The 121,365-nt window shown below is 39.4% G+C and overlaps 8 protein-coding genes and 2 long non-coding RNA genes across 12 annotated transcripts; 7 read left to right on the top strand and 3 right to left on the bottom strand.

The window, feature by feature from the left end:
* The first annotated feature begins 5,124 nt into the window (after positions 1 to 5,124).
* On the top strand, positions 5,125 to 29,936 carry LOC110685662. Its single transcript, XM_021862194.1, has 4 exons — positions 5,125 to 5,214; positions 5,441 to 5,718; positions 28,243 to 28,473; positions 29,396 to 29,936. The coding sequence occupies exons 1-4, from the start codon at positions 5,125 to 5,127 to the stop codon at positions 29,934 to 29,936; spliced, it is 1,140 nt and encodes a 379-aa protein (XP_021717886.1).
* Positions 29,937 to 35,057: 5,121 nt separating this feature from the next.
* On the top strand, positions 35,058 to 37,064 carry LOC110685975 (nudix hydrolase 1-like). Its single transcript, XM_021862534.1, has 2 exons — positions 35,058 to 35,707; positions 36,560 to 37,064. Exons 1-2 carry the CDS (start codon positions 35,542 to 35,544, stop codon positions 36,853 to 36,855), a joined length of 462 nt encoding a protein of 153 aa, XP_021718226.1. The 5' UTR covers positions 35,058 to 35,541; the 3' UTR covers positions 36,856 to 37,064.
* Positions 37,065 to 41,051: 3,987 nt separating this feature from the next.
* On the bottom strand, positions 41,052 to 42,551 carry LOC110685661 (putative disease resistance protein RGA3). The gene has a single exon (XM_021862193.1). It carries the CDS (start codon positions 42,549 to 42,551, stop codon positions 41,052 to 41,054), a length of 1,500 nt encoding a protein of 499 aa, XP_021717885.1.
* Positions 42,552 to 52,589: 10,038 nt separating this feature from the next.
* Positions 52,590 to 54,538, bottom strand: LOC110685621. Its single transcript, XR_002504096.1, has 3 exons — positions 54,279 to 54,538; positions 53,744 to 53,805; positions 52,590 to 52,892 (listed from the first exon to the last, which is right to left on the bottom strand). It is a non-coding gene; the product is annotated as an uncharacterized LOC110685621 (long non-coding RNA).
* Positions 54,539 to 62,529: 7,991 nt separating this feature from the next.
* On the top strand, positions 62,530 to 68,580 carry LOC110685974. 2 transcript variants are annotated; one of them, XM_021862533.1, is made up of 9 exons: positions 62,530 to 62,702; positions 64,405 to 64,833; positions 65,377 to 65,449; positions 65,547 to 65,622; positions 65,737 to 65,817; positions 66,418 to 66,551; positions 66,814 to 67,063; positions 67,226 to 67,289; positions 67,784 to 68,580. In XM_021862533.1, exons 2-9 carry the CDS (start codon positions 64,452 to 64,454, stop codon positions 68,260 to 68,262), a joined length of 1,539 nt encoding a protein of 512 aa, XP_021718225.1. In that variant the 5' UTR covers positions 62,530 to 62,702; positions 64,405 to 64,451; the 3' UTR covers positions 68,263 to 68,580. The 2 variants fall into 2 exon arrangements, with proteins under 2 accessions (XP_021718225.1, XP_021718224.1); XM_021862532.1 differs by having other exon boundaries at positions 62,531 to 62,702; positions 64,400 to 64,833.
* A 2,673-nt stretch (positions 68,581 to 71,253) lies between these two features.
* On the top strand, positions 71,254 to 72,775 carry LOC110685973 (protein MIZU-KUSSEI 1-like). Its single transcript, XM_021862530.1, has one exon. The coding sequence runs from the start codon at positions 71,544 to 71,546 to the stop codon at positions 72,450 to 72,452; it is 909 nt and encodes a 302-aa protein (XP_021718222.1). The 5' UTR covers positions 71,254 to 71,543; the 3' UTR covers positions 72,453 to 72,775.
* An 11,539-nt stretch (positions 72,776 to 84,314) lies between these two features.
* Positions 84,315 to 90,327, bottom strand: LOC110685972. Of its 2 annotated transcripts, none has more exons than XR_002504129.1 (3): positions 88,261 to 90,327; positions 88,041 to 88,169; positions 84,315 to 85,081 (listed from the first exon to the last, which is right to left on the bottom strand). It is a non-coding gene; the product is annotated as an uncharacterized LOC110685972 (long non-coding RNA). The 2 variants fall into 2 exon arrangements; XR_002504130.1 differs by lacking the exon at positions 84,315 to 85,081 and having other exon boundaries at positions 87,220 to 88,169; positions 88,261 to 88,800; positions 89,849 to 90,326.
* Positions 90,328 to 105,628: 15,301 nt separating this feature from the next.
* LOC110685660 (uncharacterized mitochondrial protein AtMg00820-like) lies at positions 105,629 to 106,231 on the top strand. The gene is made up of 3 exons (XM_021862192.1): positions 105,629 to 105,865; positions 105,947 to 106,003; positions 106,139 to 106,231. The coding sequence occupies exons 1-3, from the start codon at positions 105,629 to 105,631 to the stop codon at positions 106,229 to 106,231; spliced, it is 387 nt and encodes a 128-aa protein (XP_021717884.1).
* A 49-nt stretch (positions 106,232 to 106,280) lies between these two features.
* On the top strand, positions 106,281 to 107,132 carry LOC110685659 (uncharacterized mitochondrial protein AtMg00810-like). The gene is made up of 2 exons (XM_021862191.1): positions 106,281 to 106,514; positions 106,596 to 107,132. Exons 1-2 carry the CDS (start codon positions 106,281 to 106,283, stop codon positions 107,130 to 107,132), a joined length of 771 nt encoding a protein of 256 aa, XP_021717883.1.
* A 13,478-nt stretch (positions 107,133 to 120,610) lies between these two features.
* LOC110686296 lies at positions 120,611 to 121,222 on the top strand. The gene has a single exon (XM_021862905.1). The coding sequence runs from the start codon at positions 120,611 to 120,613 to the stop codon at positions 121,220 to 121,222; it is 612 nt and encodes a 203-aa protein (XP_021718597.1).
* The last annotated feature ends 143 nt before the right edge of the window (positions 121,223 to 121,365 follow it).

The following is a 121,365-nucleotide window of genomic DNA, read 5'->3' as shown; positions in this document are numbered from 1 at the left end:
CTTCTCCTTCTCTCTTCTGCCTCTTTCTTCTACTTCTCTGATTCTCTCTTATCTCTCCTCTTCTCCTTCCTCTCTTCTCTCGTCCTCTTCTCCTTCCTCTCTTCTCTCGTCCTCTTCTCGTTCCTCTTCTCCTTCCTCTCTTCTCTCGTCCTCTTCTTCGTAAGCCCAAGCAAACGCGCAGCCCGCAACCCCCACTTGCAACACATCACGCATGAATAATCGACATTATTTGAACAAAATAAGGTTTTTCATGTCAAATTCGACCATGAAAACTCTAGATCAATTTGACCTTTAAAACCCAAATTCAAGCCAATTTCGGGGTTTTGATGGAATTCAAGGTAAGTTCTCTTTTCTCTTTATCTTATTTTGTTTATTGAGATTTTTTTTTTTGAATTTTATGGTGATGTGCCGTAGAATTGCGGTGGTGGTGGGTGGTTTGTGTTCAAGGTAAGGTTTAAGGTGGGATTGGGCTAGTTGTTTCGAATGGATCTGGTTTGGGTGGGGTGTTGGAGGTTTGGGATATGGGTCGTGGTGGGTGGGAATCTGGTTTAGGTTGGGGTTCTGGTGGGGGTGTTGGTGGGTTGGGATGGGGGTCGTGGTGGGTGGGAATCTGGTTTAGGTTGGGGTTCTAGTGGGGGTGTAAGTGGGTTGGGATGGGGGTCGTGGTGGGTGGGAATCTGGTTTAGGTGGGTTCTGGGCGTCAAATGGGGTCAGGGTTTAGGTTAGGGTTTGGGTGTTTTAGGTGGGTGGGTGGATCTGGGTATGGGTTTGGTGGGGTTTGGGTTAGGGTGTTTTAGGTGGGTGGATCTGGGTATGGGTTTGGTGGGGTTTTGGTTAGGTTAGGGTTCGGTCAGGGTTTGGGTTAGGTGAGACTGGTTTATGGTTCACTAGTGGGTGGCGCTGGGTGGTCTGGGCTGGTCTGGGCTTAATGTAACACCCCCAAATCTCCCTCTACGTAAATACTATATTTATACGTATAAGATACCGTAGAGATAGACTTGGGCATATTACCGCCACGTGAAAACGTAAGGCTTTTTAACTACTAATAATGACAGTAGAAAAATAACTGACTTTATTCATAATGTAGTAACTACATTATATAGTTTGAAAAAGAAATAATACTCCAAATAATACATGTTCGACTCATGAATGAACAAACTCGACTCATGAATGAACAAAATCCTATCTAAGTGATCCCAATCCCGACTCAAGTATGCGCACGATCAACTTCAATTCACACCTGAAATCAAGATTGCTTACCAACAGTGGTAAACAGGGCGAACCAAAACAAAAAGGAAAACGGGTTAGCAAAAACGCTAAGTACATATAAGTGCAAGGCATGTAAATGCTTTTATTAGACAAACATGCTTTCGAAATAATTATTCCAATTCAAACTTGCCAAAAGTCACTTTCCAAAATTAGACCTTCCAAATTTAAACCTTTCAAAATTGGTATCGTCCTTTAATAGAAACTTTCCCAACCAATAGAATTCCAATTTTAGACGAGTTTCCAAAATCAACTTTCCTCACCTAAGTGTGCACACCCCCCAAGCAAGTTAAACTGTACTCGAGGAAAGACTAGATCATACAAAGCTCATGGTCTTAATTAACCAGTCCCGGGTAGAGGGACAATAAATATTAAATACTCAGGCCCATAATGAGCTGCAAATTTTAAATAAATTCCTTTAATTCAATAACATGTAATCAAGTGGTTTATAAACAACTTTTGTTTCGGGGTTTTCTGAGGAGTCCTGCGGGAGAGTTACAGCACCAGGAATGCACGCCTGACTTCTGTACCTACACAACCACGAAACTCCGATTGGGTGGAGTTCCGCCTCCGAAGATCAAGTTAGTATGATTCCGGATGAGATTACGTGCGGGAAGTAAATGGGTATCTCTCTCGGATTCCGGGAGATTCCGCAATTAATATTGCTCGGGTTTGGTGTCGGTATTTATGAATGCCAATAAATGAGGATGATTCCTCTATTTATAGCAGATGAAGATCTACTCCTCCCTTGGGGGTACAATGCCACGTGGAACCCTCTGGTTGGATGCCCATGGTGCTATAGGGATGTGACACGTGTCAGGCCCTCATTGGGCCACGTGTCTAGGGTAGTTTTTACCCTAAACATTTTCCCCTCAGGCGCTGACGTGGCTGTGCCACGCGGCGCCTGTGACACGTGTCAACAGGCAGGAGGGCGACGGTTCGCCTCCTTCCCTCTATTTTTCAAATTTCAAACTAAGGAGGAAGAGAAGGCGACGGCTCGCCTTCTGAGATTTCCTATAAGTAGGGATCTCCTTCCCTTCATTCCTTACTTTGCCATTTTTGAGAGAGATTCCTTGAGAGAAAAAGAGAGAGCTCCTGATCCCGACTGCTTGCTTGTGCAAACAGCCTTCAACCTCAATACATTCGGATACCATGTGTTTCGTTGCCCATCTCACTAAGGTATCCTCCTGACTTAGTCAGTTTCTTTGTTTGGATGTTTGGTTATGCTGTAGTTGGCCTTTGCCGTCTGGAGCTTCTTTAGGCAACTTTTATGATAAATTGCGTCTATTTAGAATCTCAGCCGGTTTAAACCGTCTGAGGTATCTTCAAGCAATCTCATTGGTGAGTTGCATTCAATAGACCCTCAGCCGGTTTACACCGTCTGGGGCATCTTCAAGCAACCTCATTGGTGAGTTGCATTCAATAGACCCTCATCCGGTTTACACCGGCCGGGGTATCTTCAAGCAATCTCATTGGTGAGTTGCATTCAATAGATCCTCGGCCGGTTTACGTTGTCTGAGGTATCTTCGAGCAATCTCATTGGTGAGTTGCATTCAATAGATCCTCGGCCGGTTTATGCCGTCTGAGGTATCTTTAATAAAAATTTCTTTTGAACTGCTTCGCTGTTCCCTCAGTCGGTCCCACACCGTCTGGGATATGAGCAAGCAATTCCCTTCTGAACTACTTTGCTGGAACCCCCAACCGGCCTTATACCGTCTGGGGTATCTGTGAACAACCTCTTGATTTATTATTTTAACGGATACACAACCGGCCTTCTGCCGCCTATGTTGGTTTTGTTCAATTCTTTTCGCAAGTTGTCCGCTGATGGACCTCAGCCGGTTTATACCGTCTGGGGATCTTTGGGCAATAATCTTTAATAAAATCTCCAGACTACTTGCTCTGCATATCTACCACAACCGACTTTTCCCGCCTGTGGTATCTTTGGGCAACATTGGTGATTAACTTTTCTTCCTTTTGCCAATTTGCAGTCTGCTCAAAGTGATACCGTCTGGAGTATCGTTGGTCAACAATCTTTCGTCTCCTTTCTCCAAACTTTTCTTCAATTTCAAGGTAACGTCTCGGTTCCTTGCTCTTTGGAGTTTCTTTATTTTTAAATCTTCTGGCTGTATATATTTTAGAATAATGACCTCACCCATCATACACACGGCACACCACAATTTAGAGGCCAGCCGGTCTCCTAGTACGGCTGAGTTTAGGACTGGGGGTGCCGCCTCTGGGTACTGGGAGTCTCCTTGTTCATCTCCGAAACCGACCGTCTATGTCACTGTGCAGGACGCAATGGCTCGAACAAAAAAGACGACATTCGATCCAGAGTACAGAGGAGAAAACTCTGGGGAGTTGTCGCCTGACCCTAATCAGGAAAAGATGACAAGGGGGTCACCGGATGGCACCCCAAGCACTCCCAATGATGGGATTTTTGGTATGGATCAGGGAGGCGGTGAAGATACCGCCTCTCCCCCTAAGGTCGAGCTGGAAAACCCAACAGGGAAATGCAAGCGATGGCGAAACCGCCTCCTCATCCGGCTCAGAACAAAGCGGCAGTAGTAGTAGCCTCTTGACACCGGATGCTGATAGTGAGGCGGAGGAATGGCCTACTTGGAACAATAAAGGCGACCCCTTCCTCATTGTCATCTCAGCTAAGGATAGGGCGAGCATGGCTAGCAATTTAGCAGACTTTGTAAAGGTCCGTCCTCTTGGAGAGGATTGGAGAATAATTGTGCAGCCTGAGATGGGCACTATCGTTTGGGAGGACGAGCAGCCCAACGCAAATGGGTACTTCAGCTGCTATGAGGCGGCGTTTCTGGCTAGCCTCCGCTTCCCTCTTCACAATACAATCAAGGCCATTCTTCGAGGGTATGGCTTGGGTGTCTGGCAGTTAACCCCTAATTCTTGGGTTAACATCTTGGGATACATAGCCGCCTGCGAGATGCCGGAAATCAACCCCGGCTGGGAGGCCTTTGCTCACATGCATTATATGAGTAGAAGCCCAGGCGGTTGGAGATAATAAGCGTACCCAGAAATTGGGTGCCAAAGCATGAATTTCTTCGTGACGATGCGCTTTTGTCCGTCTGTAAGCTTAGCACTCAGTTTGATAAACGTAGGTCACACTAGAGATTGCCGTTATTTTGTGGTTTGTAATGATTCATTTTTTACCCTTCTTTTAACCGGATGGGTTCTTTTGTGCAATGCGTGGCCTAGCTATGTTGCCTGCTGACAAGACGCCTGCTAAGTCAGCCGCTGAAATCCGCAAGGCTAATGCGGAGAAAAAGCTTGCTGCCCAGGCGGCTAAAAATAAGGTATCTTGCTTTTCCTTTCTTTTTCCTTCGATTTTCGTTTAACTTCTTTGCCGCCTGACCTTTTTGTGCGTTGTTTTAGGATGGGAGCAAGGTGCCCCGCTCCGTCACAAAATTAATAAGGCCTCGGCTTGGAGTGGAGCCGCCAATCAAAAATAATGTGAGGAAGACTTGCTCCTTGACAGTACCCAGCCGTCTAACGGTTGGGGGTAAGTCTGTCAAGAACCTTGGCCTGGGGTTTGAACTAACAGCCAGGCAGCCGGATGTCCCCGAGATGGAGACTGCGCCGCCTAGGGCATCTGGCGCCTCTGTACCGGCTGAGGGCAGTCACGACCCTCTGCCAACATCCCAAGGTACTATTGACCCCTTCAACCCTTCTTTGCTTGGCAAGCCTATGCGGGTCAAGTCGCACTCCCAGCTCCGGCCAGAAGACTCTTCTAGCAGCCGGCAGTCCGTAGGAGGGAAGTATGTTGCCTTCTCACCATCTTTTTTTGGTGCAGATCACTCCTCTCGCTGACCGGATGTACAGCAGTACGCCCAGGCCATGCTGAAGGCCATACCCAGAGAGGAGAAGGAGGCGATCCCAGGGATCCACACCTTCAACGCTGACCAGGTTATGGCCGGACTGGCTGAGGTAAACGCTATTCCAATTTGTTTAAGTTATTATGCCGCCTGACCCCTTCTAACACCGCTTGGGCTTTTGCAGTCAATGCTGCGCGTGGAGGGGCTCAAGAAGGCCTACACCCGCAAATGCGAGGAGGTAAGACGTGCTAAACGGGATGCGTCTAAGGCACAATAACGTTGCCCAATATTCCATGATTATGCATGAATTAAAAACTAAAGGCATAATCATGTAACAGGCGGACTCCATCAAAACCCTTCAAAAATCTCTCAATGAAGCCCACACCAAGATTTTCAACCTCCAAGCGGCAAAAGAGAATGTTGAGGCGGATTTGAAGAAGGTGACTGACTCTTCCAAACTTCTGGACCTGGCCAAGAAGGAGAATACAACTCTCCTGGCTGACAACGTCCGTTTGAAGAAGGAGGAGGCCAAGGCCAGCGAGAACTTCAAATCTACGCTGGAGGCTGAACAGAGCCGACTCATTGAAGAGAATGAGCAAGACTGCGCCAACCGAATGTAATTGGCTTGGTCCCTGGTGCACCCGAATACGGAGTACGCCATCTGAGATCTTGCCTACAAATACGCAGATCTTGCCATTGATGCGCAGGAAACAAACCAGCCGGCTCCAGAGCCTTATGAGGAGAGGGTTAAAAAGCAGATCGACGCCATGCAGGCGGAGATCGACTCAGAGGGGGAGAGAACCAGGATGAAAATCAAGAGATAGTCCCCCCTGCTCCAGAAACCGCCTCTAAGGATCCGGCTGGGCCTCAACCTTAAGCTTTATGTCTTCTACTCTGTTTTTTTTTCTCCGGCCTGTGAGCCGTGTATTTCAATGTATCTTTCGCCGGACAAGGGGTCCGGTTGACACTTGAACAAATTTGATGTTATATATATATATATATATATATATATATATATATATATATATATATATATATATATATATATATATATATATATATATATATATATATATATATATATATGCCGACTGAGTCGGTTTTCTTCGCAATACTTGTTCAATGTCCTCCATTTTTGCAACTTATTGAATTTCTGCTATTTGGCATGTTGTTAATATTGCCGTATGTGTTGGCTATGTCTGCCCCTGGACGGGTGGTTGTCTAGTGTTAACACTAAGCAAGTAGCCGTTCATAATTATCCGGATCAATATAACAGGTTTTCCCGGATAGAATGAAATCGGGGTCTATGCGATCGTTTGTATGGGGAGTTGGGGCCGGCTGGGGTGCCTTTGGGCAAAGGCCGGCTGATGACAGAAGTCTGACTTACCGCTTGTATTGCCTTGGGGCGACGAGCAGTTGTGACTTGACATTTAATCTCCCCGGCTGGGTTACCTTGGGGTAATCAGCTAGTTAAGATCTTTCAATATTGCTTAGAAGTCGATTAGTTTTGAAGTCGACTAATGGGCGCGGTAGCCGGCTGGAGTGCTTTTTGGCAATAGCCGACTGCACAACAAGATTTAATTTTACCGTCTGTATTGCCTTGGGGTAATAACCGGCTCTATCTTGTTTGCAACAGGTCAATCGAATGGTCATAAACTTAACCTAGCCGGTTAAGGTCGTCCGACGTTTTGACGCTTAGAACAATGTACCACCCGGAAGGGAGATGTTCTCTTCGATAAATTCACCCGGAAGGGCGTTGCCGGATGCCTGCTCATGGGTAGAGCAGGCGGTTTAAATATGTTGGCTCTGTGCCTTTAAACGGCTAAGTTAGGTACTTAGCATTTCGTTTTTAGTTTGGGCAAACGGGTGCCCGGTTGTTTATTTGCACAAGTAAGTTTTAGAAAATGCTCAGATGTGTTTTTCACATTGGGACTTGGAAGATGCCCGGATGTGTTGTTCTCATTGGGACTTTGATACACAAAAGAATTTGGAATAAAGTATTTCTCTCATTCATTTACTCTATTTACAAAAAATGATTACATCTCCGTAGAAGTAGTACTTTTTCAAGTTAACTACGTTCCAGGTTCTGGGTAGCTTTCTACCGTCTGGGGTTTCTAGGCAGCAGGTTCCGCCTCTGACTTCGTCAAAAATCCAGTAGGGGCCTTCCCAATTGGGGGTTAGCTTTCCCTGCTCATTTGCCCTACCGGTTGCTTCCATTTTTTGTAACACAAAGTCCCCAACTTTGAGGGGCCGCTTGTGTACTCTTTTGTTGTAAGCCCTCGTCATTCTCAGGCGGTATATCTCATGACGCAAGGCGGCGTTGCCCCTGCGTTTTGGGAGTGAATCCAATGCTAGGCGCATGGCCTCCGAGTTAGCCTCTTCATCATAGAGCATAACTCGGAGTGTTAGCTCATAAAGTTCAATTGGCAAGACAGCTTCAGTGGCATACACTACAAGAAAAAGGCCAGATTCCGACGGACATCTTCCGACGGACACAAAATTCCGTCGGAAATCCTGTATATTCCGGCGGATTTTATTCCGTCAGAAAGTTTCGACGGATTTCCTACGGAATAAAAATCCCTCGGAATTTATGGGCTTTCCGACGGAATATTTCGTCGGAACATTTATATTCCGACAGATTTTATTTCCGTCGGATGTGTCTAACGGATTTTTCCGTCGATACATTGAATTTCCGATAGAATTAAAATCTGTCGGAAATTTCCGACGGAATATTCCGTCGGAATCTTATTTTAAAAAAAAAGAAAAAAAAAACTAAACCCTAAAAATTGGTTCCCCTCGCCCAACCCTATTCAATTCTCTTTCCTCTTCTCCTCTCTCTCCGCCTCTCTGCTTCTCTTTCTCTCTCCTCTCTTATTCTCTTTCACCTTTCTTCGTTCTTTCCCCTTCTCTTTTTCTCATTCTCCTTCTCTATCTTCTTATAGATCTCCTCCTTCTCTCCTCTTCTTTCCCCTTTTCTGACCACAACATAAGTAACCACCGCGCAACGACAACAACAACAACCACACCAGCAGCAACGACAACAACGACAACACGCAGCAACGACAACAACATCATTGTAGATCTAGTTTTTTTTTAAACAATTCTGATTATAATTTTTTTTTGATATAATTGTAATGTTATTTTTTATCAATTTCAGATTAATTGTATATTTTATATATTTTGTTCGATTTCAATTGTTTTTGTTTATTTTTTTTCGCATCTTTGAATTTATTTGCGTTTTTTTAGATTTTTCTTTTTTTGCGATTTCAGTGGTTGTTGGTGGTGGTTGTTTTGGACAGGTGAGGTGGGTGTGGGTGGGGGTTTTTCTAGTCAGGTTGGGGTAGTGTGGGTGGGGGTGGTCTGGGTGGGTATGGGTTTTTCTGGGCAGGTGGGTGTGGGGGTGGTCAGGGTGGGGTGTGGGTGGGGGTTTTTCTGGACAGGTGGGGTGGATGTAGGTGGTTGTGGGTGGGGGGTTTTGTGGCAGGGTGGGGGTGGGTGTGGGTGTAGGTTGTTGTGGGCGGGGGGGTTTTCTGGGTAAGGTGGGGTAGGTGTGGGTGGGGGTGGGTGGGGGTTGTTCTGGGCAGGGTGGGGTTGGTGTGGGTGGGGGGTGGGTATGGGTGGTGGGTATGGGTGGTGGTTGTTCTGGGCAGGGTGTGGTGGGTGTGGGTGGGTGTGGGGGGGGGGGGTTTTCTGGGCTGGTGGGTGGGGGTGGGGGTTTTTCTGGGCAGTTGGGTGTATGTGGGGGTGGTTAGGGTGGGTTTGGGTGGGGGTTATTTTAGACAGGGATGGGCTGTTTTTTTTTAAAAAAACTTTTCCGAGGGAATATTCCATCGGAAACCTCTCCAACTACAACGGAAATTTCCGTCTGAACGTTGCGTCAGATTTTCAATTAAAGTCAAAAAAGCGCCGACAGAAATAAATCCGTCGGAAACATGCCTTCCGACGGAAATTCCATCGGAAAAGGTCAAATTTTCGACAAGGGCCACTGCGACAGACTTATTCCGACGGAATTCCGTCGGAAGGCTTGTTTTCGACGGAATTTTCAATGATTCCGACGGATTTTTTCCGTCAGAATAAAGCTGTTTTCTTGTAGTGGTATGTCATGAGAAACGGGGTTTCACCGGTTGCCCCCTTTTCAGTTGTTTTGATGGCCCAAAGGACGTGAGATAACTCATCCGCCAAAAGACCACCGGCTCTTTCAATCTTCTTTTTTATGCCGTCTCAGATGAGTTTGTTGAAGGCTTCAACTTGACCGTTTGCTTGGGGCCGACCAACAGATGCAAAACAATGTGAGATCCCCCGATCTTCCAACCAATCCTTGAGGGCAGACGTTTTGAACTGAGGACCGTTGTCAAAGACCATAGACATAGGCACCCCAAACCGGGTGATGATGTTCCTCCAAATGAAGGAGATGACGTTCTTTGTCTTGATGCCTTTGACCACCTCGGCCTTAACCCACTTAGTGAAGTAATCTACAGCCACCAGAATGTATCTCCTGCCGTCTGTGGCAGGCGTATAAGGACCCAAGATGTCCATGCCCCATTTCGCAAAGGGAATCGGGCTGTAGATAGCCGTCAGATCTGTTGCCGGACGGTGTATGAGCCGGCCAAACTTCTGACACTTGTCACACTTCTTCACTAAATCCATGGCGTCTGCCTCAAGAGTAGGCCAAAAGTAGCCTTACCTCCTGGCTCTCTTTGCTAGAGTCATGCCGCCTATGTGTGAAGCACAAAAGCCCGCATGCAGATCCTCTAGCACCTCCTTTCCCCTCTTTGGGGTAACGCACTTCAGCAACGGCTGGAGGTAACCTTTTCTGAAGAGTTCCCCCTTGTACATTTCAAAGCTTAGAGCTCGCTTTTTAAGTGTTGCCGCTTCTGATGAGGCATCTGGCAAAGTGTCGTCTACCAGATAATCCCGGATGGGGTCCATCCAGGTAGAGATTCGGTCAAGGATTCCAATGGGATCATGCTCAATGCTTCTTTTTTCCATAACCTCCCAAGAGACTGACCTAGGCGTATCACAAGTGGCGGATGAGGCCAGTTTGGACAAAGCATCCGCCTGATTGTTCTCTGATCGGGGCACTTGACTCAGATAGAATTCGTCAAATGTCCCCGCCTCATCTTTGACCACCTGCAGGTATTTGATCATTGCCGGATGGGTGGCCTCATAGTTACCATTGAATTGGCTAACAATCAATTGATTGTCCGAGCAGGCGTCAACTTTTCTTGCCCCTGCCGCCTTACACATGCGTATACCGGCTAGCAGGGCCTCATACTCAGCTTCATTGTTTGAAGCTTGAAATTTGAACCGTAGTGCATATTCGTATGTATCCCCTTCCGGAGATTTGCAAATCACGCCAGCACCACAGCCGTTTACTGTAGAGCTTCCGTCTACGAATAACTTTCAAACCTGATCGGTGTTTTCCGGCTGAGCCGGCCTAGTCATTTCAACAATGAAGTCGGCAAACGCCTGACCTTTCACTGCCCGTCTAGATTCAAAAGCTATCTCCAGGCTTTGCATTTCAACATCCCACTTGATCATTCTGCCGGATGACTCTATGGTAGTCATTGGATGTTTGAGTGGTTGATCAGTGTAGACAGTCACCGGATGGGCCAAGAAGTATGGCTTCAGCCGCTTGACTGCCTTGTAGAGAGCCAACCCAAATTTTTCAATCATTCGGTACCGAAGCTCAACGTTTCTGAGTATATGGCTGATGAAATACACCGGGAGCTGCTTGTCGTCTCTTTCAGCAAGGAGAACAACACTGAGGGAGTGATCTGAGACGGCTAGGTACATGTAAAGAACCTCCTTGGGCAGTGGGCTCACTAGCCTTGGCAAAGAGTGCAAGTGTTCTTTTAACCTTTGAAATGCCGCCTTAGCCTCTTCTCCCCATTTAAATCTGGACCTCTTCCTGATTTCCTGGAAGAAGTAAAGGCACTTGTCGCCTGATCGGCTGAGGAATCTTCCTAATGCCGCCAAGCAACTGGTTAGCTTCTGGGCCTCCTTGATGGTTCAGGGTGATTGCATGTCAATCACCGCCTGTACCTTTTCCGGATTGGCCTCTATGCCTCTTTTATCAATCAGAAATCTGAGAAACTTCCCAGACTCAACACCAAAGACACACTTCTTGGGATTAAGCATGACCTTGTGCCGCCTGAGTGTGGTGAAGGTTTCTTGGAGGTCGGCTAGGTGATCCGTCTGGAGCTTGGATTTGACTATCATGTCATCAATATACGCCTCTACGTTCCTTCCGATTTGATTAGTGAAAACCGTGTTGATCATTTGTTGGAAGGTAGCAGGCGCATTCTTCAAACCAAACGGCATCACCGTGTAGCAGTACAACCCCTGATCAGTGACGAAGGTTGTCTTCTTCTGATCCTTCTTCCATAGGGGAATTTTATGGAAGCCTGAGTAGGCGTCCATGAAGCTCATCAGGGCATGACCGGTTGTAGAGTCAACCAGACTTTCAATCTTAGGAAGCGGGTAGCTATCCTTCGAACATGCCCTATTCAGATCTGTGTAATCTACACACATCTGTCAGGTACCATTCGGCTTTTTGACGAGGACAACATTTGCTACCCAATCCGGGTAGTAACACTGCCGAATGAACCCATCATCCAGGAGTTTTTTGACCTCGGCGGCAGCCGCCTAAGACCTCTCCTCGCCATGATCCTTCTTCTTTTGCCTAACCGGCTTTATGTTGGGATCCACGGCTAGCTTGTGGACGGCTAGATCCGGGCTGACGCCTGACATCTCCTCTACTTCAAAGGCAAAGAGGTATTTAAACTCTCTCAGAAGTTGGAGCAAGTCTGCCCCCAACTTTTCAAAAGCAACCGTCCCAACCTTGACTGTTCTGTCCGGACGGCTGTCGTCCAGGGCAACATCAATGCTCTCACCAGCCGGTTGGGGTCGGGAGTCATCCAGCCTTTCCCCAGCTAGTGATTGCTATTTCATTTTTCTGGCGGGGGCCGGTTGGTCCGCCTTTCTCTTTGTACCGCCTGCCTTAGGGGCAGGCCCGACTTCTTTGTCCACGAAGTCAGTAGGTTCCTCGCTAGGGCCGGCTGCATGGGAAGTTGGCTTGACGTCTGAGAGATAGCATTCTCTTGCCGCCTTTTGGTCCCCGTTTAGGGAGCCTACTGACCCATCATCCCTCTCGAATTTTATCAGCATGAGAGAAGGGATGATAACAGCTTTGGACTCGTTGAGGGCCGGACGGCCCAATATGAGGTTATAGGCAGTCAATTCCTCGACCACCAAAAACTTGACGACCATGTGTCGTCCTTCCCCTTTGCCTCCCAGCCGGATAGGAAGGTCAATCCTACCCACCGGATGCATTACCCCGCCTCCAAAGCCAACTAGAGGATGGGGAGCCTTGTGCATACTACTGGGCTTGTGCTTAAGCTTCGTCAAGCAGCGATAGCTTATCAGGTCAGACGAGCTCCCGGTATCAATTAAGATCCGACCAACTCGTTGATTGGCGACTTTACATTCGATGACGATAGGGTCATCATGGGGCCGCCTAACCGTACCCCTGTCCTTCTCAGATATGAAGACCTCAGGGAAGGTGTCTTTTGACGCCTGGCCTTCATCCTCTGAGCTGGACAACTTCCTGATGTTGTCCTTGGCACCCCGGATGGAGGGACCCCCGCTAGCAAAGCCGCCTGCAATGGTGTAAATTTGCTCCTCATCGGTATCAGAGCTTACGACCGGCTTCTTTGACGGTTGTCCACTGTTTTTGGGGTTACCCTTGGACTTTGTCAAGTAGGAATTTAGAGCCCCCTCATCAGCCAGACAGTCGAATAGCCGCCTGAGGCTGTAGCAACCATTGGTGTCATGACCGATGTCCTCATGGAATTGACAATACTTGCTCTTGTCCTGATTTTTGACAGAGCTTTTCAAAGGAGCCGGTCTCTCAATGGTCAACCGGTCTTTTATCTCCAAGAGGATGGAGGAGCAGTCCTTGTTGAACTCGTGCTTTGGGACGTACGGTTCCAACTTCTTTTGCTTTTTCTGGGACGACTGACCTGGGCGGTCAGCTGCGCATACTTCCTTTCTTTTCTTTTCTTCTTTTTTGGCCGACTGTTGGGGCCGGCTCTCTTTTTTGTTAGACCGCCTGGGCTCTGACGAGTGCATGATGGCACAGAGTTCCATCGCCTGTATGTAAGCTTTGGCCTCCATTAGTGCCTCTTGGAGGGTAGCAACCCTCTTGCGGACCAGGTCAAACTTGAATGTTGACCCATCCTTCAGACCCTTGAAGAATTCTGTGTACGTAACTTCGTCAGATAGTCCTTGTATCTGAATTCTCATCAGATTAAACCGCCTGACATAGGACCGAAGTCCCTCTTTGTCTCCCTGCTGGATAGCCCCTAGGTCGAGGCTAGTCTTCTTGGCAGGGATATTCATGGAGAAGTTTGACGCAAACATATATACAAGCGTCTTGAAATTATTGACGCACCCAGCCGGCAGATTGCCGAACCACCGTTGGGCTATGCCCTTCAGCGTTGCTGGGAAGCATCGACACCAAGCGGCATTATCCAACCCCTGTAGGTACATGAGGTTGGTGTATGCCATCAGGTGGTCTTCCGGGTTGGTGGTACCGTCCTAGGTACCTACCAACACATTCTTAACCTCGGCCAGATGTGCCGCCTCGGTTATTTCCCGGGAGAAAGCTGAAGGTTGTTCCCCTAGGTTTAGCAGCTGGAGCTGCCAGTCCATGGGCTGGACTATGTTTGCCGCCAGTCCTCCAAAGGGGGATAGCTGCATATAGGGTGATCCGGATCCATATGGTTGTTGGGGCACATATGGGGCCTGATGGATCACATGAGGAGCAGTACGTACGGACGTGCCGTGTGACTGGCTCCCTGGGTTGGTTTCCAAATGCTTCATCGAAGTATTGCGGAAACTGTCTGGGTAGGTCGACGTAGAAGCCGACTGAGACATGCTCTGACTTCTCTTCTCCTGGATTAACAACCGGGCGTCAGAGAAAGTCTTCTTTGACCCATCCAGCTGTATATGCCGGATGGCCTTTCGCTGCCCTGATTCAGGGAAGCAAATTTTTGAAAGGTCGATAAGGGGCCCATCCGCCCCCTTAGGCTTCGGGTGCGGAGTAGGCACCCGGTATTTAATTGGCTTCTTCATGGAAGCCTTCTTGGCCGATTGACCCTTGCTGGAGCCAGCTGACTTCTTGATAATGTCTTTAATTTCCCCTTTGAAACTAGTCATGAGATTCATGAGTTCGTCTCTAGTGACGGGGGCAGCCCCCTCCGCCTCCTAGGGTTGTCCAGGGTGCTTGCCGCCTAGGTTGTTGGGACAAGCTTTGTCTTGGCCCCGTTCCTTCTTTTCTTTGGAACGGGTGCGCCTAAAACGGACCCGTCTGGGGCCATGTAGGTTTCGACATTGTAGTCGTCACCGCTTCCACTTTCATGGTCCGTATGGACTTCAGGGTCAGCCGTGGGCCGGCTGCCCTCTACAGTTGGTACATTGTCAGATGTCATCTCAGTGGTACCCTCCCCACAGACGGCGCCAAATGTTTCGGGATTTTCTGAGGAGTCCTGCGGGAGAGTTACAGCACCGGGAACGCACGCCTGACTTCTGTACCTACAAAACCACGAAACTTTGGTTGGGTGGAGTTCCGCCTCCGAAGATCAAGTTAGTATGATTCCGGATGAGATTACGTGCGGGAAGTAAACGGGTATCTCTCTCGGATTCCGGGAGATTCCGCAATTAATATTGCTCGGGTTTGGTGTCGGTATTTATGTATGCCAATAAATGAGGATGATTCCTCTATTTATAGCAGATGAAGATCTGCTCCCCCATTAGGGGTACAATGCCACGTGGCACCCTCTGGTTGGATTCCCATGGTGCTATAGGTATGTGACACGTGTCAGGCCCTCATTGGGCCACGTGTCTAGGGTAATTTTTACCCTAAACAATTTTTATTAAATTAAACAACACTTTTAAAGATCAAACCATACTACTCTTATTTGTGCATGAATTACCAAACCATTAAACTTTGTTCTAATTCAAAACAATTATTAACTTTGTTTTATAATAATTCATAAAGTATTATTAACATTGTGCTTTGGTCAAAAGCACATGATATATGGTGTATGTTACGTACTATGCATGCAAGAATATTTTTTTTTTGGTTAACAATTACGAAGCTAGCATGCAAGAGTAGTAGCAGTGCCATGGAGACGAAGGAAAAGGCAAGAACTGTAGCAGCACCTTGCGGGCAGCAGCAACCCTTGAGGAAGGATGAGCAATAGGTGGCAATGGTGGGTAGCAAGGTCGATAAAGAAGACAACAGTGGTGGTTCGGCTTCGATTGTTGATTAGGGGATTTTTCCCCACCAATCACCATCTGACAAGTGGACCAATCAGGTTCCGCCATGTGTCCGTCACATGGGCCAATAGGAGCATGCCACGTGTCAAGCAATGATCCGTCCACTATGGACCAATTACGACACGACACGTGTCCTTCACATGACACCTGGGATAACCGGTCACCTAGGCCCAACTTCCGTGGGAAGCCCAATCAGCCCAAGGTTAACCTAAACCTAGATTGGCACGTTTCCCGAGGTTATAAATACCTCCCTTAATCCTCATTAAGGGAGATTACGCAGATTACACACATTAAACTCTCTCACCTAGAGAGACCCAATCACTTTAATTTCCGCATTAATTACTCCTTAATCAAGTACTAACTTGACCGTCGGAGGCGGATCTCCAATCATCCGGAGCATCCGTTTGTTTTGCATGTACAGGCGTCCGATTCCAGTCTCGGAATTGTAACTCTCCCGCAGGACATCAGAAAACCCCGAAACATCTTGGCGCCGTCTGTGGGGAGAGTACTTCTGAGATGGAATCCACGTTTGTACCGGCTCCTGAAGAGAGACGTCCCCTGGACGACCCTCTAGTTCAGTCGGACCACGATACTGAGAATGAATTTGAAGTTGAAGCTCACACAGCTTCAGACGGGACCCTAAGGGCCTGACGTACCCGTCATACCGAAAGGAGGGAACGGGAACATCTTCAAACTGGAAGCGAGCCAGCAGGCGCACCGCCTGTTCGGCAGCAGCCGACTGATGGGTCTGCTCCCATCACAAGGAACGAACTCATGACCTTCATGAGGGACTTCAAGGGAGAAATTCAAGAGTTGATCAACAAGAAGCCGCCTGCTTTGGACAAGGAGCAGTCGGCTAAGAAACCCTCCACTTCACGGAAAAGGAAGCCAGTTCAAGGGCGAGAGGCGACCCCTCATCCTAAATCTAGGAAGTGGGAGCCACCTGCCCTTGATTTCACAAAATACCGTTTTCCTACTCCAGGAAATAGGAAACCTGTTCGTCATATTCAGGCGGACGGGTCGAGGAAAACATACACAGACGCTCGGCTACTGCTAGAGCAGAAGAAGAGTGACCGATTGTCAGAGTCGGCCTCTACTTCAAACTTCCAAGACAGTCTGCGAAATACCTCGATGAGGCATACTCAGTCGTATCATGAGAGTCAGTCAGGCGGCACCTCCCGTCGGTCCGGCTTTCATAGCGACCAGGCGGTACCAAACTTACCGTTTGTACCGCAACGACAGTATTTTTTACAGCCACCTCCGTTTGGTGGACATGCAGCAAAAAATGTCCAACCTATGGACTGGCAACTACGGTTGCTTAGACTTGGTGAACAGCCGTCGGCCTTCTCCAAGGAAATTACTGAAGCCGCTCAGCCGGCCAAAGTGAAAAATGTATTAGTAGGCGCCTATGACGGCACTACTAACCCAGAAGACCATCTGATGGCATTCACCAACCTGATGTACCTTCAAGGGTTGGATGATCCCACTTGGTGCAAGTGTTTCCCAGCGACTCTCAAAGGAATCGCACAACAATGGTTCGGCAACCTGCCGACTGGTTGTGTAAATAACTTCAAGACGCTTTCTTACTTATTCACCTCCAACTTCGCCATGAACATCCCTGCGAAGAAGACGACCCTTGATTTAGGAACAATTCAGCAGGGCGAGAAGGAGGGGCTTCGTTCTTACATCAGGCGGTTTAACCTGATGAGAATACAAATTCAAGGGTTACCGGATGAAGTAGCCTATACTGACTTTTTCAGAGGTCTCAAAGACGGGTCGACCTTTAAATTTGATTTGGTCCGAAAGAGGGTGGCGACTCTTCAAGAGGCCTTGATTGAAGCGGAAGCCTATATACAGGCGACTGATCTTTGTAGTACGGTAAAACAGTCAGACGGGAGAAGGTCCGACAAAAGAGAAGGACGACAGAAACAGTCGTCAAACAAAGACGAGAAGAGAAAAGAGGTCTGGGCGGCTGATTCCTCTAAACAGCCGGCCCAGAAAAAGAAAAAAGAATTCAAACCATACTCCCCAAAGTATGCGTTTAACAAGGATAGCCAATTTATCCTAAAGGAAATCAAGGGACGGATCTCAACTGAGAAGCCGGTCCCCATGAAGGGTTCTGCAAACAACCGGAACCAAGAAAAATTCTGTGATTATCATGAAGATGTTGGTCATCACACCAATGAATGCATCAGTCTCATGCGGTATCTGGACCGCCTGGCTGAGCAAGGTGATCTTGACACTTATGTCAAGAAATCTACGGGGAACACTTCCTCGAAAAAGCAGTCGGCCAAAAAGTATCAACAGGCCGACAGTTCCGATACAGATGATGCAGTCGTCTACACCATTGCAGGCGACTTCTCAGGAGGCGGCCCCACTATTAGGGGCAACAAAGACAATATCAGACAGTTAGGTGTAAATTCCGTTCACCAAGAACGGCCCTCCAAATATTCATTTCCTGAGATTGTCATCACTGAAGAAGATCTAGGAGGGGTAAGAGGGTCGTATGACGACCCTATCGTTATTGAATGTAAAGTGGCCAACCAGAGAGTTGGCCGAATCCTCATAGATACCGGAAGCTCCTCAGATCTCATCAGTAGCAAATGTCTGTCGAAACTAAAATATCAGACTGATTGCATACATCCGACATCCTACCCTTTAGTAGGGTTTGGAGGAGGAGTCGTCCACCCAGTGGGACGAGTGGATTTACCCATCCGCCTGGGCGAAAAAGGGGAAGGACGACACATGGTAGTCCGGTTCCTGGTAGTAGAAGAACTCTCGGCCTACAACATGATTTTGGGACGACCAACCCTAAATAATTCCAAGGCTGTTATAATCCCATCTCTTATGTTGCTCAAGTTTTAGAGGGATAATGGAACAGTCGGGTCCCTAAGGGGAGATCAGAGGATGGCCCAAGAGTGCTATCTCTCGGATGTCAAGCCCACTGTTATGGCCACTATGTCGAGCGGTGGAAAAATAGACCTTGACAATGTCAAGGAGAGTGCGCCTGTTCAAGAAGCAGGCGGCAAGAAAAGAAAGGCATCCCAGACAGGGGCCGCAAGAAAAGACAGAAAATAGCAATCATTGGCAGAGGAGAGGTCGGATGAATTCCGCCCTCAGCCAGCTGGTGAGCATACGAACCTCATCTTAGATGACTCGCGTCCTGACAGAACAATCAAGGTTGGGACGACTGCTCTAAGGGACCTGGGTGACGACTTTCACAAACTATTGAAAGAATACAAGGACATCTTTGCATTCGAAGTCCATGAAATGCCAGGCATTAGTCCTGATCTGGCGGTACATAAACTGGCCGTGGATCCGAAAAAGAAGCCGGTACGGCAGAAGAAGCGGAACCATGGCGAAGAAAGAAGTCAGGCGGCAGCCGCCGAAGTTAAAAAATTACTTGATGCAGGGTTCATTCGGCAATGTTACTTCCCAGACTGGGTTGCAAATGTGGTGCTTGTTAAAAAGCCGAATGGCACCTGGCGAATGTGTGTAGACTACACAGACTTAAACAAGGCGTGCCCCAAAGACAGTTACCCTCTGCCTAAAATTGATAACCTGGTCGACTCAACAGCCGGCCATGCTTTGATGAGCTTTATGGACGCCTACTCTGGTTTCCATCAAATTCCTTTATGGGAGAAAGATCAGGAGAAGACGGCCTTCGTCACTGATCAGGGGTTATATTGTTACACGGTCATGCCGTTTGGTCTTAAGAATGCCCCGGCCACTTTCCAGCGAATGATAAACACTGTGTTCTTTGATCAGATTGGGAGAAATGTCGAGGCATATATTGATGATATGATTGTCAAGTCTAAACTTCAGAAAGATCATCTGTCGGACCTCCGAGAAACTTTCGCCACACTCAGGCGGCACCATGTCATGCTCAATCCCAAGAAATGTGTCTTTGGAGTTGAGTCTGGGAAATTTCTCGGATTCCTTATCAATCAGAGAGGAATAGAGGCGAACCCTGAGAAGGTGCAGGCGGTCATCGACATGTAGTCGCCTCGTACCATCCGAGAGGTTCAGAAGTTAACAGGTTGTCTGGCGGCCTTGGGAAGATTTCTAAGCCGATCAGGCGACAAATGCCTATACTTTTTCCAGGCAATTAAGAAAAAGGCAAGGTTTGAATGGGGGCCGGATGCTGAGGCGGCCTTCCAGAAATTGAAAGTTCACTTGCATTCCTTGCCGAGGCTGGTCAGCCCTTTGCCCAAAGAAGTACTCTACATGTACCTGGCCGTCTCTGATCATGCGTTAAGCGCTGTTCTCCTTGCTGAAAGAGACGGCTGTCAGCTCCCGGTCTACTTTGTCAGTCACGTACTGAAAAATGCCGAGTTGAGGTATCCCTTAGTGGAGAAATTTGGTCTTGCACTCTTCATGGCTGTTAAAAAATTGAAGCCCTACTTTTTGGCACATGCAGTCGTCGTGTATACAAACCAACCTATCAAGCGGCCACTGACCATCATGGAGTCGTCAGGCCGAATGATCAAATGGGTCATAGAAATACAGAGCCTCGAAGTTACCTTCGAGCCTAGAAAAGCAGTGAAGGGGCAAGCCTTTGCTGACTTTATTGTTGAGATGACTCGTCCTCCTGACTCTCAAGTTCCAGACCAAGTCTGGAAGGTATATGTGGATGGAAGCTCTACTTCAAATGGTTGTGGAGCAGGCGTCATATGTCAGTCGCCAGAGGGCGACAGGTACGAGTATGCTCTACGCTTCAGTTTTCAGGCCTCAAACAATGAGGCAGAATATGAAGCTTTACTAGCCGGAATCCGCATGTGCAAGGCGGCAGGGGCAAGAAAAATAGACGCCTGTTCCGATTCACAATTGATAGTGAGTCAGTACAATGGCGAATACGAAGCAACCCATCCGGCCATGATCAAGTATTTACAGGCGGTACGACAGGCGGTCGGATCCCTTGAAGATTTTCGTCTGACCCAAGTGCCGAGATCAGAAAACAACCAGGCGGATGCACTTTCAAAATTAGCATCATCCGCCTCCTGTGATACTCCTCGAACTGTTTTTTGGGAAGTAATGGAGAGAAGCATTGAGGAAGAACCTATTGGAATCTTAGACAGAAGCTCAACCTGGATGGATCCAATCAGGGCATATCTGACAAAGGGTACCCTGCCGGATGATTGACAACAGGCGGTAGCACTGAAAAAACGAGCAACCAGTTTTGAAATAATAAAGGGAGAACTTCACAAAAGGGGGTACCTTCAACCCTTCTTAAAGTGTGTTTCTCCAGAAAAGGGACGAGAAATACTAGACGATCTTCACTCTGGTTACTGTGCTTCCCATATAGGCGGTAGGACGCTTGCTCAACGGGCAAGGCGGCAGGGCTACTTTTGGCCTACTTTAGAAGCAGATGCGATGGAGATGGTGAAAAAATGTGACAAGTGCCAAAGGTTTGGAAAACTAATTCACCGTCCGGCTACTGACCTCACTACCATTCATAGCCCACTACCGTTTGCTAAGTGGGGCATGGATATTCTAGGTCATTATACGCCTGCTACAGGCGGAAGGAGGTACATACTTGTTGCCGTCGACTACTTCACTAAATGGGTAGAGGCGGAGGCTGTAAAGGGAATCAAGACGAAGGATGTAATTTCATTCATTTGGAAAAATGTCATCACTCGGTTCGGGGTTCCCATGTCTATGGTTTTTGATAATGGTCCCCAATTTGAGACGCCTGTTCTCAAAAGCTGGTTGGGTGACCAAGGAATTGCACACTACTTTGCATCAGTCGGCCGTCCACAAGCAAACGGCCAGGTAGAAGCTTTCAATAAAATCATCTCAGACGGTCTCAAGAAAAAGATTGAACGAGCAGGCGGCCTATGGGCGGATGAATTACCACATGTTCTCTGGGCCATTAGGACAACTGAAAAAGGGGCAACTGGAGAAACTCCATTCCTCCTAACTTATGGTGCGGAAGCTGTTCTTCCAATAGAACACTACGAGCCGACTCTTCGAGTAATGCTATATGACGAAGAGGCAAACTGGGAAGCCATGCGCCTGGCATTAGACTCACTTCCTGAAAGGAGGGGCAATGCTGTCTTGCGCCATGAAATTTACCGCCTGAGAATGACTAGATCATACAACAAAAAAGTACACAGGCGTCCACTCAAAGTGGGGGACTTTGTACTTAGAAAAATGGAAGCAGTTGGAAGGGCTAATGAGTCTGGCAAACTAACTCCCAACTGGGAAGGACCCTACCGAATCTGTGAAGAGGTCAGGGACGGTACCTACCGTCTGGAAACACCAGACGGCCAACCGTTGCATCGAACTTGGAATGCAGATAATCTTAAGAAATATTTCTTTTGAATGATATAAATAGTCAAGGGCTACTTAATAAAAGTTTGCATACTTAATATTCAATTTTGTACTAAGAGGGGCACGCCTACTAACAAACAGTCGGCTACTCTCCATACTCAGTTTTCATTTTTACCTAAGAGGGGCATGCCTACTGAAAAACAGTCGGCTACTCTCCATGTTTAATTTTTATTCTTACTTAAGTGGGGCAGGCCACCTATACATTTACAGTCGCCTACTCTCCATTGAGTATTTCACTTTATCATCAGAGGGGCATGCCGTCTGTACCTTTACAGTCGGCTACTCTCCATTGAGTATTTTACTCTATCTTCAGAGGGGCATGTCGTCTGTACCTTTACAGTCGGCTACTCTCCATTGAGTATTTTACTCTATCTTCAGAGGGGCATGCCGCCTGTACCTTTACAGTCGGCTACTCTCCATTGAATATTTTACTCTCACCATAGGGGCATGTCGTCTGGATATATAGTCGGCTACTCTCCATAGAAGAGGGCCGACTGGTTCCAAAGCACACAGCCACCCCCCTTATACTTAGCTAAAAATGATCAGGGTCTGGCCGACCCTGTGCCTAAACAGGCGGCTACCCTCCTCTTACTTAGCACCTACGTTCACCAAGAACTAACCAATTCCACAAGCCGAATGATCAGTCCAGGCGCCAAGCCAACTGATCCAATCTTTAAACTAATTCGACCTGTCCCAACATCATAGCAGGCGTCCGTCGGCATCCCTCCGGATGAAATTCGTCGCAGAGAGCAGCTCCCTTTTGGGTGGAACATTGCTCTATAAACTAATTACACGGCACCTATACGACTGTCCCCAAGGGAAACCACGTAGCCGTTTTTGAGACAAGGATAACTCTATCACTAACCAAACCAGTGGTAGCAGTTGACATCTGAGTCAGATGACCGCCTGTATTACTTGGGATAAATGCAGGGGGTACCTCTTGAGTTAATAGCCAACAAACATTGGCGAATCAAAAGGATCAGCCGGCCTCCGCCGCCTGGTACCTTTACTACTCAAGCAGGAGTGACAACGACTGAGTAACACCAAAGTTAACTCATAGTCACTCTCTCAAACTTAGTATGGAGCCTAAAAGGTATGAGTCGTCCACCTGTTTTTAGCAAACAGGGGCTCTCAACCACTACTCCAGCTAGGTTAACAACCTATGAGTTAAAAGCCAACAAACATTGGCGAATAAAGAGGAACAACCGGTACCAACCGCTTGATACCTCTACTACTCAGTTACTTGGCAACTAGGTAACAATCATGTTTACTTGGTCAAACCACTTTCCTACTTGGTTAATTTTACAAATGACAGGACCGCCTGCCTAAAGGGGATCCAGTCTTTAAAATGGTTTGAATACCGATTGGATAAATGGCCGACTGATCGTCTAGCCTGGAAACAGACAACCAGTCGTCCAGGGGCATAGGCGGCGTGACTAACTATCCGTACCTGTCTGCAACTATCGGCCATGTAAAACAGTCGGTATAGTGTACAATTGGATATCAGAATATTCAATACTTAAACAAATTTGAAGCAAAACAAAAATATTCATTAAAAGGAAGCCGGTCATTAAAGACCGGCAAAATATTCAGAGCCCCGGCCCCTGGCCGGGTAAATACAAACAAACAGCACGCAGGCCGTGGAAAGAAGACATAAAGCTTAAGAAGGGGGCAGATCTTCAATATTAGCAGCTGCCGCCTGGTCAGCACTCTTCTTGCTGGACTCGGCTTCAGCTGCATCCTTCTTTGATGCATTACCCCCAAGCGGCACAAGCGCCACTACCGGCTGCTCCTCCTCCTCCAACGCCTCTTCCTCAGCAGCCGCCAGGATCTCTTGATTATATCTATCAGAACACTGGCGGTACGTTTTTTCCCATGAGGCAAAGTCGGCATTGGGGAAGAGGTGGCCCCAAGTCATGCGTTGGATTTGAGCAGAGTCTTCCATCATCTCCCGGACCAACTCTTTCTTTTCTTGCTCGGCCTTTTCCGAGAGCTCCTGAGTAAGACTCTTCTCCTGGGTCACCAGGCGTACCTTTACGCTCGCCAAGGATTTCTCCAAGGTTTCGTATGAGGACATCTTTTGGCGAAGAGGTCTCAGCTCGGCCTTGAGGTTGTTGATGGTCGCCTCCAGCTCGATATTCCTCTTCTGGGCCGCCTCTAACTGAGCCCGGATAGCGGCGGTAGCCTGCGCCTGATAATAAAGAATATCAATGGTCAGAACTTCATTTTGGGCAATTTGAAACATTGCCTTATCACAGTCAGAGGCGGCCATAGCTTTTGCAGCCTTTACCTCTTTGTTCTTCCAGTCAAGCGGCTTGCAGAGGTCGTTCACTCGGAGCAGGGCCTAAGTAAAAATGGGAACAGGCGTCAGTTTCCAAACAAAAAAGAAAACAGGCGTCCTGGAATTCAAATACTCAAAAATATGCTAAGTATACCTCAGAAAGGACCCCTGCAATCCCGTCTAGGTCAAGGGTGCCGACACCCCTGACCGCCTCCCTTTCAGCTGGAGGAACGACCTTGATCATAGACTTGGCCACCTCGACCAAGTCAGGCTCCTGAGGGCCGGCTGCATCAAGCATAAACAAACGGATTAGACCTAGTAAAGAAGGGAGCAAGTCTAAAATTTACAAGGATAATTTCATACTTCTAGGTGGCCCAGCTGAAGTTTTAGAAGAAGTGGCCGGCTGTTTCTCAGCCGCCACATGTTTCCTGGCAGAACCAGGAGAGCTCGCAACAGTCGTCCTCCGGGCCTTGGGGTCCGGCTGTTGGGAAGAAGAAGCTCTTGGAGCGCCCGTCTAAAAAAGAAGAAAAGAGTCAGTATATGCATAAACACAACTCCAAAAAGAGGGTGAAAGGTTCGAAGCCCACCAAGGGTGCCCCCTTGTTGGGGGAGTCGGTTGAAGACTGTTGCATGATGGAGGCCCGCAACATGGCCGCCGCAGTCTTGGAGGCGGTAATTTTGCTCATGGCGTCCGTTGCAAAAACAAATAGCAAAGTTAATAAGAGTCATAACAAGAAATGCATGGAACAACAGAGTATTTGACAGGCCGGCTACCTCTTGAGCACCGACTGCTGAGGCCACAGGCGGCCAAAAAGTACTCGTCGTAGAGCCATTTGAAGCTCGGGACGCAGTGCAGGGGTACTTGCTCTCGTACCCCTGAAGTAGAGTTCACCTTCGACTCTACTTTGAAGAGTCCTTTATCTAGGATCTCTTTCTTAGCCTTGGGGGGAACAGGCGGCATGCTGCGGCCGCCTGCAAGAAGGGGCGGATTCCTGTTCCACCTGTTGAAGCGCTTGTTCAGCTCTGTGTCTGAACTCTCAATGATAAGGAAGGTGCTCCGCCAGTCCTTCCATTTGTTTGATTTACCTCTCGTCATGAGGTAGCCCCTGTGGCTCGTCAATTGATACCAGCCGGTACCGCCTGCCTTAGGGGTCCGGCTAAGGTAGTTCATGTGGGCGAAAGCCTCGAAGTTTGGCTCCACCCCGTGCAGTTCGCACCCGGCCACATAGCCGAGTACGTTGACCCAAGAGTTCGGGGCTAACTGCCATAACCCCAACTCATACCCATCCAAGATCCGCTGAACAGCCGGATGTAGTGGGAAGCGCAGCCCAGCCTTGATGGCCGCCTCGTAGCAGCCAAAGCAGGCGCCATCATAACTGGTACCAGCCGGCCAGACGACTGTGTCTTCTGGATCCGGCACGAACACTAAAAAGTCGGGGCCCATTGTGTGGTTTGCGATAAAGCTCTCCACTTTCTCTTGCATGGCTGTGATCCGGCCCCGAGGTACCGTGCAGTAGTAGGGGGTATTTTGCTCTCGGTGAGAGGCGGATGGCTCCGCCCAATCGTCCCCCTTCTCAACTGCGTGAGAAAGCCTCGCCTCTTGCAGGCGACTGTTTTTCTCTTCTGTGTCCAGAGAAGCATGGACAAAAGAGCTAGACTCGGATCCTCTGACGAGTCCGAAGAGGACGACTCTTCCCCTCTCCCGGAGGGGCCCGCCTCCTCTCCTTTAAAAGGAGCAGGAGAGAATGTAGAATTGTCAACTGTAAAATGGGAAGGGGTCACTTTGACTCCTCCCTCAGAACTGTCGGCTTTCAAGCCGCTTTGTTTCACTTCCACATCTGGCGCCTGGTCAGATGTTTCACTAATCGGCACCCTATGGGAGGAGCCGTCTGAGTTTGAGATCCTGGCAGTCTTTTTTGTTCTGGCCATCATGCTCTGCATAGACACAGATACAGTCGGACTTTGTATAAAGGGCAAAGATGGGTCCAGAAAAGGGCAGGCGGCACTCCTAGTCCTAGATTCAGTCGTCCCCAGTGACCGGGTGATCACTAACCTAGGTCGTGTCGTGTGCTTCCGTGGTGCCATTTCAAAAAAGAATAAAGAGAAAATTAAGAGTAAGAGAACCGACGGTTACCTGAACGAGTGACGATTGATGAAGTTCTGAAAATCCTTTGCAGTCGGCTTGTCAGAGCAGGCGGTAGGCAGAAAGGGTCCAAAATGTCAGAGCAAGTTCAGGGGTCCGAATGTTCTCTCACAAAGTTTTCAAGTGTGAAAATGACCGAAGTCAACACTCCTTTATATAGGCGAAGTGAGAAGGCGAAGGGTCACTTCCAGAATTCAAAATTTTGGCGGGAGAATCTCTCGGCCTCTCGCCGAGTGACACCTGTAGCAAGTCGTCGCCTGTTACAGGGCGATACCTGTCACAGGTAACACGTGACCAGTCACGTGCCACTTGTGAGGGGCAAATGATTAGGGGATTTTTCCCCACCAATCACCATCTGACAAGTGGACCAATCAGGTTCCGCCATGTGTCCGTCACATGGGCCAATAGGAGCCTGCCACGTGTCAAGCAATGATCCGTCCACTATGGACCAATTACGACACGACACGTGTCCTTCCCATGACACCTGGGATAACCGGTCACCTAGACCCAACTTCCGTGGGAAGCCCAATCAGCCCAAGGTTAACCTAAACCTAGATTGGCACGTTTCCCGAGGTTATAAATACCTCCCTTAATCCTCATTAAGGGAGATTACGCAGATTACACACATTAAACTCTCTCACCTAGAGAGACCCAATCACTTTAATTTCCGCATTAATTACTCCTTAATCAAGTACTAACTTGACCGTCGGAGGCGGATCTCCAATCATCCGGAGCATCCGTTTGTTTTGCAGGTACAGGCGTCCGGTTCCAGTCTCGGAATTGTAACTCTCCTGCAGGACATCAGAAAACTCCGAAACAATTGTAGTACGAGAGAGGAAGGAAACAAGGGGGAGAATAAGAGGACCGTGGGTTTAAGAGAATAAAGAGGAGGAAGGAAATTCTGGTTTTTGGTGTGAATGAATGAAGGGGATTAAGGGTCTATTTATAGGTGATTAAGGGTGGAAAAGATAGAGATTAATGTATGATATGATTACTAGAAAACATGATAAGTTTTGGGGTTGTTAAGGTACTTGAACCAAATTAAGTCTAGATTAGTTGGGTGTAAAAGATGAGTAGAAAGTTGATAAAGTTTTATTTGATTGGAGGATTAGAAGAAGGAAGATAGGGATAAAATAAGATGATGGAGAGGGTTTAATGGTTAAGTAAAGAATAAGATAGAAATAACAAAATAATTATTATTTTTTATTTATATATATAGATAGAAAACTTTCGGCCAGCTGATATTAAGAAAAAAATCTGTTTTTTTTAATTATTATTAAAAACGAAAATCATATTTAAATGGATAAAATAATTAAATTTGATATTTAAATTAAGTTATTATAAATACATAAATATTTTAGATAATATCAAACTAAAATTTGTTAAAAATCATAATGTATATTAGGTATTATCTTTAAAACTCTTGGAATTTCTAAAAAAATATGGATTGACCTTTAAAAGATAATTAAACCAATATTATTAATTTAGATATCCGAAAATAATTAATTATTCAAATGGTTAAGTGCTTATATTTGGCGCCAAAATTTCAAATTCATTTTGGCTCCAATTTAAAAAATTCTAGGAATTATTAAAATATTTTCCCAAAATTCGGGGTATTACACTTAGGGTTAGGGTTAGTTAGGGGGTGGTGGAGTGGTGGTGGTCTAATGTGGGGGGTAGTGGCGGTGGTTAGGGGTGTTCAGATCCGGGTACCCGAAAATCCGGATACCCGGATCTTCGGGTAGTTGATAAGTCGGCCCATGTCCCGTCCCGGATAATTCGGGGTACCCGAATACCGAGTATCCAAATTATCCGGGACGGGACACAGGTACCCGGTTTTTTTTCACTATTCAAAAACTACTTTCAACAACTCCTTACAATCCCCCTGAATCTCACAATGTCTCCATAAAATCTCTCCTTCAATCCCTTCTTCCTTCCAAAACATCCATTTCCACCAACATATCTCCTCAGATTAGGGATTTCTCTCTCCTCTGTGCATTGCTATCTTCTTCATACACTTTAACTTCACCTCTTCTAAGCCGGATTCCTCAACATCTCACTATTTCGGCGAATTCGGCTATTCGAGCTCTTTCAGAAGCTGTTTATGGCGATTCAGACCCAAATTTGAGGTTTGAGAAAAGATTGATTGTTGAATTGATACCGAAGGTGGTCCATTTGATTAAGGAAACGATTAAGGAGAGTTCCATCGGTGGTGGTGAAATTTCTGCGGCGTCTTCTAGAGTTCCTACTGTATGTATAAGAGATCAAGAGTTTAAGACAGCACGATTTCTAGTCAATTTGAGGCCATTTGATTTTTATTTTATTGTTTTATTTAATTTAATAATTTTTTTATTTTTATTTTATTTGTTTGCATATTTCTTTCCTCGTGTCCAGTGGCGGACCCACGTGTAGTCATAGTGGGTCCGCAGACAACCTATTATTTTCTATAAAAAAAAAAAACTAAGTATCAAGAGTTTTAGCTTGTAGTCTGGTGGTTTGTTCCCCATCCTACCACATATGAGATACGGGTTCGACTCCCATTACTCTCAAACTTTTTTTTTTTTTTGGCTTTACAACCTCATTTTCACAATTTCACGATTTTAGAAAAGTCAGAAGGCAGAAATATCCCCAAATCCCCAATTCCCCCAAATTGAAACCCTAAGTCTCAAAGTCACCCAATTACCCAAGCCCGTCGCCGTTCACCGTATCGCCGCCTCGCCGGCAGCCCGACAGCCTTTTCGTGCTTCTCCGTCAGGTATGAGTAAGGCGTCCGTCAAATCGTCAATTCGTCTGTGAGTTTGTTAGCGTCGTGCTCGTGCAGTGGCTCCCCAAATTCGATTTTTTTGAGGTTAGTTTTAAACTTTTAATTTATATAATTACATTGCAATAAGATTATAGAGATTAGATTCTATATTTCTATATGAAATCATCAATTTAAATGTTTAAATCAAAATTATCAGTATGTTTAATATCACTATATCAGTGTATGAGTTTTTTTTTTTTTTTTTTGGGTGAAATTTCTTGATTTGATTAGTGCTTGATTATTTGTATGACTTTATTAAAGCTTGAATGTTATGACTTGATTATCGTCACTTGATTAGAGATTGAATGTTATGACTTGATTATCGTCACTTGACTTTATTAAAGCTTGAATGTTATGACTTGATTATTTGTGCATGTTCCTGATACTAGTTCTTTGACTCTCAAAGCTGCTATTGAGTCATTACTCATGGAACACTCTTTAACTTTCTCTCAAGTTCGAGGTCAAGGTTATGATGGGGCAAGTAATATGCAAGGTTCAATCAATGGCCTTAAAACTCTAATATTGAATGAATGTTCTCAAGCATACTTTGTTCATTGCTTTGCTCATCAACTTCAATTGACACAAGTTGCACTTGCTAAGAAAAACTCAGATTGTGGTTGGCTTTTTGTTGACGTACTTGCACCTCTCTTGAACTTTGTGGGAGGTTCACCTAAGAGGAAAGAATTTCTTCGAGAAAAACAACGTCAAGGGGTTGTAGAAGCATTATCTTTGGGTGAAATTGAATCGGGAACTGGTTTAAATCAAGAACGTGGCTTATGTAGACCTTGTGATACTCGTTGGGGATCTCACTTTAAAACCATTTTGAATGTGCTTGATTTATATCCTTCAATACTTTTGTCACTTGATTCCATTGCAGAAGTATCTGATACACTTGATTCGAATATAGCACAATTATTACACACTTGTTGATGTCATTTGATTTTGTGTTTGTGGCACACTTGATGGTTGATATGTTTGGCATTACAAATGCGTTGAATGTGGCATTGCAAAAACATGATCAAGATATTGTAAATGCAATGGTCATGGTTGATGTAACCAAGACTAGTTTGCAAAAGTTGAGAGATGAAGGATGGGATTCACATATGGAAAAAGTCACTTCTTTTATGGCTAAATATGACATTGAGGTTCCAAACATGGAGGGGCGATATGTGGTTCCTGGGAGAAGAATGTATAGAGGTAAAGGTCCACATGTGACTAATCTTCATCATTTTAGAGTTGAAGTTTTTCTAAGTGTCATTGATCTTCAATTACAAGAACTTGAAAATCGATTTCCCGAGGTAAGTAAGGAATTACTTGTGTGTATGTCTTGCTTTAATCCTGCAAATCGGTTTCATTCTTTTGACAAAAGAAAGTTAGTTCAACTTGCTAAATTTTATCCCGATGAATTTTCAAGCTCTGAGTTATTATTTTTTGAACATTCACTTGAAAATTTCATTGTTGATGTTCGAAATGATGAGAGATTTTGGAATTTGAAAAGTCTAACTGAACTTTCTACGAAACTTGTTGAGACGGGAAAGTTTGAAACTCATGACCGAGTCTACTTACTTTTGAAGTTAGTGTTGATTCTTCCCGTTGCAACGGCAAGTGTAGAAAGAGTATTTTCTAGAATGACGCAAGTTAAAGATAAATTGCGTAATAGCATGGGAGATCAAATGTTAAATGATTGTTTGATTACTTATCTAGAAAGAGATTTGTTTTACAATGTTAGCATGGATGATATTATACATCGTTATCAAAATATGAAAACTCGTCGAGAGCAATTGTAATAAAATTAGTACTTTTTTAGTTGTAATATGAATTTGAATTACTTTATGAAATGAACTTTTTATGTATTTTTTTTTGTCCATCATTCAAGCTTTGACTATTTTTTGATATTTTATGCGGTCGGTGGACGATGATGGGATGGGATAACCTATTATTTAAATCCTGGATCCGCCACTGCTCGTGTCAAAGTGCTAGTGTGAATGGTTGTTATCTGAGATCTAGTGAAACTACTACTATTAAGAAGGGGGCATTTTTGTTTATCAAGTTTATCTATAAATTCAGTACAACATTAATTTTTTTTTATCCATCTGGCAGTGGCAGTGTTAAATTCTTCTTCTTCTTTTTTTTTTTTTTTTGGTATCCGGGTACCTGATAATTGCAATGCTTGTCCCATGTCCCGGCCCATGAAAATGCTATTTTATCGGGACGGGTACCCGACCTGAAAAAAACAGAAAATTTTGAAAATCTCCCGTCGGGTTTTTTGCGGGTCATCGGGAATTCGGGACGAGACAACCGGGTCAGGTTTTTTTTAACACCCCTAGCGGTGGTGGTCTGATGTTGGAGTTAGGGTTAGTTGGGGGTTGGTGGTGGTGATACGCCGTGTCGGTGGTGGCGTGGCGTGTTTTTTTTTAATTTCATTAAATCAGTTTCCGACGGAATTTCCGTCGAAATTTTCCGGCGGATTTGTGTCCATCGGAAATTTCCGACGGACTTTTCCGATGCCGGAATTTCTCTTCCGACGAAACAATTTTGATGAAATTTCCGTCAAAAAAGGTCGTTTTTCCTACAAAAGGGTTTCCGACAACCGCTTCCAACGGAAATTCCGTTGAAAACGGGTTTTCTGACGGAATTCAGGGTGATTCCGACGGAATTTTTCCGTCGGAAAGGGCCTGTTTTCTAGTAGTGTTCCTTTCCTAGTTTTGTGCACAAAATTGCACGATTACTATCTTGGCGCATTAAATGCACTACTAAACTTCATTGACTCAAACTCAACTTACTTGAGTGAGTAAATAAATAAAATAACTTCTTGACTCAACACCAATAATAAATGGGTGAGAAACAAATTTATGAATCATGATCAATGACTCTAACTTTAGCTCTTTAACTCATATATAAGTCTTGCTTATTAAAATACATGCCTTCTTGATACTTGAAAATAAAACATAATTCCATGATTCATGCATACTCAAAATGTATCATGCCTCAAATAACATATTCACATGCTTGCATAATAATTCATGCTCATTCCACATTAATTCCAAGCATATAATCAAGCAAACATGCTACTAATTCATCACTTAACTCATACTTTACAATCCTAGCATGATACTATACATACACAAATATTCTTGTGCACACTCGCTAAAAAATCACCTAGCTCGAACCTTCCTACAAATAAGAATACATAACTATAATTAATCCACTATTCTCACAAATTTTCAGCAACTATAATACACTTTAAACCTTACTAACTAACCCAATTTAATGACTAAAAGCCATAAAACCTTCTCTTTAAGTGAGTACTTCAAATCCTTTCAAAAAGACTTAATTTTTATGAATTAAATAAAATTCCAGCATACTTATTTAATATAAAACATCACTAGTAAACTAGGAAATCATATTTAAATCATTAAAACCTTTTTCCCTTTTATGGGTAATCAAACCCTAACTCAATAATTAAAAAGTAGTGTGCATAGATAAATTTCAACATTAATTTGAAGGCTTTAAACTCATTAAAAAAATGTTTAAACCATTTATTAAACAACAACATAAACCTAGGATCAAACCCTAACCATAAACATTAAATTCCCAAATTCTAGGGTTTGTAAATTGGAGTTTTTGATTGAATAAAAATCTGAAAATTATATAAATAATTTAACACCATCAAATACCCAAAATCAATACCAAAACATAATCGAAATCATACTTTAAATTAATAAAAATAATAGAATTAATTAGGAAGAGAAAAAGGGTTTTTTTTTTTTTTTATAACACTACCAACCGAAAACCAAAGGAGAGGGTGGTCGGCGGGCTGTCGGTTGCTACTGCTGCCGCTGGTGGTGGTGGTGGCGCCGGTGGCTGCCGGCATGAGGGGAGAAGAAGAGGTAGAGAGAGAGGCGTGGGGAAGGAGAGGAAAAAGAAGAGAAAAAAGAGAGGGAAAATAAGGGGAAAGAGGAGAGAGAAAATAAAGAGAAAACCTTGGAATTTTTTTGTGAAATCTAACAATTATGATTTAAGAGTGAAAAATCTTAAGGTCTTGAAGTATAAACTCATAATTACAAAACTGTCATTATTAAATCCTACTCTCCCTTGACTTCTTCCTTTAGGGCCAACTTGTTAGGCTTTTAAATGTCTTCAATTCCCCAACAAGTTGATCCAACTATTAAAATTAAGATGACCCAATTCAAAACACTTTTATTGCCTCAATTGATGACCCATATTATTTTATGCACACTTACATATTATTTAAATAATTAATTTCTTTTAGAAATGAAATGAATCATTTTAATTTATAAAATAAATAATTTATATATATAAAAATATTATAAAAATACGGAGCATTACAACCAGCCTCTACCACCACCGTCGTCGAACTCATACCACAACAACATTACGCCACCACCACTGTCGCCAAACCGTCGAGATCCCAACCCACACCCAGACCCAGACCCAGACCCAGACTTAAACCCAAAAACCGCCCTACTCCTCTCACCCTCACCCTCACCTGAACCCAAACCCACACCTAGAAACCAAATCGGGGCTAAGGTTGGGGTACGGTTGGGCTGGTTATGACGATCGAGGGTGGTCGGCTAGGCTGGTATATTCGGCCGAGGGTCGTTGGCTGGGTTGGGATGACGACGGTGGGAGCAAGGGGAACCGACGCCGGTGGTGAGGGTGGTGGCTAGGTTAGGATTTTATGGTTTTCCTTTTTTTTTTAATTTTAATTTTTTTTAATCTAATAAATAATTGACATTGTATAATGTGGGGCTCACTAACGGTTTTTTGGATGGCATCAGTTAAGTGGTGGTGAAATCCAATTTTTTGGTGTTTTTGTGGTGTTATAATAAAAGTTTTAAATTTTGTGGTGCTATAATCCATTTTGTGACTTTTATGTGGTATTATTTTGCAAAATACCTCATTTTTATCTTGAAAATAATTAGTAAAAAAAATGATCACAGGGCGGACCGGGTTGGACTAAAAATAAAATTTCAAACTAATTAATCGAACCAAGCCGGGGTCAAGGATCGGATTGAAAGTGCTTGCCTAAAACTCGGAAAATTAAACCGACTTTGAAAACGAAAAATTAAAATAAAAAAAAAAAGAAAAAAAAAAGGGTTGTGTCATGCTCAACTTCAGGCTGAAAATTTTCGCTCAAAATCAGGCTTAACTCATGGGCCAAATTTCTAATGCATATTCATAGGTTCAGTTTTAGATTGCTACAACAAAGAATAAGGATTATAAGTACACATTTATAACTCCTTAAGCCACTAAAAAGAACTTCCTCTGTTTTTTTTTAGTTGACACCGTTTGACTTTTACATTATTCACAAATTACACTTTGACTAGTTTTTAGCTACGATAAAACATAGTTAAGTGTGATCTTGTTTGAATCGTCTCAATGTATATTTTATTAATACCCACTTTTTATAATTTTACAAAGTCGAGAATTATAGAAAGTAATCATTAAAAAAAATGCGTCGACATGCATGATAATAGAATGGTGTCAACTAAATAAAAATGAAGGTAGTATTTACTCCCTCTATTTTTAAAAACTTGCTCCATTTATCCATGCTTGAAGTTTTAGGAGAAATTGGAGAAAGTAATAAAATATGGAGGTAGTAGGGTAGGTGGAAGAATACAAAAATTGTAAAAAACGAAAATAGTTGAGAGAATTGGAGGAGAGAGAATATGAAATTAATAAAATATGATTTATATTGGGTCCACTAGTTGAGAGAGATGAATTAAATATTGTAAAAGGTTTTCAAATAAGGAAATGGAGCAAGTATTTAAAAACGGCCGGAAATGAAAAGTGGAGCAAGTATTTAAAAACATAGGGAGTAAAAAATACTAAAAGAAAAAAAGATACATTTGAGTTATAAATGGAAGTAACAATATAAATAAATAAATAAATAAATAAATAAATAAACAAACAAAATAAGAAAATTGTACGTTAAAAACATAAGGAAATGGAACAAGTATTTAAAAACGGCCGAAAATGAAAAGTGGAGTAAGTATTTAAAAACATAGGAAGTAAAAAATACTAAAAGAAAAAAAAATACATTTGAGTAATAAATGGAAGTAACAATATAAATAAATAAACAAACAAAATAAGAAAATTGTAGGTTACAGGTTTCGACCTCTAATTCTATATACCCAAGAATTAAATGAATAATTATGCTACTAACTCCACCAAATTATCTTCAATATATTTTAGTGCAGCTTAATAATATTATACAAGTACGATCATGGGGCGGGCCATGGCCTGACTGACCACTCCCCGAATCCGTCTTTGTATCCGAATATAAAAAAGGGGTCAAACCGTCAAACTTTCAAGCAAATAATTGCAAGGTCAAACCATTAATGCCTTGTCAAGCAAGTACTTTTTAAAAAAAAAATTAAAAAAAAAGAAAAAAAACCTTGAAAAAGTGACTTTTTCAAGTTCAAAAATACAAGTATTGTACTCCCCCGATCAACACAGAACATCCTCCCCAAATTCACACTACAAAAACCAAGACGAATCGGGGAAAAAGATGAGCAAAGCTAGTAGCACCGTAGCAACAACCGATAATGAGGCGGCGAAACCAAAAGTGGCGGTGGTTGTATTCTTATTAAATGGAAAGAAGGTGCTGCTGGGACGCCGTCGCTCTGCCGTTGGCAACTCCACCTTTGCTCTTCCCGGCGGTAATCTTGAGTTTGGTCTGTCTCTATTTCTCCCTCTTCTTCTCTCTCTCTTACATATTGCATTTTCTGCTTTTTTGTTTTTTCACTTTTTTAATTTCATTATATAGTTTGTTGCTCGTCAATGTTGTGCTACTAGAAGATTCATTACTATGTGATTTTTTTGCCATTAGAACTTTGAAATTTTCAAATTTGGAGAGATTTTTTTTTAGTGTTATGTAATGGCGAGTACGCTTTGTCACTTTAATTTTCAAGTGGTTTGATTCATGTACGATTACATATATTCAATTCATTTAAAATTAATTACAACATTAAGATTGAAATTTATGAGGGTAAGTTTATCACAAGTTTGGACTGAAATGTTGCAATTACTTGTATTTTACTCCGTATAATGAAGAGACTACAAATTTTTGGGATTACATTGAAAAATTATTTGGTTAAAGCAGATAAGTATAATATGTACTTTTTCCATGTTGTGATAATTACTTCGTCTCACTTATATTGATCCATATTTCTACTTTAGATGTCTCATTGATTTGGTCTTAGTTTTGTGTGAATCTGATTACTTAAGAGAATTTTATTGCTTGTAGTATTAGTTAGTGAAATTTGATGTGGTACCTATATGACTTTCATTGTAAAATTTGTACATAGTATTTTGTAATACATGATCATCAAATTAAAATTGAGTACCACAGAGTAATAGAGTATCATCTACCTCCGAATATTATTAGTTGCAACTTTAGAATATTTTATCACAAATAATACTCCAAACTTATAACTAATAATATTCGGAGGTAGTATTTAAATTGAGCCACAAATTATCATAATCAAGATGAAATTTTAATGTAATAATTAATCCAATAATTTCAGGGGAAAACTTTGAGGAATGTGCAGCGAGAGAAGTGAAGGAAGAAACAGGGTTAGAAATAGGAGCAACAGAGTTGCTAACTGTGACCAACAACCTCTTTGTTGAAGGGCCAAAACCTTTACATTACGTGACCATCTTCTTGCGTTCGTCCCTAACAAATACAGATCAAGTTCCTCAAAATGTAGAGCCCGAGAAATGTGATGGTTGGGATTGGTATGATTGGGATAATCTTCCTCAACCACTCTTTTGGCCTCTTGAGAAAATGGTCAATAGCGGGTTCAACCCCTTCCCTGCCTAGTGTAGCGATGATCTTATTATGTACTTTGTAAGAGCTAGCGATTTGAATTGGACTCACGAGTGGTGTTTGTGTTTAACATGGTATCAACCATTTTCATCGTGCTAGAAATATATCGAATATTGATGCAAGTATGGTACGATTTAAATTGAAATAATACTCTTTTTGGCATGTTTGGATTACAATGTACTCCATATGCACATATCGTGATATGATATCAATGATTCAGTATACGGAGTATATGTGGGTTATGTTCTTATGTTATTGCTTTGGCACTGCTTTACTAGTGCTTTTGTACTTGGTTTATGTTTCCGTTTTGATTGTTGTGTTTGACTTTTGTTTTAGACTTTTAGTAGTGTTGTTTGCTTTCCTTGTTTTTTTTTGCCTTTTAGTTTCCAGTTACTTTCCACTATATTGGTTTTTTTTTTTTTTTTTTTCCTCTTAGGGCTTTGCCCCTTTCTTTCCAAAAAAAAAAAAAAAAAAAAAAAAAATCATTGAAGTAAAAACAAGGTTTTTTAGATCTCCTTCGAAAGAATAGGTTTTTCGAATTCCTTCGAAAAACAAGGTGTTATTTGTGTTTGATAGGGTCTCTAGTTTTACGGGGCTACGATTGATTATTTCTCGAATTTGGATTACAAAATCATCACAAGAATTTTTTTCCTCACAAAATATTGAAGCGTCGACGGATCCACTCAAAAATTTGTATAAGACAACGAATCGAGAATATGCCGAATTGTTATATCTATGTATTTGGATTCTTAGCACTTCTTCGATTAATCCTTGTTTGATTTTGTTAAATTTGTTTTCATTATCGTTATTTATCAATTGTAGATGTCGTATGAATTTAATTAATGAAATTTGGTGTCCTTTTGGACTTCTTTAAAAAAATAATAAAAAAATTTAACAATATATTACACAATCATATTTATATACTAGATGAACCCCGTGCGATGCACGATTTGTTTGTATTTTTTCAAATAAAATATTTTACTAATATATATTTATCTAATAAACTTTGTGATATTCGCTAGTTTAGTACTTGAATTATTTATTATAAAATGAATTATTAACTTTGTTCCTCATATTTAGATAAAATTCGTAATATAAAAAGATAGTAATATTTTATTTCACAAAGTTTCATATGTGGCTGGTCATATCACATTGGGTGGTCGGATTACTTGGTTGGTCAAAGGTTACTCAATCGATCAGGGGTTACTCAGACGGTTATGGGTTACTCGGTCAGTGTTTGGGTGTGTCTCAATCAGCCACACGATATGGCAAGCCACACAAAAAACACGCTAATTTTATTTTTATAATTATATAAAATTTTTGATCTAAAATAAATTGCAATTTTTTTTTTATGTGCTAAAATATAACATTTTCCTATGTGACGCTCTAGAATTAATCTTACGTGGCAATTTTTTTTATTATAATTTTACGTGGCGCTTTAAAAAAACTAATCTTACCTGGTAAAATCCTATTGAAGTGTTTTAAAAATATTAATCCTAAATTTGTTTCTTGGTGTTTAGAAAGCGATAAAGACGAAAAGCAATAAAGACGAATAATAAGAATCGATTCGAAGATTACCTGTAACCGGGAGGAAAGTTCTAACCACTTGAGATATCCCTTATCCTCGTGTTTCCTCAATTTGTGATTGACAATTATTTCATCCAGGGCGGGCGAGGCCGAAGCTATTTACCGCTTTCTGTCTCCTCCTCTGCTACTTAAATTCACAGCTTCCCTTTTAGGTTCATTCTATACTTTCTCTTCCTATCACTACTTCTGGTTGCAATTGTTTCTATTTTTACTTAATTTTTATTTTATTTATCTCATTATAAAGGATTAATTTCAGCTAATTTTTGGTTGCTTTTGAAAAAAATTCGTTAGTTATGCTTTTCTTGCATCTTTTTAGGTTGTTTATGATTTTTATTAGTTCAATTGAGAGATTTTGCTCGTAATTTGTTCTAATTTTCGAGAAAAATTGGGCGCAACTTTTGAACAACTATGTGGTAAAGTAAGAAATATTGTGTTTGTGTGAATGGGTTTTCAATTTTGGAAAAAAGACAGTACTTTAATTATGCTTTAAGGAATCAAATTTAGGCCTGATGTTGATCAATTTGGGGGCTTTCAAGTTGATTTTTCTTTTTTTTTTTTTCTAGTATATATGTTTTTGTTATTGTATTTATTTATTATTATTTTTATGCAATGGGGAATTGAAGATCAATTTCAGAGTAATTATTGATTGACTAGGTTGTTGTTAATGGGGTAGTTTAAATTGATGCATGTGGTCTGTCCGTGAAGACGAGGGCACCAATTGAGCTGCATTAAGGGGGTGTTGAATTTTGTTGATTTTGAAGAAATAAACTTTATGGCGGGGGATTGTGGCTGGTGGTCGGGGTTATCGGTCAGGGGTTACTCGAGTTGCTCCAAATCGAGTAACCCTTGATTGAGTAACCACTCGAGTAACCCCTAACCCCTCAAGTAATTTATGACCGAGTAACCCATGACCGATTAACCCCTGATCAAGTAATTTGAGTAATCCTTGACTGAATAATTTGGATAACTGAGTAATTTGGATAACTCCTGACCGATTAACTTGGTAATTTGAATAACCTCTGACCGAGTAACTCGGGTAACTTTACCCTCACCGAGTAACTCGGATAATTCGAGTAGCCTTTGACCGAGTAAATCGGGTAACCCTTGCCACACGGCAGCCACATACAAAAATTTGTCTATGGCGTTTAGGGGCATATCTATGTGTTATTTTGAGTGTATGTAGAAGTGTGCAGGGTGCTATGTTCTTGTTCTTGTTCAACTGCTTCAATAATTAGCTACAATTTTGCTAAAGAACAATATATTAGGACAAATTTCAAGTGTGTTGCGAATTTTATTCTTCATTGATTGCATCAAAGCATTCATACTTATCTCAAATGATAAAAAAAAAATAAAAAAAAAATAAATTAAAACTACCTCCATTTCTTATAAGTTGTAACAAAGTAATTTTTTACGTCTCACAAATAATATTCGTTTGTTGCAAACTAAAAAGAAAAGAAGGTAGTAATACATTTATGCTTCTAGAACCAATACTATATTAAATTACTATTACATCAACTCCTAGTCATCATGCGAAAACAGTGACCAGCGGGATATGTTGAATCTTGGACCAGTCTTGACCATGTGGGCCTTGACATCTTTCTGTTAATCCTGGACATGCAACGATAATGAGATGGTGTAAACTGAGCGTACAAAAACCTTGTGGGACCGATTTCAATTTAGGACAATTAACCAATTCCATAACTTTTAGAGACTGGAAACAGCTTATCCATTCTGGAACTTGTTCTAGTTGATTAGCAGAGTTTGTAGGTTTGTCAATTGTTGAAGCCCAGTAGGAAGAACAACCAGTTTTGGAATATCTTCCAACAGCAATAAATGAAGACCTTTCATAGCTTCCCATATGCCAATTTCGTCTTCAGCTGGTTGTTCGATCGATGACAGTAGTTGGAGCTCTGGACAATTCACCAGGACTAAAATTTTCAATGTCGTCAGATGTTTCAGGCCTTTAGAGATGGGTTTTAAGCTTCGACAGCCATGGAATAACAATGCAGGTACAGAAGATAGACTAGTAGTGAAAACTTGTTCTAATCTGTCAGTACTTACTAGCTTGGGATCGCGGATGTCTATACCTTGAAGTTGATGCAGAGCTTGTTTTGGCAGGAATACAAGGTCTTCCACATCATCAATTGTCAAATTTTTCAATTTTAAACCAGACTCGGACCCTGAAGATGAGGTTAATGACGCTGCAGTTGTTGCCATCTTTAATACGGAGAGTGTCTTGTTGACGTTCAACATTGCTCTACATTAGGGCAACTAGGAAGAAATGTGAAGTTCGGACAGTCATCAATGACCAATTTTGATTGCTTATCAAATGATACTTGTTTTCTACTGCTGTCGTTATTTTTCCACCATCCCTTGAGATTCTTCATATTTCGCATCACTAGCTCTTCAAGTGATGGGAAGAATGAAGCTTCTGTTGAAGAGGAACTGCTCTCCAGATATTCTACACTGTCCAGCTCAATAAGCATAAGGAGCTTCAATAAACGAAGTTGATTAAAAGCCGGTAGTTGCTGGCATCTTTTCCAGTTGCTAAGCCTAATACAAACCAGATTTGGAAGATTAGTACAGAAATTATCCATCATTGCCTAACTCGGGAGCTTCTGTTCACTGTAAAAAACAATATTTAAGCCCTTGAGATTAGGATGTGGTTTGAGGCCTTCCAAAACTGCTTCATTTTCTTCAAATGTGGATTTCAATCTTATATTCAATTTGATCCACCCTTGTTTGCTGCTTAAGTTTGCTTCCTTTGCTTGTAAAGCTGGATCCTTCAGGTCACCGTTGAGTTCAATAGTCAATGATCCTTTCAGATTATTAAGGTTCTTTAGATCACTCAACTCAGCAATAGCACTGGGCTTGTCCTTGAATTCTGAATTTTTTTTGTGCCCAACTATAAAATGAGGTAACTTGTGAAGAGAAGTCAATTCTCGTATTTCTGACGGAATGTGAGTTAAGCTTGGACATTGAATGATACTAAGGGTGTTGAGATTGGTGAGTTTTCTAATATTTGTAGGCAGCTGTTTCAGCTCCAAACAGAAATCCAGTAGAAGTGTTTGCAGATTTTGAAGTTCTGTGATTGTTTCTGGAAGTTTTTCCATAGATGAATGGCAGAGGTTGAGGAACCTTAAGTGAATTAGCTTATCTATTGAACTGGGCAAGCTTTTGACTCCATGGCTACCAAGATCCAATACCCGTAAGCATCTAAAATTCGTTATCAACCGTGAACATGTCGTATTGTAGGCTGATCCATGCAGGATTTGTTGTGGCGTAAGAAACGTTCGCAGAAGCTTCAAATTTAGCATCCCACTTGGGATTTTCCACATGGTTTTTATCTGGTAATCCAAGGACAAGTGATGAATTTTGTTACTGAAGTTTCTGTCTCCCAACTTGGCAACCTTGCACTTGACTCCAGCCACTTCTCTAGCGAGATCATGTATCAGATCATGCATTCTGAAGAATATAATTTCCCCATATTCATTTCTTATTATGTTCTGAAAAAAGCACCTTTGCAACAACATAAGAAAATAATCTTCAGCAACTTCATCTAGACTCTGGCTTTCATTATCTGTTGGAACAATAAAGCCCTCGGCCATCCACAAATTCATCAGAAGCAGCTTGTGAAATACAAAGTCTTTCGGAAACAAAGCGCAATAAGCAAAACAATTTTTCAATGGGGACCAGAGGTTATGATAACTAAGCTTGAGAATTTTTATGATGCTATTTTGTTTCTGAGATATACTTGCCAGACCTTCATCTTTGAGGAGTAACCACCCTTTTTCATCCTTACCATAAAGAAGGCTCCCTACCGTCTTTATGGCCAAAGGAACATTTGCGCACTTTCTAACAATCTCCTTCCCAACCTTCACAAGATGGGGCTTCTGCTGTGATTGTCCAGGCTCAAATGCCATCTTTTTGAATAGCGCCCATGAGTTCACCTCTGAAAGGCCATCTAATTCGCGAGTTGGAAGAGTAGCCATTATTTTTGCTACGTCCTTTGCTCGCGTTGTTGCTAGGACCTTACTCCCCTTTCTGCCTATAATCTTCAACAGAGCCTTGAGCTTGAGCCATTCCTCACGACCTTCGTACATCATCCAGAACAAGCAAGTATTTCTTGTCGCTGACTTCCCTACGCAGCTGACAGAGTAATTGCTCCATCTCTAACTTGTGATTTGTTGTTGTTTTTGCATCGGCCATTGACTTGAGAATCTTTTCTGTGATTTCCTTGATATCAACGTTTTCAGATACTCATACCCACATCTTCAGCTCAAAAAGTTTGTCAACCTGAGGATCATTGTATATAAGTTGAGCTAAGGCTGTCTTCCCCATGCCTCCAATCCCTACGATTGGAATAACAGGAAGCGCCTGATGCTCATGCTCGTGAGCATCAGCAGAACTGGAGGTAACACCAAGTAGGATGTCTAAAATTATCTTCTTATCATTATCTCTGCCAATCACTTCATCTACGTCTAAAAATGAACAAGTCTGATCTCGCCTTAATACCACCCTTTCTTCAAGACGAGGGAGTAAAGACGCAAACTGGGAACTGTCCATGACAATGTCATCCAGTTCTTTCCTAATTTCTTTTATCTTATGGGAAATGTTGAAAGCCAAGGCGATTTGATTAGAACGGGAGAAGAAATTTTGTACCTCTCTAGTCACTTTGTTTCCACCTATGAGCTGTTTTCGTGCAGCAACGGTAGCAAACTCATCGAACAAGTCGTCAGCAGCATAGACAGCAGTGGTAAGCCTTTCAAGCCAACCACGAACAGCACGGCTTTCAGCTTGCTTATCTTCAGCATCCAACAGAACATCTTTGAGGGTGTTGATGGTGTTCTTGAGCTTCTCAAGACGAGCCTTGAAGCCCCATGCTTAGGCAATCTCATTAAGGGCAGTTGATCCCAGATTTTTCAGGACTTCCTGCGCAATGCCGTAAAAACGGATTCAGCCATTGTCTCCTCTCTCTCTCTTTTTTGGTCTTGTTTTTCAGAATTTTTGGTGTTTCAAGTGGATGGTTGAGGAGAAAGTTTAAGGACTCGAAGATAATAATGTAGGCCAATTGACCAAGTAAAACATGATAAGCGAAACACTCAGCTATGGTCATCGAATTTGTCTGTGGTCTGAGTTTGTAGACTAAATTTCTACTATTTGGAATTTTGATGAATAATCCAAATTCATAATGTGATATGTTGAAAGGCATTGTTGTGGATACATAACAACGAATTTACACTCAATGTTACTGGCTTCAAATGTGGCATTCAATCTTATATGCGAATCGGTCAACCCTTGTTTGCTTCCTTTGCTTGTAATTTTGTAAAGCTGGATCCTTCAACTCACCATTGTAAAGTTTGTGAGCTCATTAATTTAATAAAAACGACACAATTTTTTACAGTAATATTTATGAGATTTTTTTTTTTTAAATGCTCTTTGTTAATATCTAACTTTTTATTTTCTCTTTGGTAAATTGTAAAAAAAATTATTCCATTCAAAAAAAAAAAAAATTGTAAGAAAATTATTGGCCGTTCATTGGTCCAAAACCGGACCGAAAAATTGAATTTTAAGAACTGAACCCGGACCGGACCGAAAAAATCAGTCCAAACCTCGGACCGGACTGGTTTGGACCAATTTTAGAATTTTTATAAAAAAAATTTTCTAAATTTTAAATAATATGGTAAACTCGAAAAAAAATAAAGGAAAAACTATATTTTAACGTTTTTTTTTTTTTTTTTTTTTTTATGTTTAGTACAAAAAGCTTATACTACTAAATTATTCCAAGTTTATAAAGGATAATCTTAATCAGTATTAAAGGTTTTATGTATAATTTTAAGCAAAAAACCAGACCGATTAATTTGGTCCGATCTAGTTCGGACCAATTTTTGAACACCCCTAAATCATTGGTAATCATGAACTTTTGATTACCAAATATCATATGAGTAACTATTTTAATTAAAATACTTAATCATGGTTAGGTTTATAATTACAACACCATTTTACAAAGAAAAAAAAACCTTTAACAAGCTTTATCGTAAAATAATACCCGAAGTTTAAAATTTTTTGTTGATAGAAACTTAGTACTACTAATTCACTTAATTAACTTCTAATTAAGAACCTAGGATTACTTTTTTTTTTCTTTCCTTTTTTGGAATAATCCCATGAACATAAAGAAACCTAAGATTACTTTTTTACCCTTTAATTATTTGGATTAATTGCTCCACATTTCTTTTGCGGTCGTGTTTAAATAATTGCTCAATATTCTCCCAACTAATGGTCCCCTAATATTATATTTATATAATTTTATATTCTCTCTTCCTCACTTTTACCCACTTTTGTTTTTCAGATTATTTTTTTTATATTTTTCAACCAACCCCACTTTAATCATAAAATAATACCTTCTACTACTATTTTTCCTAAAACTCCGTATCCGAAGAAGTGGAACAATTAATTAAATACAGAGAATGGGAGTAGTAAAATTTGGAAACATTAGAGCAACTCCACTGGTTTCAACCAACCCCACAAGTTGTCTCTAGCTATTAGCTTGACCATTTAGCTTTGTCAAGCTTAATTTTTTGAGAAAAAAGTCTTCAAAATTTTAGAGGTTAGTATACTAAATTAAATTTGTAACGATAATTGAGAAAGTTAAACTCATTTAAATAGCAAGTCATTAGCAAACCATTGGTGCACAAATAGCTACAAACAATGTTAGCTTAAAATTCTACTCTATATGTGGCATGACAAACTTATTTGACAATTAGTTTACCATTGGATCGGATTTGTTCTTAGGATTCTAATTAGTGGTGTCAAAACCTATCTCGATTCAAAAAATATCCTATTCATATTTCAACTCGTATGGACACAGTAAATTAGAATGACTCAATTTTCAAATTAGACCAGATCCGTCCTCACCAAACACGATACATACATCCGAATTGACACCTCCAATAGTTATTATATGCACCATGGTGCACTTATTCATGTCTATACTTTTGAACATTTAGTAAAAAAAATTTGAACACTTTACAAAAAATGAACATTTAGTAAAAAAAATAGGAAAAATTCATGGCAATAATCCGACCTTTAGCCCATTCTTTTTTGATAATCCGACCTTTGGGGGTCTTTAATTTTTATTGGTCCCAATCGGTCATGTAACCTGTTATAACAGGTTACATGACACGTGGCGGCATGTGATTGGTAAAAAAATTAAAAAAAAAAACAAAAAAACAAAAAAAAAAAAGAAAAAAAAAAAACCTAGCCACCCTACCCCCACCCACTGCCAGTCCTCTCTCTCTGCTGCTGGCGAACCCTCCCTCCCCGGCGGCCGGCGAACCCAACCTCTCCCTTACCCTTCTCTCTCCCCCACCCACGACACCACCCCTCCCACCCTGCCGGAAACAACCCCCTCCCCATCCCCACCCGAAACGCCACCCAAAACCTAAACCCCGTTAGAAAACAATCAAACCCCCCCGATTTTCCTCCTTGGTTGCTATGCTGCTCTTCGATCTTCCCATTCAACCATCAAAACCGTTCATCACCATCAATCGACATCATCAACAACTAGCATCACAAAATCTCAACCATTTGATTTAGCAACTTGATTGAGGGGCGCCTGCTCCGTTTTTTAATTGAAATCGAGCTGAATCTATGCGTTGTTGCTTCGATTTGTGGTTGCTGCCGCTTATTGAGAGGTGTGGCTGCTGGTTTGTGGTGGCGCGGTGGTGGGGGGAGGGGCGACGGGTTTTCTCGAGGTGGGAGTTCAATAAAGGAGGGAATTGAAGGAGTGCGGTGGGAGGGTGGGTCGCGTCACCGGCGTGGGGGAGGCGGGAAATCGGCGCGCAGGGGGAGGGGGCAAACCGGCACAGGGGGATGGTGGTTCTGGGGTTTGGGTGGTGTATCTGGAGTAAGGCGGTTTTCGTGGTGGTTGACGATGGGAGTAGGCTAGCTGGTGGAAGGTTGTGGCTGGGGTGGTTTTCGTGGTTGACTTGGATGGGGGCAACGATTTATGTAGCTTAATTGGTGGTGGGGGTTGCTGCTAGGGGAGGGGAAAAGGGAGTAGGTGGCTGATTGGTGGTGGGGGTGGTGGTTTGGGTGGTGGTGGGCTGCTAGGGGAGTGGCTGCCAAGGGATGGTGGTGGCTGAATTATTTGTGTTTTTTAATTATTTTTTTTTACCAATTATGTAATGACACGTGTATATAAAAAAAAAATTACCTCTTCATCCGGTTTCTGGTCAAATGGGACCAATAAAAATTAAAGACCCCCAAAGGTCGGATTATTAAATAATAATCGAAAGGTCGGATTATTAAAAAAGAATGGGCTAAAGGTTGGATTATTGGCATGAATTTTTCCAAAAAAATATGAACACGTCACAAAAATTGGGACGATTTACCAAAATATGGCTCATTTGAAACTTATTTACCATTTTGCATTGGTACTGAACTTAATTACGAAATTGTTGCCCACGTAGGCTCGGGTAGCTTTGTTAATTTTTTTAATTTTTTTCAGCTTGAAGCCGCTGCTTAAAATAGCGGTTTTAGTATATAAACCACTACTCAAGATAGCGGTTTTAGTTCATAAACAAGTAGCGGTTTTAGTCGGAAGCTTATACTTGAAAATTTGTTCAACCTGTAGACATCTTTCATCCCTCATTTGTTCAACCTGTAACTATTTCCTACACCGTACACATTCATAAAAGTTCTACATTTAAACTACAGATTTGGGTATTTTTTACTCCGCCATGTGGACCAACCAGAGCGTGACATGTGTCATTCTTGGAAGACCCCAAAGTGGACCTACCAGGGCTAGGCATATGGTAGACAGATACTCCATATGGAATTGGCAGCCTTCAAGGCCCAATTCCCTAGACTGCCAAAAAACGGCGCAGCCCATCAGTCCTAGGTTTCTATAACCTAAGACAGAGGCACAAATTCCAATGACCTTATAAATAGGGAGATTTACCCCACTTTGGGGAGAACATTCGATGATTGCAACATAATCAATTCTCTCACATCAGAGAAAAACACCTGATCTTGGAATCCGAGAAGATCTCACTTTACATTCCGCACCTTTTTAATTCTCCGTACACGTTCTAACTTGATCGTCGGAGGCGGAACTCCACCCAATCAGAGTCTCTGTTGTTTTGCAGGTACAGGCGCCCGGAGTCCAGACTTAGTGATGTAACTCTCCGGAGGGCAATAGTCTTTACCGCCTCCTAATGAGAAACGTTCTACGGCCGAAGCTGAGGTCTATTCAAATCATGACAGTGATGACGACTTTGAAGTCGAAACGTATGTGGCTGCTGATGGGTAACTCAGAACCAGACGCACCCGTCCCAAGGAAATAAGTGAACGGGGTGATGATCAAGCTGGTCCAAGTAAGTCATCTGGACAGCCGTCTGGACAAAACCAGGTGGCAAAAGACACAACCCTAGTCACTTGAGACGAATTCATGAAATTCATGACAAGTTTCAAGGGGGAGATAAAGGACCTGATCAACAAGCCGGCCAAGAAACCTTCTCCCTTTGAGAAGAACAAACCAAACAGGGACTGAGAGCCCACTCCGCATCCTAAATTAAAGGAGGGGAAGCGACCCTTGATCGATCTTACCAAGATCCGATTCCCTGAGACAGGGAAGAGGAAGGCCATCCGGCATGTCCAGCCAGATGGCTCAAAGAAGACATACTCTAATGCCCGATTCCTAATCGAGCAGAAGAGAAACCAACAACTGTTTGAGTCGGCTTCAACGCTGACCTACCCAGACAACTTCCATAATACCTTAATGAGGTATTCTCAATCTGTATGTGAGAGTCAGTTAGGGGGCTTGTCCGTCCACACTGGCCCTTAGATGATCCATTTGGTCTCGTATGTGCCTCAGCAGCCATACATGCCGTATGGACAACCCTACATGCAATCGACCCTCTTTGGGGGTCAGGCGGCACAAAACTTCCAACCTTTAGACTAGCAGCTCCGTCTGCTAAAACTTAGGGAACAACCTCCTGCATTTTCCAAGGAGATAACCGAGGCGGCATAGCCGACCAAGGTTAAAAATGTCATGGTGGGTACTTATGATGGTACCACCAACCCTGAATACCACCTCATGACCTACACCAACCTCACGTACTTGTAGGGGTTGGATGACGCCACCTAGTGTCGACGCTTCCCGGGTGCATTGAAGGGCATCACCCAACAATGGTTCGACAACTTGCCAGCTGGCTGCATCAACAGCTTCAAGACGCTTGCGTTCTTGTTTGCTTCTAACTTCTCTATGAATATCCCTGTCAAGAAAACAAGTCTTCACTTGGGTGCAGTGCGGCAGGGGGATAGAGAAGGGCTTCGGTCATACGTTAGGCGGTTCAATCTGGTGAGAATCTAGATTCAAGGGTTGTTTGACGATGTGGCTTATACAGACTTCTTCAAGGGACTGAAGGACGAGTCAACTTTTAAGTTTGACCTCGTCACAAAAAGGGTTGCCACCCTCTAGGAAGCGCCGATGGAGGCGGAAGCCTATATACAGGCGATCGAGCTCTGCTCCACCAGCAAGCAATGGGACTCCTAGAAGTCTGACAAAGAAGAGAGTCGGCAAGCTCAGTCCGGCTAAGAAAGTTAAAGAGAGTAAGAAGAGAAAAGAGATCTGGGCAGTTAAAAAGAGTCTGATTAGCCGTCCCAGAAGAAAAAGAAAGAGTTTAAACCGTACGTCCCAAAGTACGAGTTTAACAAAGACTGCTACTCCATCCTCATGGAGATAAGAGACCGGGTGACCATAGAGATGCCAGCTGCTATGTAAGGTTTTGCAAAAAATCGGAACAAAAACAAGTACTGCCATTTCCTTGAGGATATTGGCCACGACACCATGACTGCTATAGTCTCAAGCGGCTGTTGGACCGCCTGGCTGATAAAGGGGTGTTAAAGTCTTACATCCTGAAGGCTAAGGTGACTTTGAGGACAAACCGGGGGCAGTCGTCCAAAAAGGATGCCCAACCTGCTAGTAGTTCGGACACTGACAAAGAGCCGACCTACACAATAGCAGGTGGCTTTGCTAGAGGGGGCCCAACCATCAGGGGCACCAAGGACCATGTGAGACGGTTAGACGTCATTTCAGTTGATGAAGGCAAGAGGTCATCGTCACTGAAAAGGACAGGAGCAAGGATCGCCGACCGCATGATGACCCCATTGTCATTGAGTGCAAAGTGGCCAACCAGAAGGTCGGTCAGATCCTCACCGACACCGGAGGCTCGTCTGATATCATCAACCATAATTGCTTGTCAAAACTGAAATACAAGCCGGGTAGCATGCACAAGGTTTCTCACCCCTTGGTTGGTTTTGGAGGTGGGGTTGTGCACCCAGTCGGACGGATTGACCTACCCATCCGGCTGGGGGAGAAAGGAGAGGGACGCCACATGGTAGTCCGGTTCTTGGTTGTAGAGGATCTGACTACCTATAATCTGATATTGGGTCGTCTGACTCTGAATGAATCCAAGGCCCGTCATTATCCCATCCCTCATAGTGTTGAAATTTGAGAAGGATAATGGATCCGTTGGCTCCCTAAACGGAGATCAGAAGACGCCTAGAGAGTGCTACCTCTCAAACATCAAGCCCATAGTGGCCGCATTCAGCCAGGGTAAGGAGCCAATAAACCTTGATGATGTCAAGGAAGGCGAGCCTGCTCCAACAGCAGCCGACAAAAAGAGAAAGGCCGACCAGCTGGTGGCCTTGAAGAAGGAAAAGCAATAGTAATCACTGACCGGGGAACGGTCGGATGAACTTCGTCCCCAGTCGGTTGGTGAACATGTTGATATTGCTCTGTACGACACACGTCCGGAGCGTATTGTTAAGGTGAGGACGGTTGCTTTTGCGAAGTTGGGTGCAGACTTGCACAATTTGTTAAAGGAATTTAAAGATATCTTTGCCTTTGAAGTGGAAGAGATGCCAGGCATAAGCCCAAATCTAGCTGTCCACAAGCTCGCCGTAGATCCCAAAAAGAAGCCGGTTAGGCAAAAGAAAAGAAACCACGGCGAGGAGAGAAGCCAGGTGGCAGCTGCCGAAGTGAAAAAGCTGTTAGATGCCGGTTTCATTGGGCAGTGTCACTTCCCAGATTGGGTTGCGAGGTGCTTGTAAAGAAGCCGAATGGTACCTGGCGCATGTGTGTTGATTACACTGATTTGAACAAGGCATGTCCGAAGGATAGTTATCCACTTCCAAAGATTGAAAGTCTGGTCGACTCTACAGCCAGATATGCTTTGATGAGCTTTATGGGTGCCTATTCAGGCTTTCACCAGATACCCTTGTGGAAAAAAGATCAAGAGAAGACGACATTCGTCACTGATTAGGGGTTATTCTGCTATACTGTGATGCCGTTTGGCCTGCTACTTTCCAACGAATGATTAATACAGTCCTCATTAATCAAATTGGGAGGAATGTAGAGGCGTACATTGATGACATGATAGTTAAATCCACGCTACAGACGGATCATCTTGCTGACCTCCGAGAAACCTTCACCACACTCAGGCGGCATAAGGTCATTCTCAATCCCAAGAAGTGTGAGATTCCTCATCCACGGATGATGTTGAGGTGGCCTTCGAGAAATTGAAAGAACACTTGCACTCTTTGCCAAGGCTTGTTAGCCTTTTGCCAAAGGAGGCTCTTTACATATACTTAGCTGTCTCAGACCATGCTCTCAGTGCTGTTCTCCTTGCTGAGAGAGACGACATCCAGCTCCCGGTTTATTTCATCAGCCATGTTCTTCGTAATGCTGAACTACGCTATCCAACAGGTGAAAATTTTGGCCTTACTCTTTACATGACAGTCAAGAAGTTGAAGCCTTACTTCTTGGCACATCTGGTTGTGGTCTACACAGACTAACCCCTCAAGCGGCCAATGACAACCTTGGAGTCATCCGGTAGGATGCTCAAATGGGCTATTGAAATGCAAAGTCTTGAAATCTCTTTCGAACCAAGGAAGGCGGTGAAGGGTCAGGCGTTTGCTGACTTCATTGTCAAAATGACAAGGCCGGCTGAGCTGGAGAATCTTGACTAGGTTTGGAAAGTGTATGTAGACGGGAGCTCTACTATGAACAACGGTGGTGCAAGAATTATATGTCAGTCTCCTGAAGGGGACAAGTACGAATATGCACTACGGTTCAAGTTTCAGGCCTCAAATAATGAGGTGGAATATGAAGCCCTACTAGCCGAAATCCGCATGTGCAAGCCGGCAGGGGCAAGAAAGATTGACGTCTTCTCTGATCCGCAACTGATTGTTAGCCAATACCATGGTGACTATGAGGCCACCCATCCGGCTATAATCAAATATCTGCAGGCGGTTAAAGGTGAAGCTGGGACACTTAATGAATTTAATCTAAGTCAGGTTCCCAGGTCAAAGAACAATCAGGCGGATGCTCTTTCTAAGATGGCATCATCCGCCTCATGTGATACGCCTCGGTCAGTCTTCTGGGAAGTAATGGAAAAGCGAAGTATTGAAGAAGATCCCATTAGAGTGCTAGACCGAATCTTAACTTGGATGGACGGCATCTGGGCCTATTTGCTAGACGACACTTTGCCGGATACATATGTTGTAACTAGGGTTGAGCAAAATTATCCGAAAAATCGAAAACCCGAAAATCCGAATCGTAACCGAATCGAAAATTAGGGTACCCGTTTCGATAACTATAACGGTTCGGGTACCCGATCCGATAATTTATTATTGGGTATGGTTATCGGGTATCATTTTAAAATTAACGGTTACCCGATCCGTTCCGATAAGCAATTTTTTCTTAATTTTTTCCTACTTAAATCTATTTATCCAAAATCTAAACTCTTACTTTACTTCGTAATCACTTCATAATTTAAATGATTAGTAATTATTAGTTATTTGGTCATGATCATGTGGTATTAGTGCTGATTAGTGTTGAATGATATCATAATAACTATATTATAAAGTCTAAATTTTTATTATTGGATATCATATTGGGTACCCGATAACCGAACCGAAAATCCGGGTACCCGAAGTTCGGGTACCCAAACTTATTGGTTCGGGTAATGGATATCATTTTAGTATTATTGGTTATCGGGTACCCGAACCGATAGTGTTAACGGTACGGGTACCCGTCCCATGCTCACCCCTAGTTGTAACACCCCCAAAATTCGGGTCATTGTAAACAATAAGAGTAACTCTTTTCTTTTCAAAACCCACCATCGAACCTTGGGAGTGTTACTGCTACACTTATTTTTCCATAGAAAACAAGTGCAAAGCAAAAACAAAAATACCATTTTATAACTAGGTGAGCTAAGTGGCAACAAAGAATTAAATATTCGTTACATCCAAACCATAAAACACTTTAAAACATAATTTAAAAAGGGAAATAAATAAGTTTAGAGTTAACTAAAATGTCTTAGCTACGTGATTATTCTAACGTCTCCTCACACGTAACCGAGTGCCCTCTTACCAACCTGCAAAATAAATCAGGAACAAGAAAAGAGAGAAAACTCCCAAAATCAGATAAACTGAGTAATTCCAACTCCATCCCGTAAAATAATAAATTTAGTTCGAAAAATATTTACGCAAGACAATTTTATCGACATTAATAATAAGTCAAAATCAAGTTGTCGCATAAACTTTATTACTTTAGTTAAGAAAGGGAAAGAGAACGCCAGTAAGCTGGAACTAGTCCCTGTCACCACCTACTTTACAGAGGGTCGCGCGTAACCCCAAATGGCCATAAAATAAACAGAATGTCCCTAGTGTGCACACCCATCACTAATACCCATTGATTAGGAGGAAGACTAAACAGCAATATACGTCAATTTAAACCAACTAGAAGCAACCATAACCACTAGTGGGCAACCTGTTCTTCACCCTTTCGGGTTTCATTTCCCTTCTTAATTTAATGTACATTTTAATAGATTAAGTTGTCCGATCACATTGCACACGAGTATTGCACAAAATCAATTTAATCCCAAGTAGTAATATTTTAATTTCAGTATTAAAACATAGTCATTTTACAAGACATACTGGTTACAACTCGTTTCTCAATAGGTCTTGGAGACCATCAATCACATATAATCAATCATCCAATTCCCAAGATTACAATTATATAAAAACTCTTATGATACCAAATAATCAAATTTTCGAAAATATTATACTAGTACACAATTATAGAAAACTAGTATATAATTTGATTCCATAATATCATACAGTAACACACTCATCACATATAATTACACAAGCACATAGTTGGCACACAATATCTCAAAACAATTTCCTAACGGGATTCTAAAGATGATGGACATTGAAAAATTACCTTGAGTTGCGCGTAAATCTCAAGATAAGTAGCCTCCAAGTTGTTCACCTAGTAGCCTCCGTCTACAAATAAGTAAATAATAATAATACTAAGTTAGTCTAACTCGTATAGCTAATAATCTAATACGAAGTTAGAAGTAGTACGAGACGGAAATAATAACTTATGAGTCAACAGTGCTAGAATTGTAAGGAATTGTATACTAAATAAACAAATGGTCCACTATACTAACTCCTCCACTACCACACTTTCCCATTCTTCTTCTGCAAACCCACGCACCAACTCCTAAAAAAAAGACTTCAAGATTTCTACTTGGCAGAAACAACCCAATTTTTTTTTTTTCTAAAAAAAAAAACTTTTTTAAAAAAAGAAAACTTTCAGTTTTTCAATTACAAGGTGTTCATCAAGAAGATTAAAGAAATTGAGTAGGTAAAACAAGAAATCAAAAGAAGGTTCAATGAACGAAAGTGTAGTTCGTAATGGGTTGGCTGACAATTGTTGTCAAGAAGGATGAAGGTGAAGAAGAACCATGGCTTACCGTTGATATATCGGTCGGGAATGACGACTTGTGAAAGGTTGAAAGAGATGGGTATTATTTGATAGTGTTTGTATACGGCAGATCAATTGGAATTTAGAATATATATAACTTAGAAATCTTAGGTTTAATTGCTCTAGAATATTCAGAAGATAAGATCCAATTTCAAATTGAGTTTGTTGCTAGTTCTGAAAAGATAAGCTTTAAATTTTATTTTATTTTTATTTTTTTCAAAATCAGTTTCTGCGAAATAGGAAACCATTTTTTTTTAATAAATCCGAAAATGGAAATAAAAATAATAATTATTAATTTTTTTTTTTGAAAATAATTATTAATTTAAACTTTATACTAGAAAAATCGTTGATTAATATAAAAAAAATTTGGGGTATTACATATGTAGAAATAGCTGCAATGAAAAAACGTGCAGCCAACTTTGAGGTTCATAATGGAGAGCTTTTCAAGAAAGGTTTTCTAGAACCTCTTTTGAAATGCATCAATCCCGAAAAGGGGAAAGAAATTCTAGAAGAATTGCATTCGGGCTACTGTGCCTCTCACATAGGCGGCAGGGCACTAGCGTGTAAGGCCAGGCGGCAAGGCTACTTTTGGCCCACTCTTGAGGCAGACGCCATGGAAATTGTGAAAAAGTGTGATAAGTGTCAAAAATTCGGCCGACTCATACACCGTCCGTCCACAGATCTGACAGCCATTCACAGCCCAGTATTATTCGCCAAATTAGGCATGGACATTCTTGGTCCATATGCGCCTGCTCCAAGCGGACGGTGGTATATTCTAGTCGCCGTTGACTACTTCACCAAGTAGGTAGAAGCAGAGGCGGTCAAAGGCATTAAGACAAAGGATGTCATCTCCTTTATTTGGAAGAATATCATCACCCGGTTTAGGTACCTATTTTTGTTGTCTTTGACAATGACCCTCAGTTTGAGACGTTTACCCTCAAGAATTGGTTGGAAGACCAAAGGATCTCTTATTGCTTTGCATCAGTCAGTCGTCCCCAAGCAAACGGCCAGGTTAAAGCCTTCAACAAGCTAATCTCAGACGGCATTAAAAAGAAAATTGAAAGAGCTGACGGTCTATGGGCGGATAAGTTACCTCATGTCCTTTGGGCCATCAGAACAACAGCAAAAGGGGCAACCGGAGAAACCCCATTTATCATGGCGTACAGCGCTGAAGCCGTCTTGCCCATTGAACACTATGAGCCGACTCTTCGAGTCATGTTGTATGACGAAGAGGCTAACTGGGAGGCCATGTGGCTAGCATTGGATTCACTCCCGGAGCGCAAGGGTAATGCTGCCTTACGTTATGAGATTTTCAATCTGAGAATGATCAGAGCCTACAACAAAAGAGTGCACAAACGACCCTTGAAAGTAGGGGACTTTGTGTTACGAAAAATGGAGGCAACCGGTAGGGCCAATGGGCAAAGAAAGTTGACGCCTAATTGGGAAGGCCCCTACCGGATCTATGAAGAAGTAAGAGGCGACACCTTTCGCCTGAAAACTCCAGACTGAAGGCAGCTAGCCAGAACTTGGAATGTAGATAACTTAAAAAAGTACTACTTCTAAGACTTGTAAATTTTTTGTAAACGAAAATCCTATCAATGAAAAATTGCTTTTTGTTTTCAATTTTGATGCTTTATTAGATATCTCCCAATGGGAACACAACCTGTGCAATGTGCAGACGGCTAAATCTAGACCAACCGTCTGCTCCAACAGGAGTAGACGTCCGGCGATGCCCATCCGAGTGAATTCGTCGCAGAGAGCATCTCCCATTTGGGTGATACATTGCTCTATAAACTCAAACACAAGCGGCAAAGATTGATTAGCCCAATAAGGGCTAATTCACAGCCGTTTGACCTGAATAATCTAAAATGGAACCTAAATGGCATAAATAAAACTGCATGTCTTATTGACACCAGCCGTCATTCCAACTTAGATTAATATCTCGTGATAATAAGTAACCTAAGAAATTCCCATAACGGGGCAAAGGCACTTTGAGTCGCCAGTTTCAATACAAACGGTCCAAGATCAGAGTCCCTTTGGAAAAATTGATACGATCAATGATCGTCTAATACTCTATTCGGATGCCTAATGGACGACTGTGTGCTTGATTTGGGGTAATCAACCCACTTTTGAAACCAAGCGCACATCCGTCCAAGGGCAAGTACATTCGACACTACATCCGATATACAACATTTAGTAAAATTGATGCAAAAAAAAAAAAAAAATTTACAAGGAAAACCGACCCAATGGCCGGCTGTTTCATATAAAACCGACCCCATGGCCAGTCAAAAGAAAGTGTTAACCGATTTTACAATCGGTGAGAAAAAGAAATTGTCAATCAAACCCGACTCCTCAGCCGGTAAAGATACATATATACTCGGCACGTAGGCCAAAAAAGTAATTGTCAGGCCATTCGGCCAAAGAAAAGATTTATATTTGATCTGGAGTGGAGGACTCTTCTACATTCTCATCCGACTTTTCACCGGCATCAGCCGGATGACCCTCATCATGCTCGAATTCCTCATTATCAGCCTTGTACTGTCTTCATCATCATCAGCTTCGCTATTTTTCTCCGCTTGCAGCCGCTCCTCGTCAAGCTCTTCAGTAGCTTGCTCAAAACGATACTCCTAAACGGAGTAATCGTCGTCAGGATGCAATGCCTTCTAAGCCATTCTCATCCGGATGGCACAGTCGGCTTCGTTCTCCTCGACCAGCTGCCTCTTTTCCTCCTCGGCCCTGGCTTGGAACTTCTTCCTCAGCTGCTGCTCTTCCTGGTTGGCGAGTTTTCTTTTCAGATTCTCGTTCTGGCGGCGGAGGCTGTCTGTTTCCCTACTGACATCCTCATGCTTGTCAAGCTCATTCCTGGCTGACTTCAGCTGGCCCTCAAGCTCAAATACTCTCTTCTAGGCCGCCTCTAGCTGCTGCTTGTTGACCTCCGCCTGAGAATGCAGGATATCATGAGTCAGTGCTTCATTTTTACATATGTCAAACATGGCTTAATCTAAAGCAGAGGCGACCCTTTCTTTGGCACTCTTTACCTCTTTCTGTTTGTCTGAGAATGGCTTCTTGAGCCCATTCACCCATAGCATGGCCTGCATTCGGCAAAGAAGATCATCAATACAGACGGCATGAGAGGGGTTAGAAATATTTTCTAACTTAAAAACAAGTTACCTCAGCTAGCAACGCCAAGATGGCATCAAAGTTGAGGGTGCCCACCCCCCTCACAAAATCCCGCTCCTTAGCAGAGATGACCTTCAGCATGTTCTTAGCGAACTGCTTTATATCCGGCCTTTGAGTAGCATCTGCACATTCAACACTTGGTGAGAAGTTGAAATAAGCCCGGCCTATAGACAGGGTGTCTTCAGAGCTGTTGGGCGACTGCTGATAAGACTTCACCCTATTAGGGTAAGGTAATGGGTTGAAGGCACTGATACCTGGGAGCTCAACCTCCAATTCCTTAGCACGCCTGTCTTTGCGTCCGCCTGCGACAGGCTCGCCTGTTGCTGCTGAGTCGACAACAGCGGTGAGTGGCTTGCCACTCTTCGACTCCCGAGGGGCGTTCGGTTTTTTAAGGACTCCGAGAGAAGAAGGCGACTTGTCGGTAGTAAAGGGGTGGGAATCATCCCCAGTCTCCGCCAGTCTTTCCTCTTTGACTCCTTGCTCAAGGTCATCATGAACCCCTTGTGACAAGTTAGGGTGTACCACCCAGGGCCGACTGCCTTAGGAGCCTTGCTCAAATAATGCATCGAAGCAAAGGCCTCAAAGCCCGGTTTCACCCCTTGCATATTACAGGCGGCGACGTATCCAAGCACATTCACCCACGAGTTAAGGGCAAGCTGCCAAACACCCAGGCGGTATCAGTCCAGGATTTTCTTAATGTCTTTATCAAGGAGGAATCTCAAGCCTGCCTATATCGCAGCTTCGTAGCAGCCGAAGCATTGATCCCCGTAACTCTGATTGAATGGCCAAACGACTGTAACGTCCAGGTTAGGGACATGAATCTCATATCCGGCCCCTATGACATAGGTGTCCCAAAATTCCTCAAGTTTTTTCAGCATATTTCCTTGAGTCTCAGCAGAGACATGGGTGAAATAGGGGATGAATTCTTTTTTAGCAGAGGAAGAATCTTCCCCTTGTCCTCTTTGAGGAGAGGTGGCCTCCTCCTTAGAGTCAAAGGTAGACTCTGAGATTTCTATCTCCTCATGAAATACAGGTGGCTCAGTTCTATCTTCAAAACCGCTTGAAACGGCATCCGACTGGGATGACCCTTGTTCAGAGCCGGATGCACTGTCATCAACCCCATCATCTGACTCGTTCGAATGGAGTCATTCGACATGCTTGGAGTGCCGGGTGGGTGATCAAAAACCTCATCTCTTGGCACCCTAATAGCACCGCCATCTTCCTCATCTATGGGGCCCTGGGTTGTCTTTTTAGTTCTGACCATAGTGTCCTGCACAGACACAGAGACGGTCGGATTCGGGGATGTTTGCAGAGGGGAGTCCAAGTGAGGGCAGGTGACACTCCTAGTCCTAGATTCAGCCGTCCCTGTTGACCGGCTGATAGCTACCCTAGGTCGTGCTATGTGTGTTTGTGAAACCATTTTGAAAAACAAGGAATAACAAACACAAACGGAAATTAAAGAACAAGAAAGAGATGGAGCAGACGGTTACCTTGTATTGAAGGTATTAGAGGAACCTCTTGGGACGTCTGTAATGCAGGCGGATCGAAATTAAGCGGCAATAAACAAATTCTCTCAAAAGTAAAAGATTCTATATTTGAAAATTTCTCGTGAATGTGCGAAAATGAGGGGATAAAAACATATATATATATAGGGGTAAAAATCTCAGGGGCAACCCCGACATTTACTCTAGAAGGTAAATAGTAAAAATTGTGTTCACCCATGCATGTGTGACACTTGTCACAGGCGTCACGTGGCGCGCCATGTCACCCCTGTGAGAGGCAAATGATTTAGATATTTTTTACCCTACCACGTGGACCAACCAGGGCTAGACACGTGGCAGGCAGATACTCCATATGGAATTGGTGGCCTTCAAGGCCCAATTCCCTAGACTGCCAAAAAACGGCGCAACCCATCAGTCCTAGGTTTCTGTAACCTAAGACAGAGGCACAAATTCCAATGACCCTATAAATAGGGAGATTTACCCCACTTTGGGGAGAACATTCGATGATTGCAACATAATCAATTCTCTCGCATCAAAGAAAAACACCTGATCTCGGAATCCGAGAAGATGTTACTTTACTTTCCGCACCTTTTTACATTCTCCGTACACGTTCTAACTTGATCGTTGGAGGCGGAACTCCACCCAACCGAGGGTGACATAAATCTCCCGAGGGACACAGAAAACCCCAAACAACTACCATATCATAAAAAAAGCAATTGATTATATTAATAACAATACAGCTAAATTTTCATGTAGTTAAGCGAAATCCAAGAAAAACAAAAGCAACCAAAGAAAAATCCAACAATCTCGTATACGAAACCAAACAAGCACCGAAAATCCAAAGAAAATTGAATTTATATACTGATTTTGACATTATGTGGCAACAACTTAATTAATTTAAACGACTATTTGAATTAAGAAGACAAAAAAAAAATAGGGCTAAATACCTTATCAGTTTGGGGGTAATTATCAAAAAAGCATTATGTTGATCAAGTGGTGGTGGCAACGCTAGATGGTTGGCCGCTGGTGTGCAGGAGGCGTCGATGACAACCGGTAATATGATATGTGTGGTGGTTCTGGTGGAGATGGAGAGGGTTGTCGTGGTGTGTGTGGTTTTATTTATTTATTTTTCTTTTTAGTTTTAATGTATTCAAATGAGTAGTGTGTTGAGTAGAGTATTAAGGAAAACCGCAACCTTGAAAAGCGGTTTTGATACTATAACGGCTATTTGAAGTAGCAATTTGTCTTTAAAAAATTAATTTTGCCCAAACGTATTTCTAGGCCTACGTGGACAACAATTTCGTAATTAAGTTTAGTACCGACGCAAAATAGTAAATAAGTTTCAAAATAACCATAATTGGTAAATCGTCCCAAAAACTGAACACGAACATGCAATTTTATATGTTCATATTTTATAAAGAAATGTTCATTTTATATGTAGTAAATGTTCAGTTTATATTACAAAACTATTAAATTATTACGAGTCAGACAAACTTTTTTACAAAAATTTATGTTTCTTATATAGTGTGTATATGATATGATGTGTTCAAAATTTGCGATTGTTTAGATTTCTTTCCTAAATATTCAAAATTTGCTATTGTTAAGATTTTTTTTATTAAATGTTCAAAATTATAGGCGTGGTGCATTACGATTGTTCAGATTTTTTTACTAAATGTTCAAAATTTGCGATGTTCAGATTTTTTTTACTAAATGTTCAAAATTTGTAATTGTTCAGATTTTTTTACTAAATGTTTAAAAGTATAGGCGTGATGCATTGCCATTGTTCAATTTTTTTATTTTTTTTATTAAATGTTCAAAATTTGCAATGTCTAGATATTTTCACTAAATGTTCAAAATTTGCAATTGTTCAAATTTTTTTTATTAAATACTCCCTCCGTCCCTGAAAGAACGAATTTTTTGGGTTGATTTCGCGGGTATTAAGAAAGTTATTGGAAGTATAAGAGTGTATGGAAAAGCTAAGAAAAGTAAATTGAAAAGAGAAATTTACATTAGAATTGCAAAAAGGTAGAGAGAGAAAGTAATAAAAGTATATAGAAAAAACAAAATTTGCATGGGGAAGCTAATTTTGCACAAATATTATTGCAAATTAAAGGGTATTAAAATGGAAATTGGATGAATATTTTGGGACTAAAATTAGGCCAAAAGGGTCGAACTTTTGATGACGGAGGGAGTATTTAAAAGTATAGATGTGGTTAGGGGTGTACACCGGTCCAAAACCGGACCGGACCTGGACCGGACCTGTTTGGACCGGGGACCTGAATTAGAGAATTTTGAGGACCGGAGACCGGACCTGAATCAACAGGTCCGGTTTCGGGTCAGACCTGAAAATTCAGGTTCGGTCCGGGTTTAGACCTGAACAGACCTGAATTTGTATTTTCCCTTTTTTTTTCTTTATTCAAGCCAAAGTTTTGACTAAAAACTATCATCAACAACCTCCTACGAACAACCCACCACCACTAATACATACACCCCTAGCGGCCTAGCCCACCACCACAAGCTTCTTTCCTTCTACCACCTACCCCAACTCACCCCTTAACTACCTTAACCCCCTTAACCCAGACACCATAACCCCAACAACCCAGACCCATTGATACCCACCCATAACCCAGAAAAACGAAAAAATTGAAAAAAAAAACCCACCACCGTCAGGCATCCACCGCACCCACAACCCAGAAAAACAAAAGAAAAAGAAAAAAACCCAAATCGATTCCACACATACATCCAACATCCGAACAAAAAACAAAAAAACGAACAAAAAAATCGCAAAAAACAAATTATACATAAATTGTCAAAAAATCCGAGAAAAAAAAAACAGAAATTTCGAAAAAATAGATCTACAAACTTAAATTACAAAATTTATAATTTTACATTACAATTTCATTAAAAAAGATAATTATAATCGTAAATTATGTGAAAAATAAAACTAGATCTACATACTAACCTATATTCAACTAAAACTAAAGTATAAACAAACTCTGGTGACGGCAGATGGTGGACGACGGGGCCTCGATGTTGGACGACGGTGCTCCAATCCCACGATGCTGGAGCCAGGAAGAGAGAAGAGGAGAGGAAGAGGAGTCGTTGAGAACCAGAAAGAAAGGGTGAGATTGAGAATCAGAGAGGAAGAGGGGAGATTGAGAATTAGAGAGGAAGAGGGGATACTGAGAATCAGAAAGGATAAGAGAAAAGGTGAGAGGACAAGAGGCGTTGCTGAATAGTTGAAGTATTAGGTTTTTTAGGCTTTTATATTTTTTTTATATATATATTATATAAAAAATCCGGGTTTCAGGTCCGGACCTGAAAACCCCGGTTTTGGACCTGATCCGGACCGGAACCGGAAACCTTGAATTTCAAGGATCGGGACCGGACCTGAATCTACAGGTCCGGATCAGGTCCGGTCCCAACAGGTCCGGTTCAGGTCGGTTTTCAGGTCCGGTCCTGTTTATGTACACCCCTAGATGTGGTGCACCAAGCTATTAAAATTTGCGTTGACCCCTTTATTTCTAATCCGTATAGGAATGAATATGGAGCACGTGACATGGCCCAAGTCTACTCATTAAAACATGGAATCTGTTCGTCTTCTTAAGAATCTCACATTCTCACAGTCCCTTAACAACAGATTTCTGAAAATTTTCAAGGGCGGGCGAAGCTTTTCACCACTTTCTCTCCCCTCCTCTTCTACTCAACTCCTTTCACGGCTTCACTCTCAGGTTAATTCTGTACTACTCTCTCTCCTTTTTACTACTTCTGATTGCAATCTTGCTTCTAATTTTTCTTAATTTTTATTTCATTTAAAAAGAATTAATTTCAGCGAATTTGTTGTTTTTTTTTTTTTTGAAAAAATTCCGTTTAGTCATGCTTTTCTTGCATTTTTTGTATGTTATTTATGATTTTTATTTGTTCAATTGAGTTATTTGCTTGTTAATTGTTCTAATTTTCGAGAAAAACTGGATGCAACTTTTGAACAATTATGTGGTGAAGTAAGGAATATTGTGTTTGTGTGATTGGATTTTGGAATTTAGGAAAATAAAACAATGCTGCAATTATGCTTTTAATACTTCGTAGTAAAGTTTTAGGCCTGAAGCTGATCAGTTTGGGTTAAATCCCGCAAAAAGATGTTTTTTTTGGTTAATTAGTTTATTGAAGTATTAATTTTATGCAATGGGGATTTAAAGATCAATTTCGGAGTAACAATCGATTGTTTAGGGTTTTGTAAATGGGGTTGTTTTAATTGATGCATGTGGTATATCCCGGAGGACGCCCAATTGAGCTGCATTAAGGGGGTTCCAGTTGATTTGCATGTTGGATATTGAAGAAATAAACTTTATGGCATTTAGGGGCTGATCTATGTTTTTTTTTTTGAGTATGTGAAAGAGGGTTATGTAGGGTGCTATGTTCTTAATAGTAGTGTTGAATGTCGGTGTTTTTAAGGAGTGGAAGTAGAAGACTTGATTTTAGGGTTATATTTGCTAGGATCCTTGTGATAGGAAGGTTGGACTTCAAAAGCTTCAAATTTGTGTAGAAACTAGAAAGTAATGATATAAGTACTATCAAGCTGAAATATTAGCTGATAGCAGCTTGTTTCAAGCTGAAATATGGTGTTTCAGGGCAGATGTTTATAGTTTTATTTGTTCAAGGATTCTTGTGGTTTGTGTGTTTGACACAAAATTTGTATAGTAAAGTATTTGTGTAAGCTTGATTATGTGAATTACTATAAGAAGGAAATCATCTTAGTTTGTGACTAGTGTTTTTTACCCAGGATGGTATACATTTTGTAAAATATTAGGCCAAACTAGACGATTTGTCTCTTCACGAGTTCATGTGCTTCATTTACTGGAATCAGGATTCCAATTATAAGGCACCCTGTTATTGATTCAATTCAATTCTTTTATTTTTACCTTTTAAATTGAAGTATGATGATAGACTGCAATAGGTTATTTCGTTTTAACTTGCAAAACCTATCCTTAGTGGATGACAGTCATGACACAGCTTTTTAGTTTAGTTTAAAACTTCAAGAGAAGCAGTTTTTATTAGGCGGTTCTAATATTAAACTTATGCAGAGATATTTAACTTTGTGTATAGGTAATTAGGTCCTTGAATGGAATAATATCACTCCCTTTGTCCCAAATGAACTAAAGCACTTTGACTAGCCATCCTTATACAGAGGAAGGGAATGAAGTAGTATGAACACACCATGCACGAACATACGCAAAATTTAGAAGAATATGTTTCAAGCATTTTGAGATGTGAAAATACCAAGTGTTTCTCTTATTTGGGGCAAAGGGAGTAGTTCATATTTTACACTGGTCCTGATGAATGGTTGATTTTTTTTCTTATCATTGTCAGTTGATAATCCATGGGCTTTAAATGCTAATTGATAGAACTCATAGAAGTGACGTATGTGCAGATCAGTTTAAGTAATTAATGCTTTCGCTAAAGCTCCAAAATATATCTACATTATGAGAAAAAGAGTTGATCCACAAAGCATGGTTGGGGAGGAGGTCCTACGACGATGTACCTCAAGTGAATCAGATGATATGAAAAGTTTGGATTCTATTTCCAATATAAAAAATAATGCTGAATTATCTCAAACAACTACCAATATAAAAAATTGCATTGACGATTTAGGACAGGCAAAGGAAGAAATTCAGGGCACTCAAAATATGGCTAAAGGCATCAACAAAGATGTAACTTTGCAGCCACCAATAAATAGCTCTGAAGTGGTTGAAACATTGTCAGTTGGTCACTTTTCAAAGGTGAATGTTATTCAATCTAACAATAATGGTGGAATTGGCTCCTTAGTTGGTGCGAATGAAGAACTTGGAACTGACAAAATCAATGGTAAGTACATCCAGACCATCCAGTATTATAGCTTGAAACAATTGGACCTGTTGAAAATGTTATGATACAGCAAGGTCTGCTTGTCTCCTGGAATAATCTCACTTTGTTTTGCTGTTAATATATGCATGATTCTTAAGTGTTAATGATTCTGGGTGTTGCTGAGACATTAATTGGGAAGCTGATATGATATGCATAGTTTCTCATGTGAATGTTAGGTCTATGCTCCTTTTGCTATCTTTCCCAATTTGCTGTGCTTAGAAAAAAGATCATTTTTGATAATAATTTATTCTTATTGTATTGCTTCCTGTTTTCAGCACATTAAATCAAAGTAAGCTTGTGTTAATCTGAGGTTCATTCTTGGCAATATGTTTTGACCAATTTCTTTATTAATGGTTTTTGGATTATATGAAATCTTTGCTATTTTGTAGCATATTTTCTCGTTTTGCTGTTGACCCATGAGATTCAATAATATGATTCTTATTGTTGTTTTACACTAGTCTTATTTCATAATTATCTTTAATGCGGGTTTATCACCATTAATAGGTTCTAAAACAACTGAAGATGAATGCAATAACAAAGAGTCCTCAGTTCGTGTAGTTTATAGTTCTTTACCAAGGTTAGTATAAGTGCTTATGAATTTTGCTGGAACAATGTTTCTTACTTCTGAGTTCTGACATTCTTTTTCCTTCAAACTTTGATCTATTATCTTGCAGCCACAGCAAAAGAAAGCTTGAGGAATTCTTACATCAGTGGTCTGAGTGGCACACTCAACATTTAATGTCGGCTGAGGTGAGCTTTTTTCTTTGAACTATCAAGCCTGTATGATCAAATCAAACTGATTTATTTACTTGGGCTTGTCATCTGAGATCTGACAGAGACCTCTTGAATGTATGACCATTTCAGGATCCAGCTTACTGTTTAGAGTCTGGTGAGGAAACTTACTTTCCTGCATTACGTGTTGGTTCGGAGAAGTCTTTGGCATTGGTATGTTCTCTTTCTCTCGTCCTAGTAGTTTAAAACTTTAAACCTAGGTGTTTTGGTGTAGGACTTCTAAAGTCTTGCCATTTACGTTAAAGGAAAAGATTTATTTGCTTTCAGTTGCTATAAAATGCTTGAACAATCATTTAGCTGGATGCATATGATCCCCCCCCCCCCCCTCCTTATTTTGGAGATATTTATGTAAAGGTGAAGAGGTCCCAGTATTTTGGAACTGGATAGCTGCTGGTATTTCTAGTGTTTTGGATTGTCTTTTTGGCTGCTTTTCTAGTCATTATTACTTGCTAGTTAGAGATTGAATGATAACCATTGATAATTTTTTCAATTAGAAATTGAATGGGATCATAAAGCTTATTCATTATCCATATGCCATTTGAATCAATTACTTTGTATGTAATCTAGAAACTTCCATGTCATGCATGTTCAAAGAACTTTATGTTCTGTAAAAGCATCTTGCTGGAGTTTCAGCCTTTAATTGGCAGACATTTACAAATCCAATCTTGCACAGGAATTAGTGGCATCCCAAGTCACTAAAATTGACTGTTTATATAAGGTTTCACCTAACATATATTTTCTTTTGGATGCTAGTCATTTACAATGGATGGCCATGTCCAGAAAAGGCAACGGAAAGAGTCATTATCTGTGAATAATGATTGCTCGCCATTGTATGATAGAGGATATGCTGTTGGTTTGGCATCTGATGGGGGAAATGTCGAAGGTAGGTAAGAATTCAGTGAGGCCTTTATGTCCGAAGTAGGATGTTATGACAAATACTTTACTTATTCCAGTGCTTTTTGTGAGTAGAAAAGTGAGTAAAGAAATTGATTATTCGACGTAAATTTGGTTCTATAGATATGCTTTATGCTTGATGTTGTTGCTGAAGTGTTGAATACCCTTTGATGATATGTTATGTTTGTCTGAAGTAGGATCTTGTGATTTATATGATTTAAATAAGGAAAATAATGTTTGTCCCTGTGGTTTCAGCATCGTAGATATGCGTGATGCTCCTCGTTGCTTCAATTGTGGTTCATATAATCATCCTCTCACCGAGTGTAAAAAGCCTCGTGATAATGCTGCTGTAAACAATGCTCGCAAGCAATTTTTAAGCAAAAAGAACCAGAATGGTCGTCCCCGTGCCCAAACTCGGTATTACCAGGAATCTGCTGGTGGCAAGTATGAGGGGCTTAAACCAGGTGCTCTTTCAACTGAAACAAGGAAGTTGCTGGGTTTAGGGGTGAGAGCTCACTCTTTCTTTGTGGTAAATTTTATGTAATAATCGAAGTAGTAATCTATTAGTGAACTATGAAATGCTCATATAAGGCCCTTAGGATATTCTTTTACTGATTAAGTATGCTTCAGGTCAATAAGCTACTCTGTATTTTTTGATGTGTTACAGGAGCTTGATCCACCTCCATGGCTTAATAGGATGCGTGAAATTGGGTATCCGCCAGGGTACATAGGTAAACAGTTATTTATGCCTATTTGAATTAGCTATTTTTATTGATGTCCATATGCTAGGTTTAGATTATATACTTTTTATGTTTGTGTTTGTTTGGTTGACATCCAATTACATGGGAAGTACAACTTCCTAGGAAGTAAAAGTTTGAGGAGGTTTTTTGGTTGGCATGAGCATAGGAATTAACTTCTTATAGGAAGTTCATTTCCCACTTAATGGTGGATGTAGTTTACCTAGTCCCCCAGGCAAAAGGTACGTAGAACTTTTCATGGGAATTTCAACTGTCTAGCAAATTATATTGCTCACTTCTTAGGAAGCAAAACTCCTTAGGAATAGCAAATTTATGGGATGTTTAACTTTCTACATGCAACTAAATGGCCACTTAGATTAAAGAAAGTAAAAGATTTTATCAAACTTGGTCCATGCCAATTCACCCGAAGACTACTGTATGTTATTTTTTTTTTTGTAAAAGATCCTTTTGCAACTATTTTACATCAGATGAAGATGAAGAGGAACAGCCTTCAGGAATTTCAATCTTTGGTGATGAAGAAACGCAGAATCTTGATGGGAAAAATGACCTTCAATTAGATGTAGGAAAATCCCAGCAGAAATTCACTGTAGATTTTCCTGGAATTAATGCCCTTATACCGGAGAATGCAGATCAAATGAAGTGGGCAGCGCCTGTAATTCCAGCACCTGAGCATGCTTGGAACCAATCAAACAACAGATGGAATCATGCTCGAGATTCTCTGAATAATGGGGTTTTCCGTGGTGGGTATGGGCCACGGAATCACATAGAGCCCCCATATTCTCACTTTGGTCTCGGGTTAAGTCCACCACTGCCTCATAATCCACATCATTATTATCCTAGAGAACCATTCAGCCCGAGAGGTCTCTCAGTTCCTGGAGGCCCACGTTATGGAAGTCCAGGCGATGCACAGAGGCCTTTTCTGCATTATAACTACGGTAGTATCTGACCTCATTCTCATATGTCCTAATTTATGGTAGCTAGTTAGATGGAAGAAGGAATCAAGTGGTCTGCGAAAGTTATTTAATTCTTAGGTAGATGTTGTACAATAATTAGCTTCTCATTGTTGTCAATTATAGTTAATCTTTGCTCACTGAGAACAACGGAGCAGATCCATCGATTATCAAATGAATAATTAGCTTCTCATTGTTGTCAATGATAAGTTGCGGTCTATTGACAGTTATACCCGAAGTAGGACATGGATGTAGTTAAACCTTTGTTGGTTCATGTTATGTCATCAAATATTTTAACTTATTTTACGGTACAACTTGGTTTGGTATGGTCATGTATGCTCAACGGTAAGTGGGTCCACCCAGAAGTGCTTAGAAGTAACTGCTCTAATGGTGGTTGGTTCTCTTGATCTACAGTTAGGTCATCTGTGAACTTGTTCTGTCCCCATAATTTTGTATTTCTTACGCATGACCGTTGTTTTCTTAGTTTTATTTTCAATTTTTAAACATTTTAGTACTTGTTTTTAGTGTTAGTTTATTATATTATGTGGTCATCAAACTATTCACAGTTATAATAATTATTATTATGACCATTAAAATCAACGAAAATTGACCATTGTTACGTATGTATATCTAGCTCATGTGGGGTGCATATAATGGTCGTCACCGCCATATGATCACCTTGGATCCTTCATTCGTAATTTATTAATATAGTTCATGTTTTATTAAGAGCTTAATTTATTTAATTGTTTGTGGGTAAACAACTTTTTAATAGTACATTTCATATACTACGTAGTATATAGTATTCTTTTTGTTAGTGTTATTGTATAAACTTCTTATTAAAATGTGCATGATGTATTTTGTAGATTTTTATACTAAATTCTCTACTGGACCATTCGATTTACCAGTGCATTATGTGGGCTATAATTTTGCGAAATTAGGTGTTATTAATCTTGTCTATGCAAGTTTTTGATATAATTTGTCATGGGAGAGTCTAATAAGCCACTTTTGGCGGATCTCTCGTAATAAAGTTATACGGCTATATATAAGAAGTTTATAATAATAAGAAAATGATAAAATTTGTTATGTATTAATAACATTGATTGACGCATGATTTTGTCAAATTTTCAACATTATACCATTTTAGGATAGGTAGAAAATTTCTAATATAACCCTAAGCGTTGTGTATTACCTCTGTTTTAAAATATTGCAACACTTTAACCAAAAAACTTTCAAATTTTTAGTTCAAGTTTTTATAAAATGGAAGAATTACAGTACATTCTAACAAAAAAAAAAATGTATCGTTAATGGAAAAGTACAGTAATGACTTTAATCTCTTTTCACATAGTGAAAACATGTTGAAGATCAATGATAAATTTATTCATAAAGTTACAAATTGTATAATTATAAAATGGGCAATTCTGATTTGGTGTTCGGAAAGCTATTATCCTTTAGTAAAAAGCTTCAAGAAACGCCGACCTAGGAGAGAGAAAAAAAACATAGCTTGTGGCTCAAAGAATAGCATATACTCCTAGTGCATGATTAAGTTGCATCAAGTTAATAATAACACAAGAAGAAAAAAGATAGAGGAAAACAAGGAAAAGAGGAGACAACAATTAAGTGGGTTAGCCATTATTGATATACGTGCATTAGTGCTTTATGTTTCTTGTTTGTGGACCTTTTTTTTTGGTATCATTAGACGTTAATTATACTGTAATATTACTACTAATTAATAATTAATGTTGGGATTAATTTTGGGGTGATCAAAATTTGGGAGTCCAAAGCTAGGCTTTGGGTTCTGTTATTGATGGTGGGTTTGGTTTTGGTGTGTTTTTACCTGCTCTTTTTGTAGGTTTTAGCCCTTTTCAACGTAAGTCAAGTATCTTTAGTCAATTTTATTTTTCTGTCTTTTATCATCTTTTTCTTCATCAAAAATTCTGCTTATGAGTTGTGGCTGGTATAGGGTGTTAATTTTTCAAACTTGATTGAATAGGATTATGGGAGTAATAGTGAATTGAGGCAAATTAAATAAGAATCAACATGTAAGCTGCTTGAACTCTATATTGAATTTGAATGAAATTAACTCGAACTTGAACATGATTTGAAATGTTAATTAGTCCAATTAAGTAAGATTTTGCTCGACTCAAAAGCATTACAGAGTACATAACTTTATAATTTTGTATGTGTTGAATTAAAATATAGACTGATATTGTTAATCAATAACCTTTCTTATTCTATAATAAGCAGATGTTTTTATATGAGAAAAGAATTGATCTTTTGATTTTTTTTTGTTTTTTTTTATTTTTGATTTTTGATTTTTTATCGTTTACTTGTTTTAATGATGTAACCAGTTATGCACTTCGTACGAATATATGATGAATAATAATTAATCTTGACATCTTAGGTTTTCTCTTTGAGTGGAGGGTCATACGATAATAATTTCCCTTGTGATAGAGTGCACTATATTTCTTATAAGGTAAACTATTTCGTACTAAATTGAAAATAAGTTCAAAACAAATGGCTTAATACATACGAGTACTCCAAAATGAGTTTTCGTGGGTATGATTGCCTTCACAAGTATCTATCCTTAGATGTTACCTTTATTTCATATTATTTGCAATTATTAAATATTTTTTACCTATATTTCATGTCAAATCGTTGCAAATATAAAAAGAATAATAGTGAAGTTTTAGATAAGAACAAAAAAACCACTGAACATTGCTCATTTCTTCAACACCTAATCAGACTGACATTTTAGATCTTCTCATAGACAAAAGCTTAAACATGTTTCTTTTTATGACTTATTTTTGGCAGATCTATCAATGTAAAAAAAAAGCTACATAAAAACAGCTAATACTATCATACGAAGTATAGAGCAGTACTGTAGTACTATAATCTATTGAAACAGAAACATTAGACTTTTTTCTTTGTTGGGTCCCTTTAACCGAAATCATAAACCAAATGCGACAGTTCCTTTGTCTCCTTCAATCTTACTATTTCCTGAATTTCAACTCTTTTCTTTCCTTTTTATTTTCTCTCTCTTCTATAAAAGTTCACTGTTTTTCTAAAAAAAATGTCCTCTTTTTTCTAATTGTCTGCTCTCCTCTCTTCTGTTAGGTGGTGGTTGCTCACCTTCATTCACTTCTTTTTTTTCACTTACAATTTTATTTTCCTTATAAACTACCTAAGTAACACCTACAAATTCTCCACTTCCATTGTATTTTCTTATAATAGTGCAATATTTTCGTTGTGTTATTCAATTCTAAGGTTATTAACAAAGATGAGGACGATAATGTCGTCGAAAACTCCTGGAGAAGCATCCTTCTCCTTCTCTAGAAGGTACTTTAATTGGCGGAAGAAACCCGAAGATCTTCTTATTGAAGAGGATTGTTATGATGAAGAAGGTATTCTTCGTTCTTTTTCGAGTCTTCCTTCTGAAGGTACTTTAAACATCTTATCGAGTGATACAAATGATAACGAGGTTGAGGCGATTAAGTCTTGTGTCTTAGTCCCTAAAAAGACTAAGAACAAGAATAAGATTTCCGTTTTTAAGTTCACGTCTTTTTTTACTAGGACGTTAAGTAATAATAAGTCTGGAGATAATACTAAAAGTAATAATAATAGTAATCGTTCTTCCACAACTCTTGGGTCGAAAGTTGTTGGTACGTTATTTGGCTTTAGACGTGGTCATGTTCACATTGCGTTTCAAGAAGATCCGAAGACGACACCGGCTTTTCTTATCGAGCTTTCGACTCCGACTAGCGTTCTAGTGCGGGAGATGGCTTCAGGGTTGGTGAGGGTAGCATTGGAATGTGACAAGAAGTTGGATAAAAAAGGGGTGAAGTTGTTAGAGGAGCCACTTTGGAGAGCTTATTGTAATGGAAAAAAGTGTGGTTATGCTATGAGGAGGGAGTGTGGACCGCACGAGTGGCGCGTGTTGCGGTCTGTTGGGCCGATTACGATGGGGGCTGGTGTTTTGCCAAGGGAAGGCGGTAGCGAGGATGATGGGGATAGTAGTGATGGTAGTGGAGGAGGTGGTCAACACGGCCGTGCAAAGGAGGGGGAGCTTATGTATATGAGGGCTAAGTTTGAGAGGATTGTTGGATCTAAGGATTCTGAGGCATTCTATATGATGAACCCTGATGGAAATGGGGGTCCTGAGCTAAGTGTTTATTTGCTCCGAGTTTGAGGTTTTTTTTTGGTCATGCATGAATTTGGTATAAAAATTAAGGATTATATGTTCGGATTAATAATGTTTTTGGAGATATGAAATGAAATGAAATGTTCTTATTATATGTGTAACCTGAGGTTTTAAAAAAAAATGGACTTGGATCATCAAGTTTATTTCATTTTGGGTTTTGTTATATGCTAAATTCATATCATTGGCCATCTTGTTGGGATCTTGTTATTTTGAGTATGTATAGCTTCATTTTGTAGTCCTCCTTTTCAATGAAATCTATGGTGGCTCTGCTATTACAATGATTATTCAATTTTCATATTTTCATTTTATAATTAATTTCAATTCACGTATTATCTTTATTAATTTGTTCGAATCAAATACACTCGTTATATACATGTAAGTGAAGATAAGGATAGTGAAGTATCTATCGATAAATATAAATTTTTTTATGGTAAAAAAAGGTTTTTTAATTTTTACTTGTGCATTGAAGTTGTCCTTTTTTATGGGATGTTAAAGTGGAGTTAAGTTATCAAACTAAGTAACAAATCAAAGTGAGAAAGTAAGGCAATCTTTTAAAAAATATCCACCTAGTTTGGTGAGTGACATGGAAGGAATTTTCGAGAGAGATTTGAAATGAATCTTGGGAGTTGGTGGCAGACCAATTTTATCGTAAATTGCTTCGTATCTTTGACAAGGGTGGTCCGCGTGCAACTTCTTCATTTTCAGTTTAGTGGTACCACTACTTCATCACAATTTTTGTCTTATTCTAAAGCTTTGGTGAAGATCGTTCTAGATAATAATAGCTCAAACACCCTAAGTTCCATTAGTTTTTGGATAATACTGCCTTTGTAACTAAAGTATTACGGAGTACTCACCTTAAATCATGAATTTCTCACTATTACAACCATAAATTCTCAAAATAATACGGAGTAGTGAAGATAGCTAGGTGTAATATTGAAAGATTCGTTTCAAAATTTTCTTAGTTTTCTTAATTTCTTACTACATTCAATAAATACTCCGTTTAAATATTATATCTTTAACTATTATTAACAACAAAAAAAAAAGTTGATATTATGAAAATAAACATTTAGAGCAAGAACAATTTAATAAGATTTTATTTGACTATATTTGCCCTACATATCCATCATTAAAGGTGGTCAAATTATTGATGCGAGTAAAATGGAAATGAATCAGAAGATGAAATATATAAATAAACCTTTGTGTGGATTAATCCCTTTTAAATAATTTGTTTCTTCAATTTGCTTTTCTCATTATAAAATCCTTGCATTTGTTAGATACTTCAAGAGTGGAGCATGTGTACGAGTAAGAAGCACTAACTTTTGGAAATGGGTTTAAGAAATTTGGGACACAAACCTAACAATTGATTGTAGATAAATTTAGAGTTATCAAAAACTGACTTGACCAATTCGACTTGAAAAAAAAAAAATTATTATATTTTAACTTGTATTATTGTATGGACTTAGTAATTGAGCATGACTCAAATTTAAGATAGATCCGACATAACTTAATTTTACCAAATCCGACTCGAATACCCAAATTGACACCTCAAGATAAATTTTGGCATGTTTTTTGTTCAAGTTCGATTGTTATTTTGTTATATACAGCTGTACAGAACTTTTGTGTTTAATTTACTAATTTATTAGTATATTACTATGGAGTTTATAGCAAGATTGTAATGTAGATTTAACACTTACAATTATGACATATCTACCCTACATTCCTACAAGTTGCTTTGGTAATTTTCTATGCTGTCCCGAGCGTTGTGGACCTTGTGGTCTACTTCAGTTATTTTGGTATGGTGCTCACACATACGGGCTTTAGGCCCAATCTTGAAAAGCCCAAATTTAGATCTAGGGTCCTTAAACCCAACAAAATAAAAAAATAAAAACAAAATATTGTGTAGGTTAATAATCTTTCCTATTTTATCATATTTTCTGAACAAAACTATCCTTTCTTTATTTTTGTAACCAAATATTTTATTTTTTAGCAAATAGTTTTTGGCCAGGGCACTACCGCGAGTCATTATATGTATATTGAAAATGAGCTTTTATGATAAAAATTATGGGATGAAATATAAATATAAATTAAATTAAATACATTTACTTCAATACTCGTACTATACAAAATATATTTTTCCAATCATTATTGAACATAAAAATATATTATCCAATATCTAGTATCCTAAAATTATTAGTTTACTTCATTTTTAAGTTGTTATTGAAAAAAAAACTTTATCTTAAAAAGTTTAATACATATTTTGGATTATATATTTAAAATAGCAATTGCTATAGGTTATATACTTTTATGTATGAGCTTTATAAAAGAAATGAGATTATTTTTTGTTATTATAGATTGTTATAAAATATACATGTATAAAATTAAACATTAAATCTTCAACTTTATGAATATGATGAAGTCTAGCTTTAACAAAACGTTGTAGATATAAGATGTGTCATTAGGATAGTTTAAAAAAAAAAAAAAAGCATTAGCTTATAAAGTTCAATACATAATTTGGGTTACATGTATCAAATAGCTATAGGTTTTATTTTATGTATGAGCAAATAAAAGAAATCTGATAAATTTTTGTTTTTCAAGATTGTTATTAAATATACATGTATAAAATTAAACATTAAATCTTCAAGAGCTACTGTTTCTCCCCCATTCACTTATTGTATGATGATATTGCCAATTTGGCTTCATGTTTTAGTTCTTTTTCTATTTCACATGTTAAGCGAGCTGGTAATACTCTAGCCCATAATGTTGTAAGATGGGATGCTAGAGGTTGTAATGAGTTTGTTTCCCTTGGTCCTTTCCCCCAAAGCTAGACAGCTTTGGCGGAAATTGATCTATTTTAATGAAATTGCAGCTTGTTTTCCAAAAAAAAAAAAAAAATTAACTCTTTTAAATAAAAACATTATAGACATAAGACGTGCCATTAGAGTAGTGGTTGACATTAAATTATAATGAGCACGAGGTCATGGGTTTAAACATTAATTCTAACAATTCATATTTGTAATGGCGATGGTCCGATATTCCCTTCGTCACCCTCATCAGGTTAGTGTGCTTGAATGTTTGGGTTCCTAGATGAAAAACATTTTTACTACTATTAATTAGGCTTGTATTGTTTAGGATGATCGACATTTTAACTGCTATAGGATGATCATTTGACTTTCATTGTACTTGTTCAGTTAGTGTAATTGTTTGGAAAGCTACCTCCTGTGCAATGGTTGCAATCATTTACTCTTACTTGAGCTGGATAACGATATATCCTAGTTGGTAGTAAGATGTACCCCCTTATAACTTGGCCATCACAAGAATAAGTGACTAATAGCTACATAAGAAGGATGGATGCCTTAGGCTAAAGAATATCCGACATATCAACAGTAGCCTCCTAAAGAAACAAAGCTGGAGAATGTACAACAACCCGACCTTATTGGCTAGCAGAATCTTCAAAGCAAAATATGGCAGTGATCCAATCTCCTTGGGATACTCGGGGAGAAAGATTTGCAAAGGATCTTGGGCAGCAAAAAGATTGATTAGAGCAGTAGAGCATTTCAAGGGAGGGATTGGGAAGAGAATTGGTAATGGCTTGACTACTAGCATAGAGCAGGACACTTTGGCTAAGAGAAACAGAATTCAAGTAATAAGTTCCGAAGAGGAACGGAATCTAGCAAAGGTTTCTGATTTAATCACAAGTGATAGAAGATGGAATGCAGGCCTAATATGGAAGTCAGTTCGAAGCAAATACTGCAAGAAACATCCTAGCAATTCACCTTCTAGAGCAGGATCATCAAGATGAATTTACTTGGATACCAGATAGAAGGGGAGAATTCACCTTCAAGTCGGGATACTGGTTCCAAGTAGAGGCGAGTAAGGAATCCCCATGGCTTCCCAAAACCCAACATTTCTGGAAAATGCTTTGGGGTAGCAGCCTGTTGCCTAGATGGAAGATGTTCATTTGGAAAATTGCTCAAAATATAATCCCAACCAAAGACAATTTGGAGAAGTAGGGAATCAGTTCAGATGGAAAATGTGCCTTCTGTCTCTTAGAAAAGGAGAAAATGAACCGTATCTTTAGGAACTGTGACATTATCAAGAGGGAATGGCTTGCCTCTCCACTTGGTATTAATTCTGTTAACTCTAATCACTTGTCTTGTAGATAATGGGTTACCAACTTTGTTAGCTACTTCATGAATAATATGAAAGATGATACTCTTTCTCTTACAAGATTTGTTGCAATCTTGTGGGTGATATGGCTACATTGAAATGAAATAATTTTCAAAGGCGTGAGTGTTAACCCAAACTCAATTTTGGGGATAGCACAGTCACACGTTAATAGATGGGAAGTCGCACAGCTACAGAAGAGATCCCAACAGAAGCAGCACTCTCAGAAGCAGATGCAGGCTACCCTCCCTCCAATCTGGATAGCAGGGAAGGCTTCTAACAAGCCTTGTATTTCAATCTGTGTTGATGCAGCATGGAAGGAGTTTAAGGAAAAGGGCACTAAATCATGGAAAGCGGCAATAGCTTGGATTGCGAAAGACAGAACCTTTCAGCATCAAGGAGCCTCAATAATCCTTGCCTCCACCCCTACTCAAGCAGAAGGACTAGCTGTACTGAGAGCAATCAAGGAAGCCCCAGCTTTATTCCCTAATCTCGTTGTGAAGACAGACTCCATGTTGGTTGTTCAAGCGCTAAAGTTTCCAAACAAGGCAGAAGAGGAGCTAAAGCAAGTAGTAAAAGAAATTGTAACTGAAGCTCATAGGAGAGATCTAGTGATTTGTATTAAAACGGATAGAAGTAGAGTACAAAAAGCCCATCACCTAGCAGTATATTGTAAGGAAACATGGGTAATCTGTGTATCTATCTTTATAACCACTGTCTTAAACAAAAAAAAAAAAACCTTGGTCATCACAAGAGAGCTGATAGATACTATACTTTGTGCAAGGGTGCCTTGAGTTAATTATTGGATACTTGCTTGGTGTTTTTTTTTTTTTTCTTTGGTTAAAAGGGTTTGATAACTAGATTAAGGGTGCTACGAATGAGATAAGTTAGAGTTATTGGATACTTGCTTGGTTGGTGATGTCGTGATGGTATGTTTACATTTCCTAAGTGTTTTAGCCAATTATATGTTGATAACATGTCTTTAAAGAAAGGATTTTATTTATAGCCAATTATATGTTGATAACATGTCTTTAAAGAAAGGATTTTATTTAACTTGATATACCCTTTTCCTGTAGGTACTTATCCAATCCGATAAGTTGATAACTAAAACAACAAAGCCTGAGAGTCAAATTGTTAGTGCTGAGAGTGGCCGAGCAGATTCTTCAAAGCTTCCATTGCTTACACCAAGACGAGAAAAAGTTGTTTTTACTGCTTTGAAGGATGTTCGATTGCTTAAAACTGATGAGAGGCTTTAACGCCTTATATAGCTGGAGTATAATCACCCGAGCTGAGTAGGAGTGTTCAGAGCTTGTCCGTCCATTGGCACCTCTCCGATCCACTGATTGGCGATGGAGGGAGGACAACCTGTAGCGGCCAACAATAGCATTGTCTCTTCCCCTAGCTTGCAGCCAGTTCATTGTGTTGTTGGTGGCTCACCTTAATCTGCTTCAACCTTAAGTGACAGAGGTACTCCTAATGGCCTAAATATGGCTAAAGCATTGGTGCAAGATCCTATGCAACCTCAAAATGTACCGTAGCTATCAATTTTGTTCAATTTTTAAGGGTACTGGTTTCATATGTGTTAAGATATGATGAGATTTGAGTTGAAATGATTCAGATTTGTTAGTTGGCATATGATGAAGTTATGTTAAGATTTGATCATAGCTAGGAGTCTTTACATATTTATCTCATTCACGCTATATATATTTGGCCTATGAGCATCAATACTGTTTGAGCTTTTTCCCTCATAATTATTTACAATATGTTATGATAGCACTGTTTGATAAAGCCACTTTTATTTTGTTTTGCAGCAAATTATGCCAACTCATCAAAGGTTTGAGGAATTGCCTTCAATGGGATCAAAGAATCTGTTACCTATGACCTACTTTGCTCGGTAACAATTTTTATCTAGGTCTGTACTTTTTTAATTTAATTTGGTGGCTGATGCTTTGTTTTAATAGTCAATATATGTGAGACAATCAATAATCATCTATCAATTTGAACGTATTTTTGGTACTTTTATTGTCTAATTTAGATCGTTTTTTATATTTATTTTTTTTGGTACTTTGAAATTTGAATTGTTGCAAGCATGGAATGAAGAATATAAGGAAGTTTTTGGAACTAATGTGCCTATTGTTACAAAATCGTATGAATTTTCTTCAAATTTTGGCTTTATATTCTAAACTTGTGTTTTGAATCATATTTACTATACTTATTATGTTCTAAATTATAATCTAAAGTGTGTGTAGTGTGTTTAGATATGATAATTTATGACTTTTGTGATGTAAAATTATGTTTGAAGGAATGTGTATTATGCTCTAAATGTATATGTATTATGTTCTAAATTATATCTATTATACTTGTTATGTTCTAATATTATAACCAAAAGTATGCAAAGTATGTTTAACTCTGACAATCTATCATTTTTGTAATAAAAATTATGTGTTCTAAAGTATATCTATTATGTTTTGAACGTATGCTTGTTATGTTTCAAAGTATGTATGTTATGTTCTAAAAACATGCCTGTTATGTTCTAAAAGTATATATCATGGTTCTTATATTATAAAGTGTTTGTATTATGTTCACACTTATATCATATGCTTCTTATTATTATGATCTAAAATTGTGTTTAAAAGTATGTTTATTACTTTCTAAAGTATGTTCTATTATGCTCTATTGTTCATATTTTATCATAGGAAAAAATTTAGAAGATAGGACGAAAAAAAATATCTGAACATAAGATATTAATTTATAACATAGGAAAAATAAATTTAGAATATAGGATAATTTAGAGCATAGACAAAAATTTAGAACATATATAGGCTGAAAAAATTTAGAACATGTAGAATAAAAATTTAAATCATACATTTATAACACATGTTTAGAACATAGGAAAAAATTAGAACATAGGAAAAAAATTTAGAACATAGGAAAGAATTTAGAACATAAGAAAAATAATTTAGAACATAGGTAGAAAACTTTAAAACATAGGAAAAATAATTTAGAACATAGGTAGAAAACTTTAGAACATAAGCAAAAATATTTTAGGACATAGGAAAAATAATTTAGAACATAGGCAGAAAACAACATAGGAAAATAAATTAAGAACTTAAAAAAATTAGAACGTAGGAAAAAAATTTAGAATATAAGAAAAATAATTTAGAACATAAGCAAAAATCTTTAGAACATATGTAAAAAAATTTAGAACATAGGAAAAATAATTTAGAACATAGGCAGGAAACTTTAGAACATAGGCAAAATAAATTAGGACATATGCAGAAAACTTTAGAATATAGGCAGAAAAGTTTAGAACATAGGGAAAATAATCAAACCATAAGAAAAATAATTTAGAATATAGGGTTATTGTTAGGTATGCTAAAACCTATTAGCTCAAGTGGATAGAGCATTATGCAAATGCATAGAGGATGTAGGTTCAAATTCTACGTAGATTATCTTTAAAAATAACTACTAAAAAAATCATAAAAGTAATCAAATTAACACCAAGTTATATAAACAAAAAATTGGCTCTATATGATTAAGTACTATGGAAGCTATGCGTGCTATAGCTAAACTCTTATATAAAACCCTCGTCTCCACATTTCACAAATGAACTTACGTGGAATTCGAACCCACATCGTTTGTGCATTTGCAAAATGCTCTAGCCGTTGAGCTAGTAGGTTAATGTATATAAAAACATTCAAACTAAGGAAAGGTTACAAAAGAAGTAAATAAAAATCTCAAAAGTAAATTTTTGCATCATATCCCCGACTCTTTCTATCTATTTTATATTCAGTCCTCTCATTAACCAAAGAAATTTATGTAATTAAGAGTGCAACATGATAAACTACAATAAGATCTAATGAAGGTAATATTACTATAGCATTTTATGATAGGCCACCGTCCACACTTGAGGAGCTGAAACATATGCTCTCTGAGACTATTAACAGCCTGGAATTGTTTCCAGCCTCCCCTGATATAGGCCTAATCATCATATTTTTAGTAATTTAGATGTACTTTCCAAGCCATACCTTCTCTATCTATGAGCTTAATGTCACAATATAATATATATTCTAGGCCACTCGTTCTAACAAAAGTTTTCGGAAGCTATTGCACAAGTTACAATACTCTCTAGTAAACCAACAATGTAGAATTCAACGAACTTACATTCTTACTACTTGAACTCATTTTTGATGTCATCATTAGTTGCTAATCAAAGGATTACACAGTCTACACAGCTCCATAAACAAATTTGCATATATACAGGGGCAAAATTAGAGTGAACTGCATGGCTTATGCATTTCTGTGGCCGATCCTAGGGCATGTGCTAGGAAGTGACATGCTAGCCACCATGGAAGAGTAGATTAGTTTTAGGAATTAGATGTCAAACCTAAAAGTACTAAGGGGGTGTTTGGTTCGGAAAATGGAAATGGAGTGGAAAGGAAACAAATAAGAGGGGGAAAAAGAATCATTTAGCTATTACTTTTTCATTTGTTTGGTTTAACCATGAAAAGGGTATTTGTTAAGAGGAGGGTAAGGGTATTTGTTACCCCAAGTTTTTGAGAGGTAACAAATGAGGGGTAACCATTACCCTTAGGTAATGGTAATTGTTATCATGCCTTCAAACCAAACGCACGGTAATGGTATCGGTTTAATCGAATCCGTTTTCAATCCAAAAGATACACTAACCAAACGCCTCCTAAGTAGTTGCAAATCATACTGCTTTCCTTATAAAAGTGACCTGGAAACTATTTTCAAACTACATGGAACTTTCAATTTTACAATGAATTGCAGGTGTGTACAAATGTAATATATCTCTTTTTGGTAGTTCAACTAAAACTCAAGACTCTTATGGAGTAGGCAGTAGTCAAGGTTCAGTCTCTTAGAGACATAGACATATACGGGAAGTGAGGCAATTCCAACCTAGCATGATGGATTGATGGCATTAGTCCAATTATGTCTAACCATTGACAAAGCTCCTATGCAGGACAAACTTTAGGGATTGAGGATATTTAATTAAGTGCATGTCATCTTACTTGTACAATTACAAAGATAAATAATTCACCATATTTTCTACTAATGTTGTTTTTCTGAAAAATCTGCTTATGTTCTAATTAATGCTCTCTCTCCTCAAACAAAACCCAAGCAAGTTAAATTGAACAATTAAAAATCACAAAAATAATTGGACCAGTGAAACATAAAGCACATTCTTAGAAAATTAGAGATGCATAATTTATTAGAATTATACATGTAAAAATTACTCAAGTGCTGGAGACATTTTTACAATGACAAGCAGATATGTATGCAGCCTTTTACATGACAAGCACATATGTCAAATTTGTGTGACGCTTTTCAGAACATCTTCCAAGCAACAGATAGTTGAAAGTAGTGATTGAAACGGGAACAAAATTCGAATAAAATAAATTAATAGAACACATTATCACAATTGAACACAAACATTAGCTAAGAATTTCGATATGAGGCTGATAATCACATTAATAATCCAAATTAGCAATCATAATCGCAATAATAAAACAAGTACCAATAATAATCGAAAAAATTGATGATAATCTCAATTTTGTAGAAAAGATCTGTAAAAATACAAAGATTTTCGGCTAAAATATCGAACACAAATTTAGCAAAATAATTGCAATTAAAAGAAACTGAAAAGTAATCAAAAAAATCTTGCAAAAAAAACACCAGAAAATTGAAAATATGGCAAAAGAAACTAATTATTTTGCAAAATAATTGCAAACTCAGCATAAATAATCAACATAAATAATCGAAATTTGAAAAATAAACAAATGCTAAGAAACCATACGTCCAAAATAATCGAAATATACAAAGAAATTTGATCAAATTGATAAACTTATAATGATTTACGGCAGAATCACATGAAAAATAGAAGAGAGAAAGATTGGAAAATTAGGAGAGAGAAAATTTTGGGGTTCATAAAACGTGAAAGAGGAAGATGAAAAAGGGAGTATAAAAACATGATATTACAAAAATGCCATTATACTAAGGGCAATTTCAACGGTTCATTTAATCTCATCCTACAGCTCAGATGAGTTCTTATATAAAGGAGATTTTTATATGAAAAATGTGAGAACCAGGGTGAATAATAAGAACTACCTAAGCCCTTAATTCATTTGATCCAACGACTAAGATGCTGTCCGCGTTTTTTACTTAGTAATGGTATTTTGGTAAATTAGTATTGTAGGAAATTACTCTCTTCGAATGACTACCGAGACATATCCACCGTTTCTTCATGCTTTCTCTCTCCTCTCTTTTTCTTCTTGTTCTTCGCAAATCAAATTTCCTTAATTTGTTCTTGAATATTCGTCTTCTATTAAATCTGAACAAGTAAGTTATTGATTTTTTTGTCTTTTTGATTTAATTAGTTGTGGGTTTTTAAGTTTTGATATTTTTTCTTCGCTGTTCGATTTCTTCTCTTTTGTTCATCAATTTCTCGCGTTTTTCTGTTAAGGTATGAAAATTTCAATTTATTAGTGTGTTGAATTTGCTCAATTCAGTTTAAGTTTGCTCGATTTGGTTACAATTAATTCAAATTTGAATTTAGGGTATTTTGCTATTTTATGTTTGATTAATTTGTGTTTTTGCATTTTGTAAACAGATTAAATAGTCGAAAATTTGGGGTTTTTTTTTGCTATTTTTTGCTTGATTGATTTGTGAATTTTGATTGTTGCATGTGCATTAATTTTAATTGCGGTTTTTACTTGATTAGCCAATTCTCTTTTCTGGTTTTGTTTTGGTTTTTTTTTTTTTTTGCTATTTTTGTTTTGTTTTTTACTTAATATGTGAATTTGTGTTGCTGTTTTGTTGTTGGGTTGCCGTGGGTTAAAAGAGTAGGGGATTTAAAGGGTTGTGGGTGTGTAAGGTTGTAATGAGGTATTGAGGTGAGGGTGACTTGGTTTTGTTTTGGCTCCGTAGGGAGTAACTATGTGGGGCTGTTTTTGGGTGGAGCAGAAGTAGTTGGGGTGTTGCGAAGTTTTGTTATGGCTTGAGCGTTGTGTGATTGGTGTGACTATCTGCAGTCAGGGAACAAGAGTGTGCTGTTGTGTGCCATTGAATTGGTTGTAGTTGCGTGTGTATGAAAGAAGATAAGTGGTGTTCCAGTGGTGTGTTTGTCATTCTATGATAGCAATGTTAGTCCTTTACTTGGCCAAAATGTTGTGCTTATCACACAGGTATGAGGTATACTGGAGCAACAATATTCCAAAGATTATTCTGATGTTTTCTGTTGTGTCTCAAGACTCTCAACTTTGCAATGGTGCATTATTAGAATGGGTATACATTTTTTTTATTGGTTCTTTACTCCATGGGACAGGTAGTGTATATAAAGGAGAGCTTGCGGAGATGCTTCGGAAGAAGAAATTATCAGGTCTTAGTTTTACCTGTCAAAGTGGTGGTATGGCTTCTAAACTTCTTCAACTGCAAAAGAATTTGAATGCTTTAACAAATGCTATAGATTAGTTTACTTTTGAGTATTTATTGTTTACTTTGGTATTTTCTTTCTGTACTTCAAAAATTTTCATCTAATTTTATAAGGAAATTGAAAGTTATCAACTGTGTTGGCTAATTATTCTTATCATGATAGCCTACTAGCTCAATAGGTAGAGCATTGTGCAAATACACAAAGATGTGGGTTCGAATCCCACGTAGGTTCATTTCGATTTGAGTTATTTTGATTTACTTTACAGATATTTTGATTTACCCACATGTAGGTACATAAAGGTTCAAAGTTGGTGCTATTGTATGTGTAATTGCACTAGCAGTAAGTTTCATATACAAATTAATTTTTGTATAGTTAGCATGTCTTCCAACCTTTTTAGGAAGCACTAGCATTTGGGAGAAATTTGCAGATATAAGAGGCTATGAGGTGGATGGAAACCAAGAAATGGTAGCTAAGAGACACAAATGTAGATGACTCATTGACACAGGTCAAAATTGATTCAGAGAAATTCTTCGTAATTTTCAGTTCAAAATGAGTTTTGATCAACAAACATCACGCCAGTTCATCAAAATGAACAGGTGAAGGTTTTGGATATATCAACATTATTAATTACAGAATATCATGTTTATTATCACTTGTTGCAATTTATCCCCGCTTTTAATAGCACCTAGCTAGATTTGCTCATATGAAGAAGGATTTGTTAGCTGTGCTGTGAATTACATGGCTGGTTGTCAGACATCAGCCTCCAACATTGTGATGTGCTTCGTAGTACTATTCACTCTTTTGGTGATTACACCTTTGTTCAAGTATATCCCAAATGCCATACTTTTCTATAATCGTATCCGTTGTTCTTGGTCTGATTGACATCTAAGAGATCATTCCAATATGCAAAGTTGACAAGTTCTAACTTTGTTACTTGTATAGGTGTCTTCTTAGGCGTGATTTTTCACTAAGTGGAGATAGGTCTCTTGCTGATAGCATGCTGCCACAGAAGAGTGTTAGAAACTTAGATTTCCCTCAAATGTATATAAGGCAATGCAAAACTCCCTCAAATTAAAGAAAGCATGCTGCCACTATCTTGGTCAGCTGTCCCACATGTGTGAGAAATAAAATTGGATAATACAACGAGCAAAGTATATATGTATCGTTTATTAGAGTGCAAGACAGGAAAAAATATACTTTTATTAGCTGAAACTATAACTATAATTCCTTATTTTATTATTTTTTGTGTTTAATAGGTTTTCTAACCAAAAATAAATTTATTTACTTTTTGTACAATGATATTACTTTTAATTTGAAATTCTTTAATAGTTGAACCTCAACCTATATAGTTCTTTGTTATTTGGATTGTGTCATTTACTTCTATTTCTATGCTCATTTATAACTTTTAATGATCTCATTATACATACTCTTGAAATTTATGACTTCCTTTTTTATTTACTTTTGGTGATTTTTTAGTTACTTTTGACATGAAAAAGCTACATGTACTTTCTTATAACTTGACTCATCTTGTAGGATATAGAACATCAATGACTCAAAGTTCTTATGATATAACAAAATTTTCATAGTCGTTATTCATTAATCATTAATGTTAGTAAAATAGCTGTCAATTCCAATAATAAAATAGAGAGGATGAAAGGGGAAAAACTTGATAGAAGATCTCAATAATACAGTTGTGCCGCAGAACAAAAATACTGCATTAGAAGCGAAATACGCCACCACCGGTACAGGTTTCCTGATGATGCACGCCCTCCCAATGTTAACACAAGTCTCCTCGTAATTCGTGTACCCGAACCTGAAGAGTGGAATTACTCGAAAACTGTTTAGATCTCAAAGAGTAGGTTTGTGTTTATGTGTTTTGGGTTTCAAAGATAACAAAATTGTATCTCTCAATTTGAGGGCTTAGAAGAGTTTATATATGTGTACAAAGAAAGGATATAAATGAAGCAAACAAGGCCTCCACGCTAAGCCCACAAGCGACTGAGCTATCGCTTGCGGACGAATTTGGGTTTACGAAGCCAAATTCGACCGTGAAAATTCTAGATCTAGAGTTTACATGGTCGAATTTGACTTGAAAACCTTGTGTTGTTGATGTTGATGGCGAAAATGGTGGTGTTTGTTGTTGTTGATGGTGAAAATGACTATGAAAACGGTGGTGTTTGTTGTTGTTGATGTCGGCATTGGTGGTGTCGGCGAAAATGACGAAAAGAGAAGAAGAACGAGAGAGGAGGAGGGGCGTAGAAGAAGAGAAGGAGGAGAGAAAAAGAAGAGAAGGGGCGTAGAGGAAGAGAAGGAGAAGGAGAGAGGAAGAGGAGGAGGAGGAGGAGGAGGAGAGAGAAAAGATGAAATGAGAAAGGAGGAGAGAGAATCAGTAGAAGGAGAGAGAAAGAAAACTGATGAAATAAAGGGGGAGGGACGGTTGTTTAGGGTTTTAAGGGTTGTTTTTTTTTATTATTATATTCCGACGGAATATTCCGTCGGAAAGCCCATATTGTTCGACGGATTTATATTCCGTCAGATTTCCTACGGAATAAAAATCCGTCGGAATTTCTGATTTTTCCGACGAAAATACGTGTCCGTCGAAAATCGGCCTATTTCTAGTAGTGTTCAAGCAACATGTGCAACGAGCTATAGCTCGAGCACTCGCTCGCCCTTCCGCAAGCAACAACAGCAACGAGCTCTTGCTCACCCAGCAGCGACCTATCGCTCGCTCGCATGTGCTGCAAGCCAAGCTGTCATCCGAGCTATAGCTCGGCCTTGCCGCAACTCTTTTGCCTTGAGAGCTATAGCTCTCTGGCTAGCTCCTTGCACACAACATTGCTAGAGGGTAAGAACACTCTCTTAGCAACACTCCGATTTGCATTACAAGTATTATTACTCCAACAATTAAAAGCCAATTAATTGTTCTTATACGGTTATACCTTAGAGCTAATTTGATTTACTTTTTGTGTAATTTTGATTTACTTTTAAGGAATTTTGAACAACATTCGAATGTAGAGTTAACCTATGTAGGAGTTGAACCTACACTTCTATGCATATGCATAGTGCTCTACCACTTGAGGTAATAGGTTTACATTAAGGTTTTTTTTTTTTTTTTTTACAATGTAGTATGATCATTTTTGACAAAAGTAAAAAAAAAAATACATAAAATAAATAAAAACATCTCAAAAGTAAACAAAAACATCTTAAAAGCTGTCACAAATGTTCATACTACATTATAAATTTGTTGAACTACTTTAAAGATTTTTCTATTTATTTTAGAGTGTTTCCTATTTACTTTAAGATACAACCTATGTAGGACTTGAATCAACACCACTATGCATTCGCATAGTGCTCTATAGCTTATAGGTTTTATATTGCTATCCCGCTACACCCACTACATTTAGAAAGTATCTGGCACAAACATACGCACAAACACACATTCAGAAAGCGGCTATGAGCACAAATTTTCCACACGTACAAATGGCTACAATTGCACAATCAACAACATAACCAGCAACTACCCCTGTCAAACCTATGTATTATACAGAGCTACATCCCATGAACTCTAGTTGGCAATTTCTAAGCTTCAAGTAAAAAAAATTATCTACTTTGGGAGCAATTTCGTTTACTTCTAAGGATATCTAGTTTACTTTAAAAAAAAAATTTGTTTGCTTATTCATGGCCAATTTAATTTACTATTGTGTATATTCTGGAACTGAAAATAGATCAAAATTTCTTTTGGTTTTTAACAATGATTGATAAGATAACTAGCACAACAGCACATAACCTTGAGCACAAAGCTATAGTTACACCTACTTCTGTTCAGTGTTTTCTTTTAAGCAAAAATCTCAAACACTACAATCAGAGAAGCACACAATCTTTTTCAGAGAAGCATAATTTCCACCTTTTCAGTATCTATTTTTAGTGCCTAAAAAGGTGATCTCCCTGGTGTTACTGACCTTACTGCTAACTAGCTGTGTAACTCCGATGGGGTCGATTCAGACTCCGATACCAATTCATAGTTCGGGCTCCATGAAATCTGTCACTAGACATAGCTTTGTCTTATCACCAAGTTTAATCACAAGTACCTTAGAATGAAAAAGAATTTGTCAGTGTCATTAATTTCCCACAGAAGTAATAAGTTCCTTGGAAATTTTGGAGATAAAACCATTCACTCACCAGAAGTTGCTTGTCAGCAAGCTGAATTTTTTTTTTTTTTTTTTTTTTTAATTAAGACTGCCATCTTGAGCTTCCTTTGCCTCAGCAAAAAGCTCAACTATAGATTAGGTTTTTGGTTCTGTCGTTTTTGTGGATACTTTTTTCAATGGTTCAGCAGCATATTTATTAATAATCTGCATCAGATCCCTATTCTGACACTGAATCCTTTCAGCAGAAAAATAGCTTTTTTTCTCCAGCTGTTTTGCAACCTTAGTTTTTCTCTCTTTGGCAATCTTCTTTCGTATATCATCCACTGAAGCACCCTTATCTAGTTCCATTTTCTATTATACAATTTTCCTTGCCTAAAGATACAACCAAACCACCAACACCATCAGTCTCAAACTAATGCTAACCTACAAAAATAATCAAAATCTCAAGTACCTAATACACTACAAATTCAGTATTACATATAGATAGGTAACAGAATGGAGCATATGTAATACTCGTCCTCAAAGCACTCCTACAACGATCTCATTTACAGTTGCGTTAATCTCGTTGTTCCTGAAGGAACAATGCCACATTGATTATTGTAATATGAAGGTGCTTGTAAGTGCTGTAACATACCCACATTACATACTAAATAATATATCATAAGACAAATTGAAGATATATAAACCCCCAACACCATTCTCAACACGACTTCATTGCTTGAATAAGTGCCCTGAAAACTTAGCAAAGATTCCTAATCTCCATTTGTCTTAGATTGTCAAAACTTGGATTATCAGCTCTTACTAAATTAGTAGAATTCTATTGCACAACACTGAAATTGCATACAGCAAACACAACCAACATTTCTCTCATTGCTCATATATTATGAATCATAGTTGAAGTTTTTTTATTTGCTTTACTTTAGAATATAATTTATTTACCTTTATTTGATTTCTATTTACTTTTGAAATCGATAAAGCAACACAAAACAGTAATTGTCCAATTCTAGCACATGTAAGCAGGAAATATTGGATAATATAAAAAAATTAAGATAACTTAATACCTGTTCAGCTAAAAATCTTGAATTTACCTTTGCCAAACCCTTAAGATCGATCTGTGTATATATTTTTTGAGGAAATCAACATAACCATACTATAAAAAAATCTAACTCCAACATCATAAGTTAAATTGAATGATTCAAAAACAAACCTAAAATCTTATTTAGACTGAATATGCATCAATTAAATTGAGAATTTTGCAACAAATTGTTTACGAACTTGCAAATTTAAGCTACAAATTGATAGGAAATGATTCGATTTATCCTGGTACAATTAAACAACACATAATTCACAATCATACATCGCAATTATACCTATTTTGAACTCGATTTGCATCTCGAGCGAATAATTGAGAGTCATTGCAGAAGAAATCCGAACAAAATTCACCAAATTAAACGAGCAAACTTCAAATTTTAGCAAGATCTTGATGAATTTACAACAAATTGAACTAATTTTGCTATATAATTTTCAGAATGTGAAGAACCCTAAATTGACTATACTGTATAAAATTAATGAAATTAAAATCGGTGATCTAAAAAAAAAAAAAAAAAAAAACATCTTACCTCGGAAACTACTTCAATGGAATATAGAAAGCTCAGAAAGAACGAAATTCGCCCCAAATTATATATTCAATGGAATATATAATTTGGGGTCAGTTAAATGTCGCTCCCAATTTACTAGACATCGTTCGTATTTTTTACATAAAATTCCGTATTTACCCCCTCGTATATAAATACTCGCGACACTCACTCACGACACATTTCACGATATCATACTTCTCTCTCTAAAATTTTATCTCTCTAAAAATCTCTCCTAAAATTAAAAAATCAGAAATTTGTAAAAAAAAAAAAAAACAGAAAATTCAAAAGAAAAACACCCACAACCCACCACCAATCCAAGGAGGGTAGAAGAAATCTGGCGATGGTGGACCCGTAGCGAATCAGGGTGACGTACGGTGGTCGTGGCGGCACCATTGGAGGCGGCGAACAGGTTAGTTTTCGGAAATTTTGTGGTTCAAATTGGAAAGAAAAAAAGAATTCGAAATTTGGGACATCCGCATGAAATTTCCAGATCCTCCTTGGGACTTCTGGAAATTTCAGGCGGATGTCCCAAATTTCGAATTTTTTTTTTCGTCATTATTTTTTTTTTTTCGTGCTTAAATTTTTTTTTTCGTGATTATTATTTTTTTAATAACCGATTAATATTATTATTATTAGTAATGTTATTAATATTAGGATTATTATTACTATTATTATCATTGTTGTTGTTGTTATTATTATTGTTGAGAATATTATTATTATTATTATTATTATTATTATTATTATTATCATCTCAAAAACAGACAAAGTTATACAACCTACAATAAATTAGTGGGAAGCCGAGATACAATCTGGGCCCCCACTCCTCTAGCTATAGCAAAACCTACCCTGGTGAAGATATAAGCTGCAGCACGAGCCCCAATGTCTTGCGTCGTCGAGAACCTCTTAACCCGCTTCAGCAACGCAACAACCTCCTTCTCTAATTCCCCAAGCGAAGAAAAGGAGAAGGGAATGAAACCATAACCAATCAGCCGACAACTAGCTTCATACTTCACCCACTTCCGATGAGCCGCATCCGCCACAACCCGCCCAGGGACAAAGTCAGATAGCCCTGTTTGTGTCAAAGAAGAAGACCCTGTTAAGTCCACACAAACATCGCGACCACGATCCCAGGAATAAAGTAACACATCAGCAGGTCTAAGGGCCCCGTCATTCCCTCCAGACAACCCTATGTCAACCTCCTTTCTTGCCGAAATCCCAGATTTGTAGCAGATATCAACAAGGGTATCCCGGAAAACATTATGCCGATGTTTAATACCCACAATACCAGCACACGACACCGCGTGATCACCGAAAATATCCCCAGTAAAAACCCGAGAACAAGCAGAGCACGACGTCGAGATAGAGAACAATGGAACACCCATCCTGTAGCACAACACACATCGGTAGATCTTTGGGTTCATCGTCTGACCCAACCCAGAAATAGGGACTGCCTGAAGCCAAGCAGAGGTGTGATCTCCCTGTTGCGATTTCCACAATGCTGATTGCCGAGGAGACAAAGAATAGGCGGATTCTGCAGAAGCGGTAACCTTCGTGAAATATATATCTGCCAATTTCTTCATGAGTTTAGGGGCAGCGACTTCACTAGGATTACTCATAATGTCAGACATAACCAAATCCCCATTGTTATTGTTATTGTTATTGTTATTGTTATTGTTATTGTTATTATTATTATTATTATTATTGTTGTTGTTGTTATCATTATTATTGTTGTTGTTTTTTTGTAATATTGTTAGTAGTATGTTGGGAATATTATTATTATTGTTGTTGTTGTTGTTGTTTTTGTTTATTATTATTATTATTATTATTATTATTATTATTATTATTATTATTATTATTATTATTATTATTATTATTATTATTATTATAACAAAAACCTACAAAGTCAAATGATTTACAAGAAATTAGTGGGGAGCCGAGATATTATTATTATTATTATTATTATTATTATTATTGTTGTTGTTGTTGTTATTATTATTATATTATTATTATTATTGTTGTGTTGTTGTTGTTGTTGTTGTTGTTGTTGTTGTTGTTGTTGTTGTTGTTGTTGTTGTTGTTGTTGTTGTTGTTAGTAGTAGTATGTTGCGAAATTTGTGGTTTATAATTATTATTATTATTGTTAGTTGTAATAAATATTTTTTTTTTTGAAATTATTTTTTTGATTTTGAATATTAGTTGGTCAACTTTAATATCATAGTTATATTTGTAACTATTACTGATATTTGATTTTGTACTTATTTAATGTAGATTGAGGGTTCGGGTGCTCGTCATGCAATATCAAGGCGTTTGAATGCGTCTGTTAGGAGGGAGTCAGGTCGTTCGGTAGCTAAGGGGGCACCGTTTCATCATGAGCAGCAATTAAAAAAAATCGGATATAGGATAACCGACTTATCCGATCCGAAAATTTCGGATATCCGGATTTTCGGATCGGATACGAATATCAAATATCCGGATTTTCGGATACGGATATCCGATCCGTGCTCAGGCCTAAACAATACCATCTCCTTCATCCGGGGGTGACACGTCCTCACCTGTACTATGACGACACTTAGAACAAAGCGTATGTGTTTTGTAGCAAACCCTACATAACTAAATCCCCATACGCGAAAAAGTAACTTCCCCCTCAGTATAAACAGCCAAATTAGAAGTAAGAGAATGTCAAGTGATATCTCGCGCACCGATACAACAATGACGATCACTAAGATGCTTGATTAGAAAACTTCTAGTAAGGCCATTACCACTCCCATCTTGACAGCCACTAAGACCCACAAAGGGACAATGAAACTTCACAACGGCCACCAACAGAATCTTATACGAAACAACCCAAAAAAAAACAGCAACCAAACTAACGTTGCCGTAACAAAAATTGCACCAGAAACAGAAGGTACAAAAAGACGCTGCAAACACGTTGTTGCCACCTATAACAACCCTTAAAAATCGCTTGAAAACAATACCCAAAACAGCAGCACTAACGCACCAAAATAGCACCCAAATTAGCCCTTAAAAGATGAGATAATGGACTGAATTACGCCTGAAATACACCCCCAAATGCCACTAAAATAACGCCAGATCAAGGACCCCTTCGCTGGCACAATGAACGCCGAAAACACGCCCAAAATACACGCTCAGAAACATCCTGCAATACGACCAAAAAACGCCTGAAAACTGCACAATACACGCCTAAAAACGAAGCGCTTTGCCGGTGAATTATAACCGGAAAATCAGACATGGAACCTGCCGATTATGAACGAGCAACCCGCCTGAATTACGCCCAGAAACAACTTGATCAAGGACGCGAAATACCCGCAAATCGGCTTCAATATGACTAGATTATGGACGTGAAATTCGCCACCAATTCGACCAGAAACTGTAGGGTTTCGTAGTGACCCGACACTACGCGGAAGGAAACCCCCCAAGACCCGCCCCTTAATTTAAGCAATTAACAAGCATAATAATCTTAATCAAGCAAGACTCAGAACAAGAATTATACCTTTTTTGCGTGCTTCGCTCCCGAAGAGCTCTTACTTCAAAATCCCGAAACTACGAGATCTCCGACGGATCGTACCCTCGACCCGACCCGAGCGTCCCAAGTTTTGAAGGTTAGTCAAGACCCGGACAAAACAAAACTATGAGTTTTACGGATCAAAGGTTTACTCTAATTATAAGAGTTGCCTTTTTAATCCCACTCAAGGTTGTGTATTTCCCAATACCATGCCTTTGGTATTTATAGGGAAATGCACCCTTGATTTCCAATCTCCCATCAATGTGGGAGAGTTGGTAAAAATCAACAATTTATTTAATTCCAAATTAAATAAATAATCAACTTAATCACATTGCGACAAGTGGCACAATCATATGCAAATGAGTGATGGCCAAGGCTAGGAGGGGGGACCATTTGCCTTGCTCCCCAAGGCCCATGATTGGTCCCCACATGCATGCACAAAACCGGGTCAAGGAGGGCTAGCTGGCTGCCAGTTAGTGCTACCAGCTAGCACTGCCTTGCTAGCCCCTTGCCTCACACCATACGCATCAACCTCGCAGCACCTCTCGCACACGCACATGCACTAGCATCTCACGCACACCCACGCATCCCCTAGTAGCCTTGGTGCGTAGCGATGCTGGGCTGCTGTGCATGGCCTAGAAATGTGCTGGCGCCCAGGCCCTCGCACACGCATGGTGCGCTGCTTGGTGCTGCCATGCGAAGGCTGGCACGTAAGCCAGCACGCATGCTGCGATGGGCTGCCTGGTGCGCCTGGTGCTTGCGATAGGCTGCCAGGTGCTCCTGGTGTGCCTAGTGCTTGCGATAGGCCAGCGATGGTGCGCCTAGCACACCTAGTGTGCTTAGGCTTGCGCCTAGCCGTGCTAGGTGCATGCTAGCTCGAACTAGCCTAGCATCCACATGGCTAGGCCAGTGTGGTGCTAGGGCTATGTTCATACTTGTCGCTTTGTGATTTTGCGACGCTCGGCCTCGACGCCCTAGGCTCGATATCCGACGTCTGTATTCGTAAAACTCTGTCGACTCATTAAATCCTTTTGGATTAATTCGTCGTCTTGGATCGGTGATTCGATTGGGTTCGACCCGAAAGGTTCAGTTAAGATTAAGCTGTAATATCAATTGTACCTCGATATTACTTATCGGAAGCGGCCTCCACCTAGGCATTCCGATCACTTGATCTTACTGAAGAATGAACTCTGTGATAATTCTGAACCCTTTATCGGAAGAATACACTTGTTGGAAGGACACCATTCCTTTCAATCTCCCACTTGTCCTTCCGGACAAGTGTGCATACAATGTATAGCCCATTTCCTATGTCTCTTAATGTTTCTTCGTGAACTATAAGGTAAGATTCATCGTCATCCTTATTACATTCAGAAGTGTTTCTCGATCTCCGAGTTCGACTGTCAATAAGCAGATGATTTCTAAAATCCAGCTGAGCACGGCTATGCATTTTCACAGTCTCGCTCTTCGAGCGGCCTTGTAAACAACAAAACATTTTCCCTATTGTTAATAGGGGGACAATCTCAGTCTTGCATTGTAAGTTCCTCTTAATAAGAGGACTTAGTCTCCCGAGTGTTCCCGTTATGATCCCCAGTTACGGCAGACGTTAGGAAACATCAAAGAGTCTAGTACTCGAATAAGAAAACTTCACAATACTCATGGTCGGAGGAAACAGGTTCCGATAGTCATAATGAGAAATGTACTTATGATAATTTTGAAATTTCTTAAAGTACTTTCATAGGTCTTATCCAGTACAGTTCCAAACTGTACCTGTGCAAATGATTTATGACTGTCACGTCCTCGCAGCACAAGAAACGGTGTTGTAAATCATACTACACACTAATCTATGGCGGTCATCAATCGTCCATCCGTTAGATGACCTCGATTAGGGACAATTTTTGATTTAAATATTCAATGTTCACTTAACAGGTGTTTCTTTATCCAAGACATGGTCTTGATACCCTGTTTTGAACATTTTCGTAAATCGAATGGATTCATTATTTAATTCTAAACCACAATTAAATAGTAATGGAGTGAATGATAATTTTGCACAAAAATTAATTACTCCATTAATGAATGGTTTTATTACAGTGTCTTACATTAAACAACCTATTTAATTAAAACACATGTACAAGGAATTTCAAATCCAGTATCCAACATGCTTGATTCCCATCGCCTCAATGTGCTTGTTGTGTTTCACCTGAGGCTGCGGTTTAGTAAAAGGATCGGCCACATTATCATCTGTGCCAATCTTACAAATTCTGATTTCACCTTCGGATTTCCATTCCCTTATCATGTGAAATCGCCTTTGCACGTGTTTGACCTTCTGGTGTTCTCTCGGCTCCTTGGCCTGAGCGATAGCCCCATTGTTATCACAATAGAGGTCTATCGGCCCCTTGGTTGAGGGTACAACACCATGTTCGCTGATGAACTTGCGAATCCAAACAGCTTCCTTGGCAACTTCTGAAGCGGCCAAGTACTCGGCTTCAGTTGTAGAGTCTGTAGTGGTGCTCTGCTTGGCACTCTTCCAGCTGAACGTTCCTCCATTCAGACAGAATACGTATCCTGACTGTGACTTCGAGTTGTCTCTGTCAGTCTGGAAGCTAGCGTCGGTGTAACCTTCAACAACCAGTTCTTTGTGGCCTCCATACACCAGGAATTTATCCTTGTTCCTTTTCAGGTACTTTAGGATATTCTTGGCCACAGTCCAATGCGCCTCTCCTGGGTTCGATTGGTATCAGCTCGTTGCACTCAGGGCATACGATACATCTGGCCTTGTACATATCATGGCATACATGATCGGATCCGATCAGTGAAGCATATGGGATCTGATTCATTCTTTCTCGCTCAACAGGTGTCTGTGGACACTGTTTCTTGCTGAGAGTTATACCATGGGACATGGGTAAATGCCCTATCTTGGCATTCTCCATGTTGAATCGAGCCAGTACCTTATCAATGTAAGTACTCTGGCTTAATCCAATCATCCTTTTAGATCTATCTCGTTAGATCTTGATGCCCAATATGTACTGTGCCTCTCCTAAGTCCTTCATTGAAAGCACTTTCCCAATCAGCCCTTTACGGACTCCAGTTATTTGTGTTGTTTCCAATGAGAAGTATGTCATCAACATACAGGGCTAGGAATGCAATATCACTCCCACTTACCTTCTTGTATACACAAGATTCATCTGGATTCTTGATAAAACCAAAATTCCTAATGGCTTCATCAAATCGCAGATTCCAACTACTGCTGGCTTGCTTTAGTCCATAAATGGACTTCTTCAGCTTGCAAACCTTTCCAGCGTTGCCTGGATCGACAAAACCTTTTGGCTGTGTCATATACACAGTTTCTTCCAAAATTTCATTTAGGAAGGCGGTTTTGACATCCATCTGCCATATTTCATAATCGTAATATGCAACAATTGCTAGGATGATCCGGACGGATTTTAGCATTGCAACTGGTGAAAAAGTTTCATCATAGTCAATCCCGTGGATTTGTCTAAGCCTTTTGCCACCAGTCTAGATTTGTATATCGATACATTCCATCCTTGTCTGTCTTCACTTTGAAGATCCATTTGCAACCAATGGGTGTATAACCATCGGGCAAATTCACCAAGTCCCAGACTTGATTTTCAGACATGGAGTCCATCTCGGATCTCATGGCCTCTTGCCATTTTGCAGAGTTGGGGCTCGTCATAGCTTGCTTGTATGTCGCTGGCTCATCACCATCCATGACTAGGATGTCCTGATCATCGGTTAAGACGATACCGAGGTATCTGTCTGGTTGAGATCTTTGTCGTTGCGACCTACGAAGGGTAATCGGTTAAGCATTTTCATTGTCAGTTTGATTCTGACCAATCTTCTTAGATGTTTCCAAAGCATCTAGATTGTCAGTTTTGTTAGGTTGACATTGTTGCTCGTCCTCTTGAACTTCGTCGAGTTCGATTTTCCTCCCACTTGTCATTATGGAAAGGTGATCCTTCTCTAAAAAGACACCATCACGAGCAACAAAAACTTTGTTCTCGGATTTATTGTAGAAGTAATACCCTTTGGTTTCTTTTGGATATCCCACAAAGAAACACTTATCCGATTTGGGGTGAAGTTTGTCCGAAATTAATCGCTTGACATATGCTTCGCATCCCCAAATCTTGAGAAAAGACAACCTAGGAGGTTTCTTAGTCCATAATTCAGATGGAGTCTTTTCAACAGCTTTTGACGGAGCTCTGTTTAGTGTTAGTGCTGCAGTTTGTAGCGCATGTCCCCAGAAAGAGATAGGGAGTTCACTAAGACCTATCATTGATCGAACCATGTCTAACAAGGTCCGATTCCTCCGTTCGGATACTCTGTTCCATTGAGGAGTTCCTGGAGGTGTCAACTCTGAAAGAATACCATTTTCTTTCAAGTGATCGTCGAATTCATGGCTCAAATATTAGCCACCTTGATCCGATTGAAGTGCTTTAATTTTCTTGCCAAGTTGATTTTCAACTTCTTTCTGAAATTCTTTGAATTTCTCAAAGGATTCAGATTTATTCGACATTAAGTTGATATAGCCATATCTACTAAAATCGTCGGTGAAAGTGATGAAATATCGGTAACCTTGTCTTGCGAGTGTACTCATTGGTCCACATACATCCGTGTGTATTTTACCTAATAAGTCACTTGCCCTTTCTCCCAACTTGGAGAATGGTTGTTTTTACATCTTTCCTAATAAGCATCCTTCGCAATTTTCAAACGACTCTAAGTCGAATGAGTCAAGAACACCTTCTTGAAGAAGTTTCTTGATGCGTTTGATGTTAATATGGCCAAGACGACAATGCCACAAGTAGGTTTGATTCGACTCGATGGTCTTAGCCCTTTTGGCATTATTATCGATGTTATAAACCTGTGTTGTCTAGTGAAAGCACATAAAGACCATTTTTTGAATGTGCCTTACCATATAAAACATTATCAAAATAAATAAAACAACTATTGTTTTTGATTCGAAATTCGAATCCTTTGGCGTCCAACGCCGATATTGAAATAATGTTTTTGGTCACTCTTGGAACATGATAGCAGTTTTCAAGTTTTAGAATAAGCCCTAAGGGCAAAGACAAACTGAGAGTTCCGACGGAGATGGCAGACATCCTTGCTCCATTGCCGACCCGAAGCTCGACCTCTCCCTTCTCTAGCCTCCTATTTATCCTTAGTCCCTAAGCATTGGAACAAAGGTGTGAGCCACATCCGGTATCTAATACCCACGATGTTTTGCTAGCGAAGTTTAAGTCTATAACGAAAATACCTGATGAAGAAGAAACGTTGATGTTCTTCTTATCTTGAATTTGAGGTAGTCCCGTTTCCAATGTCCCTTCTTCTTCCAGTAGAAACATTCAGAATCAGATTTAGAAGAGGCTGCCTTTTTGTCCTTGCTGCCCTTGGCAGATTTTGATTAGGCGGGATCTTCTTCTTTTTCCCTTTAAAGCTCTTCTTTTTTGCCCGGACATTTGAATGGCTTGCCCTTCCTCACCATGAGCATGTCATGCTTGCCCTCATCCTTGAGGGTTTGCTCGGCTTGCTTCAACATACCATGAAGCTCGGTGAGGGTTTTCTCCATACTATGCATATTGTAGTTCATTTTGAACTGATCATAGCCTTTGTGAAGCGAGTGGAGAATGATGTCAATTGTCATCTCGGTTGAATACCCAGCATCAAACCTTTCCATGTTCTCAAATAATCCAATCATTTTGAGGACATGCGGGCTGACCGGCTCTCCTTTCTTGAGCTTGCTCTCAAGGATCTGCCTGTGGGTTTCGAACCTTTCTGTTCGGGCCTGCTCTTGAAACATATTTTGAACCTCAGAAATGATCTCAAAAGCCATCTTCTTTTCAAGAAAGTCTTTTGAAGGTCCGGAGACATAGTGGCCAACATGATGCATTTGACATCCCGATTGGCACTTTGCCATCGGTTGAGGGCAGCCTGAGTGACCTCCTCATTGGGAGCGTCGGGCATTTCCTCATCAAGGATGTATTCCTTTTGCTCTTGCATTAGTACAATGCGCAGATTTCTTTGCCAATCAAGAAAGTTTGGTCCGCTCAACTTCTCCTTGTCGAGAATTGAGCGCAAAGAGAATTGGTTGTTGTTTGAGTTACTTGCAGACATGGTTCTACAATTGAAAGAATTTGAAATGAAAAACCATTCATATAATCAATAAGTTGAAATTTAAAAGCGTTCATGCATATATTTAATCTTATTGAGCATTTTATCCACGCATTTAAAAAATTGTCCCTTTTAGGCGAGAATAAAATGATTCCGAGATCCCAAAGATCAAGAAATGATTAAGCATGATTTGGCTTGTCTTAATTATTAAATATCTTAAGGTAATCAATCCAATTGCTAATAGCTCCAAGCTACTCTCGGTTTGATAGAATGTCGCATCTAATGCATCCTTGACATTTTATCTCTTTTGCCACGACATCTAAGGACTCCTTACTGATATCGTTGAGCTTAACCAAGACAACTCGTATACCTAGTATACCTTACGTTCCTAGGGAAGTAGTGATGTCTCGCTTTGGCGTAGTCCATCACGTACGCGCATTAGTTCGGTAAGTGTTGTTCTTGGAACGACAAATTTTAGCTCAATATTATTAAGGGACCTAGGGTTTCTATGTTGGTTGATTTAAGTGAACTTAACCAATCGTCGCAATATATAGAAATCCTAAACATGCATCTAGCAATCATACATAATAACAAAATATATATATAAAGCATAAAATGATGCATTTGGCAACTAGCATGACCCCTTGAAATCTTCAGTTTCCATGGGTCTTCATCTTGGCTCGTCTTCATCGAAACGCCGTCTTGAGACATCTTGGCCAAAATAAATAAAGCTAGCTAGAACGACTAAGATACCAGTACAAAAATACTTAACGGTTCGCAGACCGTATTTAGATTTACAAAAATACATAACGAAACGCAGTCCGTATTTTCTATCCTAGTCGGGCCCCACTAGTTGCCATTTTCAATAACCTGTTTTGAAAACAATCTTCCATTCACCCATTCACTATTTGTGAATGGCCCATGCAATTTTACGAAATACATAATTAAACACGCAAAACTAGTAACTAACTTAGGTGGTTAATTCGATTAACGCGCCTAATTAAAACTAGTCAAAGTTGTTTAATTCATTATTTCTAAATGCAAAAAGCTCACGCAATTAATTAAGCTCCCACTAAATTCCGCATACATACTTAATTAATCCGATTAATTAAGTCGGCATAACCTGTAATTTGTCAAAATTTTGCAAAGCCGAAAAATTGAGGTTTTAACCTCGTTAAAATAATTACTTAAAATTATTAAAATTGGAAAAATTGCAAAATTTCATAGCTCAAACATTAAGCAATAACTTCCACAAAACCCCTAGTGGGTGCGCACCATGGCTGCTAGGCAGCCCATGGCCCTGCGCCATGGTGCGTAGTGCTGGCAGCTAGCAGGCATGCCTAGCACAGCCTGCCTTGCTAGCTACTTGCTGGCGCAGGCTGCAGTGGGCTGGCTAGCTGGGGCTTGCTGCCTCGCTGCCCAGCAGCAGCACAAGCGCACCAGCAGCCTAAGGCCCATGCACCAGCACACGCACTACGCAGCTGCCTCCTCGCCACACATCAATGCACAGCAGCACACTACGAGGCTTCCCTTTGTGCGCACCATAGGCAGCCACATGAGGGACGCTGGGCAGCCCGACTAGCCTTGGTGACACTTGGGGTTTTTGCCTCGATTTCCGTGCATATTTCTCGAGATTTTAATCCCGATTTACGTGCGATGTAAAATTAATCTAAATTTATTTTAGAATTAATTTAGGGCAAAAAGAAAATAAAATAAGTCCAGCTTAATTAAATTCAATTTTAATGGTGCACAAGCCTAAATCATCAAAAATTTAATTTTTGAAAAAATTTAGGTCTTTTTTTATGCTTAAAATTAAATGAGCTATGTCCATAATTAATTTAGCCAATATGCAAATTAATAATGGATTTGACAAATGGGAGTTGGAAAAATAGACTAATCATCTAATGAAAAATTTTCCAACTTTCATACTTGTGTAAAATACCAAGATTAAATCTTCCAATATGAAGATTAATCAAATTTTACTCACAAGTATTTGAACTTGATGGATTTTAATCAACCAAACATGAAAAATCCAAACTTTGTTCAACATGGAATTTAGGGTTAGGGTTCCAATCATTTAAACCTTTAAAGATTAGAACTTTAACATTATAGGAACTTAAAATTCCAAGTTCACAACAATCTTTCACATTTTATTGCAATTTATTTGCAAAATTTGTGAAAAACAAGTTTATGTGAAAAAATGGTATATCAACTTAAGCACTAATAAAAACTCCATTATTATGCTTAATGATATTTTTAAAACCAGTAGATTAGTGATGCAAATGTGCATTTAATCTAACCTTGTAATGCTTGCATTAATCAAGGCTTAAAAAGAATTAAAATTTTCGTTGAAAAACGAAAAACCCCAGCAAAAATGGGTTTCTGGTTCGAATTTGGCTTCTGGACAGTTTTCGAAGAGGGTTTAATCTGTTCCACAATGTCGATTCCACCCAAAAATCACTATTTTTGAGCCAAAATCTAGGTTCGACATCCAAATCGAGAATAAAATCGAGTTTTAAAATTAATTAAAACGAGCATCTAATCTAATTAGAAGAACATGAACCAGAAAAAAATTCTTTTAAAACACCTTAATTAAAAAAATAATTGCAAAAATTAAAAGGAGCGTGACTCCGATACCGCTGTAGGGTTTCGTAGTGACCTGATACTACGCGGAAGGAAACCCCCCAAGACTCGCCCCTTAATTAAAACAATTAACAAGCATAATAATCTTAATCAAGCAAGACTAAGAACAAGAATTAGACCTTTGTTGCGTGCTTCGCTCCCGAAGAGCTCTTACTTCAAAATCCCGAAACTACGAGATCTCCGATGGATCGTACCCTCGACCCGACCCGAGCGTCCCAAGTCTTGAAGGTTAGTCAAGACCCGGACAAAACAAAATTATGAGTTTTACGAATCAAAGGTTTACTCTAATTATAAGAGTTGCCTTTTTAATTCCACTCAAGGTTGTGTATTTCCCAATACCATGCCTTTGGTATTTATAGGGAAATGCACCCTTGATTTCCAATCTCCCATCAATGTGGGAGAGTTGGTAAAAATCAACAATTTATTTAATTCCAAATTAAATAAATAATCAACTTAATCACATTGCGACAAGTGGCACAATCATATGCAAATGAGTGATGGCCAAGGCTAGGAGGAGGGACCATTTGCCTTGCTCCCCAAGGCCCTTGATTAGTCCCCACATGCATGCACAAAACCGGGTCAAGGAGGGCTAGCTGGCTGCCAGCTAGTGCTGCCAGCTAGCACTGCCTTGCTGCCCAGCATCCCAGCTAGCTAGTGCACGCTGAACTGGGCTATGCTGGTGCTGGTGCTTTGTGCTAGCGCCTGGCGCTGCTAGCACATTGTGCTGGCGCTGGCCCCAGCATCCCACGCACCACACGCATCCCCGCTGCACCTCTCGCACATGCTCGCATAGCCAGCATGAGTGCTGCTAGCAAGCCACGCATGCTGGCCCTTACCTCGCACTATACGCATCAGCCTCGCAGCACCTCTCGCACACGCACATGCACTAGCATCACACGCACACCCACACATCCCCTAGAAGCCTTGGTGCGTAGCGATGCTGGGCTGTTGTGCGTGGCCTAGCAATGTGATTGCGCCCAGGCCCTCGCACACGCATGGTTCGTTGCTTGGTGCTGCCATGCGAAGGCTAGCATGCAAGCCAGCATGCATGCTGCGATGGGCTGCCTGGTGCGCCTATTGCTTGCGATAGGCTGTTAGGTGCTCCTGGTGCGCTTAGTGCTTGCGATAGACTGCCAGGTGCTCCTGGTGCCCCTAGTGCTTTCGATAGGCCAGCGATGGTGCGCCTAGCACACCTATTGTGCTTAGGCTTGCGCCTAGCCATGCTAGGTGCATGCTAGCTCAAACTAGCCTAGCATCCACATGGCTAGGCCAGTGTGGTGCTAGGGCTATGTTCATACTTGTCGCTTTGTGATTTTGCGACGCTCGACCTCGACGCCCTAAGCTTAATATCCGACGTTTGTATTCGTAAAACTCTGTCGACTCATTAAATCCTTTCGGATTAATTCGTCGTCTCGGATCGGTGATTCGATAAGGTTCGACCCGAAGGGTTCAGTTAAGATTAAGTTGTAATATCAATTGTACCTCGATATTACTGATCGGAAGCGGCCTCCACCTAGGCATTCCGATCACTTGATCTTACTGAAGAATTAACTCTGTAATAATTCTGAACCCTTTATCGGAAGAATACACTTGTTGGAAGGACACCATTCCTTTCAGAAACAACCTGCTAGCCGCCAAACTGAGAGATGCACCCGCCTAAACTAGCCGGAAAAATGACGTGGAAGCCTTAACTACCCAACCCTAATCGCCCCAAATCGAGAGAGAAAACCAAATATTTGAATATTAATTGTTTGAACTCTAACTATACCGCCTTGTTCATCCATCAATATTTAATAATACATTCCCATTTCAGAATAATAAATGTGTTAATTACTACGTGATAAGACAAGTGGAGTACTTCCTCCGTTTTTTATTAGAATATAATGAATCACTTTTTATAAATGAAAGTTTCAATTTAGATGCATCTTATTTCCTTTTAGTTAATAAATTCTTTCTATCTCTCCCATATCAGATGAACCCTCTTTATTTTTTCTCTCTATCTCTCTCCACACCAAAAATTGTTTAGGAGTACGCAATTACAAAAGTGACTTAATTTAAAAAATGAAGGAAGTATATTATGATTTGAAAATAGACTATACCAACTCATATTTTTTTATTTGACTAAAATTACTACATCACTTATGCTAGGAGTAGTCAATTATATGATAGAGTATGAGAATAGAAGGAATGTGGGAAGATGTTATTATATTGTTGGCCTTTAATGACCGAAGATAGATAAACTTCTGTCTGACTATCCGTGAACAAATTCACATGTGAGTATTGTTGGCCTTTAATAACTGAACATAGATAAACTTTTGTCTGACTGTCCGTAAACAAATTCACGTGTTAGTGAAATTGTTGTTCCACGTTAAACAATCGTAAAACTATAAAAGTAAGGAGGAGAGTGTGAACAATTAAATTACTGATAGATATTATAGTTAAAATAATATTTGTCGTAGATTAGGATAATTTTTGTATATTTTCTATATCCTTATTGTACTAGGATTACGAGTCTTGTAAAACTCTATATATATTGATCAATGGTACACACTCCAAATTTAGGAGTTTTCCAAAATCTAACATGGTATCAGAGCTCTAGGTTTCGATCTAGATTGAGGAGAGAATGATCCGCACCCTTAATAATGTTAAACGCACAATGCTATTTCATGCCTCCCTTCCTCCATCCTTTTGGAACTATGCCCTTGAGACCGCGACATATTTACTTAATATTTTGCCGACTAAGGTCCTCAAAAATATAGCCCCAACACAAGCTTTATTTGGAGTCATATCCTCATATTCTCACATTCGTGTCTTCGATTGTCTATGTTTCCCAAATCTCTCCTCCACTATTCCTAACAAGCTATCTCCAAGTCTACTCCTTTGGGTTACCCACCCAATCACCGCGGTCATAGGTGCCTCGATTTCTCCACTAATAAAATCATAATTTCTAGACACGTTACTTTTGACGAATCAATTTTCCCATACCACAATGTAGAGGCATTTCGTCTCAAAGATTATGATTTTTTAGGTGAGAGTGATTCGTTACCACTTCTTACTCACCCTTTGATGCGTCACTTTACACAAATGCGCACTACTACTGCTCCCCAAAGCCCACAAAGTGCAGCAGCCCCATGCACCCCTCCTTCTAGCCCGAATCCCCAAGCCCAATTGCTGCCAAACACTCCTACTCGCCACTCACCAACCCAGCAGCAGAGTACTCCGCAGCCTACCCGCGATAAATCCATTTCCCCCGCAACCAACCAGCGAACCTTGCTGCCAGCATATACTCCACCACCTCTACGTGGTGCTCCACCCATCCAACCAACAAGACCACCCCCTCCATCGGCGCCAACAACCCGTAGTTGGAACGACATCTTTAAACCAAATCCTAAATACATTTCTCCATGTCCTCTACTATTTCTCCACTTCCAAAAAATCATAAACAAGCATTAAATGATCATAATTGGAACATGGCGATGCAAGATGAATATGGTGCTTTAATTAAAATAAGAACTTGGGATTTGTTGCCTAGACCTCCGGGGGTGAATATTGTTAATTGTATGTGGCTATTTAAACACAAGTACAAGTCTAATGGTGACCTTGAAAGGCAAAAAGCTCGTCTTGTTTGTGATGGCAGGTCGGAAGAGGTTGGGGTGGATTGTGGTGAGACTTTTAGCCCGGTGGTCAAACCGGCTACCATTTGTATGGTGCTCAGCTTAGCTATGGCTAAGAAATGGTCAATTCATCAATTAGATGTCTAAAATGCTTTTCTTCATGGTGATTTGCAGGAAACGGTTTATTTGCACCAACCTCCGGGTTTTGTTGATCGGAGAGCACCCTCCTATGTATGCCGACTTCGTCAGGCTCTATATGGGTTGAAGCAAGCTCCTCGAGCTTGGTACTAGCGCTTTGCGAATTTTTTAGTTAGATTAGGTTTTGTCATTGCTAAAAGTGACAACTCTCTTTTTACTTTCCGACAGGGTGATGATATGGCATATTTGCTTCTATATGTTGATGATATTATATTAGCTACCTCATCATTTGACAGGTTGCGTATAGGGATCATATCTTAGTTGCAAACTGAGTTCTTATGACTGATTTGGGTCCTCTGAGCTACTTTTTATGGATTACGGTGACCGTCCTCCCACTTATTTGCTACTTTTACAGGAAAAGTATGCACAGGAGATTTTAGAACATGTAGGTATGGGCTCTTGTAAACCTACAACTACTCCAGTTGACACTAAGTCCAAACTTAGTGCAGATGCAGGACCACCTTTTCGGGATCCTACTTTGTACCGCAGTTTAGCAGGTGCTCTTCAGTATCTCACTTTCACTAGGCCAGATATTGCCTATGCGGTACAGTAGGTGTGTCTTTTTATGCATGATCCCCAGGAATCTCATTATGATGCATTGAAATGCATTATGCGTTATGTTCAGGGTACTATTGATCATGGCTTACATTTATATCCATCTGCTTCTCATCGTTTGATTACTTACACTGACGCACACTGGGGAGGTTGTCCCGACACCTTTCGTTCCACATCGGGTTATTGCTGCTTTCTTGGGGATAACCTCGTTTCTTGGTCATCTAAGCGTCAACATACTTTATCTAAATCGAGTGCAGAAGCAGAATATCGAGGCGTTGCAAATGTTGTCTCTGAGGCATGTTGGCTTCGTAATCTTTTACTTGAGTTACATTGTCCTCTTCGACAGGCTACTATTGTTTATTGTGATAATGTCAGTGCTATCTACCTTTCTGGCAACCCGGTACAACACCAACGCACCAAGCATGTGGAGATGGATATTCATTTTATTCGAGAAAAGGTTGCTTTGGGACAAGTTCGGGTTCTACATGTTCCTTCTAGATATCAGTTTGCGGATATTTTCACAAAAGGTCTACCACAAGACTTATTTTTGGATTTTAGATCCAGTCTTAGCGTACGACCTCCTCCCGCTATGACTGCGGGGGTGTGATAGATATTATAGTTACGATAATATTTGTCGCAGATTAGAATAATTTTTGTACATTTTTTATATCTTTATCGTACTAGAATTACGAGTCTTGTAAAATTTTATATATATTGATCAATGGTATACACTACACATTGAGAAGTTTCCAAAATCTAACAATTACTATGACTGTGTGAACAAGTATTAGACGGAGTAATTGCCTTAATTGGTGCATGTATTCACCACAAGTGACAATCTTGGCAATTTGTTAAACTTGTCGCCGTATTTTCATGTCATTGTGTCCATATAATTGCGCTGAAATATAGGGTTCTTCCACGTGCTACTAACCTTTAGTCAACAACTCAACATATTTTGGTTGCTCGTCTAATAACACATGCTTTAATTACTTCATCTAATATTTCCTAATTTTGTATAGTTGAAGCCTTATCATAGACAAGATACAAGCTACTCCGTACATAAATCTCAATTGTATATTATACTCAAAGTTATTCGTGTTATACTCAGATTAGTCGCACTTTATAAACTATTTATTTATTAATTTTTTTTAAAAAAAATAGTTTTTAACTTGATAGTCATCATACGAGTTTATATTTGCGCATTCTCATTACTTCATTAGTAGTACAATTTTTTCATATATCTCTTAAATAGCAATAGTATTATGATTTGCACATTCTCATTACTTCCGATAGAAAAAATAACGTAGGTGCACGCAAAACCTTAGTAGTAATACTATAATATGATAGCCTTTCATCATGTACACATCCTTTATACTCCGTACTTACACACATGATACATTGATACTACAAGCTAACTAGGTATAATACGTACAAAGGTACAAGAAATTAGGAGTATGATAAATTTGGTAAATCTTTGACTCTTTAAGAATTGAAGTTGATACAACCATACAAGTTGGCTGGCTAAGATAGCCAAAATAGACTTTTCAGAGTGGATAGGTTTTGCTAGATTTGCACCACTTTAACAATATGCATCATTAATTACTGGGGGTGAGCAAAGACCCAGGGTACCCGGTAGTCCGGTACCAGACTCGAAATCAGTTCGGATCCGGCGGAGAGACCGGTTCCGGGACTAAGTCCAAAAATTTCGGACCCGGTACCCACTGGGTACCCGGTTGTTTAATTTTTTTTTTTTTTTGGTAAAAGTTCTAAATTTCTTATTTGGTTATATTACTCTAACCCTCTTCCTCCACTTTCTGCCACTCTCTTTCTCTCTCACCTTCTACCTTTCTTTACATGTTGTAGTATTCCATTTTTCCAAATTATTTTTTCTTCAATTCCTCAACTACCCACAAAATTATTCACTATTATTTAATTTTTAGAGGGAGAAAAAAAAGCAGAGGAGGAAAAAAAATTCCCCTTTTTTTTCCAGAAGATTTAGGGTTTTCTGTTCAATTTTCAAGGATTTTATCTCAATTTCAGGTGTGTTTTTAGTTAATTTTTATGGGTTTTTGATTTTTTTCGTTGATCTCTTGGTGGAAGTGGCGGCGGAGGAGGAGGGAGAGAGGGTTTTGGGGTGAGCGGGGGTAGATTCAGGGTGCTCGGTTGGGTTTCGGGTGGTTTGGGGTGGGTGGGGGTGGGATTCAAGGTGCTTAGGGTAACGGGGTGGATTTCGCGGTGGTTTGGGGGTGAGTGAGCTTGGTTTTAGGGTGGTTCAGGTAGGAGGTGGATTTCGTGGGTACTTGTGGGTGAATGAGGCTGGTTTCGAGTGGTTTAAGGCGAGGAGGTGGATTTCACGGTGGTTTTGAGGTGAGTGGGGGTGGTTTTAGGGTGGTTCAAGGGTGAATGGGGTGGTTTCAAGGTGGTTCATGGGTGAATGAGGGTGGGTTCGAGGTGGTTCAAAGCCGATGAGGGTGGTGGTGGATTGGTGGGTGTTGGTAGTGTTTATTAACCGGGTACCCGGTCTTGGAACCGGTTCCAACCGGTTCCGAGACCGGATCCAAGATCTGGATACTCGGTACAACTGGTTTCGGGACCGGGTCCAAGATCTGGATACCCGGTACAACCGGTTTTGGGACCGAGTTTTGTAAACTTAACCGGGGTACCCGGTTCTGCTCACCCCTATTAATTACAACATTATAATACTAGTAGTATAAATTTGATTAAGTTAACTTCCCTTGACAATAAAACTTGACTATGCTTAGTGTTGGAAATAAAACAAGGGAAAAATAGAAAAATAAAAGTAATATAAGGTGAATAATAATCTGGAAATTTAGTTGGGTGAGTCGCGGACAGCCTTCAGCTCTGCTCAAGACGCTTCACGCCCTCCAATGCAAATCGCAGGGAGTAAATGACGCGTCGTCTCCAAGATAAAACTCCAACTTATACAATCCCTAATCTACGTATTAAGGAGTAGAAGTTCATATAATAACCAAAATACCTGACTTAACTTTTGTATATTATCCAAGTATGTGGGAGAATGTTGTATTTTTTAAAAAAAAACTTAAATTTATATATGTATATGAAAATGATACTCCACAAAACAAGTTTATATAACTAAGAAATATATATGTACGTTAGTACGTTACATTGTCATGCAACAACTCACTGCTTGTGACTCCAATTTCAAGTTGCATGCAAAATGTAACCCCCGAATCAAAGCATTTATACTGACATTAACATTTTGTCTTTAAAATCTTCTCCTCATAAAAATGTAATTAAAGCCAAATCATGAGGATGACCGTAACATACAAATCTAACGTTCATTCCTTGACGTTAGTATTACAAAATTAAAGTATTTTCAATTTTTGAAAATTAACCAATAAAAATTTAGTAACCTTCAAATAAATTAGGAGTTACAAATTCCATAATAATGATTTTAAATTATAATGAGTAAATATATAATACAGTAATTTAAGATTAAAGAATTTATTTACATTTTTAAATTTAAAATTTAAAATACATTATATTAAAAATCAATTAATAATATTAATTATTTTTTAGTTAAAATTTCCAACAATCCCCCACTTATTTTAACAAAAAATAACTTACTTGGATAACCGTCACAAGATACTATGCATAGTAGAGGTGGCTCCGCCTTGAAACCTCTAATTAGTGTTTCATTTTACCACATATTAGAGTCAAAGTGGCACAACCTTGAAACTTTAACTACTTGATGGCACGTTAAAAACATCACACTCATGATATCTTAGGTATTTTAAAGCCTCTTAGGTTTGCACGTTATGGCCATGTGCACCATCCCGGTGTTCATGAGTGTCTTTAGAGAATGTGCCCTCATCCTCATAGAAGCGGCCTCACTTCCACACTCATATAGTTGATCCTATCAAGAATGCTCTTGAGGTCAAGCATTCCGCCCACATAAGCTATAGGGTCATTAAGAGCAAAGTCCTACAAATCATATACATAAAATTAAAATATTTATTATTTTGCTCAACCTCATCAACACCACAAGTATACATGCCGCACCCTAGGGAGGGTCAAAATAACAATATATATATATACAAATAATTGACATGTCTTCAAGTCATCATATGATTCGTTTTTCCCTGAATAGGGTGTCCTCATATATGACTTATTTCATTTTTGGGCATTAGTCTCATCCCCCTCGATGCTTTCCAAATCTTGTCTCTAGCTAGAGCTTTAGTCATCTGATCGGCAAGATTATCTTCCGATTGTACATGGTTAACATTTATGGCGCCATTGGACAAATTTCGTCTCACAATCCCATGCATCCTTCTTATGGATCTAGATTTTCCATTATAGTACATACTATGTACTCTTCTAATAGCTGCATTGCTATCACAATGTACTCTTCTAATAGCTGCATTGCTATCACAATGGAGAAAAACTGGTGGTACTGGTCTATCCCACATAGGGATATCATGTAAGAAATTTTGTAACCAATTTGCTTCATCACTGGAATTTGACAAAGCTATCAATTCGGCAATAATCGATTGCTTTTTGGACCTCCAACTAATTGCACCACCACCTATTAAGAAAACAAATCCACTGGTAGACATAGTTCTCCAGCTAAAGAATTCCAGTCCGCATCAGAAAATCCTTTAAGTATTGTAGGGTGTCTTTTATAGAAGATACCATAGATAGTCAACAGTTTTCTTAAGATAACACATTAAATGTTCTATAGCAAACCAATGTTCATGGCAAGGTCTACTAGTAAAACGACTTAACATACCAACTGCATAACTAATATTAGGCCTTGTAGTATCTGCAGCATGTCTTAAGCTACCAATAATTTTAGCATATTCTTTTTGATTAATAACATCATAATCATTTACAGTCGGATAAAGATGAATGTGAGAATCCAAAGGACTATTTCTAGGCTTGCAATCAAAATAATTAAATTTTTTCAACATTTTCTCAACATAGTGAGATTGATCAAGAAATATTCCATTTGAGCACTTATGAATTTTCATACCTAATTCACATTTGCTTCACCCATGTCCTTCATATCAAAATAATTACAAAGAATTTTCTTGGTACTAGACATAATGGATAGGTTAGTACCAAATAAGGAGATCATCAACATATAAGCAAATAGTAACACTGTCATTACCTTCGCGTTTATAATAAACACACTTATCAATTTCATTGGCCAAAAAACCATTAGCTATCACACAATCATCAAATTTCTTATGCCATTGTTTAGGAGCTTGTTTAAGTCCATAAAGTGATCTAGTTAGTTTACACACTTTATCCTCCATCCCAGGTTGAACAAACCCATCAGGTTGTTTCACACAATTTTCTTCATCTAAATCTCCATTCAAAAAAGCAATTTTAACATCCATTTGATGAATTAGAAGATTATTCACGGAAGCAATACCAATTAAGGTTCTAATGGAAGACACTTTAGCAACAGGAGAATAAGTATCAAAAAAGTCTATATTTTCCTTTTGATGAAAACCTTGTATAACCAACCTAGCTTTGAATTTTTCAATAGTACCATCAGGATTTCTTTTCCTTCTAAGTACCCATTTACGACCTATTGCTTTACAACTAGGTGGTAAATCAGTTAAAATCCAAGTTTTATTAGACATTAAAGATTTTAACTCATCATTAACAGCTTCCCTCCAAAAATTAGCATCGGGTGAGGAAAAAGCTTCGGCCAAAGATTTGGGTTCATTCAACATTGCAAATAATATCTTCTAAATCAAACAAATAATCATCAACAGAATACAAATGAAAATCGGAACCAAAGTCTTTTTCTACTCTACCTCTTTTACTTCTTCTATGAGGTTCATCTAAAACTGGTTCTTTGGTGAATTTAGACCTTTCAACAAAGTGATCATTAGTAGATACATCACCCCCACTATTTGCAAAAGGAAATTTGTCTTCATGAAAAATTGCATCCAAAGATTCAATCACAACATAATTTTCTAAGTCTAAAAATATATATGCCTTACTATTGTAACCATAACCAATAAAAACGCATTTAGTTGCTTTGATGCCTAATTTAGGAATTTTAGGATCCGTTTTTCGAACATAAGCCAAACACCCCCAAACACGAAAATAATTAAGATTGGGCTTACGGCCTTTCCATAACTCAAAGGGTGTTAATAAAGTCTTTTTACGAGGTATTCTATTTAACACATAATTTTCGGTTAATATGGCCTCTCCCCAAAGATTTTTAGGAGCCCCGGAATTTGCTAACATAGCATTAGTCAAGGCAATTAGAGTCCTATTTTTACGCTCCGCTATACCATTAGAATCCAGTGAATAGGGTGGAGTAATTTCATGTATAATTCCTAAGGATTTAATGTAGTCTATTAATCCTAAGGAAGCATACTCTTGTCCTATATCACTACGAAAATTTTTAATTTTACGCTCAAATTGATTTTCCACCTCTTTTATAAAAGTAGTTAAGCGGTCAAAAGCATCACTCTTATTTTTCATCAAATAGACAAAAGTAAATCATGAATAGTCATATATAAAAGTAATAAATACCTTTGTCCACCTCTAGTCAATATACCTTCAAACTCACATATATCGGTATGTATTGTTGGAAATTAAGGCTAATAAAGAAATAAAACTTATCTCAAAGCAAAGAGTATTGTCGTGGCGTGACAGAAATCACTGCCCTAAAGTCGAATTTGCCCCGCACTCGTACACACGGACTCACGGTAATCGACCCCCAAGGTTACACGACTTCATCCGAACTGTGTACTCCGTAAGTTTGAATTGAGAACTCAATAATACAATGCCCGAAGAGTTTTTTGAATATTTTTTTGGGAGAGATGAGAAAAACAGTGAGGAAGTTTGTTTTTTCTGTGCTCTCAAAGACTGAAAGAATCCAGCATTTAAAATGAGAAGAGTCGAATAATCAAGGGAGAAAATCTCGATAATTAGTCAAAGAAAACGGTAAAATGAAGAGATAATTTTGGTGAAGGTAATCAGTCAAATAATTGATTGGCATAATTACAGAGTAAATCAAGGGTTAAATCTTTGACTGAATCCACGTAGTAACGGTTGCAATATCAACGACGATATTGTGACCGTTATCCGAAAGTTTACATAAAAAATTAGAATCACGTGTAAAATCCGGCCACACCCACACCCGCGCACGTGTCACGAACACGAACCGGGCTGGGCGGCGGCGCGTAAGGGGATACCCATATCTAGCCCACACAAGTTACTAAAGTATAAACATGAGTGATGAAATATATAAAGAAGGTAAAACTTCTTTACCTCACCAATGTGGAACTTTGTTCTTTTATTTTGAAGCAACCAAGGAGACTATACAACAATATCTCCAACAATCCCCCACATGATTCAAAAGAAAAGAAGATGAAATGAGTGCAGGATGACAATTGGGCATTGGAGATGTAAGTCTCTTAGGTATCAATGTAACACCCCAATAATTATCTCTTCAAAACCTGTATTAACCTGTAATAACTTGTAGTAACCTGTAAATACTTTTAATAACCTGTGAGAGAATTACTGGTGTGCTATAGCCACGTGTTAAAACGTTAAGGCTAGTTTTAGAAATCAGCAGCGGAAAACTAATTTAGTTTTAAAAGAAAATGTAAGTTTCAAAACTAATAATCAAAACCAAATTTAGACTTACAAGTTGGAACCATAACGGCCCTTATTCAAACCCAGTAAAATATAAAGTAAATGGAATTAGAACCAAAATAAAATTCGATTTATGATATAAAATAAGCTAAGTGAATAACCAACGCTCCACTCAAATCCCATCACCCTGATGCAAATCAGTTTATACAAAAACATGTGGTTAATCTGCTCCCCAATTTTACAAGTGTAAGAATTGGATCATTACAGGGTCATTGAAGGCGAAGGCCATGAAAAAGAGAAACACAAAAGCACGTCATCAGCAACGCTGAGTACATACAAGCTACAAAACACGGTAAAGAGCCTTAGCATGATACCAACAAGCATTCCATACACTCAATATAACCATTGACTCGAACACATGATTCAACTGTTACTTATTACAAGGTTTTTATTTAAGTAGCATTGACCACTTCATTAATTGATTGGATTAAGCAATAGACCGGGTTGTCCCCCTGTGCTCCATTCCGGAACATTAAATAAGAAAACCCTATGCCTCCTTTCGGAAGACATTAATAAACATCCAATGGCAGACGGGCGCGACTCCGTGGCCATAGCTAGTATGAGATCTCATCTAACTCATTATAATTTTAAGAGAATTTAAAACAAGAGACTCGTAGATCAAACGGCCTCTGAAAAGTACACGGCTAATACCCCGTGAACCCCAACCCCTATTTGTCATTAATCTAGATGTGCACAAATCCAGAGTTTTATTGCTCATCCTTCTTGCACTTTACGTGATTTACCAGTTTAGATTAGGTGATGACTCGCATGCAATCAACACAACCAATCATACATAAATCATACAAATCATTCAAGTTTCCAATTCAATTCTTAATTTATTAGTGACAAACAACATGTATTATTGCATCCTTTAACTACCTCAGTGTATAAACACCTTAAATGCATAAGGCACCTCATATCCACAATCTTGTCTTATAAGACTTTAACTCTTCCTTTACTCATTCCATTTCAATACAAATGAATAAGTAATTAAAATGATTCATCCCATATATCCTTGTATTTTTGCCTCTAAGCTCACTTTGCAAATTATTGCATAAATAATGCTCATAAGGAAAATCAATGCAAATTTTCTCATACATAAATTAAACTAATCATCACATTTATCATCAATAAACTCATTACCAAACAATGTCAATCAATCCACAAGTTCCCTAGCATGATTCTAGGTTTTTTTTTCCAAGTCCCTAAACATGCTCCTAAAATCAAGTTTCTCGTATTCTTATACGTACCTTAATTAAATCATCTTTCCATCTATCCACGATGCTAGAAATTACTCAACTTAAAGTCTTGGTGGGGTGGTTGCCGGCGATTTTTGGGCGGCCGGAGGTGGCTCGCCGGCGGGATGTTGGAGGCGGCAGCAAGGTGGTGCAAGGTGGCGTGAGGTGGGGGTTTGTTTCTCCCAAAACCCTCACGTACAGCATCATAAAAAAAAGAAAAAGAAAGAATAAGAAAAGAAGGAAAAGAAAAGAAAATAAAATTAAGGGAAAAGAAAAGAAAAGATTACTTACCCCAAAATCTGGTTTTGATCTCTTATGTGGGAAAATTTTGGGGTATTGAGAGGTATTTATAGAGTAGGGAATAAAGACTAGGGTTGGGCTTAAAAAAATAGGCTTTAGTTATGAAATATTTGACCCACAAAGGTTCAAATAAAAGAATTGGGCTTACTTAAATGAAATGGGTTGGTCCACAAGGAGTATGTAAGGATTGTTTACATACTATTATTTAAACGAGCTTAAACGATTAATAAACGTTTAGCCCAAAATAAATTATACTTTTATAAAACTCAATAATTTAAATACTTTAGCCCTTTAAATATTTAATTAAAATACTTGAGTACTTTAAAAATATATTTTATAATTAATTAAATAATTTATAAAATACATAAAAAAATACGGGGTATTACAATCAATGTCTTGTGGACTTGAATTGACACCCAGTGTTTACAAGTATATCCTACATCCATTTAAGGTGGGAAAACCTTGAACCTTAAATGGGGTTTGTATGAATACACTTGCACACTTGACTTTATCTCAAAATTAATTAAGTTCTCGCAAATAACAAATGATTTGTCCATCACAATTTCCTGGGTTTTCATGAATGCTCTAGAGATCACAAGCCTAAATGACCTCATAGGGGTAGGACAAATTCCCCACATTCACATAAATAAGTTCATCAAGTTTGTCTCATCACAAACCACCTTAAAGGCTATGAACTTATTAAGAGCCTAAAGCTCATCCTTGAACCAAAATTGAAGAAAAATACTATAACACTTTATTTATTTGGAATGGTAGTAGTATGTGACTCGAGTTATTTGTGACTTCGTTTGACCCTATTGAACTTAGAAAAAACTAAGTTGGGTATCCATCATAAATCACTCCTCAATAGGCTTTAAACCCATTCCTTGTGTTGTTTCTAGCACCATTTTTCTACAAAGGCCTTTGGTGAGAGGATCTGCAATATTCCTCTCAGATTTTACAAAATCAATTGATATCACATTATTTCTGATAAGATCTTTAACTATTCTATGTCTCATGTGAATGTATCTCCTCTTCCCATTGTAGGATTGGTTCTTTGCAGCACCTATGGCAGCTTGAGAGTCACAGTGCATGGAGACTGATGGAGTAGGTTTCCCCCACAATGGAATGTCTGCAAGTAGCCCTCTTAGCCACTCAGCTTCTTGCCCTGCAAGTTCTAAAGCAATAAATTCAAATTCCATTGTATATTTAGCAATACAAGTTTGCTTAGAAGATTTCCATGATATAGCATCACTTGCAAGAGTAAAGACATATCCTTTATTAGATTGAATTTCATCGTTATCAGACACCCAATTGGCGTCACATTACCCTTCTATGACACAAGGTGTCCTTTGGTAATGTAACCACAATTGATTGTCCCTTTCAAATATTTTAAAAATCTAATCAAAGCACCCCAATGCTTACGATTAGGATTATGGGTGTATCTACTCAATCTACTAACAACATATGCTATATCAGGTCTCGTATAGTTCATTAAAAACATGACACTTCCGATAATCTTGGCATATTCCTCTTGAGAAACACTGTTACCTTTGTTCTTTTTCAAATGTATACTAGGATCATATGGGGTTTTGACAGGTGAACACTCAAATTGATTAAATTTATTCAAAATTTTCTCAATGTAGTGTGATTGATTTAGACACATCCCATTTGAAGTCTTAGTAATTTTTATGCCAAGTATTTCGTGAGCTTCTCCTAAGTCTTTCATGTCAAAACAGGAGCTTAGAAAAGTTTTTGTTGCATTAACTATATCTATGTTGGATCCAAAAATGAGCATATCATCCACATATATACATATTATAACACAACCATACTCATCATATTTTGAATAAACACATGCATCAGAATCATTTACCTGAAAACCATTAGAGGTAATGGTTTGGTCAAACTTTTCATACCACTGTTTTGGTGCCTGTTTTTGACCATATAATGATCTAATTAACCTGCATACCTTGTTTTCCTGACCTGGTAATACACATCCTTCAGGTTGCCTCATATATATTTCTTCTTGCAAATCACCATTAAGAAAAGCAGTTTTTACATCCATTTGATGTACTACAAGATTATGAATAGATGCAAGAGCTATAAGAACTCTAATAGTGGCAACTTTAGTAACAGGAGAGTAAGTATCAAAGAAATCTAGCCCCTTCTTTTGATAGTTTCCACAAACTACTAATCTAGCTTTGTATTTGTCTATTGAACCATTGGGCTTTAGTTTCTTTTTAAACACCCACTTGCTTAGTAGTTTGTGGATAATAACGAAATATAACTTATCTCTTTCTTAGTAGTGTGGAAACTAAGGATAATAACGAAATAAAACTTATCTCAAAGAAAAGAGTATTATCGTTGCGTGACATAAATCATTGCCCTAAAGTCGAATTTGCCCCGCACTCGTACACACGGACTCACGGCAATCGACCCCCAGGGTTACACGACTTCATCCGAACTGTGTACTCTGTAAGGATGAATTGAGAACTCAATAATACAATGCCCTAATAGTGTTTTGAATATATTTTGAGAGAAATGAGGAAAACAGTGAAAAAGTCGATTTTTTCTGTGTTCTCAAAGACTGAAAGAATCCAGCATTTAAACTGAGAAGAGTCGAATAATCAAGGGAGAAAATCTCGGTAATTAGTCAAAGAAAACAGTAAAATGAAGAGATAATTTTGGTGAAGGTTATTAGTCAAATAGTTGATTGGCATAATTACGGAGTCACGAACACGAACCGGGCCGGGCGGCAGCGGCGGCGCGCAAGGGGATACCCATATCTAGCCCACACAAGTTACTCAAGTATAAACATGAGTGATGAAATATATAAAGAAGGTAAAAATTCTTTACCTCACCAATGTGGGACTTTGTTCTTTTATTTTGAAGCAACCAAGGAGACTATTCAACAATATCTCCAACATGTATAAGTTCTAATAATTGAGTGTGTCTTTCAACTTTAGGGTGAGGCTTTTTTGTAATTTTAGTCATACTACAAACTTCACATTGTTCAAATTTATTTACTAATTTAGGTATAAGGCCTAAATAGTTCATATCGTTAATATATTTACTATTAATATGACATAAACGAGCATGCCAAACATTAATACAATTCACAATATAAACAGAACTAGTAGTACTTTGATTCATCTCAACATTCAATTTGAACATACCATCACAAGCATAACCTTTACCAACATATACATTATTCTTGGTAGTAGTTTAACTATCGGATTTGATCACCTGTTCAAAACCTGCTTTATTGAGGAGATAACCGAAAACAAGATTCTTACGAATATGAGGAGCATGAAGGACATCCTTCAAGGTCAAAAAATTTTCAGAATTGAATTTAAGCTCAATATCACCAACACCAAGAACATTAGTAGAATGAGAATCACCTAGAAGGACCTTTCTTTTGACATTGGTAGGTTGATAATTTTTAAACCAATTTCTATCATGACAAACATGTTTAGAAGCTCCGGTATCAATCCACCAACCCTTATAATTATTAACCATGTTAATTTCAGCAATCATGGCTACAAAAGGTTTATTAAATTGATTCTTATTATTAAAGGAGTTGGTATGAGATTGATTTCCGTTATTATTAGGTCTAGATTTATTATTATAATTATTTATATTATGGTTATGTTTTCCATGACCTTTATTCTTACAAAATTTACCCTTAGGTTTAAAGTAAGCATTAATTTTACCATTGCTATGACCTTTAGGAGAGTCCTCATTAGAAGTGATAAAATTTACCTTATTAGAATCACCATTACCATTCTTTGTCACATTGTCACGCTTTAGTGATTCCTCCGCAACATGTATCCTTGTCATGAGATTCAAGTAAACAACACCTTCTTGGACCAACGCTTGAAAAACTCACCGATAAATTTGAAAGGCGTGTTAAAATCTTTAGGATTGGAAGTGGTTGGTGAAGGGTTCGTGGATTGTCTTGAGATTGTTGGAAATAAAACAAGGGGAAAATTGAAAAATAAAAGTAATATAAGGTGAATAACATAGTGGACCTTTAGGACCACTGAAAAAAGGAAAATTGTATAAAATCTTGGTAGCTTAATTCACATTTTTCACAAGTGCACAGCCAATCACATGAAAGAAATTATCTCAAGAAAAAATTTACTCTATTATCCAAGATTTTATACTATTTTCCTTTTTTAGTGGTCCTAAAGGTCCCTGTTAAGATACATAAAAATATTTTGTGTATAATTCTGTTTCCTAGAGTTTAGCCTTTAGGATATTTAGTTACCTTGTTTATAGCTAAATTAGGGGCTTTCCCTTATTATTGTACGATGGATATATTGCTAGCAAAGCAATCATATTATTCACGGAATATAATTCTTTCATGGTATTAGTTAGCTAGGATTACCTCTCGCTTCCGCTCAAACCCTATTTGCGTATTCCGCCCTCTACCCCTCTCTTTTCCATCATCTTCTTCCCTACTCCGGCACCCTCACAATGTCGAACAAAACATCTTTCCATCCAGCGCTTGCTGTGTCTAATATTAAGAACTATGTCTCTATTGTTCTTGAAATGGAGAATGTTCAATATTCGACTTGGGCGAAAACTCTTCAAGATTCACGCACGTAGTCACAAAGTCCTCGATCATATCATTCCTCCGGCCAAGGGCAAGGAGAAGGAGAAAGTTCCATCTACTAATGAAGAGAAGGAACTATGGTCGACATTAGATGCCACCGTTCTCTCGTGGATCTACGCTACTATCTCTAATGATCTTTTGCATACCATTATTGAGCTCGACTCTACGGCTATGAAAGCTTGGAATAGATTGCATGGTATATTTCAAGACAATGAACATTCCCGCGACGTTGCTCTCAAATAGGATTTTTCTACCACTTCAATGGAGGATTTTCCTAATGTTTCTTCCTACTGTCAACGCCTCAAGTCCTTGGCTGATCAGTTGAAAAACGTTGGTGCATTTGTGTCGGATAGTAGAATGGTATTGCAATTGGTTGGAGGCCTTACAAAGGCGTACCGTGGTGTTGGCACGTTAATCCGACAGAGAAACTCGCTTCCACCTTTCTATAAGGCCCATTCCATGCTTACTTTAGAGGAAGTAGGGATGGCCAAGAAAGCGGCAACCGAATTTGCAATGATGGCAGTCGAATCTTCGCAAGTTTCTGATCAAGCAGGGGGTTCGAAAGGCAGAAATTCGGGTGGTGGCCGGCGCAATTCTGGTGGCAGTCCGGGTGGTAGTCGCGGTGCAGGCGGTGGAAAGTCTAGTAAGGCTCAACAATCCGGTGGCCGAGGTTCAAGTGCAACTCAAAACTTGAACTCGTCTCCTTCATATTGTCAGCCACATTTCGCACCTTGGGGGTGGATGAATGGGCCTGGCCCATGCCTCCTTGTCCATACCCTAATCAAGGGTGGGCCAAGCCACAACAACAAAGGCCACAAGCTCCTAGTCTATTCGGCCAAAGGCCCCCAAATCAGTAGCAACAGGCTTACTTAGCATCGCAATTTGGGCAGTTCACTACTTCCACTCCAAAAAACCTCGAGGCAACCATGCATACTATGTCTCTTGCTCAACCGGACCCGTCTTGGTACATGGACACCGGTGCAACCTCCCACATGATGTCCTCATCCGGTAATTTC

The sequence above is a fragment of the Chenopodium quinoa genome, unplaced genomic scaffold (genome assembly GCF_001683475.1).
Source record: "Chenopodium quinoa cultivar QQ74 unplaced genomic scaffold, ASM168347v1, whole genome shotgun sequence".
In the NCBI taxonomy this organism is placed as follows: Eukaryota; Viridiplantae; Streptophyta; class Magnoliopsida; order Caryophyllales; family Amaranthaceae; genus Chenopodium; species Chenopodium quinoa.
Note: the sequence above shows the minus strand (reverse complement) of the source record. Positions and strands in the feature narration are given on the sequence as shown.

What these genes read in the sequence shown, in the direction of transcription:
- LOC110685973 (XM_021862530.1), top strand. Translation starts at nt 71,544, where the DNA reads ATGAGGACGATAATGTCGTCGAAAACTCCTGGAGAAGCATCCTTCTCC.
- LOC110685975 (XM_021862534.1), top strand. Translation starts at nt 35,542, where the DNA reads ATGAGCAAAGCTAGTAGCACCGTAGCAACAACCGATAATGAGGCGGCG. An exon ending in CGGCGGTAATCTTGAGTTTG is followed by an intron (nt 35,708 to 36,559) that starts GTCTGTCTCTAT and finishes CAATAATTTCAG; the next exon opens with GGGAAAACTTTGAGGAATGT.
- LOC110685660 (XM_021862192.1), top strand. Translation starts at nt 105,629, where the DNA reads ATGGCGATGCAAGATGAATATGGTGCTTTAATTAAAATAAGAACTTGG. An exon ending in AACCGGCTACCATTTGTATG is followed by an intron (nt 105,866 to 105,946) that starts GTGCTCAGCTTA and finishes GGTGATTTGCAG; the next exon opens with GAAACGGTTTATTTGCACCA. An exon ending in ATCGGAGAGCACCCTCCTAT is followed by an intron (nt 106,004 to 106,138) that starts GTATGCCGACTT and finishes ACTTTCCGACAG; the next exon opens with GGTGATGATATGGCATATTT.
- LOC110685661 (XM_021862193.1), bottom strand. Translation starts at nt 42,551, where the DNA reads ATGTACGAAGGTCGTGAGGAATGGCTCAAGCTCAAGGCTCTGTTGAAG.
- LOC110685662 (XM_021862194.1), top strand. Translation starts at nt 5,125, where the DNA reads ATGCTGAAGGCCATACCCAGAGAGGAGAAGGAGGCGATCCCAGGGATC. An exon ending in TTATGGCCGGACTGGCTGAG is followed by an intron (nt 5,215 to 5,440) that starts GTAAACGCTATT and finishes ATCATGTAACAG; the next exon opens with GCGGACTCCATCAAAACCCT. An exon ending in GTATGTATAAGAGATCAAGA is followed by an intron (nt 28,474 to 29,395) that starts GTTTAAGACAGC and finishes TCCTGATACTAG; the next exon opens with TTCTTTGACTCTCAAAGCTG.
- LOC110686296 (XM_021862905.1), top strand. Translation starts at nt 120,611, where the DNA reads ATGGAGGATTTTCCTAATGTTTCTTCCTACTGTCAACGCCTCAAGTCC.
- LOC110685659 (XM_021862191.1), top strand. Translation starts at nt 106,281, where the DNA reads ATGGATTACGGTGACCGTCCTCCCACTTATTTGCTACTTTTACAGGAA. An exon ending in GGCCAGATATTGCCTATGCG is followed by an intron (nt 106,515 to 106,595) that starts GTACAGTAGGTG and finishes CGTTATGTTCAG; the next exon opens with GGTACTATTGATCATGGCTT.
- LOC110685974 (XM_021862533.1), top strand. Translation starts at nt 64,452, where the DNA reads ATGAGAAAAAGAGTTGATCCACAAAGCATGGTTGGGGAGGAGGTCCTA. An exon ending in GTTTATAGTTCTTTACCAAG is followed by an intron (nt 65,450 to 65,546) that starts GTTAGTATAAGT and finishes ATTATCTTGCAG; the next exon opens with CCACAGCAAAAGAAAGCTTG. An exon ending in AACATTTAATGTCGGCTGAG is followed by an intron (nt 65,623 to 65,736) that starts GTGAGCTTTTTT and finishes TGACCATTTCAG; the next exon opens with GATCCAGCTTACTGTTTAGA.